Source organism: Rattus rattus, chromosome 13 (genome assembly GCF_011064425.1).
Source record: "Rattus rattus isolate New Zealand chromosome 13, Rrattus_CSIRO_v1, whole genome shotgun sequence".
NCBI lineage: Eukaryota > Metazoa > Chordata > Mammalia > Rodentia > Muridae > Rattus > Rattus rattus.
The window spans coordinates 24432605-24576783 of record NC_046166.1 but is presented as its reverse complement, the minus strand read 5'-3'; the positions used below and the strand labels follow the sequence as shown (position 1 = coordinate 24576783).

Genomic DNA, 144179 nt, shown 5'->3' with positions numbered 1-144179 from the left:
CAATACATATACACAGAACACACACAACAAGACAACCCTTACAAAAGAAAGCATTTAGCAAGGAGTTTACTTATAATTTTAGAGCTTAGCATATAATTATCATGACAGGAAGCAGACAGTTATGGCATTGGAGCAGTAGCAGGGATCTTTACATCCTGATCCACTGGCAGCAAGCAGAGAGAGAGAGAGAGAGAGAGAGAGAGAGAGAGAGAGAGAGAGAGAGAGACAGAAACACACAGAGACAGAGACACAGACACAGAGAAAAAGAGAAACAGAGAGACAGAGACAGAAACACACAGAGAGACAGAGACACAGACACAGAGAGAAAGAGAAACAGACACAGAGTCAGAAAGAGAGGAGAAGAAGAAGAAGAAGAAGAAGAAGAAGAAGAAGAAGAAGAAGAAGAAGAAGAAGAAGAAGAAGAAGAAAGAGAGGAGGAGGAGGGAGAGGAGGAGGAGGAGGAGGGGAGAGAAAGACTAAGCTTAGTATGGGCTTTTGGAAACCTCAAAGCCTACCGTCAGTGACACACCTACTCCAATAATATATCAGCCTCACACGGTCCCATCAAATAGAACCTAAGCACTTAAATATGTGAGCCTCCATAGGGAGGGAATTTTATTTAAAACCACCACAAAGTATTGTTGGAAGAAACACTAGCAATGTTAACTTACTACATTAAATGAAAGCACACAAAAGTTACTCAATAAAGTGGCCATTATGAATACCTTTAATTTTTATGGAAAAACTCCATTAAGCAGAGAACTTAGCAGTGCCACATCCTCTCCTCCTTCACTGGATGGTTGTGTAATAAAATTCTATTTACCAATCTGTTGAGTTTACAAATGAGCAGAGACAACCATAACTTGTAGGTCAAGTGCTACCCATCTGTGGAGAAATAAAATGTATGAGAAAATAATCCTGCTCCTCCATCTTCCGTGTGGAATGACCGAAGAAGGCATCCTTTCTTGAAAGTTGTTCACAATGCATAACTACGATGCCAGAGCTGCCAAAACCTACCAACAACAGAAAAAGACCAAGCCCTGTAAAACACGGTGACATGATGACTTTAGCAGACTCCCATGGAGAAATCTCAAGGAAATTCTCTCCTATTTATTCCAGAAATGTTTCTAGCCTCCCCCTGAACCATGAAGAATGTATCGTGCCTTTACCACTTTTCTTCATTGGCCCTCTGGAACCCATTCTCGCAGCTGCAGGGAATAACAAGAACCAAAATGGTCCTGAGGTCCCTGGCTGTCACTTTATATAGTAATCAAAGATTACAGACAAATGAAACTAGAGTCTAAAAATGTAACCTCCTCACTGCGATGTTTAAAATCACCCGCCGGGAAGCAGAGCGAGTGAGTCTGAGCTAAACTCTACACAATGGGCAAACATTTTCTTCACGGAATTATCACAAGAAGGAAGGAAGGAAGGAAGGAAGGAAGGAAGGAAGGAAGGAAGGAAGGAAGGAAGGAGGAAGGGGAAAAAAGAAGAAAGGGAGGGGGGAGGAAGGAAGTGGGGAGGGAGGGAGGGAGGGAGGAAGGAAGAGACTTGAAAAGTAGAAAGAAAAGAATGCTTCCTCCTAGTGATTTCCATGGTTCATTTTCTTATTTTGAAAAAGTAAAATCCATGCAGAAAGTAAAGAACAGGAAATAAACAATGACGAGCCTCCTGACTCGAGCACCTCCTGACTCGAGCGCCTCCTGACTCGGGCGCCTCATGACTCGGGCGCCGCCTGCTGCTGGCTGTTACTGCTCTAATTCCATCTCCACAGAGAACAGATGTGCTCTTGTAGAGAAATTTCAACCCAGGAACATGGCTACCCTTGCAAGGGATCGCATCCAAACACTTCTAGGTCTGAGGGTTCAGGTTGGAATGACACACACCTCCCATCCCAAATGATGAAGACAAAGTTAGTTTGTAATCAGTTGTTAGTTGTAAGTTGTAGTCAGTCAGTATAGAGGGCACTTCAGTGAGTGCTGTTCAGTTGAGTTCAGGCAATGCAGTGGAGTTCAGTTGAATTCTAATCCGTTCCATTAAGTTCAGTTCAGTTTGTACAGTCAGTGCAGGGCAGTTCGTGGGATTCAAAAGCAGTTTTTCCAAGCAGAGCAATTCAATGAGAAACCGAGAGAAGTCAGTTTGAAGCAGTCGGCTCAGAGTGGAGTTTTGAGTCAGAACAACTGAGTTGAACCAGCCAGCCAGAGCTCAGAAAAAACTAGAAAGGGTGAGCTTACTCAGCAGTAAGCCTCCTAGACGACAATTACATCTGGTGAATAAAAGTTACTATGACATGCTCTGAATAGCTGTGTGTTCCCAAATTGTGTGTGATAAAACCATAGCATAAAAGGTAAAGTGTTGGGAAGATGGGCCTCTGATCTTGTCACAAAAGTCTGTTGTTCACAAACTTTCCATAGCTACCCGGTACTCGGAGTGTCACCAGGGCTTACACACCACACTGATGGAAAACATGGACCATGCAGCCTCCAGTTGTTGGAGGACCCAAATGAAGACCAAGTGATACCTCTGCTACATGTGGGCAGGGGGCCTAGGTCCAGCCCATGTATGTTCATTGGTTGCTGGTTCAGTCCACAGAGTTATATTTAGGGAACTATAATGGAATTTTTTTTGTATAATTCTAAAGGATTTCCACCTTTGCTGTGAACTTATCAGTTTGTTGCTTTCCCTCTCTGATTGAAGTTTCTTGAGCCAAACTTGAGTCCCTGTCTCCCCATGTGGTGTACTTTCCCCACAGTGCTGTACCTTATCTCTGTGGAAAAAGTCTCCTCCCTTCTCAACCAGTCAGATCCTCCCACCGCAGCTGTCCAGGTCCTCCCACTTCAGCTGCACAGGTCCTCCCACCTCAGCTGCACGGATCCTCCCACCCCAGCTCCAGTCCTGCACAGCTGCACAGGTCCTCCCACCTCAGCTGCCCAGCTGGATCCTCCCACCTCAGCTGCACAGGTCCTCCCACCTCAGCTGCACAGATCCTCCCACCCCAGCTGCACGGATCCTCCCACCTCAGCTGCACAGATCCTCCCACCTCAGCTGCACAGGTCCTCCCACCTCAGCTGCACAGGTCCTCCCACCCCAGCTGCACAGGTCCTCCCACCCCAGCTGCACAGATCCTCCCACCTCAGCTGTCCAGATCGTCCCATCTCAGCTGCACAGGTCCTCCCACCTCAGCTGCACAGGTCCTCCCACCTCAGCTGCACAGGTCCTCCCACCTCAGCTGCACAGATCCTCCCACCTCAGCTGCACAGATCCTCCCACCTCAGCTGTCCAGATCCTCCCACCTCAGCTGCACAGGTCCTCCCACCTCAGCTGCACAGGTCCTCCCACCTCAGCTGCACAGGTCCTCCCACCTCAGCTGCACAGGTCCTCCCACCTCAGCTGCACAGGTCCTCCCACCTCAGCTGCACAGGTCCTCCCACCTCAGCTGCACAGATCCTCCCACCTCAGCTGCACAGGTCCTCCCACCTCAGCTGCACAGGTCCTCCCACCTCAGCTGTCCAGATCCTCCCACCCCAGCTGTCCAGATCCTCCCACCTCAGCCGCACAGGTCCTCCCACCTCAGCCGCACAGGTCCTCCCACCTCAGCTCCTCCCACCCCAGCTGCACGGATCCTCCCACCTCAGCCGCACAGGTCCTCCCACCTCTCTCAGTCCACCTGAACAGCTCTACCAAACACCATCCAGGTCCTTGCAGGAGAATTTGTTCTAGCCATGACTTCCTTCTTTGAGAATTTTATTTTCAGTTCTATGAAAACACCTAAATTCCGTCTTATGAAATTCCTTTTAATTTTAAATTTTATAACATCACTTATTTGGGTGCTGGAGATATAACTCAGTGTGTACAGTGCTTGAAACCGTGCAGACAGCACTATATAAATTACAAAGTGGTGGAGCACACCTGTAATCCCAGCACTCAAAAGGTAGGAACAGCGGAATAGGAACAATGAAGTCATCCTAAGCTGCATAGTCAGTCGATTTGAGAACAGCCTTGGCTAGAAGAAGAAAGAGGAGGGGATGGGGAAGAAAGCAAGGGGGACAGAAAGGGAAACAGAGAAGGGTGGGAGGGAGGGATAGACAGGAAGGAAGGAAGGAAGGAAGGAAGGAAGGAAGGAAGGAAGGAAGGAGGGAGGGAGGGAGGGGGAGGGAAGGAAAGAAGGAAGGGAAAGAGGGAGGGAGGGAAGGAAAGAGGGAGGGAAGGAGAGAGGGAGGGAAGGAGAAAGAAAAATTTGAGGACAGGAAGAAAAAAGGAAAGATTAATATTGGGCGTAGTTACAAAGAAGGAAAAATACTTTCAAAACTTAGAACCTTCTGTCTACTGACTGTCACACCTTCCCTAAACATACCGTCTCATTGTGAAAACACAAAACAAACAGGACTATGTTCTTGGGGCATATCCCCTATCTATAGGAAAGAATTAAATCCGATTCATTTTATTTAGACTCTCACAATAGTTAACAGAGGTCAGTAGACATAGTACACACTAAATAAATACAGGAAGGGGCAGGGAGTTCTGCAAAAGTCTGTGCTCCTAGCAGGTTTGATTCAGAACAGGAAAAGGTAAAAGAGCTTCACAAATACACAAAAACATTGTAATCACCTTGGAGCTGTATTTTAAAATGTTCCACCTTTACACAGTTTAAGTTAAAAGAAACACAGTAACTTTCCTCTTTGAATAAAGCCAGAGATGCTGGGTCCAAGCTACACATTGGAATTGTACGTACAGGGGCAGAATGTAGCTGTGGTCCAGCACCAGCCCAGCCTCTAGCTGGCACTGACTCCAGAGGGAAATGGTAAACAGACACATTCTGAGTCTGACCATCTGGAGCTATAGGAAGCTTCTCAGTTTGATTTGTGTTGGAAGAATCCTGGTCAAGAAAGGAACATACGCACAGCCACTTGACATGTAATTCTTGAAGGAAAATGTGAACTCAGAGTCTCTCCCCTTCGCCCCAGATCTGTCTTTCGGAAAACTGTCTAGGAACACAGAATTAGCCCCCGTGCATCTTCCGAGAGTTTTAATCTCATGTTCAGAAGCAGTTGGTGTCCTCCCAGCAGGCCAGCAAAGTGATTGATCTAGCAACAGAGCAGTTTCGAGAGCTCTGTACCACAAGCATGGGGAGGATAACCCCAACAGAGCAGTCTTTCAAGGGCTAGGCAAAAACATAGGAAATAACAGGTTGATTTTCTTTCCATTCTAGTCTATTTTCCTCGATCTGAAATATATCTGACTGCTTCTATATTCTCTGCCTTAAAGATTAAGCCTGTGTGAGCTGGAGCTGTGGGTCAATGGGTAGAGTGCTCAAGTGCAAGCCCTAGCACTACATACACCAGAGGTGGTGGGAGACACCCACCAGTCATCCCAGAACTTGGAAGGTAGAGGCAGGCAGGGTCAGAAATACAGGCTATGCTCAGCTATATCAAGAATTTGACCAAGATGGACTATGGAGAGACTCTGTCTCAAAAACAAATAATAGGCTCCTTGATCTCGCTCTTGCTTTCCTCTTCCCACTCTCTCGCTCTCTCTCCATTGTCTCCCCCTCTCCATGTGCTCATGGCCACACTCTTCTCTCTCTCTCTCTCTCTCTCTCTCTCTCTCTCTCTCTCTCTCTCTCTCTCTCTCTCTCTCCAGATATATATATCTGCCTTTCTCTGTCTCTGCTACCCTCTCAACTCCCCCTCTCCATGCCCTGAATAAACTATTCTATACTAAAAAACAAAACAAAAAGAAAAAAAACAATAGATAATAAGCCTGTAGTGGTTTACAGCTATGAAACAGCTAGTAGTATCTGCCTTAATATGCTTTTTGACACATGGAGTAATCCTAGTCTCACTGAGTCCTTGTGGCATAACTAGCTTTATTCCTGTCTTACTATGAAAGATGCTGAGTGCCAAATGTTGGGACAAGACCTTAGGACGTAGTAGCTCAGCCACAGTATGCATAGCAAATACACGCAAGATCTGGGTTCAAGCCCCAGTCCTGCAAAGAGAGAAAGGGAAGAGTTACAAGAACGTTCTGGAGGATTTCTGAAGCTAACAAGGGGTGGCTCTAGATTCGCATCCATGCCCCACAGCGATTGCCAGCTATGGCTTCCACCGCCACCAACCAACAGCAGAACCAGAGGAAGATATGCATGCCGTTGATGACACCTTCGTAAGACACCCGTTCCAAGACCTCTATTATGTACAGGTGTCAGGAGGTGCTTGTCCGTCATAAAGACCACACTTCATTTTTATTAAGAATCTGTGGGAATTCTCAGGACATAATTCTAGGCTGTCCCTTTAAATTTGAAAGCCGATAAAACCATCTTCTTACCCAAAGAATGATGTCCGGCATCCACAAGGTGCTCGAAGTCTCTTCCTCCTGCTGCTGAAGAGACAAACAGCAAGCCCTTGCTGGTTCCTCATCCTTCCCACGTCTCTGGAGTCACACTTCTTCAAAGGTCATCCCCATTCCTTTCATGTACCCAGCTTGCTGCTCTCAATGCCATCTAGATGGTATCGACTTCCAAATGTGTTCCTACAACCTTACTAATACAGAATGCTTCTCTATTGATGAGTAACGGACACTTGAGGCTTAATATATCTCTCAAGGAGCTGTACTTTGCTCAACATGCCTGCTCTACGTAAGTCTTTCCTCCCTTGCTTGGAAGCTCCCCCATCGTTCAGCTGGCCAAGTTGAGCCTTCAACAGTCGCACTCAGCTGTCTTCTCTGTGTCTTAAGTTCCACATAAACCATGAGGACATCCTCCTGACCTCAAAATCCATCCTAGATCCTACCTGCCACTGCTCAGTGTCTGTTCTGTGCCATCTGGGAACACAGTGTTATTACCTTGCTCCTGGGTCACTGGTACTCTCTTGATCCCTGAAGTAATTTTTTATATTAATGCCTGACAAATCACACCTCTCCTCAAAGTATTCAGCGGCTCCCTGGCTCTTTCTGAGTAGATGCTTCATTAGACTGCAAGGACACTTTCTGGTCTATCACCGACTGCCCCCACGACACCCTCAGGCTCTATACAGTCTATTCCAACAGCAATCGTCTCTCCTCCAGATGGTTGGACTCACCACAGTTTCTGCTCCAGGGGATGCTCTTTGGAGCATGCCCTATCTTTGACCAGAATCAACACACTCCACTATGCACCCAGCTCTTCCTTTGCCTTATTGCAAGCTGTCACCCCTATATCCCCACTCAGAGAGTGCCTTTATCCCCACACCATGGTAACTCTCTTCTCTCCTGCTCCATACTTCTCTGTAGTCCTTGCCTTCTATTTTACTATGAAATCAACTCAGGATGCTTCAACTGAAATACACCCCATGTCGCCAAGATCCATTCCCTGCTTGATCTACCATTGAATCTCCAGCACCTAGACTAGGACCTGCTGCAAAGGTGTGTCTAGTGGATGGTTTATACAAATATCAATATCTTTAGAAGTAATCAAGTCAAACTTCCCTACAAAACTCAATTAGCCTTCCATCTTTGTGCGGACTTTCTCATGTCTTAATTGATTTGCTTTTGCTAAACATGGGATTGTTTATTTAATGCATCTGTCTGTCCTTTGTGAGATGACGAATAGCTCAACACTGGGGACTGTCCTCATCCCGCTGATTCCCGGCAACTGCCACAGGACACGTTACAAAGCAGAGGCTTACTAATGTTTGTTGAGTGGGGAACTGGACCATAAAGCAGTGGGAATAGGGTTCTCACGCAAGCTCTATGTTCCTGGCTTGCATGGGTGTCCTGATGAGACAGTGGTCAGTCCATCTCCATGTGAGGGGCTGGCAAGCTGGATAAGAACACCACGTAAGGTCACAGGCTGCCGGGTTTGACTGAGCACAGTGAGACAGCAGCTGTTTAAGCAGAAGGCCGTTTGTTTGGGTTTGGACGTGGCTCTCTATTGTTTTTAATCCTCCCAGTCTCTCTTTACAGGCTTGCTTACATCTGGGAGGTAGCATAAGTTCTTCAGGGAGTGAGCATAGGGGTCAGTTTTACAGGATTATTTCAGTTTATTCCAATTTATAAAACTGAATTGTTTGGGAGCCAAAACACTGACGAACTAAGATAGATTTTCTCTCTTGAGAGTAATACAGTGGTGTACATTCAAAAAACTAAGTTTATATAGTTTTTGTTTCTAGCATACAATTGTCCCTCTCTTAGAAGTAAAGGCCTGCTTTGTTGCTGGAAGAAATGGTGTTTCTATCAATATTATGCTGCCATCTAGTGGACAAATTATGTATGACTCAGCTGGACAACTGAATGCCACTAACACAAAATCCCCTAAGAAACCCTAAAAAACTGATCTACTCCTTTCCCCTCAGTGGAGAGAAGATTCTAGCAGAATCCCACCATCTTTCAAACAGCTTATGTTTTATATAACAAACTGTCAACTTTTCAATATCTTTGTTAATAAGTCACTTTAGTAGGACTTTGATGTAAGGGACGTTGTCCCCTGCATCTCCCCTACCCTGTCTTTATAGCAATCCAACAGAGCCTCCAGGGGAAGTGAACCTCAAACGCTGTCTCCTCACCATTGGACAGAGAGCCTGAGAGACAAGTGTGGAGAGCAAACTCAACCCGATCTCTTCCCAGGTAGGAGCACAAGTATTTCTGCTCATTCTCTTTCATATACCGAAACGATATTTCATATCAAGAAAATTCATATGTTCTTTTACTCCCTTGTGTCTTAATGTGCTGGATATAACTACGAGCTTTGGTGGATAGTGAAAGATCTCATCTTCAGGATGACAATAGACTCCAGCATATCCCTCAAAACTGTAAAGTCTACAGACAGCTCTTTCTTCAGAATTCCTGTCACTTCTCACACCACACCGACTTTGTGTCAGAGAGATGACTTCTTGCTTAATCCGTGTCGTCTTTTTCTCAATAACTTTTAATGCTCATTCTAGGGAAACTGAGAAAGACACTGCATGGTATGAAACTCATAATACATTCTCTTCCCTTTCCCCCTCTCATAGAGAGAGCAGCTGCCGTGCACTTGGAAGATCACCCTGGATCACTGACAGAGGTAAAACAGATGTAGGAAATGGGCAGGGAGGTCTCCAACTTTAAAGCTCTCATAGAAGCTTCTCTAGCAGAGACATTGCATATACTGTGGTGTGTGTGTGTGTGTGTGTGTGTGTGTGTGTGTGTGTGTGTGTGCCTGTGCGTGTATGTGTGTGCATGTGTGTGTGTGTGCACGTGCATGCATGTGTGTGTGTGTGTGTGTGTGTGTACATATTAAATAAAGTTATGCCATTTGGGGTCACAATGCTCCTGAAGGAGCTACGGGCTAATAACCTAGTACTACGAGGCTTAAGAAACCGCTTTTCAAGTTGTCGGTCAGTGAAGTCCAAGGGACTCCAAGAGCAATATAAGCTGATGCTATTGCCTTCAATGGTCTTCTAGAGAGTAAAGGTCAGTCTCTACTGCTGAAGGCGTCGCGCACATCAGAACCAGATTCAGAAGCTTTGAGCTATATCTGACCTGGAAGTTCCTTCCTGAGAACTAGCTGTCAGGTTACCAGAGGCTCTATGGAATCTTCCAAGGGAAGGGAAGCGACCAAAAGTACTACCTAGCGGTGATGATTATGAACAGCAGTGAGTGATGGAACAAGGTATCCCTATGCGTACAGTAGTGGAACTCATCTCTTGGTGGTAACTAGCAGCTATCTAAGTGGACTTAAGGCCTACTCGAGACAAGGAAAATCCTACTTGGTACTGTAAATGCACCCAACTTCCCAGTGGCTTGTAAGTCATGAATTCTAGCAGAGAGCCTTCAGCCACAATTTTATTAAGCCAGCATCATTCTCAAGTGTATACTAGTACTACAGATAAGTGTAACTCTTGCCACTTCATCAAAGAAGCTTCGCTTTGAAGCAGATGGAGACCATCACAGTGAACTACAACTGGTCAACATGCTCCTAGAGCCAGTGGACGCATCCACAACACAACACCTAAGGCTTAGGGCCTGCAATTTACACACACACACACACACACACACACACACACACACACACACACACTAATTCCAGCTAAGCATCGACATCGGTGGTCTCACCCACCCCGAAGGCCAGCCCCAAGTGGCCATCTGGCCCTGGTTCCTGTGGCCAGCCTGCTGCCAAGCTGCTCAGGTAAAAAACCAACCCCTAAGCTAGCTCTCCTGGCCTCCCACTTGCTAAACTGGCCGAATGAGTAGTTTCTGAAATGCCTGGAGAGGCTGCTCTCACTTCCCAGACCATCCACACCCTAGCTGGCCTGCAGAAAGCCTGCTACCGCTCCGCTCAGCTTAGCCCTGTGAGAGGATAACACTGGAGACTTGGATCAGTCGGATTTGTAACGGTAAAACTCCAACCCCAAAATGCTTGTGCAACAAACACACAACTCAATTGATAAAAATATAAGCTGCAGGCCTAGATTGGGCAAATGTACCCTGTACTACTCTACTGCCCATCTATGAAACCCCTAGCTACTGGTGGCTCCTCTAAGCCATGTGGGTCAGCTCCATCTTCATCCCCACCCACCTCTTGTCTCCCTCCATCCTCCATTTCGTCCGCCCTTTTCTTCTCCCTTTTCCTTCCTTTTCTGCCCAGAAGATTCTGCCTCCATATCTTTGCCCAGTGATTGGCTTCCTTTTGTCTTTATCAGCCAATTAAATAACTAGGGGAAATTCCCCTATATCTCACCCCTTCTGTCCAATTAGAAAAACTCTTCTCCAAGATATAATTGAAAAAAATTATGACAGGCAAATTATATAGTGTGAGGTATAAATGACATCTAGTCCATCAATTTGGTAGAGAAAAGCACTCTACCATCTATCTAACCTAAAAGGCTTACAATTCTACCCCTGAGTTATGTCCTGGTTTAGCTTGTTACTGTCTGAAAACTATCTTTTCATTCTTTTAGCAGAGGATGGCCTTATGTGACATCAGTGAGAGGGAAGGTCCTTGGACCTGTGAAGGCTTGATGCCCTATATATACCAATGTTAAATAGATTGGGTTGGCTAAGAGACTATGGTCAGTCTTCAACCCCCAGAAATCTGAGAACGACTTAATTATAACCTGAAAATATAAGGAACACAAAACATGATTTCAAAAACTTGACCAATTTATAGGACAGCTGATCGCCTGGATGGTCCCTCATTCTTCAACATGTTGTAGCATCAGTCTGTGGTCACTTGGCCCAGGATCATCTGACAGACTTTGTAAAGCAGAAAATTTTTAAGGATTCACCCTGTCTGGGCAAGGTCAACAGTCAACTATTCTGTATACAGTGTCCTTTCCTGGACAGTATCTGTCTGTAGATGAAATAGGCAATTTTTGCTCAATGGCTACCTTGTTGTGATGTACAACCTCACATGGACGTAAAGATGTTTATTGTTTTCTTAGAATCTAAAAAAAAGGGGTGTTGCCAGAAGTAGACATGTCTCTAGTCAAATGGTCCTTACTAAAGAAATGGCATAAACATCGCATTCTGTGGACTTCTGACATTTTGAAGACTATTGATCCAAAGTATATGTGAACTGTTGTATTTTGACTATTTTTAGCTATTACTAGTTGAAATATCTTGAAAACACCCTTATAATTGACTCAGAACTGTGACTTTGTTATCTGCCCCTTTCCTCGTATGTTTAATCATCTAAAAACAGTTTGTAATGGCAGGTGCAGAAGGGCTGGGTCTAAGCTTTGTATTCTTAAATTTTTGTATCAATAGAAGATATTTATATCAATGAATATAAATCTGTATCAAAATAAATTTTGTACCAATGTAAGAAGTTATAACTTTAGTTTTGTGACAATATAAAGATTTCTACCAAATTCCTCTACATTGGGGAACATCGCAGAAAAGGAGGTGGGAAAGTGTCCTGGGAGATTGTGTCTCCTAGAAATAGCAGGGAAGCTACGACAGTGAGACCTCAGCATTGCAGCTGCCTGAACAGGACCAGAACAGTGACAATACTAACAGACAGGCTAGAGTAGAAGGTGGGATCTCCCAGAACCCTATCCCTAGACTAAGAACCCAGGAAATTAAGGACTAGTAAGAGATGGAAAATAAACCATCCCCAGGGATGAGTCTCTTTCTTGGTTATTAAGGCCTCCCTAAAAACATATACATACAAGCAACAACATCAGAAAGATTCCATATATTGTATTCATACATTTATGCATTTAAACATGAATGCAACAACAAAAATTGAGAAAGAGTCCAGGAATTTAAGAGGTATTTGAGGGCATGTATGGAAGGGGTTGGAAGGAGAGAAAAGAAAGAGGGAAATTATGTAACTATATTTCAATTACATATTAATTTACTTTTATAGAGGTGGTGAATTACTGACTGGTTTTGTTTCAACTTGACACAGGCTACAGTCAGCCCAGAAGAAGGAGCCTTGGTTGAGGAAATGCCTCCACCAGATTCAGTTCTAAGGTATTTTCAAAATTAGTGATCAGTAGGGGAAGGCCCAGCCCATTGTGGGTGGCGCCATCCTTGAGCTGATGGTCCTAGGTTCTATTGCTGAGGCCAAGAAGCGCTTGCTGACAGGAGCCTCATATGGCCATTCCCTGAGAGATTCTACTGGCACCTGACCAATACAGATACTAACAGCCAACCATTGGACTGAGCCCGGGGACCCTAATGGAAGAGCTAGGGGAAGGACTGACGGAGCTGAAGGGGATTGAAACCCCATAGAACAATACCAACTAACTGAACCATCCAGAGCTCCCAGAGACTAAACCTCCAACCAAAGAGTATACAAGGAGGGAGCTAGGACTCCAGCCACATATGTAGCAGAGGATGGCCTTATGTGACATCAATGAAAGGGAAGGTCCTTGATCCTGTGAAGGCTTGATGCCCTAGCATAGAAGGATGCTAGAGGTGGGAGTGTGTGAATGGGTAGAGGATCACCTTCATAGAGGCAAAGAGGGGCGGGATTGGAGCAGGGTTGGCAGAGAGGGAACCAGGAAAGGGGATATCATTTGAAATGTAAATGAATAAAATGATTTTAAAGAAGAAAGAGAAGGAAGAAAAGAAGGAAAGGAAGGAAGGAAGGAAGGAAGGAAAGAAAGGAAGGAAGGAAGGAAGGAAGGAAGAAAGAAAGAAAGAAAGAAAGAAAGAAAGAAAGAAAGAAAGAAAGAAAGAAAGCGAGCAAGTGAGCTGGCTGACCAAGCTATGGGAAGAAAGCCAGTAAGCACACTCCTTTGTGGCTTCTGCATCAGTTCCTGCCTCCTAGATCCTGCCTCCTAGTTCCTGTCCAGACTTCCTTCAATGGTGAACAGCACTGTGACAGTGTAAGCCAAATAAACCCATTCTTCTCCAACTTCTTTTTCGGTCATGGTGTTTCATCAGTTCAATGGAAACTCTGAGACAGTGGGGATCCAGAAATACAAAAACTCTGAATTGTCAAGAAATAAAGGGAAGTAAGAATGACCTCCTAGAACATCAAGGCTGTAAAGTGAGTACTTGCTCATATGGCTGACAGAGAGGAAAGGAAGACAGCAAATGGGGGAGAGGGAGAAAGAGGAACACTCCTCCATTGTAAGGTGGGGGGCAGGGCCAACCAGGGGATGTTTGCCAAATGTACATAAGAAATACTCAAGTTAATAAAAAAAAAAAAAAAAGAATGACCTCCATTACCTTTGACAGAGAGAAAGGAAGTGGTACATTACAAGTGTCAGAGAACTCAAGATTTTGTTCTAGGGAAGTCTCACTGACTTAGACAAGTTGGACAGGAGTCCCTCTGGAAGATAAGGGGATACCATAGTGGCATGCATGGCAACGGAAAGGCAGCCATAACTGCATTTACATTAACCATGAGAGTTTGAAGAGATATTCATTTTAGTTTTTCAAAGCATGGTCTCAAGCAGGCACAGGGTCCTGCAGTCTTGTTACTGGATGGGCTGATGAAGGGGCATCATGAGTTTGAGGCCTCCTGGACCCTCCCGGGCTACATAGCTAAACCATGTGAAAAAGGAAGATAAAGTGGAGGAAGAAGAAGATGAGGAAGAGAAAGAGAAAAGGAGGGTGCTCTTTCTCTTTGCCATCATTGAGTAATATTTTCTAGAATTAAATAATAAAGTGATGAATTCTTTAAATACAATAATTGCTTTAAAATCTGTCCCTGTGATTATATACTAAGTATGAGAACAATAGATTTTCTTGGAAAGGGTTAAGATGTACGGACATCTTTTGGAATTAATATAACCAAATGCCATAGACCAGGTAACCAATAACCATCAGAAATGTATGTCCTGCCACTTTGGGGATCAGTGCCCAAGATAACAGTTCCAGAAGACTCGGTGTCTGTAGTCAGCCACTTCCTGACTTACACAGCCAGGCAGGGAGCTGGTGAGAATGCATTATGTAGCCTATGTGAGATGCTGGCCTCATGATTAATAAGATAATGCTAATGACATTCTGCTGTACTCATAGATCAGTCCATGTCTTGATCAGCCATCATCAGAGAAGCTTCCTCCTGCATCCGATGGAAATTAACAGAGACCCACAGGGGACAATGTGCACAGAGTGACAGCCTTTGAAGTGCCTGGCCCTAGGTGGGATGTCTTTATCAAACCCTTCCCCTCAGGACCCAGCTATGAAAAGAGAAGGAGAGAAGAGTATAAGAGCCAAAGACTGTCTTCCAGACACAAACACACTCATGCACACATGAATCCAGAGACTGAGTCTGCAAACACAGAGATTGCACAGGTCCAAACCAGATGGGGTCTCAGCCCTGGCATGGGGAACATGAGTACCCATCCCTAATCAAAAATCTATCTCCAATTGTCATTGTTTGCAAAGAAAAACTCAGTTTTCTCCATTGGAGGCTCACTGGGTATATAAATCAAGGGTCAGCAGACCCTGCAGTTGATGGCCAACACAATATGAATTCAATCATGGTTTTGTAGATATTTTTTGCTTTGTTTGGCATTTTTTAATCTCATGAATGTTTTGCTTGTATATTACCGTTTTCAATTTTGTGCTTTTATAGGTTAAGTGCGACAGTGTCTATGTATGTGTCTGTGGGTGTTTCTTATGCTTTTCTCTGCTGTATTTTTTTAATTCGGTTTTGTGCTGTTTTATTAACCTGTTTGGTTTCTAAAGAGAGAAAGAAGGCCTGGAGTCAGATGGGTAGGGAAATGGGGAGGACCCTGGAGGAGATGGGAAAAGGAAAACTGATCAAAATTTATTCTATGAATTTTCAATTAAAAAGAAACAGATAAGCCAATACAAACCACTTTTAAAACGTAGAAAAGTCACCAACTTAATAAAGTATAATTATGAAGAAGAAGGAAGGGAAGAAGGAAGGAAGGAAAGACAGAAGGAATGAAGGAAAGACAGGAGGAAGGAAGGAAGGAAGGAAGGAAGGAAGGAAGGAAGGAAGGAAGGAAGGAAGGAGAAAAAGGAGCAAAAATGAAATGACTGAAAGCACCGCCCCACAGGAGAGGATACTTTTAGTGTGTTGGACATCGCCAAATTTGGGATGGGGTATAATACACAGAAAAGATCTAAGAGGAAATACTAACCTTGAAAAGAACAGGTTGAAATCCTTGAGGAACTAAGAGAAATTAAAGGCAGAAAAATTCTTTGAAAACATAATGACCAGTTGAATGAAGCTGGGTCTTATGGGTTATCAATATTGACTGTTCTTTCCAGAGAACCTGGCTTTAATTCCAAGCTTCCTCCTAGCAGCTCATAGTCATCCATAACTCGGGGAATTTGCTATCCCCTTCTGGGCTCCACAGGCCATGCACGCACACCAAGGACGCGCAAGCATACATGCAGGTAAAACATGCATTCACATAAAATAAAAATTAAATACCTATATGACATGAGTGTAATATATATGCGACAGCAGTAATTTTTCTAGTCATACTTATAAAAGCCACCAAATATTTCTGAAAATTCCAACTTACAAATACGAAGAATGCCTCATGTTCTCCCTCTCCTTCTCCCTCCCCTTACCCCCCCCCTTGCTTATTTTAAAACATAATAAAATCTGTAGATACGCTGCCAAGCTTGTCAACAGCTTACATGGCTTAGAGTTATCGTGACAGCTGGCTTTTCATTTGTGGTTAAAGGCTGTTTTGAATCACTCTGGACATTAAGTAGGGAAACCAGTGACTCAGAAGTCTATGTTGTTGGTCAGACTTCCTCTTACATTCCTTATTAAGTCACCACAAATCACTGTCATTTATTCATTCTATAAATGCTTGTGTAGTGCCTGCATTTTGTATAGGCTACACTGGCTGAAGGATCAGAATAAACCTAGGAGCTATTGGATGAGGAAGATTGGATGTGAAGCCAGGCATGGATAATCAACACTTGCAACCCCAATATTTGGGAGGGCTGAAGCAGGAGGATCACATATTTGAGACTATCCTGGGCTGCAGAGAAATATGCTGGTCAAAAAAAATATATAGTAAGCCACCAAATCAGCAGCTAATCATAGGGAGAAGCCATTTCTTCTTGGAAGCATTAGTGATGTCAACTGTACCCCAAGGTGGCCCGGCATGTTCTAAGAGTGTCCAGGCCACATACAGTCAATGCAGCAGTCCTGTGCAGGAATGATGAAAGAAGAGGCAGGGGATGCCAAGGACCCCCAATGCCCTGTAGATAGGACTCATTCGTATCTGGGAACCTGGCTCCCTGACTTTATCAATGAAAGTATTTATCAATGCAGTGAACGTGAACCTCACTGGAAGGCAGTAGTGACTGTTGGCAAGCACACAGGTCTAGGAGACAGTTACTACCATAAGCCATATTTACAGTAGTGCCATGGTGTCAACTGCAGGAAACAGTTATCATCACTGAAGAGGCAGACACTTCAGAGGGCCACATCCTCCTCTCCCTCCTTAATTCCCTAAGGCCCACCTTCATTGTTCTTCATAATAATTCATCATTTACACATTAAAGAATACATTAGCCCAAACCATAGATACCATTGATATCTTTAAAGTTTAATAGAAATTTTCTGCCTTTACACCCACAAGAGAAACTACTTGGACATATTGCATAGCATCAAAAGATAACACAGCACAAAACTAAGTATAAACTCTAGAATATACAATTCAGTGGGCTGTTAGAGTTCACAAGCTGTTATAGTGTTTATGAAATAAAATATATTCATTGCAAAACATTGTTACAAGCCAATATAATGTCAATTGTATGATTCATTGTTTCCAATGGGGAAAGGAAATGTTTAGAGAACATTGAACTTAAGTGAGTTCTAGACACTTGAACAATCAGTGAGAAATCAGCTGACTTGTTTTAAACATGCTCACACACACGCTCACACACACACACACACGCTTTCATAAACCACAGGTAGAGTAGATCATCTCTCTGAATTTCTAACTTAGATTTCTAAATTAATGGTTCCCTGTGATAATTTGATGGAGTAACAAAGTTCTGAATTGTAGTTATAGTAGGTAAATAGTATGAAATAGCAGGGAGACAAGGCTTCATAGCAGAAAAAATCCAGTATTACTGTTCTCTGCGGTTTTTTGTTTGGCTTTGTTTTTTATAATTTTGGACAAATTAATCACCCCGAGTAATGAAGTCAAGTTTAAAGCATGGATAACTTCACATAAGTCAGAGGTTGTCATGAGAACCAAATGAAGAAGAAAATGCTTAGTGTACAAAAGGGCACAGATGATCCCAAATGTCCCATTGTTTCCCCCGCCCACACAACTACACAGATGTGATAGCTCGAGGGTGCCTGATAATTTGACTTGACAATGTAGTCAAGTAATTCATATGCTATTTTTATTAACGTAACCTGTATTTTGGACAAAGTTGATTGTTCAAGCTAAATAGTTAAACTGATAGCCTAACAAAAAGCCTTATCATTATAAAAGAACTTTAAAAATTATTATAATTTGTTTCTGGGTTTTGTTTTTTTGTTTATTTGTTTGTTTGTTTGAGAAGAAGAAGAAGAAGAAGAAGAAGAAGAAGAAGAAGAAGAAGAAGAAGAAGAAGAAGAAGAAGAAGAAGAAGAAGAAGAAGAAGAAGAAGAAGAAGAAGAAAGTGTAAGGCTGAGCGCAAATCGTCACTGTGCTCTCAGGCATTTGAAGGTGGTCGAGCGTGATTGCTCTGTGTGGAACGTGGCTTCAAGGTGAGCACTTTATTATAGAAACCTCCTTTTGTTTAGAAAATATTTAATCTCAATCAGGGGCCTCTGATTATTCAGTTCCTAGATAAAAGACACACACAGCCTTTATGTTTACAGTAAGCCTTAATCAGCACTAGAGCTGGGCAGACATCTACACTCTAGGCTATTAGAATCAATTTCTGCATCAATAAACCCCGAATTATAACTTTCCACATTTCTTCTGAGCAGCTCTTAACTCCAATTTGTTAACCCTTATGGATGTTTTCATGATTCACATACCCCATGGCAGCTCCCTCTTCTCTTCATCTTCTTATAGTTCTCCTCAGACCCCAAGCCCAGGAACTCCATGCCCTGACTATGTCTCTTCTGCTTAGTTATTTTAGCTTCTTTATTTAACCAATAGAGGATAACTTGGAAGGCAAGGCTACATAGAACCATTTGTGTACTTGCAGATTCTCTTGTCCCTGGGGGTAGCCAGGCCTTGGGGCCAGTATTTAGCATTTCAGTACAAGCAAAAGACCAAACCTCAACTTAGTCTTTTTATGCAGTTTTGGCATTTCACTGGGAAACTAATAATTTAGTGCCTCTCAGGGAAAGGTGAGTTTGGCGTTTTAACCTCATACCTCATCCCACTGGGCTGGGCTGTCATGGGTCAGAGATTTATAGACATGGGGTTCATCCAATACTGACATCTCCGACTGCTGTTATCTGAGCCTAGGAGCTCGGGGTTGGGGATTTGGCTCAGTGGTAGAGCGCTTGCCTAGGAAGTGCAAGGTCCTGGGTTCGATTCCCCAGCCCCGAAAAAAAGAAAAAAAAAGAAAAAAAAGATCTTCTGCATGAGCCTAGGAGCTCTTGAACTTAACACTGAAAAGGGCTTTTGTTGGGTGGAAATGCTACCTTGGTACAGCTGGGTTTGCCTGCAGATGTACAAAGGAGAGAGCTCTGAGAATTTTCTCTTCTAAAAGATGCTTCAAATTTTTCTGCCCTCCATATTCTGAAGGAATGCTCTATTTCATGACAGAAACACTTGATCAACTATGCTGACTGCTGCTCCAAGCCAGAAACTGGAAATGACCTGGGTATCTGCCAACGGATGAATAGACAGTGAAAGTGTGGCACAGAATACTACCCAAACACTAAAAGAATGAAATTATGAAATTCACAGGTAAATGGGTGGAACTAGATAAAATCCTGAATAAAGTTGCTCAGACCCAGAAAGACACATGAATACTGATAAACTAAAAATAATAAAAACAAACAAATTAAAATATGGCCAAAGAGCCAAAGGAAAACACAAGAGACACATATAGACACACACACACACATACACACACATATATATACATATATATGTGTATATATATATATATATATATATATGAATTCCCATTAAAAACTGGAAGCCAAAATATATACACAAAGGACAGGTAAGGTGGGGGCCGGGGGGTCATCATGACTTATGATTATGAGATGAAGAGCTTCCAAAAATGTTGAATCGATTTTGCGTTGGACATCTACTACTGGGCCTGAGGCCTCCCTTAAGAGTGCTTTGTTTGGGGGTGAAATTTGCAGAAAACTAAGTTTCACAGCACGTGCATTATCAATTGGAAAAAGGCCCTGAGTTAGACCCCCAGCCTCTGGAAAAAAAAAAAAGATCTAAAAAAAAAAAAAAAAAAGAGTGCTTTGTTTCTGCAGTGAAATCTTTCCCAGAAAGTTGTGTCTGAAAGGCATTTCTTGGTTGTTCTCAACCCTCTGGAAACACTCTTTCTGCCTCCTCTTCCTCAAAGTCCCCAGAGCCCTAGGAGAGGTATTTCTGGATACATCCCCATGCCGAGAGTTCAAGGCTCTCTGCTCTCTCTCTCTCTCTCTCTCCCCTCTCCCTCTCCTCCCCCCCCTCTCCGCTCTCCCCCCCCCCTCCCTCTCTCCCCCCCTCCCCCTCTCTCTCCCTCCCCCCTCTCTCCCCTCCCTCCCTCCCTCTCTCTCTCTCTCCCCCCCCTCTCCCTCTCTCTCTCCTCTCTCTCTCCTCTCTCTCTCTCTCTCTCTCTCTCTCTCTCTCTTTCTCTCTCTCGCTCTCTCTCTCGCTCTCGCTCTCTCTCTCTCGTCTGGCTGTGGGTCTCATCTGCCGCAGATGGGAGCGTCTCTGATGATGACTGAGCAGGGCATGGATCTGTGAGCATAGCAGAATGTCTTTCCGAGTCATTTTACCGCCATGTTCCTTTAGCGGAACAGTAGCATCTGGGTTTTCCCGTTCCCTGGACGATCTATCTCGGGTTCTTGGTCATCCAAGCAGAGTTGGGTATGGGTTCCATCTCTAGGAATGTGCTTTAAACCAAATCATAGTTGGCCACACCCACAAACTCTGAGCCATTCCTGAATCAGCGTGCCTTTCAGGCAGGACACATTGTACACTGGAGGCTCTATGCTCACCCGATCCGTGGTAGTGTGCGGGGTACCTTCCAATACGGTGAACACTCACCCGGAGAGGAGACAGCTCTAGGTAGGCACTAGTTTGACCTCTCCCATTCAGTGAGTTGTGCGGCTCTTGTCTTCAGCCGCAGGGCCTCACTGTCAGTTTGTGGAGAGCAGACCCGTAATTTCTGCAACAGCTTAAATCGTGCGTGGATTCCCATGAGTCCCTTTGGCCAAGAACTCAATTAGATGTAATCCATTCCCAGTACTGAAGCTCCGCTGGGCGATGAGGGAAGTCCAGCTAAGTCCCCATTCCATTATTTGATGATTTTATACGGATTCCCTTCAGATATGTACATTTTACAGGATAACTACTGTATTCGGTTTGCACATGGCCCCTCAGATAGCCCTTGGTTTTAGCTGTCCCTCTTCTGATTCCCTCTCTTACCTCCCCTTCCTATATGATCTTTCCGCCTCAGTGCATCTCCTCATTCATAGATAACTATTCTATTTCCCTTTCCTAGGGAGACCCATTGCTCTCCCAGCCCCTTGCTCTTTACCTAACCTCAGTTGTCATACAGACTGTGGCTTGCTTATCGGTGATGTCACAGCTAGCATCCATGTAAGTGAGTACGCAGCCTCTTTACTTTTTTTTTTAACTTGGTCATGTGGTCGATCTATTTTTAGCTTTTTGAGACGTATCTGAGCTGATTGCCACAGTTTGCAATGCCACCAACAGTGAATGAAGGTTCTCCCTTTCCCACATACACTCTAGCATTTGTTGTAGGTTTGTCCATTGATCTTTGCCATTCTGACTAGGGTAAGATAAAATGCCAAAGTTGTTTTGATTTGTACTTCTGTAATTGCTATAGATGATGAACATTTTTGAGATTTTTTTTTCTTAGACAACTTTTTCTTCTTCCAATAGCTTTCTATTCAGGCCCCAGGCCTATTTTAAAATGGGTCATTTGTTGTTTTGACTTCTTTTGCGTTTTATATATTCCTGATATTAATCCTCTGTCTGGTACATAGCAGACAAAGATTCTTTCTCATCCTATGAGCGTCCTCTTTGCCCAGTTGATTCAGTTGATTGTTTCTTTAGTAGTGTAGAAGCTCTTCTGTTTTCATTTGTCAGATTACATGAAGCTCAAGAAGAAGGAAGACCAAAGCATAGATGCTTCAGTCCTTCTTAGAGGGGGGGAACAAAATATTCAAGGGAGGAAATACAGGAACAAGTGTGGAGCAGAGACTGCGGGAAAGGCCATCCAGAGACTGTCCCACATGGGGATCCAGCCCATATACAAACACCAAACACAGACAATTATTGTGGATGCCAAGAAGTGCTTGCTGACAGGAACCTGATATAACTGTTTCCTGAGAGGCTCTGCCAGAGCCTGACAAATACAGAGGTGGATGCTCACAGCCAAACATTAGACTGAGAAGGAGAATGGAGTCCCCCAGAGGAGGAGTTAGAGAAAGGACTGAAGGAGCTGAAGGGGTTTGCAACCCATTGGAAGAACAACAATATCAACCAAGCAGACACCCCAGAGCTCCCAGGGACTAAACCACCAACCAAAGAACACACATGGAGGGACCCACGGCTCTGGCTGCATATGTATCAGAGGATGGCATTGTCAGGCATCAATGGGAGGAGAGGCTCTTGATCCTGTGAAGGCTCGATGGCCCAGTGTAGGGAAATGCCGGGGCAGGGAGGCAGAGTGGGTAAGCGGGTGCAGGAGCACCCTCATGGAGGCAGGGGGAGGGAGGATGGAATAGGGGGTTTCCAGAGGGGAAACCAGGAAAAGGGATAACATTTGAAATGTAAATAAATAAAATATCCAATAAAAACAAAGTCAAAAAAGGAATCCATTTGCCCAAGTATTTAGTCTAACAAATGGCAAAGTGGACTTCCTAAAATAAGAGCCTGTTTACTTTCTAACAAGAGACAGAAAGGTAAGGAGTGTCAGGATAGAAGGAGAGCCAGGGAGCAACTGAGGGGCTGGGAGGAGGAGAAACCACAATAAGAATATATTATATGAAAATAATTTATTTTGAATAAAAAAATAACTTCCCTGGTTGGGACAGGCCTGACATGATGACAATATATAGCACAGTAAATGATCGTCGCATTTGTGTTACAAAATGCATAGTCGTTGGGGGGGTTGTTTATTTGTTTTCCATAGTGGTGACTTTTTAAATTGTTTTTTAAAAGTTGCAAATAAATACACACCCATGCATACATACTAAAGACTGTGGTCTCTATACTCATTTCTAACTGTTATTTGACCACACTAAGTACAAGTTTTGCTGCAAGCAGGATATCCACACCACCCCCCACTTCTCATACCAACTCCAAGGTTCCCGCAACCCCCTCGGCACAGCTCATTCACTGGAAGGACTGAGTCTTCACTAAAGGACTTGAACCCAAGGTTGTGCTTGAGTCTAAGAATACAAAGGACTCCAGATCTGAAGCTCCATGGTGTCCAGTTTTGATACGTGGCTGAATACACCACACAGTAGCAGCCAGTCAAGCTGACCCAAGTCTTCCCAGGCAGAATTCCACTGAGGCCTGATGTGTTAGGCATGAATGATTGGTTGATTAACTACATGGTAGAAAGTCAACCTCCAGGTTGGCTGATATATGATTCAAAAAACCAGGTTGGTTTGTCTTTCTACTGGGACTAACTCCCACCTCATGCTCTGAGTCATAGGTAGTCCCCTTCCCAAACAACGACATTCTTACCATGTGACGCACAGTCAGGGCTTCTTGAATTTTTCCCACTTATACTCCCTTTCTGCACAATTTTATTCAACCTTTGACATACAGGTATATACAATAGGTACACAAATTAAAGGTTTACGATAAAAATTGTCATAAAAATTTATTCCAACACAATTCTTTGATACACATATAATTTTACTACTTATTAGATATGAAAGAAAAGTTGCATACTAATAAATGATGTGCTTGTTTAGTTTTACAGAAAGAATTAAATCCTGGCTGAGTACTGGAGTACCTTCAGTTTTTTCTGAGTTGATTAATATTTTAGTTTTATAATTATTCTGAGAGCACTGCCCCATATAAATGCATCAGTTCCTAATCCCAAACCAAATTATCTAAGTCAGTGACTCAGCCATCCTTAAAATCAATTATTCTAGCACAGTACAATCCAAAGATAAGTGAATTTGACTCTTACATGCTGAGGAAAGATGGTAGGAAAATATTTAAAATCTTCATTTTCCATAATTTAACCAAAACTGTCTTCCTACAAGAGCAGAAAACTTCTTATGCACAGTAAAAGCACTGCAGTTCATAATTTATAATAATATAATTGCAGAGCTGAGCGAAGGTGTCTCAGGCAGCGGTCACTGGTGCGTGCACACTTGACACCATGTACTATGCTCAGCTCACGTGCTGTGTATCAGAACCAAGGCCAAAGCAAAGACACAGACATAAGGAGAAGGAAGGGGGAGGGTACATTTAAAGTCCCTCCAAACCCCCAAATCCCTACACAATCAAAATATTTCAGAGCTACCAAAATGACTCATTCAGCAAAAGCACTTTTGGGACAAGCCTGTCTACCAAATCCCATGATGGGAGGAGAGAATTGACCTCTCAAAGTTGTCCTCTGGACTCCATAAAGGCAGCATGGCTGCAAACACACACACACACACACGCACACACACACACACATACACACACACACTCGCACACACACACACACCTCTCATATACATACACATATGTGCAGACACACACATATGTACAGATACTCACACATATTCACATATGTACAGGCACACATCCATATACACATGTTACACACATAGACAGACAACTTACACATACTACACACCCCAGCATACACACATATGTCACATATATACATATACATATACAAAGACACACACATGCATGCACACAAATACACACATGCACACATATACACATAATAGACACACATATAGCACACATATACACATGCACATACACATATAAATACATACATACACACACCACACACACAGCACACACTTAACACACTTATACACATGCACACCACACACACTCTAAATAGTAATTTTTTTCTTATTTTTTTCTTTTTTTATTTTTTATTGGTTATTTTCTTTATTTACATTTCAAATGTTACCCACTTTCCCGGTTTCCCCTCTGGAAATCCCCTATAACCACCCCCTCCCTCTGCTTCTATGAGGGTGCTTCCCCACCAACCACTCACTCTCTCCCACCTCCCCAACCTGGCATTCCCCTCCACTAGGGCATTGAGCCTTCACAGGACCAAGGGTCTCTCCTCCCAGTGATTCTCGACCAGGTCATCTTCTGCTACACATGCAGCTAGAGCCATGGGTGACTCCATGTGTATTCTTTAGTTGGTGGTTTAGTCCCTGGGAGCTCTGGGTGGTTGTACTTCCTATGGGGTTGCAAACCCCTTCAGCTCCTTCAGTCCTTTCTCTAACCCTTCCATTGGGGACCCCGTTCTCAGTTCAGTGGCTGACTGTGAGCATCTGCCTCTGTATTTGTCAGGCTCTGGCAGAGCCTCTCAGGAAACAGCTACATCAGGCTCCTGTCATCAAGCCCTTCTTGGCATCCACATTAGTGTCTGAGTTTGGTATTTGTATATGGGATGGATCCCCATGTGGAGCAGTCTCTAGATGGCCTTTCCTTCAGTCTCTGCTCCATATTTTGTCACCATATTTCCTCCTGTGAGTATTTTTGTTCCCCCTTTTAAGAAGGACTGAAGCATCCACACTTTGGGCTTCCTTCTTCTTGAGCTTCATATGGTCTGTAGACTGTATCTTGGGTATTATGAGCTTCTGGGCTAATAGCCACTTATCAGTGAGTGCATAACATGTGTATTTTTTGTGTGTGTGTGATTGGGTTACCATACTCAGGATGATATTTTCTAGTTCCATCCATTTGCCTAAGAATTTAATGAAGTCGCGGACCCGGGGATCCATCCCATATGCAGCCGCCAAACCCAGTTATGTTTGCACCACCAAAGTCTGGCAACCCGGGAAGCCTCAGTCTACCAGCAGCATGACGGTGTGCTGTTCTCAGCTCCTGTGATGTCTTCTGACGCTCCCTTTTCTCCCAGCCCTATTCCTTACCTTTAGATTTAGGAAAGAAAGGACCAGACGGGGCAGGAAGGAAGTGAATATGTACCACTGTGGCTTTTACCATCTGCATGGTTGGCGTCCCGAGGACTCGCGAGAACTGCACGGGATCAGTAAGCACCATCCTGTCCATTCGAGTCCCCGAATCTGTGCTTTGAGAGAATGTTTCCCACCACAGAGAGCTGATGTGGTTGCTTTCAGCCATCCCAGAAATGCCAACTATTTCCATTGTAATGAACGATGTATAAATTCTAAGAGGTGCGATTCCAAGTTACATGGAGGTCAGTGCCCCCACCTGTGCGCCACTGCAGAGGAGAGTGGGTGAGTTCACAAGCAGAGGAGAGGTCAAGCATGAAATAGTTCCTGCAAGGAAGGACTATTCCCTGAGGTCAGGGCTGCTTCATTAAAACGAAACCCAAGGACTGAGCAGAAAGCAACTGCATGTCTTCATGGGCGTGGCCCGGTGCCAACCTGTCAGAAACCTCCTGTGCTCGTTTAAGACAGAGGAAACATATGAATTTGAAATACAGTTTTCTGTCTGCAATTTAAGTAGACAAACAGACATGGTTTCTAAACAAAGGATTCCTGTGTTTCAGACTTGTATCCGTCAAGATGGAGCAGAGAACAGAGGTCAACTGGCTGAGACACTAAAACGAAGCCCCAGATGGGCCTACGGAGGACAATGAAGAGGCCATTGTGCTGTGGCCTAGGCCAGCTGACAGCTGTTACCGCTGTAATTCACAGTGGCTGGTAGGTCAGAAGCCTAGGAAAGAAACACTATGTCTCACTGTCCCCTCATCTCCTCCCTCTAACCTGTGCCCTCCGTGGGCCTCACATACACACACACATAAGTCTGAAGATAAGAGGCAGGGCATGTAAAATGGACAATAGGCCTGAGAGTATAAAGCACAGGGACCTTTTACATTCAACCTAACGTGGGGATGTTCAGTGCGTTGTCGCTGGCCTTGGCCTGGCCTTCTAATCACCCAGGTCTAACCTCACTAGCACAGTGAGTTGAGAATCTTTATTCTGCATGATTATTGACCCTGGTGACCAACTGAGTTGTCTCTGAGATACTAAATGTTTTTAAATCCTCCATTTTCAAAAGTTGGACATAAAAAAAAAAAACATTTTATGAAATCTCCTGAAAATGGAATCCCTTCCAGCAACTTACTCGTGTACCATTTCCCTAGAGGTTTGTCCTCCTCTTAAAGGACACCTTGACAATACTGAGATCAGGCTCCATTAGCTAACTCCATAGACACAATTAGGCAGAGAGCCCTAGGGATGGGCACTGACACAGGAGGGGGGGGAGAGAGAGAGAGAGAGAGAGAGAGAGAGAGAGAGGAGCTGAAAATTAATCAGAATGTATTACATACATACACAAATTGTCTAAGAACAAATTTAATTAATAAAACAATTACAAAATTAATTAGAAATGAGTTCAAAAGAAATTTGACTTACTCTATTTCAAAAATACTATACCAAACTACTTAGGAGATATGAACATCTACCCAATTTTAAAATTTCATCACCTCTGTGGTAGATTAAATGGGGTCTTCCCTGGGACTCACTGCTGCTACCTTATTTGAAAAGAGTGTCTTTGCGGATGAATGAAAATGTGGAACCTAAATATGAAAAGATTATCCTGAATTACCAAGGGGTCCCTAAATCCAGAAAAAAAAAAGATCCTTATAGCGATAGAAAAAGAGAAGGTACAGAGATGGAGAGATAACAGAAAATAAGGACAACATAGCATTACTGCTGTCTCCAGAAGTCGTTGCAGTGTTTACTCTGTGATAAAAAGAACTGTGTCCCAAAGAAATATATATTCAAGTGCCAACCTTTGATACCTGAACTGTGACCTTATTTGTAAATAGGGTCTTTGTAGATGTCATCAATTTAGAGTGGTGTCATATCTAATTAGTATAACCCAATCCGATGACTGGATTCCTTATAAAAAGAGGAAGATCTGGGCAGACACAGAGGGACTTCCATGTGATTAAGAGGCAAAGGTTGGAACCATGTGTCTATAAGTCAAGAAAGACCAGGGGATTTTCAGAATCAGAAGTTAGGAAGAAGCAAAGAATGATCCTCTATTTGAGTCTTTTTTTTTTCTTTTCTTTTTTTCGGAGCTGGGGATCGAACCCAGGGCCTTGCGCTTGCTAGGCAAGCGCTCTACCGCTGAGCTAAATCCCCAACCCCCTCTATTTGAGTCTTTAAAGGGTTCACAGCCTAGCCAATACCTTGACTTCAGACTTTCTAATCTCCAGAAATGTAGGGGTACAAGCTTCTGTTATTTTAAGCTATCTAAGTCTGTCAATTTTTTACAGGAGCCCTAGAAAATTAAGACAGTGGTTACAATGCATCTGTGTCAACATCAACATGCAAATGTTACCACATGTATTACTTTTCTTTTCCCTGAGACAACAATGCAATTTAGAAGATGGAGGGTTTGTTTCAACCCATGGTTTGAGAGAGCAGAGTCTACTACATGGCAGGGAAATTGGTGGGAAACTGAACACTGGTCATTACCGTGCCCACAGTTATGAAGCAGGAGACGAATAATGGTGCTCAGCTGACTTTTTCCTTTTTCCAGCTTACTGGATCCAGGACTCAGCCAGTGAGCTGGTCCCTCCTACACTCAGGGCGAGTCATCTCAGGTAAACCTCTCTGGAAACACCCTCATGGATACAACCATGTGTGTGTCTCCTAGGTGATTCCAAACCCTGTCAAGATGACAATGAAGAGAAACCATTGCATCATCCATCAAACCAAATACCGCACATGGAAAACGTCCCTCCAGGTGCCATAACTTCTAAAAGGATAATTTACCTTTTAAAAATAACAAGAGAGGGGCTGGAGAGATGGTTCAGGTTAAGAACACTGGCTGCTCTTCCAGAGGTCCCAAGTTCAATTCCCAGCAACCACATGTTGGCTCACAACCATCTATAATTGGATCTGATTCCCTCTTCTGGTGTGTCTGAAGAGAGTGACAATATACTTGCATAAAATAAATAAATAAATCTTTAAAAAAAATAGCAAGAGACAATATCACTAAGATCCACCATTGTTGGAACTGCTGATATGGCTCAAAAGTTAAAAGGCTTGCCGCTGCTCCTCTGGGAGACCTGAGTTTGTTTCTAAGCTCCTATGTCAGGTAGCTTAGAATTTCAGGAGTTCAGTGTTGCCTTCTGATACCTACAGACACACACACACACACACACACACACACACACACACACACGGAGAAACCTTACTCTTTTTGAATTGCTAAACATAATTACCAAGACAGGGAGGCTTCTAGTAACTCTTTAATATATATAGTATGTATAATATATATATATGGAATGTATATGGAATATATTTGGAATATATGTACGTACTTTGTATATATGGAATATATATGGAGATGGGAAATTTCTACCCTGCTACTTGGTCTCCTCTTCATTTGGCCAGAACAAGTCTGAATTTCTTACTACCCAGTCATGTGTCTGAGAAATTCTATTATTTTCTCTAAAATAAGCTGTTTCCATGGTTGTATAAACATACTTAAATGTGTTTAGCCTATCCTAGCCTTTTAAAAACATGGAAGTCTACTGTCTCTTAATTGTGACTTTGTCCAGGAAAAAGACATTAGTAGATTTTGTGTGCCTGATCTCAAGAGAGTTCCAGAATCACCAGTCAAGGGAGGGTCTTTAATTTTGTTTTTTGGTTTTTTGGTTGTTTTTTTTTGGGGGGTTTTTTTTTTTTTCTGAAACTAAGTCTGAGAGAACAGCTGGGCCATCAGATGTTTCAAAAGGTTAAGCTAAGCAATCAAGGCTGGATTCCAACCCAGGTGTGGCCCTCTCCAACGCCAGTGCCTTTCCTGAGGCAGTGGATGCCCTTCCCGGGGCCTTAAAAACAAGTTTGAGCTGCAGGAGAGAAGGTTCAGTCAGTAAAGTGTTTGCCACACAAACAGGAAACCAGAATTCAGTTCCACAGAACCCATTAGAAAACAGCCTGGAAAAATCAACATTCTATCAAGAGCTGGAAGGGGGCTTGTGAAACTCCACCCTTGCTGAGATCTATCAGCAATTGGTGGCTGCTGAAGGACGGGTCAATTTTCTTCTGGGTTGTCGCCACTGGTAATTTTATCATGCTCTGGTGGATGACCCCATACACGTGCACATTTGGGCAGCATTAATTGGTCAGAGTAGGGTATGAAAGAATTTTTAAATAAAATTTTTTTATTTTTTTTAAAAATAGAAAGTAAAGGTTGGGGTGGCAATATTAGAAGAGTCTTCTGAAAGTGGGACAGGATTCCACACAATCAAGATGCATCGTGGACATGTGTTAAGATTTCAAGAAATAAACTTTGAAACTCCTTGAAGAAAGAGGAAGATGGGGAAGGGGAGGAGAAGAAAAGGCAGAAGAGGAAAAGGGAAGAGGAAGAGGAGGAGGAGGAGGAGGAAGAGGAAGAGGAGGAGGAGGAGGCGGAGCCAGCCTGACGTGGTGGCACTCGTCAGTAGTGCGGACATTGTAGAGGCAGGCAGATCCCTGGGAAAGCCGGGCTCACAGAATTGGTGAGATCCAATACAAAGTCTTAACAGAGAAGGTGCACAGTGACGGAGAAAGTCAGTCAAACTTGGCCTGTGGCCTCCACCTTCAAGAACTCATGTCTGTGCATGCATACGGAGGAGCATGAACACACATAGGCACACGTTTTCTCACTACGACCACCCCCACACAAACATGAGCCCATGCATGCCCATGAACACACACTCACATACACTCACACACACACATACACACTCATGTTTGAACCCTCCCCCTCCAGGTCCCACCACTCCTCTGGCCTTTTCTTTCATACCCGCTCTGTTTCACACACTCAGCCCTTCCTCTAAGCATTGCTTCTCTTGGTCATCAGAGGGTCAAAGCGCCTACTGGATAAGTGGACTCCGTTTGCTCAGAAAGGAAATTCCAAAGAAACCAGACAAACAAACCCCAGTCAAATGGTGACATTAGAAGGGTATATCTGCCTTCCTTCCCTCATGCTCTGAGATATGTTAGTCATTCTCTCACATCTTAATTTCTTTAGGCTTTTGAATATTTCTCTCATGCGTTCTATAGTACATTCTTTCACATGTAGTATAATTCACTATGAAAATAACTGCCAAGGTCTATGACAAACCAGCCCTTGGCCCAATAGTATCTGCTATCACTGTGCTAAACTCTGTCCACAGACCACAGACCATCAATGAAGACCTTCAACGCATCTATAAGAGGAAAGAAACAAAATTCTGACTTCAGCAACTGCAAAGATCTAAGAGCTCCCTGCTGCCAGCAAAGGCCTACTATTGGCAGAGGTTAACACTGGCAGCCTGCGGTATATAACCACTAGTTACGATGGGGGCCAGTGGGAAACCTAGCAAGGAAATCAGGCAAATTCTGACATTGAAAAAACGATCAGAACTTTACATAAATGGTGATATACTTTTACACTTAAATGGTTACATGATCTACATTCTACAGAGGACACCCTCCCGTGTCACACTCCCAGAGGTCACACTTTGTGACCATGTGTGTGCCTTGTCTGTGCGGACACTATTACACTCTTGCTTTTGTCTTTTAGCAAAGCAATCAACCAGGAGAATCTCCTCTTTAAAAATAAGAAATTAAGAACAAATTAAGAAATTAATTAAGCACAATCTTTCCCAAGGACCTTAACTTAATCAGTCTGGCAAGGGTACATTAGCATTTTCGTGTTGTTTTGAGGAGATCTCTGCATATGTCATACAGGGAATCACTGTATTTGAAAAAAATTATTTTCCTAGTGTAATACAACCCCCAGAGGACAAGAAGCATACCTCTTCTTCACTGACTCTCAGCTCGGCGTCCATGGCATCTCTCCCACCAACGATGATTCTAAAGATACTAGCTTCAGGGCCTAAAGGTCTGGCCTGGTCTCCATGACACAGATAGCATAGAGGTCATTTGTGCTATTAGCCACCTCTGGTCCTGGTTGTGGGAGCTTGGGAGAGCCTGTGGCTACAAGGGTCATTTAGATGACTAGCCACTTCCGTCCTGGGAGCTTGATATGGCCAGGTCCAACAGATGACACAGGTCACCAAGCTAGACTTAGATTATGACCAAGAAAAGACTGTTTTAGTAACACCCTAGGCTTCAGGTCACCCATGCAGTGGATGAGCTTACAAAGCCTGTTGAGCCCCTTGTGCTCAACCACTCATCTGCTTGTCTGAACCTCACTGACCTTCTTACACTGACTGAAATTCAGACTTAATCCTCTCTGGATTCTAGGTAAGTAATTAAGTCATTCATAGGTTAGGTGAAGTTTTACAAGTTCTTCAATAGTGAAGGAAGCATCCTAACTCTTGGATTTCTGTTTCATTTCTAGAAGCTGGATTTCAGTTAGTGGCAACATAGCTAGGAGTCAGGACAGGAACTCTGGAAGTCAGGGCCTGGGGGGTGCAACTTCTCGAAGGTTATGGACTAGTCAAGGTGGTTTTTAGCAGGCAAGCTATACTGAGAGAGGCTGAGGTCCTAGGAAACCCCTTTTCTGAAAAGTCCTCTCCAGAGGGGAGGTGCAAGATAGATAGATAGATAGGTAGATAGATAGATAGATAGATAGATAGATAGATAGATAGATAGATAGATAGATAGATAGACAGACAGACTAGAGAAGTCTAAAGAAGCAGAAGGAGACGATGCTAACAAGAAAAGAAGTCATAGGAGAAGAGGGAAAGAAAAAGAGAAAGTGTAAAAGTTTCTAATAGAAAAAAAATATACCCAAGGACCAGATGAGTAGAAAGACAGAAATACAAATGACGTGTGGTGGTGCATGCTTTAATCCCAGCACTCAGAAAGCAGAAGCAGAGGCAGGTGGATCCCTGAGAGTTTGAGGTCTATAAGGCAAGTCCAGGACAACCAAAGACATTACACAGAGATACCCTATCTTGAAAAACCATTAAATAAAGAAAGAAAAAGAAAAGAAAAACAAACACAAACAAAACCATCATACATGTTACAATTACTCACAAATGACATGTTCTGGTTTGGATGTGAGTTAGGCAAAACCACATGGTTCCATGTACCTTAGTCCTAGACCCTTAAAAAGTGGGGAAGGGTGCAGTGTAGATAAAATATCAGTGGTGTGCCTCGTAAGTAATAAGGACCTCTCTCTCTCTCTCTCTCTCTCTCTCTCTCTCTCTCTCTCTCTCTCTCTCTCTCTCTCTCTGTCAGAGCCCAGTGAGCTCTCATGATGTTCACCCCACTCTCTGACTTCCTGTTTGCTGTGTCACACACACACACACACACACACGAGCAGTGCTGCCCTGGTACCATATACTATAAGGTCCTCACCAGATTTTGACATCCCCACTCCCAACCACTGCACAAGCTGTTTAATAAATAATCTGATTTTTATAATAAAGTACCTAGAATCAGGAATTTTGTCATAACAATGGGAAAAATTTAAATATTATGAGACTGGGTTTGAAAGCGACTCTTAGGTAGGAAAATAATGACCTCTCGTCTTCCCCTTTTTCCTCCCTGTTGTTATCTGTGTGCAGTCTCAGGAAGCTGGGGTGTCAATCACAGGCATGCTGCCTTATAGGCTACAGGAAGCTCACTCGGATGTCAGCTCTGTTACCCCAGGTACAGAGCTGAGAGCTCCGACTCCTGGGCTGTTAGTAGCAGAGTCAGATCATCCTGTCTGTATTGATGAAGAAAAAGAAAGATGAAATCCAAGTTTGTAGAGCTGGGGTTGGGTTTCTTTGGGGTTGGGTATAGAGCAGTGGGGATCTTCGCTTGAGGAGCCAGCACTGAATGAAGAAGGAAAAGGCAGGCAGGAGGATGGGGGTGGGGGGCAGTTGTTGGTGTGAGCATAATCCTACAGGACTAGTTAAAAAGGACTCAACGGAAAACTCCGGCAAGTAATCCCCCGCTCATATGTTCCTGTTCACCCTGTCTCCTGAACTCTTCTAGCTGCTTCACAGACAGCACAATGATGGAGTAGACCTGAAGCCCTCCTTACCTTAATGATAGGCACACTTTGGCTTCAGAGGCGTTCTGTGTGTTCAATACAGACAGCGGTGCATCTTGAATTTTAAGCAAAGAATGCTGCACCAGCTGCAGCCATAATAGAACCCCAAATCCCACAGCAGTAGTTTAGGAGACCCAGACAAGCCAACTCAACAGACCTGCAAAGGCCTGGTAAGACCCAGTGCTTTCTCACCATCTTGCTCTTTGCCTTTAAGGGGAAAGTTAGAGTGAAGTTTCTATGCAAAGGACAGCAGAGGGTGGCTGATGAGGTGGGCTACTGAATCCCTGCCTTAGATAGGCCCGTGGCAAGACTGGGGGGCAGAAGTAGGCCTGACACAGTGGGTCTGATTTTTTCCAGAAATATTTAGAATAACTGCATGCTGGTGTAAGCAGAAAGACCAACTGTCGTCAGAGAGTCCACTAGAAAATTCTAAAGAATGTATTGTTACTCCAACTCTGACCCTCAAACCAGTGATTCAGCTACCCATAAAAGGGCCTATCATCTTCCCTGACATGTGTTGTTCTAGGGTAATGAACTAGTGACTTCTTCGGAATTCATCTTAGGAATTCATTAAGTACAGTGCTAATTTGTCAGTTGGGTCCATGAATAATTCTAAGAGAGGGAGTCTGTCGTGAGTTAACTTTGAAAACATGCATAGAAAAAAAGCACACGGGAAGACTACATTTCTTTCCATTTTACAGCGATAACAGGCAAACATTATGTGTCCCTAGGTGTTGGTGAGGGAAAGCAGGCTGTGTCAGTGTCAGACTGCCATTGGTGACAAGGCTCTGGTTTTATTAGAAGTTCATGTTGGGACGCCTTTGTTTAGACGTGTGCTGATCATTGCCTGCCATACACTCCTCCAGGAGTCACTCCCTCAGCAAACACCTGCAGATAGACGTGCGCATTCCTGTAACCCAGAACATCTGGACCAAGTTCCTTGTCATACCATTTCATCTCCAGCGGTTGATTCGGTGACCATTTTCCAACAGGTTTTAACAATTTGCTTTCATATGCTATTCTCCCTCTCCTTCTCCATCTCTCTCTCTCTCTCTCTCCCCCTCCCCCTCCCCCTCCTCCTCCCTTTCTCCCTCTCCTCTCCCTCCCCTCCCTCTCCCTCTCCCTCTCCCTCTCCTCTTTCTCCCTCTCCTTATCTCTCCCTACCTCTTTCTCTATATATCTCTCTCTGTCTCTCTCTCTGTCTCCCCATCCCCTCTTCCTTCATCTTTACCTTTCTCTTTTCTTCCCTCCTGCCCTCCCTGTCCGTGTGTTATGGGAGGGGGATCTGAAACAGGGATATTTAAGTGGAAGAAAGAAAGAAAATTACTTTATATAAATACACTATAGCCCAGGCTGGCCTAAAACTCAATGCATACTTGAGGCTGACCTCAAATCCACAGTGAGTAGACTGTCTAGCTTGCCAAGTGCTAGGATTACAGGCATAAGCCACCAGGTCCAACAGTTAAAGAGTAATAAATAGAAAACACGCATCTCAATTTTCAGATGCATCAGGGAGAGCTGTGAGTGGTACCCAGATCTGTATGACTAAAGGCTACTCTTCCATGTAGAATCCCACCACTTCCCTTATGATGTCCTCACTGCTGATCTTCCAAGGCTATCAGCAGACACAAGTCACATGCAGAACCCTCAACTCAAGTTGATCTGCAAGGAGGATATTTAAGTGGAACCAAGGTCTCTTTATAGCCCAACACTACACCACATCACTTTTCCAATATGGAAACTTTTACCTCAGGTGAAGCACACCCAGCTGTGGGTCTTTAGCTTCCTTAGGTCAGGCCCCAATGTCTCAGCACCAAGTTATTTCATTTATTGTGGGACCATAAAAATGATAGTGTATCAGGGGATAGTGAACTGGCTCGGCCAACAGTGTGCTTGGCACACATCAGATCCTGAGCACTCCTGTTATAGGAAGGAGGGGGAGAGAGACAGAGACAGAGAGACAGAGAGACAGAGTAAGAGACACAGAGAAGCTGGAAGTGGTGCAAAGCTAGAACCCGAGCCCTACGGGCACAGATAGGCAAATCCCTGTTCAGCTAGCCTAGCTCATCCAGGGACCTTAACATTCAGGGGGAATGATTGAGAAAGACACCAATGTCAACCTCTAGTCTTTACTCATGCTCACACAGAGATGCATGTACCTGGCACATGTGTGTCACACACAATCAAATATATACACATACACTCTCCACACACAATACAGATAACAACATATCTTTAAGCGATCGTCACACATCCTGGCAGATAGAGGTGCTAATAATAACATTGACCGCATTTGGCCCACATTATATGCAGTCAGTTTCCTAAGTGCTTTGCATGCACTGGTTTATTTGACATGTGCTGCACAGGCCCCTTCCCACCAGCCTTCCTTCTAGACTATACACTGAGCAGAAGCTTCACTGTGCATGTGTGAGTGTCTGACTTTGTCTTCAGGTCTGGTTGGCATCAGTTTCCCACCTGATTAAAGACCCCTGTGCTTTTATTTTGTGCAGCCCACCTCTGTAGGGTTTCCCTGATTGTAATGTGACTAGAAGACAAGACATTAGCCAGGACCAGCATCTGAGTGTCTCCCCAGGAAGTCCCTTGGGAAGCTGGCAGACAGTGGGAGCAATGTGGTGCCGGGTCTTCCTCTCTTGGGATGATATAAGTGCCTGGCCTGACCTGGTAAATACTGAGACATGTCTGTCTGCAGTAAGAGTGACATTGTGCGAAACATTACCATCTCCACAGGGATATTGGTCGAGCTAATTAGATTCACAGAAATTCTCATGGCAAGAATACAAGACACTGCACTCACTGAAGTGGTGTTTTTAAAACATCTTCTTCAGAATCGGTAATAAGTTTCCTGAAACCCGAAGGGTACTCATTGGCATCTGTGAAAAGATCAGCTGAATAGAAACATTGACTAGAAAAATGAAATCTCTGGTGGCAGTCATGACAAAAAAGCAAGCCAGGGGGGCTCAAGGGTGGACTTCGAATCTTGTACTCCTGTTTGCCAGCTCACTGAGGTAAAGCATTTCACTTGAAACTCCAGCTTATTTTCTTCATTAGTTGCCTGAGGATACTAGAGGAGCTCTTACCATACAAGGTGGTTGGAAAATAGTGCATGTCGCTGTTGGTTTGACATGGGATGTGCCACAAGATCCAGGCTCACTGGTGGTGAGGAATATGAAGATGGTGCGGACAGTGATAGATGGAGGTGGTGATGAGGATGCTCCCAGTGATGAAGATGACAGTAATGATGATGAGGGGGAGGAGGATAAGAGAGGAAAAAGAGACGGAGATGACAGTATGGTAACAGTGGTGATAGCGATGTGAGGTGGCAGGGATGGTGAGGATGATAGAGACAGAGAGGACAGTAATGGTAGTGATGGTGAGGATGATAGAGACAGAGAGGACAGTGATGGTGAGGATGATAGAGACAGAGAGGATAGTCATGGTGAGGATGATAGAGACAGAGAGGACAGTGATGGTGAGGATGATAGAGACAGAGAGGACAGTGATGGTGAGGATGCTGCTGCTGCTGATGATGATGATGATGGTGGTGGTAGTGGTAGCATAGTTACGGTGGTAATACCTCATACCAGGGCAAGTTGATTTTCAAACCCCAGGAAGAGAACTCAGATCCTAGTAATTACTGAACGAATATTCAAAAGCAGGGGATGAAACAAGGAAAATACAAGAAGAGTCAAAGGAACTTAAAATCTAAAAGAAGAAAAAGAAATCACAGATCCCACCAACATTTTAGAGACTTGTACCTCCTGACGTCAGGAGAATTCTCAATACATTTCACTGTGGTTTTTCTTAGCACAATGAGTCATTATTGCAGATTCTACCCAACATCAACTTGTATCACTCTGTGACCTTTACCCTACATAAGCCTGCTATTTGCCCTGTTTTATAAGCACAAATTCCTGGGGAATTATGCAGTGCTATAAAATTAATCACAGAAAACTGCACATATGCACTACCCTAGAAAAGCAAGTCATAATTAAGTCAATTCAGGCATACACTAGTCATCTAGATTAGTAAAGAGGGAGGGGCAGAGAGGGGAGCACTGAATTGAAGCATATATAATGACACAGATTGCCATTTATTTTAAAATATCAAAACCAGGATGCTGTGTATTGTCAAGGTAAGTCATGAAAGTCAGGAAACATTCTATCTAGACATTTTTGAGGTAGAAATTCCAAATGTCATTCAATTGTAACCACGGAAGAGAATCCTCATGAGAACCTTGAAAAGAGAAACTTTGCAACATGCCGGATTAAATGATGTCTTTTTCTTTGTAAGCTTCCCACACTAAATCATGGGAAGATTTCAGAGGCTGTCTGTATAAATAAAATATGAATACCAAAGTTCAGTATTTCATCTCTGCAAACACTGCTTCTCTTTGTTTATGTCAAGAACTGGAAATCAGTCCATGTAGCTATTCCCTGTAAAGTGATGGGTCTGGTTTTCATTGTCTGTGAGAAAAAGAAGTCCAATCTGTGTTATTGAATTAAAATCAACTTCCCAGGCCCCTCCCTCTCTGATTTTTGTTATCTAGAGCAGCAAAACGTAGCTGTTCCTAACCCACGCTTTTACCACTTCAACTGCATCTCCAGTGTTAACCTTCCATTAAAAAAATAACAAAATATTTTAGTTCATATTTTTATTTAGCAACAGTGTTGAAAAGCTTCCCAAAAATGTCTTAGCATCCAGGACTATATTTTGTTTTGTGAGGTTTGTTTTGTTTTGTTGCTGTTATTGTTTTGTTTTTTATTTGTGTGTGTGTGTGTGTGTGTGTGTGTTCCTTTGCTTTTGTTTGTATGTGTGTGTGTTTGTTTGTTTGTTTGTTTGTTTTTGAGACAGTTTCTCTAAATCCTATCTAAGGTCCCCTAGCTGTCCTCAAACTTGCTGCACAGACCAGGCTGGCCTCAGACTCCTGAAGATCCACCCACCTCTGCCTCAAATGTTCAGATTAAAGATGTTTACCACTCTATCTGGCTCATCCAGGAACATGGAGTTAATATGAGAATATACCGTGTAATTAACGTGAGATTTTGAAGAATAAAGACGCACATGCGAGACTTCAGAACAGCACAGACTATAAGTGCAGTGTACCATTTCTTCTTCATCCCTTTAGATGGAAGCATGGCTGGTGTTGTCTGGGTGTGTGTTGGATTCCAGGAGCATAGACAGACACATGAATAGTTCTTAGGTGTACTGGCCAGGAAGGGCCGTGTGTTATCTGATATAGAAACCCTGAAGGGTATTTCACAACAGAAGCTCAAGGTCACAGTTCAGGATGACCTTAAGTTGTTATACTTTGGTATAAATCATGTTTAGAAAAAGAGGGGAGCAGTTTCATCGACAGCTAAGAGGGAATATGATTATGACAATGATGGTGGAGTTTATCAAACATTGTGGCTAAGTGAGGCTTCGGGGCTGGTCCTGGTCAATGGAGCTCTGGTGAAAAATGACTCAGAGAAATGTGTGCTGAGACAGCAGAGCCACACAGTGGAAGTACTGAACCCGGCTGGGTCACGGGATGCAGCAGCACGTAGCTCCTGGACAATTGCATGGACTTAAGACTGAAGCAGAACAAATTACTCTAAGTTTTGTGATTCTTTTGCTTTTGAGACAGAGTCTCATGTAGGCCAAACCGACCTTAAATTTTCTTTGGGGTCGAAAATGACCTTGAACTTCGGATCCTCCTGCCTCAGCCTTACAAGTGCGGGGGTAACAGGTTTGCATAGCCAGCCCAGTTTGTGTAGAACCAGGGAATGAATACAGAGCTTTGTGTGTGCCGGGCAAGCACTGTACCAACAATGCCACATTCCCACCTACAGATTACTCTAAGTTGTTAGCAGGAATATTGGAGGTTGTTTCTTTTCTAAAACTATCTAGCATTTCCTGTTAGATAGAAACCATGAATAGCAAACCTTGAATTTCCTTAGGATTCAGCTTGGGCCTATTTTCTTCTAACTCTAGGGGCTCCTCCTGGGGGTTATATGTATTTGAATAGTTTTAAAGGTCATCTGTCTCTTGCTAACACTAGCTTACAGATTGCACAGAGAGCACTGGACCACTCCAATCACCTGGACAGAATTAGTGGGCTCTTTTTATCCTCAGAAGTATCCCGATCCTGATGACTCAGTTAAAAGTTCAGTTTATCGTGCTGCCAGTGATGTCCATATCTCTAGGTCCAATCTCAAATCTTTTTCCCTTTTGGGGGAAACCTTTAGCATGGAGAACCCAGCCATCCACTCAGCACCTCCATTTGTCTGTCACACAAACTTGAACATTCCCTAAACTGAAGTTACTTGCTTTCCCAATCTGTTTCTTTTCAATAGGCCGTATAGAAAGCACTGGGTTGCTTAAGTGAGAAGAACCAGGAGTCTCTGAGAACCAGCTAAGTCCCTATAACACCAGCTCCTCATTAAGACCCATTAAGTCTACTTCTGAATACATCACAAACCCACCCACGTCTAACCTGTACTACCACAGCCTTACCCAAGCCACCCCTCTCTTAGATCCCTACAGTAGACTCCTACCTGTCTCTGCTCCTTCTTCTACCTGCCACACAGTAGCCAAAGTGATCTTTCAAGTATAAACTAGGCTGAGCTCCTTTCCAGTTAAAGAATACTCAGCTATGATCAAAATCCCAAATCCTTAGTTCTGCTCTATAAGATCACTTGGTCCTTCTCTCCCACACTCCACATCCCATCACCCACCTCTCTCTGCTCCAGGCCTTCTTTTTGGTAAGTCCTTCAGAATGGTGTCCATTCCTCCTGGAAAGTCATCTGCTGGCCCATCCAACTGACAGACCGTTAGATGTTCACACAGTGTGCATTCTCATCTCTTTAAGAATACTGCTGGATTACACTGCCCAGACTCCTTTGTAGTTCAGAGGATAATTCTAAGCAATATATAGTATATATATATATGCATTCTCGCCCCTCTACATGGATGGCTAGACTACATTTCCCAGACTCCCTTGCAGTTAGGAATGCGAGTCTAGGCCATGTTATTTAATCAGTATGTAGCATCCTTGGGTCTGATGGTGAAAGTATACTCAAATGCATGTGTACTCTGGGTCCTTCCCCCTTCTCAGTGGTTATGCTGAATAAGACTGACAATGCAACCTAGACGGGTACCTCAAGATGATGGCATACCTTCCACAAGAATGGATCATGGACTATGGTCTCAGACTGCGTGGTGTTTATTGTCTTTCTGCTCAGTACAGAACTGTTTAATAAGCATTAAATACACTTTTGTTCAAGCCACTAAGGTTGGGGTTCTATTACCATAACAGTTGCTGTTATACTTTATGCCTTATAGCTGGAGCATTGAAGTTAACCACACTACAACCACCAGAAGTGCTACACACACACATGCACACACACATGCACACACACATGCACACACACATGCACACACGCACACTCCCATACTCAGTCTCCACATGACTCTTACATATTCTATTTGAAGTCTGGGTTTGTGTGCCTTAAGAGGCCACCTCTGACTCCTTCTCTGTATGTTCTTTCATTTTAGTCATCATGATGCAAGCTTACACAGTAACTGTGTATATTTATATAAAGGCTGTGTCCACAGTTGGCCCATTAAGATCCGTCCACTCGGGGCTGGAGCAATCGATGGCTCAGCACTTGAGAGAAGCAGATTCGCACCACAGCATCTACAACTACTGTAAGTCTAGTCTCAGGGAATCCGAAGGCCGTCTCACCTTTGTAAGTCACTCATGTACACAAACCCACATGCAGGCAAGCAGGCAGGCAGGCAGACAGACAGACAGACAGACAGACACACACACACACACACACAGACACACACACACACACACACACACACATATATATATATATATATATAAATCTCTGTCTAAAACTCCATGGAAGCAGAGCCTTTCATTCAACATGCACTGCTTGGCGTGCAGATGTCAATGATTTTTTTCCCAATGTCGAAGTTAAATAAACAAGAAGCCATTGTACAGGAAATATTTTTTTACCATGAAACTAAAGTATTAGAACCAAAAATTTCATAGAGAAAATGCACGCCGTGGGATTTTTTTTTTAATCCTTTATTCATTCAGAATGCAATCCTGGGCCAATCTGCAATCAAGACAAAACCCCAAACTCTGAAGTTGCACTAACAGGCTGACTAATACAGTTCCGTTCTTCAAAGTACACACAAGAACTAGGTTTTCCTTCTGCTCAGAGCCCCTTTGCAAAGCACGTACGTTTTCCTTCCCTCAGAAGCGCATTAACAGGATCATGCTTATACAGTGGATCAGCACAAGAGACTAAGGACAACTTATATGGAACTATGTGATTCTCGCCATACACACAGTGCTCACAGATCCAAGCTACATCGGTTGACTTTTTCATGGCATCTGTCATGTGACATTGTCACCAACTACGTTAAAGGATCTTCCTAGATTTTAAAGCGAATGTTCATGAAAGAATGAAGTCGATCCAGACACTACGGTTCTGTCCGAGTGTTATTTAAGTGATTAGCAACTACTACTTAAATGATCGAAAATAAACCGATGTTAAATATTTAACTGCACACAACCTAAAATAAAAGAGTCACGTTGCATCTTACTATAGTCTATGGATATATTAAAGCCATTAGTTAGGAGCCTTTCTTAAAAATTCAAAGTCTCTGACATCATTTTCCACCACTCCATCAATTCTTCCTTCTCCTCCTCCTTCCTTTCAGAGAAAGACTCCAGCTCAAAGTCCACCTGAGGAGGAAAACAGAACAGATTTGTGGCTTGTACAGTAGAATAGACTCAACCTAACCACCTGGGTTAAAGGAGATTTTGCTTTAAGTCTGTGACAAATGAAGCATAGCGTTCTAAGCACAAACTCAGAAGACGGTTCACCTTGGAGCGTGCTTAACCGGAGTGGCTTCCAAAGAGCACCTATTTCAGAAAATCCATGCCCGCCCCCACCCCACTGTGGACAGTTCTTTATCTCCCGAGCTCTGCCTCTCGGCCATGAGTTTTGTCCTGGATGGGGGTTTGGACTAACAGAATACAGCCCAGTGCATCAGTGCTCATCTAAGAAGTGCTATTCACAAGACCCTCAACAATACATACAGACGCTCCGGTCCTGGTGAGCTCAAGGGGCTTGTCCCAGGGGGCGGGGGCTGAGTCTTCTTCTAGTCTATGCAGAATCTACACATACCTACATAAAAGGCTGATCCAGCCTCAGCCCTGACCCAGTCCTCCTCAATCTCCCACATTATCTGGAACCAAAGTTCCTTCATACGCTTACTTCAATGCCTGCTCATTTGGGTATAAGATTACACTCACTACATCCTCAGGCTATTTAAAATATTGAGGAAGGAAAGAGTTGAACCTGTCCCAGCCTGTGCCGGGAGCTACCTTGTTTCCAGGTTTCCCTGACCAAATCTGCTTCCTGCCTTTCACAGAACACAGATTCATGTACATGTAAACACAACCGAATTTAATAAACCATTTTTGAAATTCAAGATCTTTTGTTTGCAAAACCAAAATGTTTGGAGATGGGTGGACTGCTCAGTGATGAGAGTTGTTGCTCTCTCAGCAAGTCTGGGACACAGCCACGCCGTGTGAGCACCACACAGCACACACACGCATGCACACACACAGACACACAAATATCTATGTACAATTTGAATTCCTGGTACATAAACAAAATTAGAGTGAAGTTTCCTTAAGCAAGTCTTCTCGTTGGAAATTCTTCAGGCTTCTTTATGGTCCCAATAATATAATATAAAATTGTATTGGAACTTTGGTCCCAAAGAAATGTTAACATTGTCATCGCCTGCCTCATAGAATTAATTGAAAGTACTTTTGAAGGGCTGGGGGTGGGACTCAGTGGATAAAGCACTGGCCACATAAGCTTTAAGAGTTAGAGTTCACATCGCCAGAATCCACACAAAAGCCAGACCTGTGTGGAGGCTGCTTGTAATCCCAGGAGGGAAACAGGGATGGGAGATCTCAGGGCAAAATGTTGAGCAAGAATAGCCAGAATTGGCAAGTTCCAGGTCAGCAAGAGACAGCAACGGAGAAAGACATTCAGTGTGAAATTCGGGATCTCCATGAATACACACACACACACACACACACACACACACACACACACACACACACACACACACGTCCCACAAGCGCATTGCTCTTCCTCCTATTAAACTCTGCCACTTTTAAAACTATTCAGCTCACCGTACTTCATTCTTTTTTTTTTGTATGTCTGATGTGTAGTTTGTATGAATGTATGTTTGTGTGTTCACATGAGGGGTTCATGTGTGTGCGAGTGCACATGTGTGCACATGCATGACTCTCCGGTGTATAAATAAAATTACAGTAAAGTTTTTTCAAGCAAACCTTTTTATTAGAAATTCTGCAGGCTACCATATGGTCTGAGGTTGATGGCTGGAAACTTCTATTGCCCTCCATCTTATCCTCTGGGGCAGCATCCAGAGTTACCTGATTTGCTAGTCTAGCTGGCAGCTCACCGAGGGTCCCCCATCTCTGCCTTCTAGCATTGGATTCAAGGTGGGCTGCCATGTCTATTGGGCATGGACCCCAGGTGGCTGCCACGTCTGAGGGATATTCTCTTGGGTGTGGGGATCGAACCCTGGTTGTCCCTTACACTTGGGATAGTCACTGTGTATTCCTAACAAACATTTAGTTAAGTGCCTAAGATTATCTTCTGGTACTTTTTTCTAATATATACTGAGTAAGGCACTGTGCTGGGTACAGCAGAGGGGAAGATAACTGGAACGGAATCCCATTTATACTGAAATCAAAGATAGAAATAAAAATTAATATTTTAAGTCTAATTTTGTATCCTTGTGAATCTCTTCAAAAAGCAGAGACCATGATCAGGTCACCTAAGTTTATTAGACCTCAGTGTTCTCATCTGTTAAGTGGGGATAATCAAGGTGCCTACCTTGTAAGGCTATAGTGAAGGTTAACTATAAATCTCTCTGATATGTTTGACAATGGCAAGTGCTGAGCTATTATTCTCATCTCCTTTTATGAATACTTACCCCAACAGCAGGGCTGAAAGGAACTGCCACTTTCTTTGTGATTGCCAGGTAGCCGGGAGCTGAGGCTGTAAGTTTATAGTTTCCAGGCGCAAGCAATCGCCAGTAATCCCCATCCTTAGCTGTAGAAAACAGAACATCAAAGCTAGGCACATGCTGGAGAGGGCGGTGATACTGTCTGAGGACTAGTACATCGTTAGCCCGGTTGACTTTCAGTGAGTTCCTACTCTGATGAAATTCTAGGAGGAGTGCAAACTTCTCTCTCCACAAGCCTCGTGTCTTAGAGCGAAGTCACAGACAGCCATGCTAATATTACCCTTTAATATATGAGTCTCCTGGTCACAAAAAATCCCCAAATGGTAAGGATCACCTGGGCACTGCATTTTCATTCTCACCAGGTAAAGAACTCAGGTCCCAAGAATCTTCTTGATCAATGTTTCACAAAGCTTACCCCTAAGACAGCCTCATTAGAATCCCCTGGGTCCTTATCAGTAATTTCAACTTCTGAAGATTTACATGGCGTACTGCAGTGCCATTCGGGAACTGGGTCTGGAATTCTTAAGCTGATCTGTGATTTGAGCTCTTTCATTCCCCTAAGTTTCTCCTAAACATAACCTGGGTCCCATGGCCCATTGCACTGAGCTCATGCATGGGCCTTAACTTGTCTCTCTTGATCCAAGACTCATGGCAAACTACCTTGGATATTTTCCAACTCTATTCTCTGCTATACAACCAATATGGCTGTAAGAAGCTTAGGCAAATACCCACGGTGACCAGTTCTAGTCCCTAAACACCTTCCTGGCTCATGGAGATCATGTCGTTTCCTCTGTGTCTCTCTGGCCCTGTTTTCTACATTCCGTCTTCCCAGCCTCGGGTGCAGGTCAATCAAATAGAAAAGTTGGCAAAATGCAGGCTCTGCCTGACTAGCTCAGAAGTGAGCCCTCGGGTTCTGTGTACTGAACCCTCCGAGGTGAGACTGAAGCCTCTAGGCTTTGAGTCTCTCGCTTTGAGTAACAAAGACCCTAGCGAGCAGTCTACACTCTCCATTTCACCTGTGCCTCTCACACACCCTCATCTGTGCCTGACGGCAAAATGTCCTTAACGTGTCAAAACGCTAAAGGCTCTCTCCTAGTCCTGCCTGTATCGCCTCTGATCACACCACTCCCTTCGTTGAGAGAGATTGGGTCAAGAGTCTCCATGCTGCCGGATCCAGTCATTCACTCACAAGGGTAACTTTACTGCGCCCCTTTAACCACCGTCTCCCTCTCTTGAAGCATCCAGGACAACACACTTCACTTTATTTCTGGGCTAGTGTTCATTTGGAGTCTTATGGCCTTTGCCTCAAAATTAAAAAAAAAAAAATTTGACAACATTCTTACAGCGGGAACTATAGGGTAAAAGGTTCAAGCTCCCTTCTAGGTTTTATAGCCCACCAAAGCCCACTAATCCCTGAGCTCTTCCCCTCCAGGTTTTGTAACCCAACAAAGCCCACTAATCCCTGAGCTTGACATTCTACCAATCCTGGGGCTTGCCCCAAACTCAGGACTTTAAATCTCACCAATCCTCACCCTGAAAAACCCCTCCTGCCCCACGCCCCAAACCATATATAATCTGTCTCCTGTTCCACTCCCTGCCGCTTCTTGCCCAAGCAGAGGCAGCCGCCCTTTTGCGTCTTTCCCGAAATGTCTTGTGTGAGGTTGCTTGGTATTCCTTGCCTCCTGACTGCCGGGATACCTTTCCCTTCAGAGACGCATCACTTACACAGGGGAGACCTCTTCCCTCAGAGCTGCAATGCTTGGGGGGAACCTTCCCTGTCAGAACGATAACCCACAAATCTCCGTTTCATTCCTTTCTAGGAATCATTCCCCAGATTAGATTTCTCTCATGTTTTTTGCATCATGTGATGCAGAGAAAATAGTATTTCCAGAGTTAGCGGAACAATATCCTGTGGCCAGGAGGCATTAGGCTTGTGTTACCTAAAGGGGGATAGGATCCTGGCCTAGGTTCTAGGATGCTGACTGGGAAAGCATCCCAAACTTGGGATAGTGATAAATATTGCTGAATACGTGTATAAATGAATTGAAGAGGACAATAAGCCTTTAGAAAATAAATGAAATGTTAAATAATCCTAACGACTAAGAAGAGTGTTCTTGCTACTGATTTTGTTACCTGGCTGCAGGGACTCCAGTGAGTGGTGGTTAAAGTAAAATGAGCTTGATAGAAATGCATACGGTTGCCCAGACACACAAGTGCTGGGAGTTTAACCTCAGCCTCTCCCAACAGTAAAGCAGGGCAGCAGACTTACAACCGCCCGCTCTGGGTAAAGGGCGCCACCTGCTGGCTCCAAACATCCTAGGCTTCACTGTTCTGTCTCAGAACAATGTGGAATTAGGGACAGAGTCCGTGTAAAGGCAGATGAGGCAATTACTGCTATACTTAGAATTAGTATGCAAATTTTAATTATTATAATTAGTGGTTATGTTCATTTTCATAATCCTTGCCTCCAGATCAAGAGGAAAAAAAAAAACTAAAACAAAATAATACCCACCCGAGGTGACATCATGGTCTATCCCGTCCACGGAGATGGTTGCGTTGGCAATCGGGTTACCTTGAAGGTCACGGACAAACCCTTTAACACCTCGGTGTATCTGTGAAGGTCAAAGACAGCCAAAAAAGGATTATAATAGAAACGAATTTAAAATGTGCTTCGTGTCAAGCATCTTCTTGCTTTCTAGCAATACGGTGTAGAGCCTCATTATTTAAGAAACAGAACAGGCACGAATCTTCTGAGAAAGGAATGTCATGTTCTATGCAAAACACGGATTTTTGAAGGACATTCCGAATAACAGAAAAGAAAAAAAAAGCCTGTTATGTCTGTGAAGTTTTAGCCTCTCTCTCTCTCTCTCCCTCTCCCCTTACCCCTCTCTCTCTCCCTCTCTTTCCCCCTCTCTCTTCCCCTCCCCCTCCCTTTCTCTCTTTCAAATAAGGTCATCTATAGAAACGGTTTATAGCGCTGAGCTGGCCAGTGTGTCACAACCTATTAATACTAGCTCTAGCTGAGCTGAATGAAAAGATCTGAGCTGTGCCTACCTCTGCATCGAGCTCATTACCGACATGGTTTGGACTAAAAATAAGGGCGTGACAGATCAGGGAACTCCAAGACCGAAAATTGGATCCCAATTAAGGATGGAAAGGGAAGGGCAAGTAGTGAGAATAGTCTCTCTGGATTATCAGCAATTAATCACCGATCCAAGCTACGGAACGGCTCCTTTATAATCTTTATAAGATAACTTATAAGCTTGTATGCATGTGCATTCACACAGATTCATGTGAGCATATATGCACGTGTGCGCGCGTGCACACACACACACACACACACACACACAGGCCTGTGGGGGACAGGGGTCTACATCAAATGTCTTCCTCCTCTACCGTGTCCCATTTTATATTTTGAGACTGAATTGTCACTGAACCTGGAGCTCCCAGTTGGCTACTAACTGACTACTAACTGGCTAGTGGTTAGTCAGTGAGCTCTGGGGACCATCCTGTCTGTGCCAGCAACCTTGCCTTTGACACGGATGCTGGAGATTCAAACTCAGGGCATGATGCTTCCCCAACATTTTACCAACTGCTGTTTCCCCAGACCAATTCAAATCTGTGGGTAGTATACCTTCTAAGGTATCAAATGTAAGTCCCTAATTACATTTGATATCTTAGTATCTGAAATCCCAGGTTTGGTCTCCAATATCACATAAACTGGGCATAGTGGTACACACCTGTCGTCCCAGGTAGAAAGAGGTGCAGTCTGATGGATAAGTCTGATAAGGGAATTCAAAAAGGCCAGCCTGCATGCAGGAGACCTTGTCTCAAGGAAAGAAAGTGAAACTTCTTCTGCTCCTGAGATATTTAAATATTTTCTACAGAGCATAGAATAAATTCCAGTCATCCCTTTTATCATTGAAGAGAAAACTTGCCAGTCATGCATACTTTTTCTGCGAAATGCCCCACTTCTCAGTAATAATTTTTGCATTTGTTTTTCTTTGAAGGTCTAAATAACAGTATGTATTGTTTTTTGCTCTAAGGGCAATTTCAGAAATAATGAGTGACCATTTTGATGGCAATTAGTTTAGTGAAAGGTGCATAAGTACATCTTAAGTTTTTGTTTAGGGCCTTCTGAACCAGCCGACCAAAACTGAAATACTGAAGACATTCAGTGGAGACAGATGGGAAATGTTGGGTTTCCGGGTGGAGAGGTGAGCAAGCCGTTCTTGATCAGACCTGACTGTAGACAGAGGACTGTACTCAAGGATCACAGGAAACCACACGTCACAAGTCTGAAACTGGGTTGAGGGATTTTTGTTAAGGACCCCTAACAAAATTAAATTAATAAATTCAAAATGCCCCTAGCTTGTTCAGGGAGGGCTACTTTGTTCATCTTAGAGATACTGTAGTCTTGACATCACACATTTTTGTGAAGCTTGAAACAAAAACAAAACTTTTAAATTGCCTTACCATGGAAAAATCATGGGTATTTTTATGGATGCGGCAATCACCACAGAAACGTGATTAGTCTATAAATATGGTGAGTTAAAGTTCCTGATTTTTTTTGCTTATACCACTTGGGACTGAGAATATGCAGAATATTTAAATAAATATTTAAATAATAAATGCCTTTCCCCTTTTAGATTCAGTGTGTGTGTGTGTGTGTGTGTGTGTGTGTGTGTGTGTGTGTGTGTGTGTGTGTAAAGTTTTGCAGTTGTGAGCCGCCATGTGGAGCAGGGAACTCTGGTTCTCCATAAGAGCAGCAAGTACTCTTGACTGCTGAGACCTCTCTGCAGCCCCCAAAGCTGGAGATGACATTTAACTGATCTCTTTTGTTTTTCTCTAGACAGAGCTTCACTATGTACCCTGTGTGACCTGGAACTCTCTATTTTACCATGTCAGCACTGAACTCAAGATATCCTCCTGCATCTAAACATTTTCTTCTGATATATCAACTATGAGTAACTTTCTAGTATGTCAATGTTTTTACTCTTCTTTAAAGTACATTATTCTTTTTCTGATGCAGGAAGTTTTCTGTTTGAAAACTCCTGCTGTAGCAATAAATACCAGAAGACATGTCAAGAGCAGTCATAACTGTGAAGACAGGGTTCATACTAGAAACCCCTGTCACTTTATGGCTTTTGCAAAGAAAGTTTCAGAAGCTCAGATTTCACTGTAGCTTCAAGAGTTGTTCTCCTCTTCCTGACACCTCCTGTGGTGTTCTCTCTCCAGATTTCAGGAGATTTCCATTCCCCAGCCTACAAAGGCAAATGCTGAGTCAGCTAAGGTCTGTTTGGATCAGGCACCCTTAAACACCTCTGTAGTGTCGGGTCACACAAAGAACTTGCGCACTGGGGGCTGGAGTCATCCCCTCCAGAAACTGTAGAGTTCAGGACACGACAGGAAACTCACTGCCTAACAGGATCCTTAGATGGGTTTGATTCAAGCAATCCATGAAGCCGACTCAGAAATTCCTTGAGGATTTTTGAGAACTAGACTTTTCCAAAGCTATTGAATGGGGAGCATTTCTCAACAAACCACCGACTCTAATTAGCTTTACAATTCTAGTTCCTTCGAACATTCCAGTTAAAGCTCTGCAGGAGATTCCTCTCCACCAGTGACAGAATTAAACCTAACCACCTATTGGCAGGAGGTGAAACCTAGGCCTTACTTAGATTACAGGCCCAGATGTTCAGTCCCTAATCAACACAAGTGTCAAGAAAGCAATGACAGCAGGAAACCGCTGGCAACCTTCATGAGCTCTCCTCGGCCTTTGATTCGAGCTGGAGTGTTGGTGGCACAGCCTGAGTGCTTTTGTCATAAAGGCCTCTTCCTGTTTCTACACAGCGTGCATCACAGCACCAATGCCAGATGGGAGCAAATTCCCTTCCAAGTGGCCTGAAACCGTACCTCCATCCTTTCTGTTCCCAACTCCTCTCTGTCCTCAAACGACTCAGCATCAGGAAAAGGACAAATATTCTCTTCCCCAATACAATGATTTATGGTTTATTTAGCTTTATATTTATTTTTCCAAAAAAAAAAAATTAAGCATCAGCTGGGCCTGTTTTTTAACTGTTGGTCAAGGTGATGATCTTATTGGTATTAACGACAGGAAATCTTACATACAGCTCCAAGACACTTTTTTCCTAAACTCCTGTGACTGGGTTAAGGGCCCCTCTGTGCCTGACCATCAGAGTTTTCCCTGTGGTTAACCTTTATCTCAGCAGTTACAGCCTACCAAGGCTAGGGGCTCATGCTTATGACCTCACTACTACAGACTCATGTGGAAGACGCTCTCTAAAACCAACACCTCCCAGAGTACCTGGGATATAGAAGTAGTTTTACATATTTCTGTTGGAAAAAATGGACAAACAAGATCTAAATGTTTTGTCAGGAAAGCATCTTTGGACAGGGGGGAGCAGTGAACGGGATGTAAAGTGAGTAAGTAAGAATAATAATTTAAATTAAAAAATGTTTTTCATGGCTAGTTGATAACGGTAATTTTGCTACTGTTATGAATCATAATGTAATTATCTGATATGCAACCCCTGTGGAAAGGGGAGGGAGAGGCAGGCAGATCTCTGGGTTTCAGACTAACTTGGTCTACTTAGTGAGTTTCAGGCTAGCCAGCCTACAAAGTAAGATCTTGTTTCAAAACAAACAAACAAACATAAGTACTGGTTTTATGTGTACATTTTCATATGTATTCATGTTCATAAGTCACTGTGATTGTCAGCCTCACTTGTCAACTTGTACAATGTAGTATGAACTGGGAAGAATCTTAATGACTGCCCAGATCAGGTTGGCCTACAGGTATGACCCTGCCAGGTTTTTTTTTTTTTTTTTTTATTAACTTGAGTATTTCTTATTTACATTTCGAGTGTTATTCCCTTTCCCAGTTTCTGGGCAAACATCCCCCTCCCCTTCTTTATGGTGTTCCCTCCCCACCTCCCCCATTGCCGCCTCCCCCAACAATCACGTTCACTGGGGGTTCAGTCTTAGCAGGACCAAGGGCTTCCCTTCCACTGGTGATCTTACTAGGATATTCATTGCTACCTATGAGGTCAGAGTCCAGGGTCGGTCCATGTATAGTCTTTAGGTAGTTCTGCCAGGTTTTCTGATTATATTAATTAACCATATTTAATTAGTTAACCATATTGAGGCAAGAAGTCCCAGGCTAAAAGTGGAAAACACTATCTAATAGGCTTAGATCCCAGACTCTGTAAGAGTGGAGAAGCTGAGCTCCATACAGATGCATGTTCCATTCTCCCAACATGCATACATATGCACCCATCCATTGTCCTGACCTATTGTCCTGACCTACAGCTGCACCCATCCATTGTCCTGACCTACACACAGATGCACCCATCCATTGTCCTGACCTACACACAGATGCACCCATCCATTCTCCTGACCTACACACAGATGCACCCATCCATTGTCCTGACCTACACACAGATGCACCCATCCATTGTCCTGACCTACACACAGATGCACCCATCCATTGTCCTGACCTACATACAGATGCACCCATCCATTGTCCTGACCTACGCACAGATGTATGCATTCTTTCTCTGCTCAACTGTGGATTGGGCAGCTGTCAAGTCTCTGCCCCACTCACTGACTTCCTCAAAACAAAGTGCCATAACCTGGAACTCTGAGCTAAAATAAACTCTCTCCTACATTGCTTGTATCAGGAACAGAAATGACACTGGGATGGTAGCCACATGATTTTTAAGAACATTCATGTATAGTGAAGCAGTTTGATTAGTCCAGGCCCTCTGGAGGGTGCAAAACAAACATCATTCTAGCAGACTTCAGGTGAAAATGGCGACATACAGAATAGAGTCTGATAACAAATGAACCACTCCAGGCAAGGGGTGATGCCCGCTAGTCTGTCCTCTATTTTATCCCTGGCGCCAACATCTATGTATACTATAGTGGGGATAGAAATGCCAAGTCTGAGCAAGCAGGTCAAAATTAATTTTGATAGACTGTGAGATGCCCTGAAATTCTATACCAATATATTGATTGCAACGGCTATGTAGGTGACCCTGATAAAGATTTGGTGTTGAGAACACAACAGTTACAACAGGGAAATTTTAGAACAAGACCTCCTCGATTAAAGTCTTTAGTCCATAACCTAGCAAAGCCAATCAACTTCTTTGGTCTCCGATTCTTTGTCTAATTCATAGATGAGGATAACAATGGCGGTCCCAGGTGATTTGTAGAGTTGTTTAAGGATCCAATGCATAAATTTATGTGTAACATATCCAGAATAATCCCTGAGAAATACTAAGGGCTCAGTAAATCTTCACCTGAGGTCCACATGAGTCTAGTGAGAGGAGGAGAAGCATTTGGAGTACAAAACCCAGAAGACTCACTCAGGCGCTAGTCTCACTCCTGCATGACTGGTTCACCCTGTTCATATCCTGGACCTGTCAAAGGCCCAGGGTGATCAGCTAAGAGAGTGCCTTAAGATTGTTAGTGCTTAGCAGAGCGTGACTAAAGGAAACTAAGATGTCTCATTTGACAGCTCTCTACTGTAGTCAGTTCTTAGTGAGCAGCTGTGAACCATAAGACCTATGGCAAATAAAAGTCTAATTCTTCTGTTTCCCACATTGGCAACTTCATTCAGATGACCCCCACCCCAAAGAGAACCCCCTTTATAAGTCTATTGTACTGCAGGGTTAAAGACTGCTACACCAGCTGACGTTGTGTTTTACCTGCTCCAGGTAGTTGATGAGGGAGTTTTTGTTATCTTCCCAGTAGCTTTTGAGAGTCTCTTCAGGTGGGAACTTCTCACAGCTAAGCTCCACAGTGATCTCAAAGCAGTTGCTGCTCAGGTAATTGAAGTCTTGCATTCCTGCCCAAGCAGCAAAAAGTCAGTACGTACATACAGTGTGTGTGTACAGAAAGTCAGTACATACACACGCCCTTCTGATAATCTAAGGCCCTCAACAAAAGACGGAACAGTCGGTACACTAAAGGACTCCTTAGGGGTCTACACAGAAATGGCCTCCCATGGGGAACAGAAAACATTCTTGAGAGACTCTTGTTTTAAACACACAAAATCCAGTGTCTTAAATGGTTATTTAGCTCAATGCAACCATGTTGTAGGGTGGGGACAAAAGCAGATGCCATCCACATTACTCAGGGCTTAATGGACTTCAAGAAAGTCAAGCTCAAAGACTGTATCCCTTGGCCTGGTAAGGAGAAACGCTTCGCTCTAAGCTGCCTTCCTATGAGGCAGGGACTGGGAGAGTCTGCTGAGATGACATGAAACTGAACTCAATGTGTGTTCCTGAGGGATTCGACTTCCAGTGTATGATGTCTACTACCTATGCCTCTTAATTATATCAAATATTAAATCGATAAACATGGCACGTCTACTTCATATTAGATATAATGTTAATTATACTGCTAACTAAACCGCAGAGTAGATTTGATACTCAGAATAACTTTAATTAGATTACCATCACTGGGGGTGCTGTTGTCTAGCAGACGGCTTCCCTAGAGTCAAACTACCCACATTCAGATTGCTGTGTTGGCTGCTAAGAGTTCCTCATTGCCTCCCTCTACTTCCTGTACAATGGCTTAGAGCTACATGGCTGGGAAGGTTATATCTCCAGTACTTCGTGGCAGCCCAGAGCCAATGGAACAACCCAAGATGACCCTTTTTATCAGAAGACTTTCCTGTCACTTATAATCTGGGTCCTTTACCTAGTAAATCTGGCCAAGGCAGATGCACCTCTCAGCTCCTAACTGGATGTGCACGCTAAGCTCCTGCCTTGACTTCCCACAATAATGGACTGGACTTGTAACCCAAATAAACTCTCCTTCCCCTCTGCTGCTTTTGGTCAGGGCATCTGTCACAGCAAGAGAAATAAAATTGTGACAGGAAGGTAAAGATCTTCTGAGTTTTCTTTGTTTACAGTGGGACTAAGATTGACTAAGGTGTTGCTATGGTTACCATAAGCATTATCAGTTCTTTGCTAATTCATATGACTGTATATCATGCAGATGATACACAGGCTGCTTGGAGAGGTTGGTCCAAAGAAATCACTGAAATTTTCTCTCTTTGAGTCCTAAGTGAAGCCACCCTTGGTGCCTGCTGGTTCTCATTTCTCCCACCTCACGTAATTCAGGACTCCCTGCCTTGGGAATGGTGCCACCCACAACAGGCTGAATTTCCCACATTGACTAACAATCAAGATAATCTCCACAGACATGTGGTCAGGCCAATGTGATCTAGAATGTCTCTCAATTGAGGCTCTCTTCTTGGGTGATTCTAAGTTATAGCAACTAGCTATATAATGAACAAAACCAGTGTCTTAGAGCAAAATACAAAACTGCTCTCTAACGTAAGATGAACATACATTATTCTCCACCTGATGTACTTAATCTTAAATCTCACATAGACCATACTTCCCAACTGACTGAGGGAAAGTGTCAGATCTTGCCTGCCCAAATGCAAAATCTGAGTAGAAACAGAAGAAACTTGTACCATAGAAAACATAAAGAACATTCTCTTAGAGCATAAGGAATCAAAATGTAAAGCCCTTGCTCTCTCTGTTACCAGATGAGGCATAGGAAATATCCCTTAAGTTATCGATGATTGTACGTTTGCACGTTTTGCCCTTCATCTCTAGTTGAGGTTACACCTCTAAGTAGCTGGGGCAATTTGGCAAATGAGTTCTGCAAAGTAGTAGAGAGAAGGCCACAGGAGTTGCCTCAACTGTGGGGGAAGGTGTCCCAGACAGCTCCATGGACTGGTGAGCAAGCATTCAAATATATGAGTTAATGGAGGCCATTCCCATTCAAATCACCCCACAAGGTCTGCTAGACACTGCTGCATAGCCTCCAAAATGCACATTGGCTTAAGAGAAAGGCATGGCTCGCCTAACATAAGGAGGCCCTCTTACTGTAGATGGCTGAACTAGAAGAGTGGCTAGTTACCCATATTCAGTTTCTATATCCCCAGCGTACTCCTTCAGATAGTAGCACCTCCGTGTTTAAATCAACAAAACCAGAATAACATGTAACAATCACCTCGCTAAGACAGCCGAAAGTTTCATCTCCTTTTTTAATGACTGAGGAAGAGTGAAAATTCTATAGATGGTAACCATTTTCTGAGTCTACATGGTAAATAAAAGAAGCCAAGTTCCCAGAATCAGAGAGCAAAGGGGGCACTCACCACCGGGGACGCTGTACCATGCACCACCATTGGTCGTTCCATCTACAAAGCTACTGTCATCGTCATTCTTGCGACAGGGAGGTCGATTGGGGTCAGACATGACTGGGTTGAAAGAAGAGTATGCGCGAGCCAAGCTTTGGAAAATTGCATCATCGGGGCAGGAACTGTATTCGTGAGCAGTACCTAGAAAATGAATTCACAAGATGGGAGAAACAGACAGACCAAGACCCAAAAGCATCATTTGCTTGCTGAAGAGTCATTAGTGGTTGAGCCCCTGCTGACGTAGCTTTTCGAAAGGTGAAAGTTTCCAGGGAAGATGAAAGTTAAAAGTATCAAACAAAAACGCCTAGCTTGATTCTCTTCCTTAACACTAAAGTGTAAAGATTAGGCAGAACTTCCTAGGACCGTACCACCCGGAAAGCCCCTGCCTCAGAGGCTAAGCAAGGCTGGGCCTGGTTAGGACTTGAATGTGAGATTAGGTGGAGTGCACACTCTATTAATGAACCGAAAGCCTCACAGGAATGGTGAGATCACAGCAGGCCGGACCTGGCAAGATGGAAATATCTCCATTATTTAAATTGTTTAGTTAATAAGGTGTTTTCTTGGTAGGGCACAGGGGTGGATGCCTGTGGGGACTTGGGAGATCTAAGGAAAGGATCTAGTTCAAGGTCATTCTTGGCTATCTGCGTTTTAGGCCAAGTTCTGGGCCAACTTGGGCTATGTGAAACCTTGTCTCAAATAGATAGATAGATAGATAGATAGATAGATAGATAGATAGATAGATAGATAGATAGATAGATAGATAGACAGACAGATAGACAGACAGATAGACAGATTTCACCAGTAGCAATTTTATAAGCACTATAAAGTATCAACACACAGACTGTCTGGCATTAAACCTGATCTGTTTCTAAGCTTTCCTTGCATGTATATGGCAGGAAAGGACGTTTCTTTTGACACCCTGTAGTGTTATTTACGTGTTATAATTATGCCTGACTGACGAGTTACCTGGCTAACAGTAAATCATAAGATCTCAACGTGCACCTAACAGTGCTGTCTAACCTGACTTCTTTCAAATCTGGGTTTTTAGTATCTAAAACTGTATTTACACAGATCTTTCCCTTCAGGGTTCTCGGAGAAGGGATTCTACCTGGGAGTTTCTCTCTAAAGCTTAACTGAAACCCATGAGAGAAAAATCAAAGCAATGCTTTACCTCTATGACACTAGCAGGGGGGACCCACGGGCACAAAGTGAGAACACGCTATGTGTTGGGATTCCCACAGCAAGGGTGAAAGTCGCAGGCTGCCCCGGGTTATGAGCCACGCTGTACATGAAGCTCTCCAATGTCTGTCTGAGATCCACTTTACCAGAGACCAGGACTGGCCTGAATTTATAGTGGTGCTAAACCTTCCTATAGGCTCCTGCTGGCACTATTTAATACAGTTTCTTATGTTTCGGGGATGAGGAGGGTCACAAAATTATTTCGTTGCTATTTCACAAGTGTGATTTTGCTACTGCTATGAATCATAATGTAGAACCTCGTGGTGGTGGTGCATGCTCTTAATCCCAGCACTCGGGAGGCAGAGGCCCGCGGTTCTCTGAGTTTGAGGCTAGTCTGTTTCACACAGTGAGTTCCAGGACAGTCGAGGCTCCACAGAAAAACCCTGTCTCTAAAACCAGGAAACAACAACAACAACAACAACAAGCCCTGTATGAATCATAATGGAGCCTTCTGACACGCGACCTCCAAAGTGGTCACGACCCACAGGTTGAGAACCACTGTTCTAGGCCTTCCTTTTTCGCCTCTTATTTTTTCCAAAAGTTAATCGAGCTCCTGTTTTCTTCTAAAAGCAAAGCACTACAAGCCATTCTGCCGATTACCTGTCTGTGCCAGTACCACATGAAATAGCTGGAGAGGCTTGTAAATGCAAGCGCGCGCTTGCAGGCGCTGGTTCCCTGAGAGAGGTTCACATGAGGCACAGAGGCACACAGCTATTACAATCCCAGCCCTTGGGAGGCCAGGGATTTGTGAGCTCAAGGCCATCTCAGACTGCAGAGTAAGATTCTGTTTTAAAAAGCAAGACAACACAAACAGCAGCAGCTAATACAGAAATCATGCTGTCATTCTTGACTTGAAACTGAAGCCACTTGGTGGGTGGTGGGGGAAACTACGTACCACTCCGCGTCTCATCATACGGGTAATTAGCCACGAGGTCTCCTCCGTGCAGGTTGGCAGACAGCACAAATGGGATGTCCATGATCCAGTGAATGACAGCCTTGGTCTCGGGGGCAAGCTGTTCCAAAGAGTAAAGATCACGAGAATCAGAAGCTGACAACTGACATTGGTGATGTCTCTGAACGGAAGACAAACAAAATCACAGACAGCTCACAGTTCAAACAGGCTGGGTTTAGAAGGGAAAACATTTTCTTAGGAACAATACTCAACCTGCCAGGATCCGCTATGAAAAACTCTGCTTCTCCTCCTCCCTTTCCCTTCCCCCTCCCCCTCCTCTCTCTCAGTTTGAAAACAACATGCATATCACATTGGGGCCCCTTCCTCTGTCTGCCACGGCCTACACAACCTTAAGAATAATTCGGAACAAATCGAGAAACGCCTATTGAACCATAAAGTTTTCCTCCACGCAGGTTCAAACACGGCAGATTTTATTCCCCATTATTTCTTACTATTTTTCCATTTCCCTTCAACTACTTCAGACATTGCCTTTATGACAGAAAATAGATCAAGTCTCACTCAGAAAATCAGTTTACTTTGGAACAGCCATTTTAAGTTTTAAACAGAAGCACGCATTTTAGGAATTCGTGCTGACTTTTCAATGGTTCGTGGCCTTTCTTGGAAGTAAATAAGAAGGAATTCATAACAAAAGAGAAAAATCAATGTCGTAAAATTATAAAAATAAAAAATGTATAGATGTCTTTTACCCCGCTTGGTCCGCACTGTGGTGCCCCAAGATATCTGCTAGATATCTTGGCGGAAACACATCCCAGCCGCGCACTTTCCTATGCTCAAACCCTCACATAAAAGAACACACAACACAATAATCTTAGATCCAATTGGTAAGATATAATTGCCCACTTAAACATACAAAGCCCAGTGCCATCCATCCCTTAGGAACATTGATAACAACCTGTAAATACACAGAGCGGAATCTTAACATCACCTGCCATATTGTCCTGTCCACGGCCTCCTCCCTCCAGTCTCTTCCCTTTCTCCTCTAGTCTCCTCCTCTTCTTTCAAACTTCTCTCCCGCCCATCCTTCCTTCTCCTCCAATGACAGGCCTCCTTCTATCCTGTACCTGCCCCTCACCTGTACTTTACAAAATCAATGGGGAGAAGGTTCTGGTGAAGTCACCTGAGTCCTGAGTCCTGACTAGGCAGCTGTCCTTGGAGCAGTGGAATTAGCATCGAAATACAGATAACTTCAGGGCAAACCACAACAAATCAACTTGATTTGAAGGCTCTTTTGTGTGTAGGACCTCTCATAGCCAGTGGGAAGGACCTCAAACCTCTATCCTGTCACCTTTGAATAAAAGGGAAGGTTTCCCTGAGCTCAGAGCTACCCTGCCTTTTCAGGACAGAGTATGTAGTGGCATCAGATTTTTGTGTTTCTGTGCTGTTGATGACCAGGTCTTCCCCACAGTGTTTCTACCGAGCACCGGGGCATCCTCACTGGACCTGCGAGCTTCTCACTGCTGTTTCACAGAGCAGAGTCCAAAGGCCTAAGTAGCATCCAAGTTTACACAGGCAGGGATTCAAACTCAGGCTACAGGACTTAGGGACCACGCTGGCTCTAGATTATCAGTTGTTCAGTACTAAGCATGTTCTGATTCCCCATAGGGTGTAAGAAATCCCCCACTTGTGAGAAAGTGTGATTTAGAAGAGAGTATAGTTAACTGGTTCCAAAGGAAGTTTATACAGGAAATGTAAACTGGTGTTCCACAATACAGCGGGGTAACCCTTTGTTAATAAAGACCTAGGAGTAGACCAGAGAGATGACTCAGAGACCAAGAGAACTTATTGCTCTTCTGGAGAACCTAGCTTTACTTTCCAGCACCCACATCATGCAGATCACAAACACATATAACTCCAGCTTCAGAAAATCTAACACCCTACCTGGATTCTGCAGACACTACATACATGTCACACACACACACACACACACACACACACACACACACACACACACACAGTACAAAGAGATAATGAATGTCTAAGGAGCTGGAAATGCTGGTCACTCTGATTGATCGTTACACCTTCACATGTGTATGGAGTTCATTTCAATCCCACAATCATGTCAATCAAAAAGAAAAATAGCTCTGCACTATTTTGTTATTCCTCTGGTTGGTTTTGTTCTCTCTACTAACCAATGCTAGATGCAGACTATGAAGACATACAAGCTCAAAGAAGAAAATGTCAATGACTTCATAATTTCGTTCCATAAACACATCTACCTATTTATATCTGCTTTACCCTCTGTTTGTAACAATATAGTCATTTCAAATTTAAACTTTAAAAAACGTGTTTTGGAACAAGCTCAAATATAGTCCTGAACACACAACCTTTCATACAGCTCTTAGCTTTTGTCTGTTAGATCTCTTTTATACAAACATACTGATAATGCACATGTTACTGTTTTCAAAAGCAATCAAGTAAATTCTATGATTGGACAAAATAAAGAGGTTTTTGTTTTGGTTTTGGGTTTTTTTTGTTTTGTTTTTTTTTTTTTTTTTTTTTGACTGTGAACAGTCTTCCATCCTGACTAATGCTGGGAGTCCCTGGTTACTGTAGTTACCTATCTAACTGACCCATTTTGTAGAGAGCCCCCAAAGGCAAGACCCTGGAAAACTACACAACCACTTATGACTTTAAAACGCCTGTAAGTGTGCTGGCAGGATGGCTCAGTGGGCAAAGGGGCTTACTGTTGAATCAGAGTTTATCCAAAGGGCTCACAAGGCAGAAGAAAACTGACTCCCAGAGTTTGCCCTCTGACCTCCCTGCACACTTATAAACACCCGCCCCCACAACAAGCACACACAAATAAGTAAATAAATAAAAAAATTTTTAAAGCTTCTAAACTTTTCCATTTTAAAGACTCTAAGTTTAGCTCAATGACATGTTCTATAATTAGATGGCTTTGGCATTTAAAATATGTTAAAACTATATTTATTCAGATGCCTTCACAACTCCAGCCAGTAAAGAAAAGCATAACAGTAATAAATTTTCGGATGTATTTTAAGCCCTGCTGTCCTCAAGCAATTCAGGCCAAGGCTCACGTGCTGGACTGAAGCAACCGCGGAGGCAGGCTGAGAAGCTCGGGGTCAGATGAGAAATGACTTAGGAGTAAAACTGAGAAAGCGAGGGAAGATTTTTATTCCTAATGTCTGAAAACTGAGGAGAGAATTGGTCCCTCACGGTGTCTCTCTGGAGCACGGCGACATCTGTAGGGCTTCCTTGGGAGATAGGATGATTTCCTGCCATCTGTCACACACATACCTCACAGACCCTGAATCTGTATCCAGTGAACTCTGCATCTTAAACCATGATTCCTGGCAGTCAAAACAAAATAAACCTTAAAAAGCAAAGCCCTTTTTGAGGTGTAAAGATATTATGTTGAGAAAAGGGAACTTGAAAATGAAGACTACACTTGCTCTGAACACTTGCTCTGAGTCTAAATGGTGTGTCATTCTTAATGTCAAAAGTGAAGAAGGCGGAGAACTAGACATGGATTAGGAGTTACCTTTTATTAGTTACTTTTTCATTGCTGTGATTTTTCAACAGCACCAAGGCAACTTATAGGAGAAATAGCTTACGTAGGTCTTACGGTTTCAGAGGGTTAGAGTCCATGATCGGCATGGCAGGGATGTGACATCCTCCTTCAACACCTCCTAATCCCCAAACAGTTTCACCAACTGAGGACCAAGTACTCAAATACATGAGTCTATGAGGGACAATATTATTCAAAAAGATTTACTATAACAAATAAATCATCTCATATCTCTGGTAATGAATTAAAGTTGAAGTATGATATCCTTTCCTTTAATGTAAAAGTGGCATTGGGACTTTTAAAATGAATGCTCTCCTACACTGCCTCTCACAGGCTGGGAGGTGTTAGGTGTGTACCATCATGCCCAGCTCAACTGATTAGATAAATCATAATGGGCCCCAAAAACCATAAAATTGAATATATGCAGCTACACAGAAGTTGAGTTAATGTTCAGGACCCACAGTTACATAAAAGTAAGCCAAGGTGAGAGGGCTACTCTAGCAATTGTATGCAGTTGGTACTAACTGACGATAGCAGTTGAGAGCCACTGAGTCCCGGGCTCAATTCCTGGAGTCATGGGGTAGTTCACAAGGGTCTGTAACTCCAGTTCCCAGGGAAAAGCCACTTTGGTTTTCACGAGATTGTCTCAAAACAAACAAACAGATAAATGTCACAATTTTGTAAATAAAATAAGAGGTAATATCTTAAAAAATGAATGCTTTCATTTCAAAAGTACAAAAGCACGTCTCTTTTGAAGATTGATTTTTTACTTGTAATTATGTGTACCTGTGGGTATGTGCACATGAGTGCAGATGCCTCCGGAGGCCAGAAGAGGGCGCCAGATCCTATGGAGCTGGTATTACAGTGGCGGTGATCTTCCCAACACTGGTGCAGCAAGTGCTCCTCACAAGGAACCATCTCCCCAGGTTCCATTGGCATCTCTTAACGAGATTGTCCAAGGCAAACGTATGCAAACGCTATAGCGCAATCAGGCACGCAGGGGGTGGGGTTAACTAGAGAGGGAACCATCCATAATGGCTGGAAACAATCTCTTGTGCACCAAGGTGTCAATCAGCCCTCCTGTGACCAAGAGATTCTCAGAGTAATAGAGAATAATTCCTGTTTATTATTTTCCTCCTTTCTCGGAGTTAAAGACATATTAAAGCATGAGCTAGAGAAAGTATATGGGCAAATACCAGAGCCAGCCTCCACGGCCCCCTTTCCGTCTTATGCCCTACAGCTGATTACCCTATGCTGCTCTCTTCCACCCAGACCCACTGCTCTCCCTTCTCCTGAAAGTCATATTCAGGACAAGAAACTGTAAAGACATCTATGACTCAGAGGAGGGACGTTTGTCTCTTAATACCAGATACTGTGAGGCTCCTCCTCCTGCAGAGTCCGTGTCTCCATCTAGCAACTCCAGGAAGCACAGCCTGCATCCTAAGTGCAGAATCCTAATATAGAACTTTGAGCCAAAAATCTGGAACTGCCCGCCTCCCGGAGCCTCCTCCCGGTGTCTCTACATACGATGGTGGATGCCTGTCTGAACTCCAGCTGTCGATTTCTGTTGGGTGCATTTTTCAGATACAGCGAGTCACTGGTGAGACTTGTTTATCCTTACTCATAGGGGCCCTCAGCTGACTGTGTGTCAGGTTCAGCTATGAATCATAGCAAGCAATGGACTGAAGTCAACGAGCAAACAGCCCTATAAATAAACAACTATGCTATCAGGCATATGCAGCCCTGTGTAAGAACAGCACCTCCATCGCAAACAAATTCACAGAGCACAAGGAGTGTCAAACAGGAGCTGCTCAGAGAAGGTCACATGGGGGAAGTAACTCAGAGTGGAAGGGAAGAATATTCTAGACAATTAGAAAAGCAGCAGATATGAAGACTGTGTTGTTAGCAAATGGCACACTTGGGGGTACAACTAGAGCAGTTGACCACCAGAGGCAGATTAAGGAATAAGTCAGCCAGCAACCACAGTATCCACAGGGCATCTGAAGGGTCTCGGAGCTGTAATGAGAGTCTACTTCCCAAAATCTCACATAAGAACATCCTAGAAGTAGTGAACATCCAGGGCAGGTGCAGCAGCACTTGGGGATAGAAGTAGGAGGATTTCAAAGTCAAGGCTAGCCTGGGCTAAGTACCAAGATGCTACCTCCAAAACACAGAAATAAGTAAATAAAAACAAGAAGAAAGAGGAGACAATGGGGCTGAACTAAGCCAGGAACTGAGATGGAAATGAATGGGGTCAGGTGGTCAAGTCTTCGGGGAAATAAGGTGAGCAGGGACAGAGATAAGAAGTGAAAGACCTTGATGATAGGTATGAAGGAAACAAAAGCTGTTCTAAGAGGAAACATTTCTTTCTAGATACACTGAGCTTAGGGTCATAGGTACCACCTGATAAGGAGACCCAGTGAGCAAGGGAAACAAAAGGAAAGCTCCCAGGGGGTGTAGAAGGAATTAGAGATGTGGAACTTCGAGGGATCTTACACAGCAGCTGATGGGAACACCACCAGGAGAAGGATACAAGTACCAGGAAGTAGGTAAGCACAAGGTGAGACCTGGAGGAAGGCTGTGTCTCTTCCAAGACAGACAGGGCATGGAAAGAAACTCAGCAGATGTGAGGAGCAATAGAAAAGGTAGGTATGGTGGTTTGACCATGCTTGGCCCAGACTATTTGGAGGCATGGCCTTGTTGGGGTGGGTGTGTCACTGTAGTCGTGGGATTTGAGACCCTCATCTTAGCTGCCAGGAAGCCAGTCTTCTAGCAGCCTCCAGATGAAGATGCAGAACTCTCAGCTCCTCCCACACCATGCCTGCCTGGATGCTGCCATGTTCCCACCTTGAAAATGATGGACTGTACCTCAGAACCTGTAAACCAGCCCCAGTAAGAGTTGCCTTGGTCATAGTGACTGTTCATAGCAGTAGAACCCTAAGACAGTAGGCGATGTGGAATTTTACAGGAGAAAGTTTAGGGAAAAAGAACAAAGGTCAACAGTGTGGAGTCCCACAGAACTTGGTGGTCAGATAGGGCTGGGGTGGGGGAGGGCTTACTCCAGCCAAGACTCTTAACTGTGTTCTCTGCTTCCCCCATGCCCTCCCTTTTCCACACGTTATCCGGAGTCCTCAGAGGCATGCTAAGTCCCAGACTCCAGCCCCTCCAGCCTTGGCCTGGAGAGTCGAACGTAACTGTCCCACCCAAGATTTATGCCATTCCAAAGCCAGGTGACGGTGGCACACTTAAGCCCAGCACTCAGGAGGGAAGGGACAGGTAGATCTCCGAGTTTGATGCCAGCCTGGACTACAGAGTGAGCTCCAGGACAGTCGACGCTATAGAGAGAAACTATCTCGAAAACAGAAAACAAAAACCAACAAAAGCGATTCATGGCACTCCTGTGTCGTTCACTGTGATGATGACACTGGAACATGCTTCCCCAGCTACGGGACAGACCCCAGGAAAGCCGCACACGTGCTACCTTCGAATTTTGGTCCACAATTTTCTTCAGATTCTTCAGCAGGTGGTTGTTGGGACCGCCTTCTTTCTCATTAACATACACGATCCTATCCAAGTCTGGGAAGTTCCGGTTCAGATCTATTCCCTGGGCATTGCTGCGGCCCACGAACCAGTCCTTCAGCTCGCCGGGCTAAGGGACAACAGAAAGGCCGCCATTGCATATTAGCACAGTCGATACCTACTTAACGTCCCCATCATTGCCCTCAAAATTTGATTGCTGAGATTGTCTATTACAATATCCTCCCAATACTACCGTGCTCACCGCTTTATCAGCACGCTCATGAAAGGGCCCAATTTAAAATATTTGTTATAAACAGTTTGAAAAGAGTAGTTTTAATAAATAATATTTTTAAATTAATAGTAAGTATATGTAAGAGATGTTTAGCAGATTTCAATAACTGTCAATACAAACTAAATGATTATGGGTGTCCTATTTAAAAATCACACCGCACCGTCAACAATTAGCGTCAAGTAAAATTGCCTCTGTGAATCCCAGATGTCTGATTTTAAATCTACAAACAAAAAAATAATCCTAAGAACTTAGGATGAATTGGACATGAGTCTCTTGTGTGTTAATAACTTCAATGCCTTTTACAGGTTTCTTTTTAAAAATGTGTGTTCTGTTTCAAAATCTTGAAGAAAAGATTCTAAACGTCTTTATAATAAAATGATCAGCATGAGAAAAATGAATGTGTTTATAATGTTTGCTACGTAACATGCATCAAAACTTTACATTTTACACAACAAAGAGAACACACAACTATAATGTCCACAGTGTAAGCCCACATAGTTTCTCTGTAAAAGCCTTTAGTGCCAGATACAGTTATATATGCACACCTTTAGTGTCAGCACTCAAGAGGCAGAAGCAGGAAAATCTTTGTGAGTTCAAGGCCAGCTTGGTCTACAAAGCAAGTTCCAAGCCACCTGGGTTACATAGTGAAACCCTGTCTCAAAAATAAAAAAGCCATTAGTTTTAAGTCTCGCACTTAAAATGTATACAATTATTTTTATTGTAAACATGAGAATTTGGGTTTGGCTCTGGTTTTGGTTTGGTGGGGAGCGGGGAGGTAACAGTGGAGATTGTGTGTGTGCAGTGTCTTTACTGATCTTTCATAAAACCAGCAATTAAAGCAATTAAACTTCTGTAAAATAATGACCTAATTGCAAGTCATTCTGCCTTCAGTCCAGCAGAGAGCGCTAGGACGCCAGTTCACCCAGCGGCAGGCGTAGCTTGCGGTGGTTCTCAACCTTCCCATGCTGAGACCCTTCAACGCAGTGCGTGCCTCCTGCTGTGGTGGCCCCTCGACCATAAAATCCTCTCTGTTGCTACTTCACAACTGTAAGTTTGCTACTGCTATGAATCGTGTTCTTCGATTATTATCTGTGTTCTTCGATGGTCTTAGGCAACTCCCATGAAAGGGTGGCTCATTCCCAAAGGGTTCACGACACACAAGTTGAGAACGGCTGCTTTCAAGGCAAATTTGCCTAGTCACAATTACGAATAAAGAAGTGTCATTTATTTAACAGTTCAGTAAAACACAAAGCATTAACTCATTTACAAAACTTCTCATTAAAGCTTCTGCTGAAGAACTCTCATTCTTGATATTCTAAACTTTTTTTCTTCCTAGCGAGCTGGACTATGTCTCCCTCACACTCTGTGAACCCTAAGCAGTACCACGGCATCCTGGATAGACAAGTGCGCAGGGTTTAATATACCGGACAGATGGAGACGGCAGGCCACCCACCCTGCCAGGCACTCACCTGAGATGCTGCTTTCTCAAAGCCATCGGGGTTCAAGGAGGGCATGATATGGATTCGGGTACTGTGGATCAGGTTGACAATTGTCTCGTTCCCTTTCTGGTATTCGTTACACAGGTACTGGGCCAAGAAAATGAGCAGCTCCCGTCCAACCGCCTCGTTACCATGCATGTTCCCAATGTATTTAAACTCAGGTTCACCTAAAAGACAGAAAAAACGCATGGTAGGACTTTCTATGTCAACAAAAAAGACGGCAGAGGACACTCCCACTATGCTGACTTTTAGCAACTTGACACGAACCTAGACATATCTTTTCATAGACATAGCATTTCTCTTAATTGAGAATGCTTCCATGAGATTGGTCTATAGGCAAATCTGTAGGACATTTCCTCAGCGAAAGGTTGATATGGGAGAGCCCAGCTCACTGGGGGCTACACCAGCCACCCTTGGGAAGTTGGTCCTCCACGGTACAAGAAAGCAGGCTGAGCAAGCCGTGGAGTGCAAGCCAGTAAGCAGCACGTGACCATGGCCTCTGCTTCAGCTCCTGCCTCCAGGTTCCTGCCTTGCGTTCTTGCTCTAACATCCTTTAATGATAGACAGTAATGAGAAAGTGTAAGCCAAATCAAACACCTCAACACCTCCCCAGGCTGCTTTTGGCCATGCTCGTTATCACATTCATGGAAAGGAAGCTAAGGTGACAGATTGTGTGTGTGTGTGTGTGTGTTTAATTTTTTGTGTGAATAACCAAGAGCTTCTTTTCCCTCTAAACAAGGAAACAGGATCCCAAATATCCTATAGCTCTATCCTTCCAGTCCCCCTCCCCGGTGATGACATCTTGCAACATTGTGTCCACACTCAGTCCTTGAGGCCCCTTCCTGACATAGGAATCAGGATCACCGAGGAAGTAATTAAGGTTCACTGCAGTAAGTCCCAAGATTCTTGCTGAGTAAGACCTGTTATCCTAAGAGGAAGACAAGACCATGAATTCTCTCTCCTCACTGAGGAAAGAGCCTGTGAAGATGAGCACATTATGGAGGTGTCCACCGGCATGGCAGGAAGAGGGGGTTGATCACAAGCCATGTCTGCTCCACCTCCATCTTCGTTTCTTCAAAACTCATGGAAGGAGTGACCTCTATTGCCTACACCAGCCGGAGAGAAGGGACTCTAGCCAGCTCACAAACAAGTCTCTGGCAGGCCTTGCCCTTCTCCCCGTCTCCTCTACCTTGCTAAAAACTGTTCATTTACACTCCTAAAGCTGGCCACCTAGGAGCATCCATTTATTTAGTCACTTCCTCCTCCTCCTGAGGCCAACCGCCAAGGTTTAGCTATCAAAGTAATAAAGTCCAGCACTCAAAAGGTCCCTTGGCTCACCTAATTAACAAGGCCAATTAAAATTAAACACCCCACCCTAGCACGGGGCTTCCCCCTACCTTTATAAACCACCGGTTCCTATGTGCCGCACCTGTCTCCTGTCTATTCAGAGGCAGCCCTTTGTCCTACTCCAGGACAAATAAATACTCCTCCTCCCTCTCCCTTGTCACCTTCTCCTTCTCCTTCACCCTCTGTCTCCTGTCTTTGTCTCTCATTCCCTGCCCTTTGTCCCCCTGAGGCAAATAAGTCTCCTTTGTGCTGAGAATTTGGCCTTGGGGGCCCTAATACCATTTCTTACACTGAGTCCAGTCTTTGTTATGGTGTCCCAATCAGACCCACATCCTAATTCTGATAAAACCCTGGATGCCCTCGTAGGTTATACCCTGCACTTTGTTTTCTTGCATAACATAACCCTCAGCAAACATTTGAAAGGTAAATATTGTTACCCATCTCTATTTTCTAGATGGATGAACTGAAATCCACACTGATGAAGAAACCGGACCTTGATTGTGCAGCCCGAGAGACAAGAATGCAAATCCTGGCCTTCTGCACTAGTTAAAAGTCTATACTCTCTTCCCCCCTGAGCCATAAAGATTAAAAGGAGACAAACGGTGTGGGATCAAGCCCTGTACCAGTTCTTACTGGCTGGCCCTCTGTAAGTCATTTCAGCTCTCATTCTCTCTGCCATCTTAAAAATAGAGAAAACAAGAGGTTGTACCCTGTAGAGAAGAAATAATGGCTGCAAATACCCGTACCCGGAAACAGGAAGTGCTGTGCCTTTGCTGTCACTATTCCTAACAGTGTTATGATTACTGCTACATTATCTTGTCACTGTGAGATTCCTTGTCAGACATAACCTAATTTTTGTAACTAATTACCTAGAATAATAAGGAGAGACGGTCGTTTCTGTTATCAAGATGGCACAAATGAAGCCCAAGGAGAGAAAGTGTTGCTGAAAGACTTTGAAATGGAATGCAGTCGCCCATTTCTACTGCTCTCAGTTGCATTCTGGGAGGACTCCTGATGCTCCAGAGCTTGGCAGTCAAGGGGTCTTCCTGAGTTCTGCTCCTTTCTGCATCATCTACCTCAATTTCTTCAGTGGACAGGATACTCCCACTTATAAAATCGTGAGACGGCTCCTCTGAGTATTAAAGAGACAGTACAGTCCTCTCTCTCTCTCTCTCTCTCTCTCTCTCTCTCTCTCTCTCTCTCTCTCTCTCTCTCTCCCTCAAATGTATTACTGAAATATTCTTTGCCTGAGATCCGAGAGCCTCTGACAATAGTGGCTGTTCACAATGGTAGCCTGTTCTTGGGTGTCCTTGTGCGCCTCCTCCAGAGTTTATGCTAATCTTAATCTGAGGATCAGGTGGGAAGTGGGACAGTGCTAATTATATCCAACTTGCTCTGTTTTCCTTTAAGGAATTTAAGGAAGAGCCTCTACCTAAACTACCTGCAAGGGACTGGTCAAGGGGCAAGAAAGAGGAGAAGAAGGATGAAGGATGTTCCCTTTGATTCTGGCCTCCAGTCACACCAGTTTGTCTTTTTGTGAAAGCACACTCTTAATTCTGCCCCTTATTGTGTAAAACATCTGCACCCGACACCTTCCCTTGCTGTGTGTAACACCTGCACCAGATTCCTTCCCTGGCTGTGTGTGACAACTGGTTGGGGAACAGGAGAAGCTGTTGCAGAGAGAGAGGAGAGAAAAAAGAATATAATGAGAAGGCCAGGCTGATTCCATGGTAGACTTCAAATTGGCAATTAAGGAGACTAAGCCTAAAAACTGGGCAACTCCAAGCAAGGCCAGGCAAGTCAATTACTAATAGAAAAACTCCAGGTTCTCGCCTTTACTCCCAGGTAATGGAATGTCCCAGCCACCTGACCATGGGTCTGCAGCAGTTTCCAGACTTCCTCAGCTTCTTCCTCAGTGACAGTCCTCAACCCTCCCTCCCCAGCAAGTTTCCGTGCCCCACATCCCAGTAACTGAATGACTATAGAGATGGACCCAACAGATTCACATAGAGGTCACCTACCTACCCAGGAATTCCCTAATGTGCTCTAAATCCGGCCTGCAAACTTACTTGGGGGTCTCTTTCAATCTTGGTCGTGGGAGACCCCAGCATGCTGAACTTCTGCAGAATAAAACACTCTTTGAGTTTACATACTATGTGAGTCCAGGGTATCGTTCTTCAGCAAATCATGGACCCTTATAATAGATAAAGGAGTGGAGAGAGATACGAGGGAAGAGAGAAGAGAGGAGAAATCAAGGTCAATGAAGGGGGTGAGAGAATGGAGATTAGAGGGGAAGAAGAAAGGGGAGGAAGGAGATGGAGAATGGGGAGAGATGATAAACACACACAAGAGTGATATAGAGAGGGAGAGGATGAATACAGTTGAGAGAATGGGGAGACAGTTGGGGTGGGAGAGGATGGAGAAAGAAGAAAGGGAAGAGTGCAAGCAAATAAAGGTGAGAAGCTATCTCACGTTGTTTGAGAAATTGATAGGGTGGGCACTGTGGTCCCCAACCCCAACACAGTCTGCAGCTTCCCGTAACTGAAAAGTATGAACTTGCCCCATGTCTTGAAGAGAAAATGACTAAACTGAACTTTTAAAATTAATTCTCTGAGTTTCAGTTTTAAAAGGGAAACACTACCTGTTTTATGATCACCGCTATAATATCTTGTCACTGTGAGATTCTTTGTCAGACATAATGTAATTTATCCTTTGTAACTAATTCCCAAGTATAATAGAAGAGACTGTCACTTAGCCAAATTGGCCCATCTGCTTCAAGCTGGCAGTTTCTTTTGCATTTAGACACAAATGCTTTGGGGTTGTGCACATTCTCTTTGTTTCTGCTATGGGTGTCACCATTCCCTATGCCATGCTTGCTTGTGACTCTTGATTTCTTGGTCAAAAATATTTCACTATTGTTTCTGGATTTTGCCTGTGCAAGAAATTCCTTTCACAGCAACTCTCCCCAAAAATGTTTATTATACTTATGAGTAGATAAAAAAAATCTTTGGGTAAACATGAGACAACATATGTCATTACATATGTTAACAACATACTAATATGTTGAAATTTAAAACTCAAGGTAATTGTGACAGCACAAAATAAGGAAAGTTATCCCTGACCTCAGAGAGAAGTTGAGCCATTACACAGTGCTAGCTCCAGAATATGAAAAACTCAATTCTTTTCAGCAGGCTAACATGACATAGGAGATGGAGTCATGATAATTAAATATAATATTTGTTGGATCTCATATAAATCCCCTAGCAGAAGAGACCAGAGGGAACTTAGAAGCAAATAAAACACCAAATAAAAAATTCCTAAACTCTAGGAATGTGGGGTCTGAAGACACAGCTGTGTGCTTGAACGCTGTCAGGGATGAAGCAATGATCGGGGAATGTTGGCCACACCATGACCCCGCTTCAGGATTCCAAACCACACTATCTCCTGTACCTCGTAGGCTGCTCCCCAGCCCTGATCCCACCTAAAGCCAGAGGGAACCTTTTGCTAAGAAATAACTTTTCGCTATTATTGTCGTGCATATGCCTGTGTGCGTGATATTCAAGGGACATAGAAGACGTGTGGATGTCAGAGAGCATCCTGGAGGTGGCTCCCTCCTTCCGCCTTCACATGGGTCCAGGGATTGAACTCGGTTCATCAAGATTGTAAAGCAAATGTTTTACCTGCTGGGACATCTTGCTGTACCCGAGTTATCTTTTAAAATTACAACTCTCTTAAGAACCTATCAATAACTACCCATTTTCTCCTAGGCCTAGGTTTGACCAACCCAGCAGTCCCAAGAAAAGAGAGGCCTTGTTTTCTTTCAGTCATACTACAGCCAAGGTGCTGTTGCCTAGAATATTCAAATTAAAACATGAGCATACTTTTCTACCTTCACATTTTTTAATTACAAATAACCACAAAGGAACACAGGTAACGAGGCCCTGGCATTGTTAACACCTCAGTTTGAAATTGTGTATTAATCACTGTGACTAGATTCCCTCCCCTCCCACACTAAGCCTGCAAGGTTTGTTAGAGGTAAAATGGCGTCTCCTCCAGTCTGTCAGCCATACTGTGCAGGGAACCTGTAATATGAAAAGACCTCAATAAATAGTAGGGAAATCTTGAGAAAGTTGTAAGTTAAACATCCAAAGCCCATCTTCTACACAGTGAAAGAGAGTAAGTGAAAAACCGAAGGGAACTTGAAGCATCATAAAGAAGGAACTCTGAGTGCCATGGAGAATATTAGAAGCCTCCATAGCTTGCTGTCTTAGTGGAAATTCCTTTTGGGGAGTAGAGGCAGCAGAGTTACAAAAGCTGATTTCCCAAGAAGGAGATTAATCTCCATGGTCACCACAAAACCTTGCCAGGCAAGAGTTCTCTAATCACTATTTTTGTTGTAGAGGCTAAGCAACAGCTTCTGAAGAAACTGCTTTCAGAACCCTTAATCCCAGAACAGAGCCTCAGTTGAAGACTGGGTGGGATGAATGGACCTCACAGTGCCAGCCTGTCTTCAGTTTATTTGGGGGCTGAGGGACACGGGGACAGGTGGTGGCATCTGTCTTCCTGTTTACAACGTGTTCAGGAAAGAGCAAACCCCAGGTTCTCCAGGGCTGAGGCTGCCAGGACAGACAGGACCAATGGAACTTGTGGATGTAATTGATGATGCATCCAATGGAAAAAGATAGCATTTTCAGCAAACTGGGTTCCACACGGGCTCCCTTATCTCTCTCAAGGACCTCCACTCAAACCAGCAAACTAATAGAAAAACTAGGAAGCATTTGGAACACATGGGCTCATGAACCACCCAATTCTCTAAGATCAAGCACAATTTCATAAAACTCGCTCACTATCAGACTCATCTCATCTCTGGATAATAAATCCCAAGTTCCAGGGTTGGCAACTGAAGATTAGCACAGGAGCGGGTAGATTGCACAGGGGGTACTCAGAAAGCTTGCCTTCCATACATCAATTACCACACAGTTCTTTTTAAGCTGTCAGTATTGAAGTTCTTTTCACAAGGCAATAGTCCTCAGTCAAGAGATTATTAAGGCAGTCATCATACATAGAGAATCCTATTTAATACGGATCTCTATAAATTCTCTATAAAATATCAAGTTTCTTTTGTCATCCATCAGTAGCATGGAATAACTAATCTACCTGATAAGACTGGCATTCTCATTAATACAAGTAACACAAAAAGTACACAAGCTTGACACAAGCTAGAGCCATCAAAGGAAATGTCCCTATGAGATCCAGCTGTAAGGTATTTTTTTAATTAGTGATCAAGGGGGTGGGAGGGGTGGGTAACCTGACCATTAGTGGTGCCATCCCTGGGCTGGTCATTCCGTGTTCTATAAGAAAGCAGGCTGAGCAAACCATAAGCAAACAGACCAGAGAGCAGCATCCCTCCATGGCCTCTGCACCAGCTCCTGCCTCCAGGTTTCAGCTCTGCTTGAGTCCCTGTCCTGACTTTCTCCATTGATGGATTGTGATCTGGAAGTGAAAGAGAAACTCTTTCCTCCCCAACTTGCTTTTTGGTCGTAGTGTATTGTTAAAGCAGTAGAAACCCTGACTAAGACAATAAGTTAAGAACAATCACTTTTAAAAATAAAATCCACAAAGGTTTGTTTTCATTTTTTTTTAAGATAAATCTTGCTAAGTAGGCCAGACTGGCCAACACTCAGATCATCCTTAGCCTCCTCAGAACTTGGGTTGTAACAGGTAGATATTACCAAACCTGGCAAGAGCCACAAAAGGCAGAAATTACTTCAAAAACCCCAACCTAGAGCAGCAGAAGATTTTAAGTCTATCCTTATTACTCTTAATTTGCTAAATCTATGTATCAGTATGACTTGAAATAAATATATAAAAAAACACAATTTAAAGAAATCTTTATTGCCACAAAAGTAAAATGTTAATATTTTACTCCAGAGAAACGCACCCACCAGGCTTAACGTGTAGATACAGTTTGAAGCAGTCGGTAAGCTAGCAATGCTCTCAAATACAGGGAATATTTATACTGTAAAATGATCTGAGAGGCTTTAAAGCAGAGAGGTTAGAAGCCCAATAGGCTAGTCTAAAAGAAATATTCAAATGGGGCTAGCGAGACATCTCATCTGGTAAAGGTGCTTACTATCGAGCCTCGGGATCCAAGTTTGATTCTCAACACACATATACAATAAATAAAATTTCATCTATAAAAAAAGTTTTAAAGAAACAGCTAACTGTAAAGGCAGATATAAAAACAGTATATCTGCTATATTTCCTATAAGAAAGAAAGAAGGAAGGAAGGAAGGGATGGAGGAAGGGAGGAAGGGAGGAAGGGAAGGAAAGAAGGAAGGAAGGAAGGAAGGAAAGAAGGAAAGAAGGAAAGAAGGAAAGAAGGAAGGAAAGAAGACCATTTCCTTTTCCTCATAGAAACACCAGACAGGCTGACTAACCATTGTGTGGTACTGCATTGGCTAGGGAGCTTGAAGGGCCACAACATGGAGAAAATTACTGTTTGAAAATGAGCTACTGCGATGGTTTGCTCGGCACTATTAGAAGGTGTGGTCCTGTTGGAGTATGTGTGCCACTCTGGATGTGGGCTTTAAGACCCTCATCCTAGCTGCCTGGAAGCCAGTCTTCCATGAGCAGCCTTCAGATGAAGATGTAGAACTCTCAACTTTGCTTGCACCATGCCTGCCTGGATGCTGCCATGTTTCCACCTTGATGATAATGAACTGAACCTCTGAACCTGTAAGCCAGCCCCAATTAAATGTTGTCCTTACAAGAGTTGGCTTGGTCATGGTCTCTGTTCACAGAGGTAAAACCCTAAGACAAATACTGAATTTGAAAGTGAGAGAGGAATTGTGAGACTACATACCAGCTACCAGAGCACCATACATGTTTAGGAACAATAAGGAACACAGAGATAGAAACAAGCTTGAGTAATAGTAAGTAACAGAAATCTCCTGTGATTTAGCCTGAAAACAGGTGAAGCATACACCAAAATGAATCGGTTCACCAACATTTTATTACAAATGAATCCCTGTTCACACGGGAGGTACACTCACCGCCCAGCCACACAGGGAGGCTGGTTCTAGAACACTCCAAAGCTAGCAAAACATGAAGAAGCTCAAGACCCTCATTTATATATAACCTTGTAGGGAGCCGTATTGGATTTGAGCCTGGCCGCTTTGTGACTGCATAGCTCAAGGTGGCTACGTGACTGTGGGCTGTGTGGCCACAGAAGCTCACCCCTAGGTGGCTGCTGTAAGATTATAAGATTGTTGGACAAAAGCCTCTCCCAGGAAGACGCTGGGAGCAATCACAGGATGTTTCAGCCTGAGCAAAACACTGGATGTCCCTGAGCAGATTCCAGAGAAGGGTTCGACCTTTTCAAAGAACATGTCCCCGGAAGACTGTTGCCTCTTTGTTTAAGGAGGATATCTTGCAGTTTAGTGATTCACCCTATATCCTTGGGCACTTCCCAATACTCCCCCCACCCTAAGTTTCAGTTCCCGCTTCTATTCCTGCCTCAGAGCTTTAAATGCTGTACATTTCTCTCAATAAACGAGACCTTGACAAGAGAACTTTTGCTTGGTCTCCTTCTTCTCTTCACCCCCATTGATACACAGGTAGAAGGCCTCTTCAGGACCCTGAAGTCCCCGCTGGCGGGGGCATAACCTCTCCTCTTTCTCCTCCATACTTGACATCATCTGGGTACAGGTAATGTTTAACACAGAGCAAATACCATGCAAAATAACTGTTTGTGGAGTGCTCCTACAGGGTAGCAAGCAGAAAAAAAGGCTGTATGTATTCAGTATGGATGAATTGTTAAAATATTTTTGAGGGGAGTAAAGAGATGGCTCAGTGGTTCAGAGCACATACTGCTCTTCCGTTCCCAGCACCCACAACTGCCTGTACATCCAGTTCCAAAGAATTGGATATCTCTGACCTCTATAGACACCTCTAAGCACATGGCAAACATTCAGACACACACACACACACACACACACACACACACACACACACACACACACACTCTCTCTCTCTCTCTCTCTCTCTATATATATATATATATATATATATATATCTCAGATAGTAAAATAATTTTTTAAAAATAATACTATTGAATAGCACATATTCATAAACAAAATTCCATTTCTCAAGGACTCTACAATGGAACAATGACTTCAGTGACTTTAAGAAATGGACAAAGGCTATAATAGCTTCCCAGTCATTAAGCTGATCTGACTCACAAATTGCTTGCAGGTAGGGACACTGGAACAGATGGGCCCTTTCATCAATGGGCCCTCTCCTCCTGTGGTAAGGATGGTGTAAGCCCATTAGTGCTGCAAATTGCTTCCATTCATTTGACAATCAGCACTGTTACAGTTATAAATCACCTTTGCAGGAGCAAAGCCCTGCCGGTTAGTTACTGAATCATCAATAAGGACATCAATAACTGGCTCCTGCTTCAGCACAACATTAGCAGGCTTTTTTTTTTTTTTTAATGCTGAGCATATTTCTGAAGGAAATTCAAAACGCCAAGAGTCAGATAAGCAGTGGAAGAAGTGAGTTTACTCGTAAGGACTGGTTTGTCTTCTACACAATAAATGATGGAAAATAAAGGGAAAGAAACTTTAAATACACACACACACACACACACACACACACACACACACACACTGCAAAAAAAGAAAAAGAAATTACAAACCTAGAAAGCACTATAGACTCCTACTTTGTTTTTTACTGCTTTTCAAACCATATTGAAAGAACAACCCAATTAACTTAACATCTTAAAGTGCAGTCTTACTTAATCTGATTTTTTTAATGGTCTCTGAAAATAGAACACATTGCATAACTATTTCTATCACATACAGATTGTTTCTTTAAAGCTTTAGTTGATATTTTTAATTTAATTAATTAATAAATTAATGTAATTTATTTACATTTCAAATGTTGCCCCCTTCCTGGTCTCCCCTCTGCAAATCCTCCTATCCCCTCCAGTCCCCCTGCCTCTATGAGGGTGCTTCCCCACTCACCCACCCACTCCCACCTCACCACCCTAACATCCCCCTCTGCTGGGGCTTGGGGCCTCCACAGGGCCAAGGGCCTCCCCTCCCATCGATGTCAGATAACGCCATCCTCTGCTACATATGCAGCTGGAGTCATGGGTCCCTCCATATGTACTCTTTGGTGGGTAGTTTAGTGCCTGGGAGCTCTGGGGAGTCCAGTTAGTTGATGTTGTTCTTCCTATGGGGTTGCAATACTCTTCAGCTCCTTCAGTCCTTCCCCTAACTCTTCCATTGGAGTCCCCATTCTCAGTCCAGTGGTTGGCTTTGAGGATCTGAATCTGTATTTGTCAGGCACTGGCAGAGCCTCTCAGGGGACAGCTATACTAGGTTCTTGTCAGCAAGCGCTTCTTGGCATCAGCAATAGTGTCTGGGTTTGGTACAGAGGGTCAGGAAATTGAATGGAGTTGTGTAGCAGTGGGGGATGGGGAACTGGGAGTAGCCACTAGAAAGTTCCAGATGTCAGGGAAGCAAGAGGTTCCCAGGACTCACTGGGGAGGGCATTAGCCAAAATACCCAACAAAAGGGAGAGAGAACCTGAAGAGACCATATCAGTGGATAGGCACGGCCCGCAGTTGAGGGATGAGGCCACCTACCCCATCTCAAAATTTCAACCCAGAATCGGTCCTATTTAAAGGAAATGCAGGGACAATGAGTAGAGCAGAGCTGAAGGAAAGGCCATCCAGAGACTGTTCCAAACTCAGACACTATTTTCATTTGTGTGCTTATAGAGTTTTGAGCCTGTGAGGATGGATATGCAAATATAAATGCAAGTGCCCTTGAAGTCCAGAAGAAGACATTGGATCTCTTGCTGAAGTTATAGGTGGTTCTGAGCTGCACACTATGTGTGGGTGCAGAGAAGTGAACCCGGGTCAGTATTCCCTACTAACCGCTGAGCTATCTCTCCAGCCCCATTTTTGAAAATGTTAGTTATGTACTAGCTATTGGCATTACTTTATAATTCTTTTATATATGAATTAGTTAGATCCTCATTGAACAAAAGGGACTGACCCCAACAAGGAAGATCTTCTCTTCTTTCAAAGCTCATAAAAGAAGCTGAGTTTCAAACGTTGTCTGAAATGGTCTTCTCAAATGAAGTCGTTTGATGTCGTCACAGAAGACACTGGAGAGTCAGTACATGTCCATACACAGAGGTGTGCAGGATGTGTTTTAACAGTCGCCCCTAGTGTGTAACATTGCCTGTTTGTAATGTGTAAATGCTTCCACCCCTTGCCAACTTGTAATTACCAAGGCGAGGTCATTTCACTGAAAACTCAAATAGGCTCTCACAAACCATGTACTTCAGTCTACCACAGCACATGCTGAGCAATACCTGGGGATAAATAGCCTCTGATTCTTCTAATGGTTCCCCACAGTGAAATTGAAGCCTGAGGAGTCTGAGAAGTTTCAAACATGTGAGAAGTATAATCAGACTAGACTCTTCCCTGGGCTTTCCATGCCTCCATCCATCTCATGTTCGTCAGGCTGGGGCTGCGGTTGAATGGAAGAGCTCTTGCCGACTGGGCACAGGCGCTGAACTTGATCTCCAACACTTTACAAGATTAAACTATTACACTGGGAAAGTTAGGAGTCCTGATTTTGATTTCTGTTGTATCCGTATAGACATGTATTTAAAAGCACTGTGGTGTCAATTCAATGGAGAGGAAAGGGACGGGATTAGAAAATATTTTGCTGTTGTTGTTTTTGACTAAGCTAGTTAACCCGACAGTCTCTCCTTCACCACACTCTGCTATCCTTTGGCAAAACATTAGCTACAAGAAATCACAGGAAATGTTCTAGTCTAACCACAGGAGTCAAAGTCAACCTGTAAGCCCCACCTGCTCAAGGACCAGGTAACTTCCAGCAGAGTGCGGAGTTACAGTTCTTAGAAAATAACAAAGCTGCATGGAAAGTATGATGGCCCTGTGGATTTGCCCTTAAGAAACCCCTTCGACAAGTGACTCTTGGCATCTCACTGGGATTCCAGGGAGTGGAGCTGAGCAGAGCCCATCCTGGTCAGTGTTGCTTGATTTAACTTTGGCTCAGAATTGTGGAACTGGTTTTTCTCTTGAGACTCTCCCTCAGGAGTAACATAACCTGTTAAGATTTGGTTTTACTATATATTTACAGTCCCATCAGGTTTCCAAAATGCCTCCTCCTCTCCTTACCAGCAAGACTATTCTCATGATGGGAAAAGAAGTAACAGCCTCCTCACTGGCATTCATAAGATACATGTCATAAGCACATAAGTGGTCTTAGAATAAGTGCTTAAACTGTTAACACAAAACACCTTATTGTTGGTGTCTGAGGAGAAGCAGCCCCTGAGATCCCTCAGAAGCCAAAGACTTGTCCAAGAATGTCTTGGGCAGACGCTTCCAAGCGCAAGTCAGGTACGCTGTGAGTTGTCTTAATGACAAAGTCTGAGTGATGATTGAAAACCTTTCTGCAGATAGCTGTCCCACAGAAAAAGCAGGAGTCCTTTAAGTATTGTGACATCTTGTGACGACCCCAAGCACTGGTTGGAATGCCCATATGAAGAGATTTGCTAAGAACCCTTCTGGATCTTGACACATCCTTTAAAACTCTCGATTCCTAACCACTTGAGATAACTCTCTCAGAGGACCCTGCTGTCCTTGGGAATGTTCTTGGCAAAGCAAATACAAAATACACAGTGGAAAGATAAATGCATCTAGGAGGCTAAGAACAAAACTGAACTAAACAAGCTAGCTTAGAAAGTGGAGAAGAGATCTTGGATCAAACCCCCTTTTCTTTAAATTTTATTTTTTAAATTCACTTACAAATTCACATTTCTTTAGGGCTTTTTAAAAAAAAATATTTATTTATTTTATTTATATGAGTATATTGTGACTGTCTTCAGACACACCAGAAGAGGGCATCGGATCCCATTACAGATGGTTGTGAGCCACCATGTAGTTGCTGGGAATTGAACTCAGGACCTCTGGAAGAGCAATTAGTGCTCATAACTACTGAGCCATCTCTCCAGCCCTCCTTATGGCTTTTAAATGCATCCTTAATTTTGGTTAGCCCATCTCCACCCTTCCTCTGTCTTATCCCCCTACCAACCCTTGTCCCTGACTCAAATAAACCTTTGACCTACAGAATCATAACTAATTGGGGTCCTGAGAATAAATGTCTCGTGAAAACTTGTCCCTAAATGAGACCTCTATATCAACCCTACCCCAAGGCTTATGAAAGAACATAACAGCAAAAAAATGGGGAAGAATGTTGTATAATACTGTCTTCTAGACATAACGTGGCAACATGACCTTGAACTCATGAACTTGACTCTATGGTTAACTACACAAGATCAAGCTCATAAGACCAGTCAAAAGTTCAGTACATAGCACTGATTGGACTCAGTGGGGAAAAATAGTGGAAAAGGCATAAAGCTGGGGGTCTTAGGGGTGTCCAGGGAGAATGGGAGATGGGAATTAGAGATGGATATGGTCAATGTATTCAGGTATAAAATTATCAAATAATAAATTAAAGAATTATATAAAAGTAGGAGTCACTGACTCTAAACATTTACTTCCTTTGTTTATACCAAGAGATGTTTGTTTAGCACTTGTGAGAACAAAAGCAGAATTACCATGTATCCAGTATATACCAGGTACAAAGACAATATTTTTTAGTAGTAGCTCATACAAAACAACAATAACAACAAAACCAACCTTAGCAGCCACCCTAACAGGCAAGGAAGATCATTGTTCCCAATTATCTGGGAACCCAGGTCACATTAGGCTTCCCTCCTGTGAGGTCTGGATACCCCCACCCCCACCCCTCTCTCTCCTCCCTCTCTTCCTCCTACTCCTCCCTCCTTGATTCTCATCCTCTTTCTGTCTCTTCACATATAAAACATGGTTTAAAAAATAACAATCCCCACACAGAGCTGGAAGCATTGCTACAGTGCTGCAGAGGTCAAGCTCGAGTGCCCGCACCAGAGTCAGATGGCTCCCAATGGACTGCAACCACCACTCCAGAGAACACAATTCCCTCCCAGTGACCGTGTAGACACACCTGTACACACAAAGAGAGGGAGGGATTATCCCTTTAAAACTCTAGATAAAGGCAATTTGTCATCATTAAAATGTGTGTGGGAGAGACAGATGGGTAGACCATCATCTATGAATATAATTTGGGTGTTTGCTAATCTCCTTACTGGCATGAGTTTTTTGTTTGTTTGTTTTTTGTTAGTTTTGTGTGTGTGTGTGTGAGAGAGAGAGAGAGAGAAAGAGAGAGAGAGAGAGAGAGAGAGAGAGAGAGAGAGAGAGAGAGAGAGACCGACCTTGTACATCTATTTTAGAAAATCATTTCATGAGTGTTTACTTTGTGGCTTTAAATGAGAAACTTGGGGGACACTATCAAGTTTCTAAAGACTGAAAGCTCTTCCTGCTTTTGAAGTTGTTTTGTGGCAAAGGATTTGATTCATCCCACAGAGCCCCAGAGGACAAAGCTAGAATTGGTAACTAGGAGCTTCAGAGACAGCAGTGAGCACAGCTGAAGAACAAGCTCCTTTTAGTGACAGCAATTGGAAGGCAGAGGGGATGCTGGGAAGTGATTAATTCCCACAGCGACAGAAAGTTCTCTAGGAAATGTTCTTTGGAGTTTGGACTAAATGACCTTTCAGAGTCTATAAAAGTGGGTTCTAAATCCTGTTTGATTAACTATTAGCAGTCAAGGTCCTAATACTGTCCTTTACAAATCGGGGGCGTCTGTAGACATTGCAGATGAATTGGATAGTTGTCCAGAATAAAGCTACAGGTCAGTGTAGTGAATTAAAACCCAGTTCTTAAAATGCAATGGAAAAATCCTTATCCGTTCCCACTCATCCCTGCCTCTCTTTATGGCCATGAATGAACAGCTCATCCACTGCAGAGAGTACAGACCGGGGGATGAGTAAAACTGACGTCATTAGCACCTGTGTGGGTGGAGAACAACCCAGGCAGATGTTAAATCTGCCGGAATAAAATGTTCCATTTGCTGATAACCTGAGGAAGAGCAAGTGGGATTAACCACCGAAATCAATGTGTAAGAGCTTGTCTGAACTGCTTCTCAAATGATCCTCAGAACACAGTTGGTTTTTTTTTCCCCCTTTCTCAAAAAGAGGATAATAGATAAGTCAAATTGATTTGTCAAAATATTTTCAGGATGTAACTTTTCCAACTTTATAACTGAAACCTCCCAGTGTTAAATATCAGGATGGTTCCAGAAGCACCAGGCAATGCAATACACTTGTTTAAGCCGGTAAAGAGCCATTGGATGTGAAGCTATGCACCTATGATGCCAGCACATGGGAGACTGAGGCAAGAGGAGCATAACAAGGCCAGCTTGAATTGCATACTGGGATCATGACTTAAGTAGGGTGGGGTAGACAAAAGTCAAATAGAGTTTTCTGGGTCATGTTGCACGTGTATCCACTGGCTGGTAAGTAGCTCTTGGGAAGGCTGAATCTACTGGCTACCTCTCTTCAGCTGATCATTCCTCACCACAGCATGCCATTCCACGCAGAAATATCCTTTAGTGAATGTGTCCAAAGTTCCGACTGGGCTGACAGTACTGGGTTAAAAGTGTCTGTGCGTATTATTACACATACAGACTTCCCAGCTCTGCTCCCAATGACCATTCTTGAGAAGGCCTGAGAAGGAAGGGGCCTGAGTACCAATTCTATAAAGGGTCTAGAGATGATCTGCCAGGGTTGACAAGGAATGATTTGGGAATTGACACCTGAAGTGTGTAGGGATGAGGACTTCCAAGATGGCAGATGGCAAGTGGGAGTTTCAGCATCTGAGAATCATTGGGACGAAGACTGAGGAAGATGCTGTTCACTGTTCAAAATTTTTGATTTGAACTAAAGTAAGAATCCCCTCATATTTGTTCTCCCCAAATTACAGTACATGAAGATTTTACACTTTTAAGAAATGTATTCGAGATGTTTGCACAGCAGAACAAAGGAGATGCCACCATGGCCACCCACAACTTTCCAGAGGCATGTATTATTACAGATTCTTCTTTTCAATCCTAAACAGACAGGAAGCCACTTCCTGCCATCTCTTACAATAAAGATGAACAAAATATTGGGACAGAAATACAACAGTACCTGAGGTCCTGTAGCCTGAGCTCCCAGGGGTCCTGTATACCCAAGGTCACCCTCTTGTTCACATTCAGACCAAGACCAGCCAGGACTACATAAGACCCTGTACCCCCAAACCAAACAGAAACATGAGCTCTCAGAGGAGTTGTCATGTGGCTACTGCATGTCTCTGAGCCTTCCATAATCGAGAGCAGAGCAAGACGAAGAGTAGGAGAGGCTTTTCAAATAGAAGGAAAAGGAGGGAGGTGGGAAGAAGACAGGCAGGGAAAGAGAGAAACGCAAAACCAAACAGTCCGACACTTGTTCTTATTCTTGGCTATCCCAAGCACCCACCCAAAGGCATTTACCAAAACCCCCTACAGTGCTGCTAAACTATCCAGGCAAGAGAACACACTGCTCTTCTCAACTTTCAATTCAGTGTTTAAATTTTAAACATACATTAAATAATTATGCACAGCATTACATTTTTAATGCTCTTGTAAATAAGTTATGAGTGAGTGTGGTTCCTCGTAGGGATGCACAGTCGTACTCTTCTCACTGAAGTGCTCTCAAGGCTTATCACTTATCCCAGCAATTCCAACTTTATCTCTCACTCAGTACCCAGCTTCCTCTTTATTTATTTCTTCAGAGACGAAGGCAACACCATTAGAAAACTGTTTTCCCAATGAAGAATAAGTTGTAAAATGAAAAACAAAATCTCACACAAGGCCAAGTATATTAAGTAAACAGATTTATGGTAACATCAACAAAGGCCTATGATTCCTGAGATTGCAAAAGCATTGCACCTGTTCCTTCCTTTAAGGATCTTGTAATGGTAATTTAAAGTAAATTACAGAGAAAATTAGAGAATATTGAAATGTTTTGCTAACTGAAACTTAAACCACTTCAGTGAAAAAATAGACAATTACTAAAACTAATATCAATTGTTTGCAATTGTATGTCTCCTTAAAATCAACATTATCGCCAGACATAAAGTGGTTACATAAAAATCACTAGTTTTGCTTTAAGGCTACTTAAGATTCTTCTCTATTGGAATGATTTGAGATATGGCGTCAAACATTCTTATTGAAATGTTTCTTCTCTTTGTCTTTTTATAGTATCTCCCGATAGAGCTCAGGCTCATCTCCAGCAGCAAGCTGTCAGTATTCCAGCTTTAAAGTATTTCTCTGTGTATATGAGTATGTTTGGTGTGTGTGTGTGTGGTGTATGTGTGTGTGTGTGTGTGTGTGTGTGTGTATGTATGTTTCTTAAAGGAAATGAGTATTCTTCTGTGTGTGTGTGCGTGTGTGTGTGTGTGTTTAGTGTATTGTATGGGGTATGTGTGTGTGTGTATGTATGTTTCTTAAAGGAAATGAGTATTCTTGTGTGTGTGTGTGTGTGTGTGTGTTTCTTAAAGGAAATGAGTATTCTTGTGTGTGTGTATGTGTATGTTTAGTGTGTGTGTGTGTGTGTGTGTGTGTGTGTGTGTGTGTGTATGGGGTGTGTGTGTGTGTGTGTGTGTGTGTGTGTGTGTGTGTGTGTGTGTGTGTGTGTATGGTGTGTGTGTATGTGAGTGTGTGTATGGTGTGTGTGTGTGTGTATGTTTGGTGTGTGTGTGTGCGTGAGTGTGTGTCTAGAGTCCAGAAATGGACATGCCATGCTTTACTCTATCACCAGCTACCTTATTTGACTGACTGCCTCTCACTGAACCTGAAGATCACCGGTTCACCCAGACTACCTAGGGAGGAAGCCCCAGCTCCTCTCCCATGTCTGCTTTCTGAGAATTGTGATTACAGGCGCAGGCCACCAGTGTTGTGGGTGAGGGCTGGGGATTGAAGTCAGGTCCTCATGTTTTACACCTAGTACTTTCCTAACAGAGCCACCCCCATAGCCCCATTTAAAATATTTCTTTATAAAAATTAATCCATTAGCTAATTAATAGCTTTCTGGCTTCAAGATTAATAATAAGAACCATCAAACAGATACCAAAAGTTTCCAACTTTTTCTAACTGCCTTTTAAGTGTTTCGGAAATAAAAATAACTATAGCTCAAATTCAGCACGAGATAAGAATTTCTCACTTGGGGAGATAATCAAAAGATGTTCGGGAAAGTTCTGTAAGCCAAAAGAAACAAATGAAAAGCCATGTCATGTCAGAACTCTGAAAATAGGAAACCCTGATCCTCTTTCCCTCTGCACCAGTCAGCAAACCCTTGCTGTCTTCACGGTACTTCACACACAGATCCCATCTCCAACAATCTTCTGTTGATTCTTCGTCTTTCCTAAAGGCAATGAGTATTCTTGAAAGAAGACAGCCACACACTCACAGACATGTCAGAACCCAAGTGTTCCTTAACCTTCGTCTCATCTTCCTCCTCTTTAAACTGATGGCAAAATCAGACAGTGCAATTTTGCCCTTGCAAAGAGGCACTGTCATCTCGAATCTAGAGTCTAGCATTTGGTGTCATTGTCCTAATTGTTAAATGTATGCAGTGGGATATTCGAGAGATTTCTAGTGTGCTTACCCATTTATTAAGCATGAGCATACACATACATGAGCATGTAGACACACACACACACACACACAGTCTTAGTTAGGGTTTTACTGCTTTGAACAGGCACCATGACCAAGGTAACTCTTATAAGGAGCTGGCTTACAGGTTCAGAGGTTCAGGCCATTATCATCAAGGCGGGAACATGGCAGCACCCAGGCAGGCATGGTGCAGGAGGAATCAAGAGTTCTACAACTACATCTGAAGGCTGCTAGCAGAATACTGACTTCCAGGCTGCTAAGATGAGGGTCTTAAAGCCCACACCCACAGTGACACACCTACTCCAACAAGCCCACACCCCCTAATAGTGCCACTCCTTGGGCCAAGCAATTCAAATCATCACACACACACACACACACACACACACACACACACACACACACACACACACACCCCTCATGGTTAGAAACTGTCTCATCTATATTTTACTGATGAGCAACTCAAGGGCCCTTCGAGATGCTGGGAAATTAACATCCCATCCTCCCCATGCGCACCCATTTGAGAACTCACTCATAGTAGTGACAGGACCCCGTAAGATGTGGACCCACAGAAAAAGAACTTAACTCTTTGGTTTGGCTGGCTTGTGTGTCTTGAGACATGGCTCACTTTGTAGTTCAAGTTAAAACTCACCATGTGACTAGCTCAAGCGAGTCCCCACAACTCCTGGAAAATATGTTTGTTTGGTTGTTTTTGTTTTGTTTATTCCTCATGAGACAGAGACTCCTTCTGGAAACTTGATCTGCCAAGAGTTTACTTTATAGCCCAGGTTGGCCTCAAACTCAAACCTATCCTTTTGCCTTAACCACCAAGTGTTAACCATCATGTCTGGCCTATGCTCACAATGTTTTACAAAATCTTGTTCTATAGTAAGAACATTACATTTCTGTTTGTCATACAGTCTTCAAATGTTTTCTCTAAACTTATTTTTCTTTTGTCATGCATTTTTTCACATAGAAGCTCATAATTTGTTAATGAAAACCATCCAACTCTCTTCTTAAGTGGCATCTGGGTCTTTTCTCTCTTTAAAAGAAAAATTAATCAAATACAAGCAAAATTTTTATTGTATTTTAATTTTCAAATTCACAACTTTGTGCCAGCATGTATGTGGGGCAGGGGTGACTGGAAGTCTGTTATGCCAACTTCACTTTCCTGATTTAGTTTTTCAGAGCGAGGGGACTGTTTATATAGTCTTTTATGTAGTTCAGACTGGCCTCAAACTTACTAAAGAAGGCCTTGAGCTCCTGTTTCTGCCTCCGAAGTACTGAGAGTGTATATATATATATATATATATATATATATATATATATATATACACACACACACACACACTCACACACACACACACACACACCCCTAGCTGTCCTCTCTAAATTCAAATTTGACTTTTACCATGAATTAGATGTTTACATACACTTCAGCCTGTTTCTAGATTTTATGCTACCAGTTGCTGCTTTATTAAAAAAAAATGTGATCCTGCCATTTGATATTTTAAGGTTTTCCTTTTCTTAAAAAGAAAGAAAGAAAAAATGTTTACATTACATGTCAGATCCTGGAGACCAGAAGAGGGTATTGGGTCCTCTGGATCTGGAGTTAAAGGCAAATATGAGCTGTTTGATACTGGTGCTTGGAACTGAACTTGGGTCCTCTGGAAGAAGAGCAAATGCCCTTAACCACTGAGCTATCTCTTCAGTCCTATGACAAAAGAATGTAAGTACACTTTAATAGCTAGTAGGATTAGTACTCCATTATAAGTGCCCCTGGTCGTAATTTCTTTCTTTAAAATTGTTTCATTTGTCATTTTAAATGCACATGAAAATATTTTCCCAAATGAAAGCATGCAAGCCTGAATTTTTGTGACCCTTGTAGAAAATTTGCAATTTTCATGGTTTTAAGCCTGTGAACTAAATTTCCATTTCTTCATGTATATTAATGAAGCATATAACTCTTTACAAAGGACGTAGGTAATGCCAAAAATTAACCTGTAAACCCCGCCTGCCCAGGAGCTGGGGTGTTTCCTAGAATCCTAGAAATCATAGTTTTTGGAAAATAACAAAGCTTCCTGGGAAAGTGAGGTGGCCTATAGGTTTGTCCTTAGAAGCCCTGGCAGCACATGGCTGGGAGCCATTGCCAGCTGGGAAATTCCAAGGATTGGTCCTGATCAAAGTCCATCTCTTGGTCAGTACTTAAAATTTAATAAAGTTTGGTTGAAATTTTTGCCTGAAAGGGTGGAGTTGGTCTTTTGTGGCTAACCTCAGGATTAACACTTACTTCTCTGTGGAAGCCACTCCTGGCAACACAGTTGTCACATATCACATATCGAACTCATTATTGCCAGCGTTTTTAAAACCTGCTAAAGCTCTTTTTTTCTCTCATCTTCTCAAGCACAAAGAAAACGTCACAGTCAGGGAAAGGAAGTTAAGAGTAAGGATTTTAAAAGCTAAAGGCAATTTGATGTTAGAAATGACATACGATGGATAAATAATGCTAGTAAAAATTAAGACTGAAGATGCGGATACATTGAATTAAGTCTGGGAAAAGAGGTGCACATATTAGCAGAAGGAAGTAAGACCAGAGATTCGAACTCCTTATTTGTGCTACTATTGTGAACATATCTACAGGGGTTGGCAGGCACATAACTTACTACACATGTGGAGGTCAGAGGATAAATTCAGATAGTCAGGTCTCCATTTGCATTCTGCACGTGGAACTCAGGTTGTCAGCCTTATACTGCAGGGACATTTACCCTCTGAGCTGTGTGGTCTACTCACATGAAAAGAGATCTGTCCAAATTGCAGTAATAAGCAAATGTGGTTCCTTGTGTCTTGTCATTGTTTAACACATGTGCAAATGAACACTGCCAAGAGCCAAGGTGCTTCAAACTTCTCCACCACCATCACCACCCCACCACCATCCCACTACCCCACCACCACCACCACCCCCACACCCAGATAAGACTGAGAGGAGCACAACCAACTCTTCCAGACCCGATACCTCACACAGAATTTGCACTGCCCAGCGCATTGACATTTGAGCCCTAAAAATGGGCTTAATACAATGGAGGGGCTGGATTTAGATTATGTCAGCATAATTAACTTAAATGTAAATAGTGGTTTGTGGCTGCTGTAATTAACAGTGCCTCACGTACATTAACGTAAGTGGTACCTTATGGTTACACTTGTAGGTGGTGTTGCTATTGCTGTTGCTGCTAGAATCTGGAGACTGAATTCAGCTCTGACACACAAATTCGCCCCTTCTAATGAGTTCATTTGCACTCCAAAGGAAAGACTGGGGTGTTGTGGTTTGTACAAATTCGGCCCAGGGAATGGCATTGTTCGAAGGTGTGGCCCTATTAGAATAGATGTGTCACTGTGGGTGTGGGCTATAAGACCCTCACGCTAGCTGCCTGGAAGTCAGTCTTCCACTACCAGCCTTCGGATGAAGATGTAGAACTCTCAGCTCCTCCTGCACCATGCATGCCTGGACATGCTATACTCTTGCCTTGACAATAATGGACTGAACCTCTGGACCTGTAAGCCAGCCCCCAATTAAATGTCATACTTATTGGTTGCCTTGGTAATGGTGTCTGTTCACAGCAGTAAAACCCTAACTAAGACACTGGAGTTTTCAGAATAAAACCTGTGAGTACTGTTGTGCCCATATTAACATGAACTCATTTTATTTTTATAGAAAAATGAATTATTTTACTGTAGGAAGAAATCTTTCTCAGTGGGGAAAGGGCCCCAAGCACTATTTAAATATTAAGAATTTACAGCATGAATGCTTTCTTCTATACAAAATGCAGAATGTTCCTTTACTCCCCTCAGCAGCAGAAAAGGTGATGAACCTGACAAGAGCATTCGCACAGCTACTCACAAACTAAGCAAGCTACAACTGGAGCAAGTGGTCATTTGGGCTTTGGTCAAAATTCCCAGTGCATCCTTGACCATAACCCACACCTGTGAGCTAGGAAGGAAAGTCAGAATCAACACTTTCAGTAGTATCATAGCCAAGAGAAAACAGAAACCCAGATATAATGAAATAAATATTGAAAGTCAACCAAACCAAGATGGTGTGGGAAACGCCTACTCACAATGTTAGAGTTCTAGAATGCAACCTGGTTAATCTGACTAGTGAGTCCATGGGTAGCTTACGAGAACAAGAGAGAGAGAGAGAGAGAGAGTCAAAATAAAATGGAACCCAAAACCTCTATTACTGCCACAGGCTATATCAGAGACAGCAGAAACAGCATGTTCCGTGACCAAGTAGAACTGAAGCCCTCTGGTGGCTTGTGTCACAAAAACTCAGTTCATTGGTCACTTTTTCATTGCTCTGACAAAAGCAACAGAAGGAAGAAAAGTGTTTTCCTGTTGGCAGATGGAGGGATGTCTCTGTCTCTACCATGTCAGAGAGTATACAGCAGTAGAAGCACGAAGCCTCTTGTCAGGTCTGTCTGCAGTCAGGAAGCAGAGCATTAGGGCAGGTTGGGGCCTGTTCACTTTATCATCCTCACTTTCTCCTCAGTCAAGACTCTAGCCTAGAGTGTGGGGATGCCCACTCCCCACTAGGTTAAACCACTCTTGAAATTGCTTTAAGGACATACTTGGTGGTTGGGTATATCACACACACAGTCCATAGAGTGCTGGCCTCACATACACAGGTTCTAGTTAATCCTGGAACCAAAAAAGCCAAGTGTGGTGTTATATATCAGCACTCACGAAGTAGAAGCAGGGGCATTAAAAGTATCCTTCGCTATGTAGTGAGTTCGAGGCCAGCCTGAACTACATGAGACCCTGTCATAAAATAAAATGTACAGTTAGAGGTATGTCTTCAAGATGACTCCAAATCTACTGAAGTTAATGATGAATTAATCACAGCCAATGCCAGCCAAGTGCTGATAACATGGCCTCTTCCGCAATTATGCCTCTCTATAACCCACCTTTGCATATCATCCAATTCTCCATACGTAAAATTAACGAGACATTTAATACTCTTTGAATTACAAACCTAATCCCCAGTCAGCAGGGTGTCCATATTTTGAGACTGAGAAATAGTTACAAGGTTTACAGATTAGCTACACAGGCGTTCTGGCTACACTGGGTACCTAGCACATGCTAAGAAGATGCCAAGGAGACATTTTAGTTCTCAAGCTTTCCCCCTCTCTTTCCCTCAGAATGTGCTTGGCACTGGAATATTTTCTATCTGGGGGCATCCTGGGAAATAAGTAACATTTGTATTATTGCTATTAAGATTAGGTTGTTAAACAATTTCCATCCCTTTGGCATTTGCTGATGCTATACATGGAAAAAGAAACACTCCAACATTTCCAAATCTCTCGGGGATTTCCCAACACTAATGAGCCAGTGCCCATAAAGTATGCATATGATGCACAGGAAGACCCTCCAGGGCAAGTGTTTCCAACTGTAAGACAGAAGGCAGAGACAGTATTTTCCAGACCACTGCTTGGAACTGCCCCAGCCTGGATCCTGGTGATGGCTGGGGACTGGGAATTGTTGGAAGGGTACAAGAAAGCAATCTCATATGACAGATTAGGCTCGAATCACCTAAATTATTACAGATGCTCTCTCTCGTGCATGCCCATGATGTGCCTTTGAGTCATAAAATCAGTATCCTTTCCCAGAATCCTTCACATCCGGCCGTAGCCCCAGAAACCATCACCTGGAAAGGGGTTCAGCAGTTGGGAGAGAAATTCTGAAGCTGATGCCTGGTTTATTTCTGTTGCAAATGAACCTGGGTAACCCCTCCACTTTCTACAGCACAGCAGCATCAGTACAGTGGAAGGGACTCAGGACCAACTGGTTAGAACTTCAGATAATTAAAGGAGATGGAGTTGGTAGATGTCTGACCTATGATCTCAGCAGACAGAAGAGCAGCAACAGTTCAAGTCCAGTCCAAGGCCAACCTGGGCTCCATGGTCAGACCCTGTCTCCAAATTTTAAAAGGAAAAAGAAAACCAAACAGAAAACTAGGAGGAGTTATTTTATGTAGTGATGAATGTTAACTTCAAAGCCACCATTCTTCCTGCCTGCCCATGACTCATTGCTGGCCAAGGAACACCAGGAACCCTTCGGTTTAAGTGTTCATAGCACCACAGGCATGTTGAGACCTAGGAGCAGGTACACACAGAGGAAAAACAGAACAACAAATGCACTTCCTGTTTACAGCAGAAAACAAAAACCTTACTACTCCGGGACAGCTGAAGCGTGAGTCTTATGTGAAGCCCTATGACAGAGTAGCTGCACTGTGTAAAGGACGGTCTTGGAGTCAAAGGGATAAAATCTAAGGACACCAGGCAGCAGAGAAGCACGCTTCACCAACAACTGACTGGCCTGTGTTCTTTCATCTGGGTAATGAGTTGACCTGAGAAGAACTCTAAGCCCTCATAGTTGAGTCAAAGCCAGGGAAAATGTCAATACCTGAGTCCTCCCCACTTGCCTCTGTCAGGACCTGCTGTGGAGCTGGCAAATCCCCTCCCAGGACTTACCTTCCCCTGAGGTAACCCTTTACATTACTGTTATTAAGATAGGCTTATTTAGAGATTTGTTCTGATAGCAACCGTAGATGTGATCCCTGAATGGCTGGTTGCTCGGCTCTCTTGTCTCACCAACGATCTTTTATCTAGAGCGCTGGCATTGTCTCAAATGATCTCTAGTCAGACTTCAGCCCCAACGTCTTCATATAGAGAAGTGTGCAGCACGACTACACACGATTTACACCAGCAGTTAACAGGTTCTTCTTGGATTATCTGTTTCCCTGGGGGGTTTTCTGAGTGTCAAAAGCACAGATGATCCTCCAGTCACACTGAGGCATGTGGCGCGTTTGAAGCTGAAGTGAATCTTTAGAGTGACACGAGTCACCTTTGAAAAGCTGCTCCAGCACTCTTCTGCCACAACACACTGTTCCTTTGATGTGGAGAGCTGACACTAGAGAGCCCAGATGGCTCTTCCGTGAATAATTTATTTCTAACAATTTCATGAGGAAACGAACCTTCTGTTGACTTATAAATCAGAATCTTCCCTCCACTAACTTCACCTCCCCACTTTTTCTCCCTTCTCCCTTTTTTCTTTCCTGTGATCCTTGTGTTGTTGCCTTAACCAGGTTTTAAAGCTGGCCTAAATGCAAGCCGCCTTTGGGACATTGCCAGGCAACTGGATTTTAGGTTATTTTTATGTTGTTCCTGCTGTTGATATTACCAATGGAGGTTGTTGCTTTCAAACCTGAAGCAAGGCTGTTTTTCCAAGACCATCTTCGGTGAGCTTGGCACAGGAGGGCTCTCTCATTACTTCTTCTCTAAAGCCTCGTCACAGGAGCCAGAGTCTCTGAGGGTTTGAGCCTCTTGCTGACTAATAATCAGACACTTGTGAAAACAACACTCAGAACATGCCAGGACGCAGCCCAGTCAGAAGGCCCTGCCTCAGATTCATGGATGCACCGGGCTGCTCAGCAGGGAAGGGACCAGTTTTGCACTCGATGTGAGCTAAGGCTCTTCACCCAACCTTTTGGCCACTGATGCTCGTGCTTCTTGCAACTCTGAATTCTTCCACTTAGAGTTTCCAAGAAATCCTGGGGTGTTTCCACACTTGGCCCCAGGACAGCAACTGGCGTTAACCTTGATAGCCTTTAGCGCTTGCTAGTCCTGAAGCCAGAGTAGACCTTATACCCTGTTAGAACTCTCTTCTCTTTCTCAAACCGTTTTGACTTTAGTCACTTGTAATACCCATCATGTCGGACGTTCTGCCTTCAGATTCATCATTTGTCCCCCCTCTCGATACTGTAGGTGCCGTGGGGACAGCGGGTGTTCATTCTGTTCATCTTTAGTGCCTCAGTCCAAAGGCAATCAGACAGATGTTTGAAAGATAAGTGTCTATGCACCAGATGAAGTGAAACTCAGCATAAATGTATTCAGATAAAGGTCGGATGATGCCCAATCGCCTCCCAACTCTTTCCTCAAGCGCTTGCGTGGCTTTCACCAAAGCTGCCTTCTGGTGCTCTGCACTTATATCTGGGAGACGCGACGCCCACACATAGTTCTCATTTTCAAACTTTGGGATGTTTCTCAGATCTGTTCTTTTTCCATGCGCCACCTCATTATCTCTCACTAGCTTATGAAACAGTCTTCCAGTCTGCTGCCTCCAGGAGTGAGCCAGCCAACCCCTCTCCTTCAAACAAGCAGAGGCATTTTTTTTAAACACACACACACACACACACACACACACACACACACACACACACGACTATGTCCTTCTCCTAAGGAACACTCCTCACAAAGCGTCTCTCTCAGAAGACAATGTCTAAATCCTTTGGTTGAACTCATGCAGCGGTGCACAGCCTGGTTGGTTTCCAACACCTGTCCCTCATCTGCCACCTCTCCCTGATTCACTTGTCATCATCTAGAGTGAAATGCCTCACCTCCGCATGCGCCACATTGCCTCTGCCTTAGTCCCCAATCCTGTGCAAAGATCTCTGACTCATATTGCTCAAGTGTTAGCTCCTCCAAGGGAAAAAAATAATTTCTTTGAATTCTCCCCACATTCCACATTCTGCCCCAGGTTGTCAGTCTTTCCACAATATCCAATGGATGAAGATAACATTGCTAGTACTGTACTCGGTAGTGCCTCCATGTTTACATGGTCTGAAATAAGGCAGACGGCTGAGAGCACAGTTTACTGTTCACACATCAGGGGAAGGGAAACAACTCTAACAAGTCAGCAATCTGGCTCTAAGGGATGCCACCCATGTCTGGAGCCAGAGTTCACTCACAGACAGCAGGTAGAGGTGGCCAGTAGGTTACAAGCCCAATGCCCAGTGTATGCATAACAGGTGTCCACTGGTGAGGAAAGGACAGTGAGTAGACACTAGCTCTGCAGCAGACGCTCCTGAGAGCCACGTTCTTTGAGATGAACGCACGCTACCTGGTCTTAGCCTCAGCTGTGCTTAGCCGGGTCAACCATGGTGCCACTCAACAGTCACCAAAATCAGAGCAAGGCCAGAGGCCAGAGATCAAGCAGAAGGGTCCCTTGTTGAGGTACATTATACCAGCATCCGCAGGGCTCTTAGGAGCCAGGTCTCAGCGCTAGGAAGTCTTAGAACCATTCAAAGGTACGAATCCTGCTTCTGATTGGTGTGAGTCACCAGTTCCCAGGGCTTGGTTCCACCCCGGTGCTCACTTCTTCCATCAGTAAACTCTGTTGTCAGGACATTTAGCAGGAGTGCCTCCGTGTGTGTGTTGTTTTGTATTCTGAGTGTTTGCAACATTTGTTCAATATTACATAATAACCTCAGGATCCACCACTGTCATTTTTCTTTTTATATTTATTGTATCTAGGACCTGAATTATAATATGAGTCATGGTCTGAATGCAAAATGAGCTGCACAAGCCCATCTCTGAACACTTGGTTTTGGCCGATGGCCATGTTGGGAGATGGTATAGAACCTTTGGGAGGTGTAGGCTTCCCTGCAGCACTTGGCCGTTTCGAGTGGCCCTTTGAGGGGTACATTCTGGTCCTTCTTATGGTCCAGTTCTCTGCTTCCAGGTCCCATCACCGTGTAAGGAGTTCTACTGCACGCCCTGTTGCCATGGGCCCAGCCACTCCTGCTTCCTTTCCCACACTAGCAAACAGAATTCCCTTTGACACTGTAAGCTGAAATAAATCCTTCCTGCCTTCAGTGGCTTCTGTTGGGTATTTTGAAACAGGGATGCGAAATCAAGCTCGCACCCTGCCTGGACTACTGAAGTGCCACGATTACCAGCATTGCTAAGACGGACGGACACCGCAGAAGGGCAGCTTTTCTTATCCCTTCAGTGAATCCTACTTCTGTTCAATGTTACTCTGCACTATAGAAAATGTTACTAAGTCATTTTCCTGACTTTTGCCCTGGAAGGAAAACAACTGCATTCTTTTATAATAATATTCATTCTCCCAGCCTAAAATAAGCTTCGGGACTTTTTCTACATCCCCTCTGAGTCCCCATGGGGTTTTTTTGGTCTTCTCATCCTGATTATATGCCAAAACAAGTGATAATAATTAGTAGCTGCATGTCAGAAATAAAAGGGATGCTTTGGGATAGGGCTGTATGAAGTGAGTGTGTTGTTGTGTAAAAGTGTGGCGGCACACATTTTTCAAGGCAGCAGCTTGGTGTAGGGAAGCACATCTAGACTGAATCCACACCAGGATCCCAGCGTTGCATGTGCCTTGGTAACAAGGCAATCCTGAACACCTGGATTGGTCTCTGTGCCATCATCTATCAGATGAGGTCATTAACGGATTAACAGCAGGTCTTCCCAGTGAGAGGTCGTGGCAAGGGAAGCTGATGACTGACTACCAGAGCGATGGCTTTAAAACCTTCCATAAACTGTAAATCATCAAGTGGACGGGTTCTTTTTTTCTATTTGCTTCCCTGAATCTGGTGTTCAATGCAATAATTGCATCTGTATTTCTCTGCAGTTTACTAACTATGCTAAGAATTACGCACTTGCATTCTGAGTGAAGTCATTCAAGTATTTTGTTCAATGTGAACATATTAGGCAGGGTACGTCTGGTGTTGTCACGTGTGGAAAAATGTGTGGATGTGTAGCTGAGTTGGGACTTTTACCCTCCAGCACGGTCCCCTCTCCTACCTGCTGCCTTCACACTTGGCAAGTTCTTCTGTTTGTCTGTGCTCCAATTGGGATTTACCCAACTGGCTACGGATGGACCTCAAAAGAGCTGGCTTTCCTAAGCAAAGGAAAAGAGGCCCTGCTTTGTTCCCAGCCCAAGCCTTCATCCACCCATGGTTAGCTGGAGGCCACAGAGGCAGGATGTTAAGCCAGACCCTCCACAGGCCCTGTGAACACAGGTGCCTATAATTGCAAGCATCATGACTTAGTATTTAAGAGTTTTGTATTAATATATAACTTCATCTTTAAAGTTCATCTATCTGATAGGTTGCTATATAGTCACTGGAGTGCCTTCATTCTGTTGAAATGTCCCTAGACATGTGGTCAATTAACTGTAAAAAATATATTTTGAGAAAAACATTACCATGATGATTGGGCCACAGTTTTTCAGAACCCAGCTGTTTCCTATTTAGTCTATTTTAATGTCAATCTAATATAAAGAGGTTTTTACCAGTGTGAGCAATGGTCATTTGTTCGTGCTTTAACACAAGAAATCTGGGATTTACACAAAGAATTCCTCCTCCTCTCCTCCATTCTTTCCTAAGGCTTCTTGTTTTGTCATTCCTTTGTTTTTGGTTTTGCTGTTGTTGTTTTGTTGTTGTTGTTAGCCTGAAAGATCCTGACATTTCTGTTCTTTCTGAAAACTGTTATATGCAAAACCACACTCCGTTCATATCATCGACTCTGTGTCATTGATGTGTGGACTTTCTAAACACTCATAGCCCACCAGCTCCGAAGATCTGGTTAAAACACACCCAGATATCAAGTGTGCCCACTGATACCCTTCCTACAAACAGCTTCTTGATGGGTAGTATCTCTCTTACTCCCAATGCCTCATAGCTATCAAGGGGTTATTAAATTCAGAGGCTGTCAAAATGGGTAGGTAGACCAAAGTGCTTGATCCCCAAGTCTGACCGCTTGAGTTGGTTCCCCTAAAGCTACTTAAGGTGAAATGAGAGAACTGACTCCTCAAAGTTGTCCTCTGTCTTCTAAACATAACACACATAAACAATGCACACATCACACACATTCCCCACACATTCACATCAAGCACACCTACTCACACGCAATAATAATAAATAATATTTAAACTTGGGATTCAGGGCAACATGTGCTGGGTAGGAGCTATGTTTCTCATCCCTTCAAGCTCTGTAGGTGATGGAAATGAAGACACTAAAACAACAACAACAACAACAACAACAACAACAAAATAGAACGCTTAATATCTAGAATTAAAGCAAATGACATGATGTTGTATGTAGGTCACACATAGTCAAATGTGGACGACTGTGTGGAGCAACCTAAGAGATTTTCTTACAAAATGTGTGTCCTCTTTGGCTTCTAGTTGAAACTACATCTCTATTTTTATCTCCAATCTCCAACTTGCAACTGTTTTCCCCATATCAATCAGTTTTGTTTTTGCTGGGTTTTGGTTTGGTTTATGTATTTTGATACAGGGCCTCTTTTGTGCCCATGTTAACCTCAAACTTGCTAGACAGCTGAAGTTAGCCTTAAAATCTTGATCTTCATGCCTCTCCACCTCTGAAATGCTGAGTTTATGGGCATGGCATGTACCACCACGTGTGGTTTTAGTATCAATCTTACAAATACAAAATATAGGTCTAAGTTTATGTGTTTATCAAATTTGAACCTACTACAGAAGGCATGGATACTGAATTCAGAGCTGGAGATTCAGGCACAGTCACAGACCCTGAGAGTCTAACAAGACTCATTATCATGTGTCTTAGTTAGGATTACTATTGTTATGGTGAAGCACCATGACCAAAAGACGAACGTTGGAGAGGTTTATCTTGCTTATGCTTCCATTCACTGTTCATCACCAAGGGAAGTGGGAAGTCAGGACAGGAAGTCAGTCCTGGAGGCAGGAGCTGATGCAGAGGCCATAGAGCCCTAGAGCATAGAGGGTGCTGCTTACTGGCTTGCTCCCTAAGCTTGCTAAGCCTGCTTTCCTATAGGACCCAAGACTACCAGCCCAGGGATGGGTAGCAGTGGGTTAGCTCTTCCTCCACCAATCACTAATTTAGAAAATGTCTTACAGACCTGCCTACAACCCAAACTTTTTGAAGCATTTTCTTAACTGACATTCCCTCTTCTCAGGTTCTCCATGAAGTCCTCCATACCTTCAGAACCAGAAACACCTGGGTGACTCTAAACTACCAAGGTCAGGTGTCAGTGTGATGTACAACCTTGGCTTCCTCTGACAACAGCTTCCATGTGCTGACTCTCAGGGAGTACTTTCCAGACTTCACCTCAGTGATGTTGGTCTCTTCTTAATCACCACTAAGTTCCATCCAATGAACATGAAGTATCCCAGCAAAGCAGAGGATTCACTTCAGTAGTCTGGTATCTTATTAATCACAGCTAGCTCATTAGCCCCAGTTAACCAGAACCACACACAGAACCTTATCTCAAAATAACAAATGACCCCAATGGAGTCTTTTAATTTCCCTCTAGAACTTCACAAGCCAGGACTCCATCTTCTCTATTGCCCTCAACACTCTTCTCTTCCAAGTTCCTACTGAACAGCTCACCAAACATTGAACACTAGGTAGATTTTCTTCCACAAAATTCCAAAGTCCTTCCACAGTCCTCTCCAAAACAACATGGACATAACTGTCACCTAAATACCCCACTCCTGGAACCAACTTGTCTACTTCTATTTTCTATTGATGCAATGAAACACCTTGAGCAAAAAGCAAGTTGGGGAGGAAAGGGTTTATTTGGCTTATACTTCCACATTGCAGTTCACCATCAAAGGAAGCCAGACAGAAACTCAAGCAGGGCAGGAACCTGGAGGCAGGAGCTAATGCCATGGAGCAGTGTAGCTTAGTGGCTTGCTCCCTATGGCTTTCTCAACCTACTCTCTTATAAAACCCAGAATCACCACCCTCAATGTGCCAAGCCCTTCGCCATCAATCACTAAGTAATAAAATGTCTGACAGGCTTGTCCACAGTCGCGTCTTACAGAGACATTCTCTCAGTGGCACTCCCTCCTCTCAGGTGACACAAGCTGTATCAAGTTGGCATAGACCTGTTCAGCACATCATGGAAGTAAAAGTCACAAGATTATGACTATAGCAAAAACACCCGAGATCAGAAGGACAGGGAACGTGTCCCTGAGATAGTGGCATTTCAGCTGAGGACAGACAGCTGAGTGGGAGTCAGGCAAGGGAGGGAAACAACCCGCTTCAAATATAAAGGCAGAACTTTCAAGGATCTGAAGAAAATAAGGCCAGCAGGATACGCAGGAAATAAGAACAACAAGATGCAGGATGTAAGGCCAGCAGGATATGCAGGACATAAGGCCAGCAGGATATGCAGGACATAAGGCCAGCAGGATATGAAGGAAATATAAGGCCAGCAGGATATGCAGGAAATATAAGGCCAGCAGGATATGCAGGACATAAGGCCAGCAGGATATGCAGGAAATATAAGGCCAGCAGGATATGCAGGACATAAGGCCAGCGGGATATGCAGGAAATATAAGGCCAGCAGGATATGCAGGACATAAGGCCAGCGGGATATGCAGGACATAAGGCCAGTGGGATATGCAGGACATAAGGCCAGCAGGATATGCAGGACATAAGGCCAGCGGGATATGCAGGACATAAGGCCAGCGGGATATGCAGGACATAAGGCCAGCGGGATATGCAGGAAATATCAGGTCAGCAGGGATATACAGGAAATAAGAACAACAGGATGCAGAAATTATAAGGACAACAGGATATGCAGGAAATAAGACAGGATTTGTACAAACAGAGTAAAAGGAAGGGGTCAGGAGAAGCAGGCACAAGGAATGTCATTCCCCTGAGCAAGTTGAAGCAATGAATTAACTTTAAACAATAACCTGACAGCCATTTGTAAGTCAGAGGGACCATGTGCTCTATCACGGAGTGGCATATCCCACAATGGTCTGTTTTGTAACAAAGTTTTATGAGAATGCAACCTTGCCTGCTTATTGTCAGCTATGGTTTACCAGTAGGAGAGAGAAGCTCAATGATCATGTGGCCAACAACACTAGAAAGCCTTGTCTGTCTCTGTGCAGAAGGCATTTGGTGACTTCTAGTTTGAGGAATTCATCAGAGGGACTAAGACAATGTTAAGAAGAATAAGTCAGGATGTACTGGGGAAGATCATGCAGGAGAGATTGTGCAGGTCTGGCCCAACTGAGGAAAATTAAGTAGAATTGAGCCAGGTGGGATAGTTTGCACTTTGAATCCCAGAACTCAGGAGGCAGGGGCTGGCTAGCCGAGCTCGGTGTGTTCCAGGCCAGCCTGATCTACATTGTGAGTTCCACGACAGCCAGAGCTACATAATAGTGAGCTCCTGTCTCAAAATATAAGAATTACTATAACTGTGGAATTGTGTGGCGAGAAGGCTAGTCTGACTCCATGACAGGCTTCCGATTGGCAGTTAAGGAGACGAGGCCTAAATCTTTATTTCCAAGAACTGGGCAATTCCAGGCAAGCCCAGGCCTCAGAAACTGCCCCACCACCTGGCCTGAGGCAAGGACAATGGGTCAGCAGCTGCTTCCTCAGCAACAGTTTCCAGACCTCCCATCCCCATCCCCATCCCCATCCCATAACGGAATGTCCATGCAGATGGACCCAATAGATTAACACAGAGATCACCTACCCCAGTGTGCCTTAAATCAAGTCTGCAGGCTTACTTGGTTGTCTCTCTGATCTGGTGATCGGAGACCCCAACGTGCTGGATTTCTGAAGAATAAAACACTCTTTGTGTTTATTTGAGTTCAGGGTATTATTCTTTGGTGAATCATGGACCCTTCCAGTGTCTAGACAGATGGCTTCCTCATATCCTTTGGCATCTTCTCTACTCCACCATATTATAAATGTCTTCATGTTCAAACCAAAATTGTGTTGGCTTTCATACATCACTGCCAGAAATTCTCAGTTCCTTTAGGACTTAATTTCAATTACCACAGCTGTAACATACATAGAACAAGACAGAACTGTCCCTTTCATACATCACGAAATGTTGAGGGAAGAGCATGCGATGGTGTGGAAAGCACAGACGTCTCATAAACCCTCCCCTGATGTTGACTGAGGGTCCCTACTTGGTAGAGATCGTAGTAACTGCTTCCAAGAGAGTTATGTCACTAAAATGAGTACACAGAGCATCTGCCCTGCAGCCCGAATGTGTGGGCGTGTGAGTGCGTGTGTATGTGAGTGTGTGTGTATGTATGTGTGTTCATGTGTCTGTGTGTTTGTGTGTGGGCATGTGCCTGTAAGTGCGTGCATGCACGTGAATGTGTTTGTGAGTACATATGCACGAGTGAGTGAGTGTGTATTGTGCATGTGTGTGTGCGTGTGTGTGTGCATGTGTGCATGTGCATGCATGTGTGTGTGTATCCCTGTGTGTGTGTCTGTGTATGTATATATACAACAACAATTAATGAAGAAAAAAAAGAGGCCATACTTTGAAAGAAAGCAAGGCAGGGTGTGGAATGATACGAATGTCACTCTTCTAATTTCCTCTGAACTGTGCTGGCGTTCATCAGCCCTAGCATCTTCAGACAACCCAAATATTTAGCTTTAATCATCTTCCGATGGCTCCATTTCTTTTCTTCTGAAATACAACAGTATCAAACAATATCACCCTATTTCTCTCTTTTCATAGACTTGGAAAGTATGTATCATTTTTAGATTTTTTTTTGTGTGGAAAAGGTTCACTTAAAGGAAAGTTATTAAATATAAAAGGTACTTCCATATGTATGCAAATACATGCATGTATGAACATGTACATATAATTTTTGAGATAGTGTCTCAAGTATCCCCAGTTAGCCTTGAACTTGTCACCTCTCCCAGTTTTAAGGAATGCTAGGGATGCGACCCAGAGCTTTGTGTGCGTGAGGTGAGCACCCCACCAACGGAGCTACATCCACAGCCCCCAGGTTTATATTTTTTCCAAACACAATATGGAAACAAAAAGTGTGTATTTCAATACCTAAGACTCTCCATCATCGACCATTAGCTTCAGAACGTCCTTGTTCTCTTCCTATGGTACACTAGAAATTATGTAGTTTGCATATTAATTATCCAAGTTAAATGTGTGCACTTCAAAGTGCCCCTGAAATAGAATCTCAAGGGTGTCAGAGTAAACTTCACTCTGGGACTCACACAAGGAAGCCCTTATTTTGAAAAAGTCAACCTCCACCCCCCCCAAAAAAAACCCCACTTTTATGTTGTTTTGCTGCACAGCTTGTTTTGTACTACCCCAAGAAACTTTGTGCAAAATTCCCAGGGTGACATTTTCCTTGGAGAACAAGACGCCCTTGTAGCAAATATGACTAAGACTATTTCTTCCAAAAATTGAGTCAACACATGCCATCAATTTAGCCACAGATGGTGACTTATTACTTACAAGCAGTAATTCTTGTAGGATAAAAACTGCCCCTAGAATGTGTGATTTCTGCAACTATGAGAAAGCAATTTTAAAGACAACGACTCTGGTTAGAGATTTAACTGGGGGGTTGAATTGCTTAGCGAGCTCAAAGTCCTGGGTCTTGGTCCTCAACACCAAACAGCACTCATGGGAGATGAGCAGCACAGAGGGGTATCCGACCCATTTTAAAGAGCTGCCCGATGACAATTATAATACTTTGTAATAGCATATCTCTTTTTTCCTGTTTACATTGTTTTCAAATAATCAAAACACTTTTTTCTAGGTACATGAAAATTATCAGCAGGCAAGCTCCTAAACCAGCCATGACTGGCCAAGTAAGGTAATGATTTCCCTAAGGCTCAGGTGTTTCTTACCTGTCTAATAGGTTAAAGCAAGCCCAGAATCACAGACAAGGGAAAAACAAAGGCTCAAGATGACTCTGTCTTGACTGGTTATGGTTTTTACATTTTGCGTTGTCTATTTAAGCTTCATAGTTTTAAAACTGTAGCGGTTTTTTCTCATGCTTTTCCTGGGACTACTTTGTAGAACTTGGATTGGCAACAGTACTGAAACTGAAAGATGCAGGAAAATGCTGCACTAACATTCTCCAGAGGACACCTTTCTGAGTCTTTGTGTAGTTCATCTGTCAATCAGCACAACATGCAGAGCATCCAGACTCTCTGGAAAAGGCCAGCGTCCAAACAAAGTGCTGAGAGGAACGCCCGACATCCTGGGGCCAGACATGAGGGCCACCGCTAACCTCAGCACCCAGGAGGCAGAGGCAGGAAGATCTGGTCCACACTGACTTTTGGCTGAGCATTTGAGAGTCCTCCAAATATGCAGAAGTTTTTCTGCAAAAGCTTACCGCTGCCATCTTCAAGGTTCTCATGAAGAGGCCTACATGCTAGCACTCCAGAGGAAGAGGCAAGCAGATCTCTGTGAGATAACAGCCTGCTGGGTCTACACGGTGGGTTCCAGGCCAGCCAGGGCTACAAACTAAGACCCTATCTCAAAAAAGAAAAAGACAATATAAAAGAAAAAATAGTTAGACATTTTAATGTTATAAATTTCTTTATAATTTGTTTAGTTGGGAAGAGGGCCTATAAGAGACCCAAGACATGTGGAAACCAGAGGAGAGCTTTCAGGAGTCAGGTTTTGCCATCCGTAGGTGGCGCCCACACGTACACCAATATGAGGTGCTTGCCTTTAATCCCAGCACTCTCAAGACAGAGGTAGACAGATTTCTAGGAGTGTGAGATCAATATGACCCAGGCTAGCCAGGGCTCCATAGTGAGACCCTGTCTCCAAACAAAGTCAAAGAAAAAAATTAAAATACCCTTATAAACAGTGGTGATGACATCTTGAAAGAACAATATTCAAAAACAATGTCACAGCTTCAGTTGTTTTTTTCAGTTTGAATATAAAAATGAATGAACCAGACCGCTTTTATAAATATAAAAGAGATGGAAAAGTTCCTCTTTAGAAGTGAGTCATGATTAAAATATATGTGGTAAACAATCAGAACAAAAAAAAAATGGCCTGAATAAATAAATTGCAAAACTCCTCGTATCAAATAACAAAGTGGAGAGGCCAACCTCCAGCTGAGGTTGAAGAGGAAAATCAAAGTCCCCCGAGGAAAGTGTCTTCCTCCACACAAGAAACCTCTTACTCGTGATGCTCTTGGAATCACTAAAATCGACTTCAAACGTTCTTTCCCCTTTCACTTAAACCCTTCTCAGATCTTTTCTTATGCTAATGTGTACTTTGAATCCTCAAGTAGGGTATTTAGTACAATTTCCCAAGCTAACTCGCCCCACTTTTTTAGTATTCAGTGGAGAACGGCTTGTGAGGGGCTGAGCTAGATAAACCTGTTACAGAGCTACAGAAGAAAACAAAAGTAGTGAACTGGGTTAGAAACAAGAATGTGGAAATAATAAATTGGGGGAAATAGCATGTAGGGCGCGGAAGTCCGGATGGTTTTAGGTATGAGACTATGGTCCTAGGAAGCGGCTCGCCCAGTTACAGAGTGGGCCCCACTTCAGACAGAATATTAAGTGAGAAGAGAAAGCAGATCAAAGATAAGGACATGAAGTTCAGCAGTGGAGTCTCCAAATCCTTGCCTGGGAAGCCAGGCAAGGGAGCCTTCTTCCCAGACCCTCAAAGTGCCTTGTTGAATCCATAAAACAAACCAAGGATGGACAAGTTAACAACAGAAACAGCTGCAGGGTAACCTGCAAACGCGTGGGAATGGCAGAAAGTGTGGAGCCCAGAGAAGTGCCAGATGGTTGGCATTTAGACAGCATCTGAGCTACAGCCTGTGAGGGCTCTGTTCTTGCTGCTCCGTGGTGGTGGAGGGAGGTGTGGGTACCGAGGCACTACGGAACAACGAAGCACAGGGTGACAGAAGGCCACTGCATTCCATCCAGAGGAACTCCTTTTGATCTTCTGCATGTTAAAAATATGTCAGGTATGCTGAGGCCTGCAACCTCAGTCCTGGGCAACCCAGGCAGGACGTGCGAGGCAAGTTGAACTACATATTGACCTCCAATTCAGCCTAAGTTAATAGCAAGGCCCTGTCTCAAAAGCAATTGTGTGCTGGAGAGGCGTGAAAGAATTCATCCACGGTAGCAATCAAATTATTTGCATAGGTGTGACCGAGCTGCATTGCCACACTAGCAAGCCTGATATAATTTTTAAAAAGAAGAAAAATAGAAAATATCTTCACTTTTCCAAATTCATACTTTAGTATATTTTCACTCAAAATAATTGAGAAAGAAGTCTGCCTCATGATTAAAGGGGCAAGCAACTCTGACTAGCATTTCCTACATTCTATTCTAGCATACCTTTCTGGGGATGAATGGGATAAGGTAGAAAAACAACCATGAATGTGTAAAACATTTATTCCTGTGGTGAGAGACCTACTATTTCTACCTTAGATGTCAAGGAGGATGCTGTATTGCACGAAGATGTTTAAGGAGCACATTTAATGCAAATCTGATAGCTTTTATGTACAGCACACTATACAAACTTGGTCACAATCTCTAAGCAAAACTTCCATGCTAATGGAAAGATCCAGACCACATTTCTTTCTTCAGACACTGAAGAAAAAACACACTGGTACTTAATATTCCGCTGCCTTGTTACCGTCCTTCCTTGCCTGACTAGCAGAGAGGTTTAATTTCTCTGCAAAGCTTCAAATTACAAGTAGGTGATTTCCTAGTGTGTGATTTTTATCACGGCCACAGCTCTCTGAGCACTTCCTGTTACCATCTGTCTCTTTGGGGGCCAGCACTTTTCCTGGCTTATTTCTCATCAGTCTGCTGTCTGGCATTTTCTCTGGCCTTCTGGGATTTTGGATAGCTGCTCCAGTCTGATTCGCTCTAAGCTCTTCCCACTCTTGTGTGCTTGTGTGTCTTAATTCTTCCAACTAGTCTGGAATGCCAACCAACAGACCCAGCTCTCATTCATACAACGCTTGCAACATCATTACCTGATGTTCTCTCTCTCTCTCTCTCTCTCTCTCTCTCTCTCTCTCTCTCTCTCTCTCTCTCCTCTCCTCTCTCCTCCTCTCTCTCTCTCCTCTCTCTCTCTCTCTCTCTCTCTCTCTCTCTCTCTCTCTCTCTCTCTCTCTCTCTCTCTCTCTCTCTCCCTTTACCCTACTCTCTCTCTCCCCAAGTCTCTCACTGAATTTGAGCTCACTCCAGAGAACCTCCTGCCTCTGTCTCCCCAGCAGTAGACTTCTTTGGCTGTTATAGGGGTTCAAACCCAGTTCCTCACAGCACAGCAAGTACTTCACCTATGGAGCCTCCTCCCCAACCTACGTTTTTCTTTTTTTTTTTTTTTTTTTTTAGGGGCTGGGGACCGAACCCAGCAACCTACATTTTTAAAACATCACCTTCACCCTATTCCTCACTAATTGTGGGAAAGGCTTAGAGAACAAACTCCCAGACCCCTTAGAACTCATGTCCAATGCTCCATAGATCAGCACTCCGGAGTTTGATCCTTGATGTCTTTCATAATTAGCACTTCGTGAAATACTCATCGCATAAGAAAACAACCAAAGCTGTCAAGTTCTGTTAGTACTGAACAGTAAATGATTCACAGTCCTCAACTCTCTCACTTGCTGTAAATTATCTCATAGGTGTTCACCACATCCTAAGTATGGCTCCAGCAACTGGCAATTCAGTGATTTAGTAGAAAACAAAAAACAAAAAACCAAGGGCAAGAGAGATGGTTCAGCAGTTTAAGGTGCTTGTTGCTCTTGTCGAGGACTGGAGTTTAGGTCCCTGAACCCATACGGTGTGGTCATATTCACCTGTTACTCTACTCCAGCTCCAAGAGATCTTGACATCTGCTTCTCACCTCCAGGGGTAACACACATGAATGTGGTACACATACATGTAGGCAGGCAAAACTCTCATACACATAAAATACATAAGTCTAAAAATTTTTAAATAGAGAGGAGATATTAAATTTCTAATAAAAAAGGGACTGAAGTCCTATACGTTCATGTGTGTATGACAACATATGTGAGTCTGTGTTTGACCTGTATGCACATACATACATACAGGCCAGAGGTTGACATCAGATTCTTCTGAAGTTGCTCCCTCTCACTTATTTGGAGCCTGCTAATTCAGATAGACTGGCTGGCTGGCAGCTCCAGGATCCAACTGTCTGTATGTCTGGTCCTAATGCACACCACTATGCCCAGCTTCTGCATGGAAACTAGAGATCAGAACTTGCATGGAAAACACTTTACTGATGGACCCATCTCCCCAGCCAAAGCGAGGCACTTGTGAATTGGAAAAACGAGGCCGCTTCCCATTTATGCTGGAAGAATCTACTTAATTCAGTATTTTTGTCTACACAGATTTGTGTTCCCACCCAAAAAAAAAAAAAAAAAAAAAAAAAAAAAAAAAAAAAAAGCATAGTGAAAAACATTTTACTGCCAGTAAATATTTGTGAAGGGGATAAATAAATGCCTTTTAGTTCATTAGTTTTACAAAATTAACTAGTCCCTCTGAGCAGTATTTCTTATCTATAATGGAAATGTAATTCTTTTTTTTTTAAGGCTGTAATCTCTACACCCATCCACAGAAATAGCTCAAAAAGAGGTGGCCCTTTCTCCAAGTCAAATGTCACTTGATAGATAATAGCAAAGAAGTCACATTTAACTTAGCTCAAGTAATTTCATGTGGCACCTTTGACATGGAAACAACTCACTAGGGAGAGAAGAGAACAAAGGAAAAATGGAGTTTCCCGTTTTTGACCAGGAACAACAGCACACTCTGCTAGACCCTGACTCTCTGCCACACCCACACATTCCAGTCTACGCCCTACTCCATCTGTATTGACTGCTATCCTGAGAAAGTGCTCCTTCTGTTTCCTGGACCTGGCTAACAGGGTATCCGTGCCTCTGAAGGAAATCTTTCAGGTGCTTCTTCTTCTTCTTCTTCTTCTTCTTCTTCTTCTTCTTCTTCTTCTTCTTCTTCTTCTTCTTCTTCTTCTTCTCCTTCTCCTTCTCCTTCTCCTTCTCCTTCTCCTTCTTCTGCTTCTTCTGTTCCTTCATCTTCTGTTTCTCCTCCCCCCCTTCTACCTTATCCTCCTCCTTTTTCTCCTCCTCCTCCTTCTTCTCCTCAGTCCTAATCCTCGATGCTTATGAAGAAAGAAGAGCCCTATAGTAATGTCAGAAATCTGACTCCTCTTGTTGTAACACATTGTATCATCCGGAAGTATTTGTTGAGAGCCCACTGTGTGTTTGGCGCTGTCCGAGGTGCTGATAACACTACTGAAAAAGACAAAACTCCCCATCACTACTGTGACCTAACTGGGTAAACAGCAGACAAGAGTGATGAGCAGGAATACCTGGGAACCCCAGACTGTGAAGGGACAAGCTAACTGGTCCAGGGTAAGAAAGGGGTGATCAGCAGGCACATCTGGGAACCCCAGACTGTGAAGGGACAAGCTAACTGGTCCAGGGTAAGAAAGGGGTGATCAGCAGGCACATCTGGGAACACCAGGCTGTGCCAGAGCAAGCTAATCTGAGCCTGGGGGGACACTGAGGCACAACACAGTACAGTCTAAAAGATGAGGAAATGATAAGGAAGAGCAAGGCCAAAACTGAGAAGACAGGAAAGAGTGTGTGGAGAGCCTGGAATGTGGTAGAACCTGGTGATTCGGAGATTATGGAAATAACACCAGACAGCCCAATGTCTTGGCTGCCTTAGCTCCTCTGACCGGTTTCTCTTCTTGCCACACATTCCCCATCCCTCTCACATAAGTGTGTCATTTTTCCGTGAGATATGCATTCAGAAATGTAAAACAGTATTTTACCCTCTTCACAAACTGTAGCATATTAAAAGGAATTGTTCCACCCAACCCCAGCTAGTGTGGCTGTAGTAACAAAGGCTCCCTAGGGCAGGAAATTAAAGGAAACTGGGTAAATGCAGGGACCAGAGGGTAAGTTAAACTTTCTTCATATATCTTCTCCCTCCATTGCCAAGCTGAGAAAGTCTAGCTTAGTTTTATTAAGAAGACCAGAACGTGTCCTTATGCCTTCATTTAAGGCAAGGATTTGGTCTCATTTAAATTTAGGCTTGAGCAGTTACAAGAGTATGGAAAATTGCTGAGTTAATAGAAAAATATAGATAGGGACACCCTCTGCCTAATCCAGGGCTGAAAACTGAAAACACAAAAAGCTGCCCCACCCCCACCAAATGCCTGTAAATCCAGCACTGGGGAGTCTAAGGTGGGTGGATGACAAGTTTGAGGCCAGCTTGGATTTTATAGTGGAATTCTGTCTAAATAGCACAGAAGGAAAGAAAGGGAGGGGAGGGGAGGGAGGTGGCAGAAGGACAGGGAAGAGAGGAGGAAGAAGAATGCAGTGTACCGAAGCGGAGAGCCAGGTCTAGCTTCCAACTCTATGACTTATATTTAATGTTTGTGGTGGATATTCCTGGTTGTCATCTGGACCCCATCTGGAAGGAGCTACCAATCCAGAAATGGAGGGCACACCTATGATCCAGATCTTGAGGTTGGAAGAGAAACAAGCTTTTGATCTGAATCTTGACAAGAGCCGACACTTGCTTTTAAGCCAGATCTCAGTGACCTTGAAAACTCTAGGCCCAGGCAAGATGGTACACACCTTTAATCCCAGGAGGCACAGGCAAGCAGAGTTCATGGCCAACCTTGGACAGAGCAAGTTCCAAGTCCACGTGTTATGGTACTTACTTTTAATCCGGGCCATACCTTCTGCTGGAGGCCTACATACGGACAACGGGAAAGGAAGGGTTTGTTTTTCTTTACCTGCTTGGACTTATTGGCACATCTGTGTGAACCTATTTCTTCAGGATTGCAGCTTATGCAGAACGCCAGCTGACACAACCAGCCACATGGGACTGAGCAACTGCTAGATTCCTGGGCTTCCCACTCACAGCTGCCCATTGCTGGGTTAGTTGGACTGCAGACTGTAAGTCATCATAATACAGTCCCTTAATGTAGAGAGACATTCCCTAAGTTCTGTGCTGTGACTCTAGAGAACCCTGACTAAAACAGTGTTTAACCTTAGTGACCATACATTCTTTAAAAAAAAACAAAAAACAAAACAGAAACAAAAAACAAAAACAAAAAAGGTCAGTTTCACTTGAGAAACAGAAAGCACTCCTAAAAAGAATGGCAAATACAGTGAAACACACGTCGCCAGCTGGGTCTGCATTAACTCTGATCTGTATGTGTCTACATGCCTGACGCTACCGGTGCTTCCGTTATGAATTGGAGAACGATTGGGGATAAGAGAAAAACATGGAATAGAAATGTTTACCAAAAAGATTTAACTGGGGGTGAAAAGTCATGAACTGGTCATTGTCGTTTGCCCCAAAGCATACCTTAAGGAAAAATAATACTCAAAATTCATTTATGATGGGCATGACGGCTCTGCTGAGTAAAGTGTTCTCCTTTGCTGGGCTTAACCCAAATGATAGCAGAAATCACTGAGATTACACTCTGCAGCAGCAGGTTCTGAGGACAATGCGAGTTCATTTCTACAGAATTGGTCCCCAGAGAACAATGGATCCTGTGTGTGATGGGAAGACGTGTCCCTCTGCCACCTCATATTTCGGACAAAAGAAAGAAAGGCCATAAGAACCTGGGAAACGCCTTTCCCAGCAGGGTTTCCCACTGTCCAGAGACACTCCCAGGATGGCACTGGTAATATGTTTAATACTTTTCTCTGTTGAAGAGTTTGTGAGCACCAAGGCTAAGCGTCAAGGAAACTAAGGATACAAAACCAATACCGTACTCAAGCACAACCATTTGAAATGAATGTGGACGAACGAGAAAATCCATCTGTGCAGAGTTGGTTATATTTTAAAGGAAAGGAGGGGCTGACTTCCTGTTCTTCCATGCTGGCGTGTGTCAGTACTTCTCTTTAAGATGCAAACATCCACTAAGAAAACAACCAGCCCTCCCTGCCGTCCCACGGCATGCCACTTTTCAAGGTCAATTTCCTTTCCACGCGAATTCTTCTTGCCAATTATTTATTTATATATGTATGCTGCATTCAAAATGTCTTCAAATTACTCCAGCCAGTATTCACCCAACTAATGGTGACGATACTGTAATGGAGATGATGAGTCACACTGTCTGTGTGAAACGCCCTCCCCACCCCCCAGGCTCACGTGTATAAACACCTACACTAAACTCTCAGTTAGTGGCACTTCTTTGGGTATGGTGGAAAGAATGGAGTCTTTAGGATAGGAGGCATAGCTGGGAAAAGGATGTCACTGGGGGCAGGCCTTTGAGGACTGTAGCCTAACCTACTGATTCTGACTTAACCATCTGCTTCCTGGTTGGTGCCACATGAGAAGCTGTCGCTGCGGTTGATGCCACACACCAATATGCTCCATCAGCCATGCCTCATAGACTGTCCCCAGCTGGAAGCCAAGACAAGTTTTCCATATCTGCCTACACTTAACATGCACCTCTATCCTCTAAATTGCTTCGGTCAGATTGAGAGACCAGATCTATTGGGTTCAGACTCCATTTTTGAAAACCTGACCTGTGGTTAAACTCAAATTAACTAACAAGCCGGTACCTAGCACCAGTTTCCAGGCTACCCTCAAACAAAAACTGCGTCTAGCACCAGTTTCCAGGTTATTTCCCAACAAATCTATACCCCAGGTTACAAGCCCACCCCTGGCAATTCACCTTCTAACAATCACCAATCAGGAGAAAGCAGAAGTTAAGTTTTTGGTTAACTTAACCATATTACAATAAGGCATAATGGCCCCCAGTCAGATTTGTACCAAGGCAGATACCCCCTTCTTGAATCTATAAAGGCTTGTTTCTACCTTCCTGCTGTGTCCCGGTTGGCAGGAAGCCCAAGCTCGAGACTCTAATGCGATGGCAATGATTGCATCAGATTTAGCTCCTTGGTGGTCATTTTGGGGTTCATGAATGTTTCCTGGCACAGCAAGATATTCTGCCACAGTTGCAAGAAAAACAAAACCAAAGAACAAACAGACAAACCTAATGCACGATAGAAACCTAGTCTGAGCCTTCTGGTTACACCATTTCTTTTGTTGTTATTGGTTGGTTGTTTCCTGTGTGAAGACTATTCTGAGAAGCATGGCTGACTCTGAGGTATATGGAAATATTATGTATGAATTAACCTTGCCTTTCTCTGAAGCAGATCATCCTATTTCACTGTAGATTCTGAAACATCAGATCTTATTTTTTTTACCTGACTTAAAACATGATGTTATTGAAAGATACAGAACTCTTTCAAGATAAATGCAATCTGATCCATTTAATCTGTTGTGCCTCCCTCCAAATAACATTCTCTTCGGTTATTTTAATACCTTGGGAGCAGAAAAGCCTAAAACAGGATTGCATAGCTTTGAAAGTGCCAAATTCTACATGTGCGTTGCTTTTCTTCTTACACAGCAGGAGGAAAGAAAAAAGACTTGGAGAAAATAACAAAACCAAGCTACTTTTCCCAGTCTTCTATAAGTAAGCATAGGAAATGGGTAAGACTGGATGTTCCTCTTGTTCACATCAAAGCAGACTCTTCCTCAAATATTCTATGAATCATTCGATTCAGAGAAGAATTATAAATGGAGAGATCACCTGCCAACCCTCAGTTCAGAGAGACCTTTGACTCATTACTTCCAGAAAGATCAACAGCTGACCACGTCTCAGGTGTCTCCAGGCACCTCTCGGGTACCAATTGACTGAGAAGGTGAAGACAGGGCTTCAATGGCACCTCTATGGGCTCCTTAAGATCTGTCAATGGCCCCTCCTCTATGTTCCCACAGTCTGAGATCTGTTGCATAAGATAAGCTAAATAGAAAGAGAACTGAGGAGGAAAAGTCTGCAGGTGGGAGGGGTGGAGAGTAGAGAAAAGAGGAGGGTAGGGGTGGAGAGGAGGAGAAGAGGAGGGGAGGATGGAGAGCAGGAGAGAGAGAGGAGGGGAGGGTGGAGATCAGGAGAAGAGGAAAAGAGGGGTGGAGAGCAGGGGGAAAAGGGAGGGAGGAAGTGAAGACAAGAATGGGAAGAACAGTAGAAAAGAGTTTTCAAAGGAAACTTTACTTTTGGATAAATACTGTCAGCCCCTCTCTCACTGCTAAAGGGCCTTTCCCAGCAATTTCTCCATACCTTAATAATTCTTCCGCGGAAAAGAAGGGAAAACAACTCTTTTGGGTGAAGAGAAAAGGGTGGACTAAAAGAAGCCAGACTTTTAAATTACGTAATCCCAGGACGATAGTGTGGTGAGCATCTCTAATGTAATACGGACATCGTCACCTCTGCTGTTTCACTGGGGTCTAGGAAGATTAGGCCTCCCTCCCACCTAACACACACACACACACACACACACACACACACACACACACACACACACACACACACCCCTGAATTTGTCAACCAAGCAGCCCAGGAAATGTGAGGCTCCCCCTCCCTGCTTCCTGCTCTGTCTGCTTAGCTTATCTGGAGCAGGAGAGCTCATGACCAGCCATCTGGCGGGTACAGCTCACTTTGTGCACAGTTGGTTAATCAGTACCACATGATTGGCTGAGAAAGGCTTTGATCAATGGATACATCTTTCCCTTCAAACTCACTATTGAATGGAGACAGAACTCAGTAGAAGGCAGCTTCTGTCTCATTTTTGGACGTGACCACTCTGTCTCTTATTCTTCATAGCTCCTGTGCTCTGCGCATGCACGTGGCTGAAACTGACTTCCTGCTGCATGGTCCTGAAGTCATGCACAGAACGGGAGCCATGGGCTCACACGAATGTAGGCTCACACCCCGTCCCTCCCTCCCTACTCCTAGGACAAACGAGAGCACCACAATTGAAAGGAAGAAAATCAGTCGGGAGGTAGATGCCCTTACCTCCAAACCAAACTCAACATTCCTCATGAGATCTTTAAGAAGGTTCTAATGGAATGTTCTCCTTCCTCTGGTAAACAGGGGGGAAAAAACAGTGAAGCAAACATCATCCTTCTTTTGTCTTTTCAAATAAAGCCACAAAATTGTAAACCATTTGCCTCTTACGTATTAGTGAGTTTCTATTTTAGTATCTTCTAGGATGAGACTGCAAATGTGTAATAAAAATAAGTTGCCATTAATAGCTGAGTGTTTGGCAGTTGATAGAACTCTGGCCTCTGCCATTCCTCAGCCAGTCCAAGTGTGACTTTCCTGTTTAGGCACAGCTATGAATAAGCACAGATAAGAAAGCTGCACAAAACGAGGCCGTACTGAGCTCTGGTTCTCGGTGGGTTCCCTCCTGACAAACCGGTTACTCATGCGTGATGGCTCCTCATGATCTGACAAAAACATCATCTTCAAGAAAAATGCACGGATCCGGAAAGGATTAGTTTGGGTGCAGTGACCCAAAGTCAGAAAGACAAAAGCCTTGTTCTCTCTCGTACGTGTACCCTAGCTGTAAATGTGTAGGTTTATATAGACGGGTACAGATGCAGTTAAGTCTGAAAAGTTAGAAAGAATATCAAGAGAAGCTAAAAAAAGATTTTGAGGATGGATAAAGCAAAGAGACATAAGACATGAAATTGGAAAGAAGGACTACCCCATGGAAGGATAGGAGGAGGGAAGTGGGGGAAGGAGTCACCCCAGGGAAGAAGGGGGGAGTCACCCCATGCAAGGACAGGAGGGTGGGGGAGATTGGGTGGAGGAGAATTTACTAAAACACACTTCATTTGAAAATACCCTAATGGCACCTAATACTTTGAATGCTCACTTTTAATTAATTAAATTAGGGTCAGGCAAATACCTCAGAGGTAGAGGCAGTTGCCAACGAGCCTGACAACCTGAGTTTGAGCCTCAGAACCCACAAGATGGAAGGAGGGAACCATATCCTACAAGTTGCCCTCTAACCTTGAGTGTGTACTGTGATACACACACACACACACACACACACACTAAACAATTGTTTAAATTTTTAATAAAATTATATTTTTTGAAATACTGATCTGTCAAGATCTCTAATGTGGGTGTGAGGGTAGGAGTACTGCGTGACTGGCAGACAAAGTGACTTTAGAAGGAAGAGCAGCTGCTCCACGATCTTAAAACCCTGCCAATCTCCTGAACACAGGCCCTGCAATGACTGTGCAGAGTCCAAGCTTAAGGAAGAGTCCCAGGGGGCCATAAAGCACCAATCAAGCATCGCGTAACACAAATAACAGAAGCTCGACAGACTTCTTCCTGGGTGAGAAAAACACAGTGTTTCATAGAATCCTATCATTAACATCCACTAACCCTGCTAAGTTTTGTTGGCTTGTTTGTTTGTTTCATTGCTTGTTTGAAACCAAGAGTTCATGTATGTACTGGAAGATCTGTAATAGAAAAAAAATTGCGTGATGCCAGGGATGTTGGTCAGTGGAAAGGGTATACACACACACACAAAGCTCTGACTTCTGGCCCTTGCACTGAATAAGCAATTATAATTCCAGCACTCTGGAAGTGAATGCAGGAGGAACAGAAGTTCAGAGACATCCTTGGCTACAGAAAGAGTTTGAGGGCCAGCCTTTGGTACATGGTACCCTGTCAAGAACAATCAACAGATTGAAACCTATTAATCTTATTCTGTCTTCTAAGGAGCGTCAACTTTCCTGAGCCTAACAGGATCTAAGGGTAGCTAGAAGATTCTAACAAGTCTTCCTTGAGTTATATCCTTGTACTCCGTATACCGATTTGCCTGCTCTCTCTGTTTCCCGTGCACTAGCCATTCCAGAACTGGCTTGCACACATGCTCAAGAACACAAGAATAGACCTACACTAGGCATTCTTGTGACACAACAACAACAAGGAGGGACAGGACCTGATTTTAACAGTCTGTTCCCACAGTGTCTTCTGCAGGACATTGTTTCTCCTCCTGTATCTCCTCTTAACCCTTTTAATCAAAACGTTTTCTGAGTACTGGGAATGATACACAAGGAAATAAATACAGTGTACCGGTTGATTCAGGAACCTGCAATTACCACTGAGTCTACAAGATCAGCATCCCTGGCATGATGGTTTGAATAGGTTTGACCTATTCATGTATCCTGGATTTATGTGTTTCAATGCTTGGCCATAGGAAGTGGCACTATTAAGAGGTTTGGCATCATTGGAGAAGCCTTGTTGAAAAAGTGCATCACTGTGTAGGCAGGTTTTGAGGTCTCCTGAGCTCAAGCTACACCCTGTGTGGAATGCCAGTCTCCTCCTGTTGCCTCTGGATCAAGATGTAGAGCTCTTGACTCCTCCAATAACCTGTCTGCCTGCACGCTGCTTTGCATACCACCATGACGATAATGAACCAAACCTCTGAAACTGTAAGCCAGCCCCAATTAAGTGTTTTCCTTAACAAGAGTTGCCTTGGTCATGGTCTCTGCACAGCAAACTAAGACACCTGGGCACTTAGAAATAAGAAATTTCAGAATTTACTTCAGGCCAACTTAAATCAGAAACTTATGGAGAGAGGTCCCATCAATCTGCTCAGGACAATGGCAGGGACTCCAGATTGGGAGACTTACATCTTAAAACAAATGCGGAGCTTCGAAACAGAACACACACAGACTTTGAGTTCTTATGACACCTCTTCTTAGCTGTCAACATTGAGCAAGTCAGTCTAAGCTGCATCTCCTCATCTCTGAAATAAAAGAATGCTGGCAGATGTCTGACCAGAAGAGCCCTTCAACAAATACTACTGCCTTTTACATTTTTTTCCTCCACGCTTGATATACAGTCAGCATGTAGAAATATCTTACCCTCCGTGCTCATGTTTGTCAGTGACCTCGGCACAATGGAATAGAGCAAAAAGAACACACAACCATTTGCAATCAAACCTTCAAGCACAAAACTTTGTTCTTTGCAAGAGCAGTAACCATGTTTTTTTTTTTAAATTTTTTTAAAATTTTATTTACATTGGTATTCTGCCTCCATGTATGTCTATGAGAGTGTCAGACCCCCAGAAACTGGAATTACAGACATGTGGGTACTGGGATTTGAACCTTGGTCTGTTGGAAGATAAGTCAAAGCAGACAAGACAGAGCAGTATCCATTCTTAACTGCCGAGCTACCTATTTTCCTCTTTGTAGTTTTCTCAATAGTTCCATGGAGCCGTAAAAGACTGTATAGTAACCAAGATAATTTTCATTATTACTGTTGACTTGCATTAGGTTTCTAGGGTTAAGCTTTAAAATCTGATCTCAATTTGGGGTGCTAAATATGGCTCACTGTTACAAACCTCAAATCCCTAAAAAGGGCACAAGGCTCTAGCATTTCACATTCTGAATTTCCAAACAGTCTAGCCTAGGGAGATATCGCAGTTCATAACATGCCTGCTACGCAAGATTGAAGACTTGAGCTCTATCCCTAGAGGCCATATAACATCCTTCATGGACATGCCAATGTGTGCCCATTCCCCAAGTGCTGAAAGGTGAGGCAGAAAGAGCGTCAGGGCTCACTGTCCAGTTAGCTGAGTCTCATCATTGACTGCCAGTTCCCAGTAAAAGACTCATCTCAAAAAACAAGGTGGATGTTTCCCTAGAATGCACCCAAAATATCTGGTCCCTGAATTGCACTTGAACACACATGCATGAGCATGCGTGCGTGCGCGCGCGCGCGCGCACACACACACACACACACACACACACACACGCACACCCTCCCCCAAATAAAATAATTTTATACCAAAATAATCCTTTAGTATGGATTTTAGAATTTAGTTTTTTCCTTTCTATTCTCCACCTTGCAAGTTTTCTTAGGGTTTTCGTGTCTACTGCATCTTCTTCGGCATAAATAGAGCTTCGTGTAATGTGTTTTACATGTTATCGGGCCAGAGTCCACTGGGGCAGAATCTCCCTTGTGATGTGAGGGAACTGCACATCGTGATGATTCTCTTAACATGGGAACCAGTCATTTTCATAATCCGCCCAAAAGTCTAAAGAGACACTAAGTAAACACTGAGTGAATTGGGCAGAAAATGTTTGGCACCATTAGTAAAACCAGATTTTCCCTTTATATTGCAAAGAGACTGGCTCTACTGGTCTTGGTCATCACGGGTGCCCACACCTCCATGAGACGCCATGATTTCTGTGGTACTGATATATCCTCTGTCTTTCTCTGTCTATTCCTCTCTGCTCTCTTCTGAGTCCTACAGTCTTTAAAGTACTGATGAGGCTAACATTTTATCCTGAGACTCCCATGCTAATTTTTCTAGCCAATCTCTCTGCTGAGTGGTCCAATCTACCAACACCATTTTACCGTCACCTGTCTTGCAAAGAATTCCTAAATCTGTTCTTGATTGAAATGAAGACCTTCACTTCAAAATAATAATCATACATCTCCTTCCAGGTGATTGGTTCCAGCATCTCCCTAAATCTGCTGAACGCAGATGTGTTATCTTCTGCACAAACCACCAGCTAGGTTAGATCCTCAGCCTGGCATTCAAGGACATTCATAATATAAACAAAGTCCATCTTTCAAGGTTTGCACTGCAAGCTCAATGCACAAAGCTCTTCCTTATAGCTATTCCCTGAGAGAACCTTGTAACCACTGCTCGAGAGGATGGAGTTATAATCTGGAGAAGAACTATTCTTCTAGAATTCTGGTCACAGATCAACTGAATAAATGCCATTTCTTTCACATCAGTCCCCTCACTGCCCCTATTAAACCTGTATCTTTCCACTTTGTTCCCTGGAACTTTTTCAATTACTTTGTTTGTTTGTTTGTTTGTTTGTTTGTTTGTTTGTTTTTCAAGACGGGGTTTCTCTGTGTAGCTCTGGCTATCCTGGAACTCACTCAGGATCAGGCTAGCCTTGAACTCACAGACAGCTACCTGCCTCTGCCTCTGCCTCCCGAGTGCTGGGATTAAAGGTGTGCACCACCCTGCCTGGCTTCAGTTACTTTTAATGTACCTGACATGTTGGGTCTTTATTATCATAACATATCCACGTGTCATAATCTATCCAGCTCTATAGCAGAAGCTTCCTCAAAATAGTAGTTTATATATTTTCTAAAAAGATTTATAATCAATAGTTACTACCTTTACAAATCTTACTTAAAATACATTTTTATCATTGGCAAATTCAAAACACTAATACCTATTCATTCATTGTGTCATTCATGATTCATTCATTCAATGTATCACTGTGCTGAAACATTCAGCACAATCATAATCATTATCTTAAATGCACACATGTAGCCATAATACAATGTATATATGTATAAAATATCTCGTTTCCCACATTAATATCTACAGATATTTGCTGTATCAATTTAAAAAACTACTTGGTGACAAATGTGGTAATACATGTCTATAATCCCAGAATGTTGGAGACTGAGGCAGGAGCATTAAGAAGGCTAGCTTGGACTACATAGTGAGACCTTATCTCAAAGAGCAAAACAAAATAAATTTATTTTAAAAGTGCATATAGTGTTGCATGCCTTTAACCCCAGCGCTTGGAAGCCAGAGGCAGGGGAGTTTCTGTAAGTTCAAGGACATCCTGGTCTACAAAGTGCATTCCAGGACAGCCAGAGCTACACAGTGAGACCCTGCCCTTTTTTTTCTTTTTAATTTTATTTATTCTCCTCTTATATAATAGATCCCAATGTATTCCTCCCCACCCTGCTCCAAGTCCTCTCTCCCTCAGATCTACTCACATCAGAAAAGAACAGCCTCCCCAGGGTTATCAGTCAAACATAAGACCCTGTCCTTTTAAAAGGACATATATAATCATTTGACACATAATGTAAAAGAATAGTGTCCCAAGTGAATCTTCCTTTAGGCACATGAGGATTAACATGATCACATAATGAAGAATATTTGGCCAACTCAATTTTATAACATAAATAAGTAAAGTAATAAATAAGCAAAGCCCTTTAACACCTGATGCCAAAGCTTAGATCTATGAATCAATTAACTGTAACGATGACAAAATTACTGACTGGTGAAAACACGGAATGTCTGCCAAGTCTATGCCTAACAACCAGGTGTATATCACCTAGACTTCTTTGACAACAGAACTATATGTTTAAATATAGCTAATGCCAGATGGTCTCTTCAACTTAAAAAATAACAGGAGGAAATATACTGCTATGAGCCAAGACTCAACCAATGAGATCAGACTTCAGTTGCTAAGCCGTTCTCTCACCATGGCAACACTACGAGCAAGAATGTCAGGTTTTCAAGACAAACTGTCCATCTGAAAGTTTCAGATCACTCAAGCTGTGAGCAACAGATACTTCGGCAGAATAAACAGTCACAAATATAGGAACAACCTTCTTTAAGACTCTGTGGCTAATTTTTGGTTTGGGAAATACTAGCAACAATCAGGTGAATCTATTTAGCCTAACAATTTCTGAATTACCATTTACTATGAACATAGGAACAAGTCAATACAGGTTTTCTCGATGGAAACCCCACTCAATTAGGGTTATTTATTCTCTGCTATCTAACCTGTAATAACACAGTACACGACTTATTCTGCACTCATCTAGAGCAATCCCCACAGCAGCCTTCCCAAAGGGCCTTTTCTACTGTTCACTTTCCCCTGAGACCAGGATTCTACTTTGGAAAACACAAATCAGGAACCTTTAAGAATTATTTCAGCCAGGCAGTGGTGGCACACACCTTTAATCCCAGCACTCAGGAGGTAGAGGCAGGTAGATCTCCGAGTCTGAGGCCAGTCTAGTAGTAGTAGTAGTAGTAGTAGTAGTAGTAGTAGGAGGAGGAGGAGGAGGAGGAGGAGGAGGAGGAGGAGGAGGAGGAGGAAAGGAAGGAAGGAAGGAAGGAAGGAAGGAAGGAAGGAAGGAAGGAAAGAATTATCTCAATAGAAGACACCAGCTTCAATTCTTTCAATTCTTCCCCCTAAATTAATTGTATATATTCATTCTAGCAAGTCTAGCAAGTACTATGGTATGGTGGTTATCTGATCATAACTGTTATTACTGATAAATAACTGCCCTCCTTAGTTGCATTAGTCACTTGTCTTGTTGCTATGACAAAGTACTTGGCAAAAGCCTCTTAAGGGAAACGATGTTTCTTTTGGCTCTCGGTTTGAGGATACAGTCCATCTTGGGGGTGGGGGGGGTGATGGAGATGAATGCTTCTGTTCAGCCAGTTGTCTCAGTCTTATGCAGTCTGGAACCCCAGTCCATAAAATGATGCAATCTGGGTGAACTGTCCTACCTCAATTAGCCTCATTTAAATAATATCTCACAGGCACAAAGGCTAGCTGAACCTACATTATGCCTCATAGAGGCCTGTCTTCTTGGTGGTTCTAGATCCTGTCAGGATTGACAATTGGCATAAACCATCACAACTGAGCAAAATTAAGGTTTTGTTTTTGTTTTTGTTTTTGTTTTTTTTCGGAGCTGGGGACCAAACCCAGGGCCTTGCGCTTCCTAGGCAAGCGCTCTACCACTGAGCTAAATCCACAACCCCTAAAATTAAGGTTTTTATTGGTTGGATGGTTTTGTTTTGTTTGGGGGATTTTGTTTGGTTGTTTTGTTTTTTGTTTTTTGTTTTGTTTTGTTTTTTTGATTTGTGGGTTTTCAAGACAGGGCTTCTCTGTGTAGCCCTGGCTATCCTGGAACTCTCTGTAGACCAGGCTAACCTCAAACTCACAGAGATCCACCTGCTTTTTCCTTCCAAGTGCTGGGATTAAAGGAGTGCACTATCACTGCTTGGCCCCAAATTAGATTTTATCAGTGCTTTCATTTTTATTTTCGTTTACTGTTCTCTCATACAATTCATCCAGACTGTAGCTTCCCCTCCCTCCATTACTCCCAACTCCACTAACCTCCCGTCTTGTCTAGATCTACTCCCGGCCAGAAAAGACCAGGCCTCCTAGAGACATCAAAAGAACATGACACAAAAAGATACAGTAAGATCAGGCACAAACCCTCACATCAAGGCTGGACAAGGCAACCCAGTAGGAGGAAAAGGGTCCCAAGAACAGGCAAAAGCGCCAACACCCCCACTAACACCGTCAGTAGTGCCCCCAAAACACGAAGCCAACAGCCATAACATCTATAAAAGACTTAGCACAGGTCTATGCAGACTCTGCTTCAGATTGCTGATACTGTGAGCTCCCATGAGCCCTTCTTAGTTGATTCTGTGGGCCATGCTCTCCTGGTGTACTGGACCCTTCTTGCTCCCACATATTTCTCCTCCCTTTCTTCCATACGGTTCCCTGAGCTCCAAGGTCAGGGACTCGATGGAGACCTCCAACCTGGGCTCTCTCTCCACCTAATGTTTGGCTGTGGGTCTCTGGCATCCATTCGCATCAGCTGCCAGAGGCATTGTCTCTGAACACAACTGAACTAGGAACGAATCAACGAACATAGCAGAACATCATTAGGAATCATTTCATTAATTGTTTTCTTTTGTTGCTTTTTTTGTTCAGTTGTGTTTGGTTCTACTCTAGGTCTCTGGACTCTCCAGCATCCCGGTTGTTGGTCTGCCATGGGCTCCCTCATATTATGGAGGCTGCCATTTTGTCCTGTTGACAGTGCCCTTTGCTTTACAGAAGCTTCTCAGTTCCATGAGGTCCTATTTACTAATTGTTGCTCTTAGAGCCTGAGCCACTGGTGGTTCAGGAACGGAAGGTTCAGGAAGTTGCCTCTTGTCCCAGTATGTCCAAGGCTATTCCCCAACTTTCTCTTCTGTTTAATCAGTGCCTTTTATATTGTTGAGTTGCTTGGCATTGAACCCAGGCCCTCCTATATGCTCCTAAGCACGCATATGTACCGCTCAGCTATGTCCACAGCTACCGCCAATCTGTATCTTGAAGCAAGATTAAACCCTTCATCCCATCTTCCAAAGTCATCCATCCCACGGAGCATGGTACTGGGAATAAAGTAAACTGCTGAGGATCCCATCTACGTATCTGCTAATCCCCAGTGTCTTCCTAAATCCAAGTCTGCCTCCCCTCTTCTCTCTCTCTCTCTCTCCCCCACCCCACCAAATGTGTGCTTCTGCTTTGTATTTATTTTAGCTCTTTTCTCTGCCCTGGAAGCCCAGCCCTCCCACAAGTTCAGAGAAGTCTTTCCAACAAAAGCATGTTTCTTCCCAGAGTGTGGATCTCACGGCCAAGGAAAATAACATCTCCTGCATTTGCTTATGCTGTGCTGGAGTGATGGATTTTGGTCCTTTCCTGACTTCTTCCACCTTTGGCACACCCATAAGCATTCCCTCGCACGGACTCAGGAAGCCCTGCTCTAAGGACCTGCAGGCCCAGTGATAAGTCATGTTCCCGTAAACTCTGCAGACAAGTCCACACAAACAGTTCGCAGCCACAAGAAATAGCTGTGTCCATTTCCCCAGCTATCTCGGGAAATGAGCTCCAGGCACTGTAGGCTTCACCACATAGCACAGGTTTCATTTCCTTGTGAAGCTCAAATACAATCGTCTATGAAGAGAGCGCTCCAGTCCAGGGGTGGGAGGGGGAGCTATCGTTCTTATGTCCCACTGCTCTGAGGAACACTAATGAAGATTGGGTTCAACATTAGGAGTGATTCAAACTAAATTTTCCCTAATCAAAAACCTATAATTGGAAAAATTAGTTAAATGCTAAATATTTCCGAACAGTGAAGCTCTCTCTAAATCACCTGACAGACGGCATGAGCGTTATTGGAGCGTGAGATGCAGCTGGGTGAATGAATGTTCGAGAGCAGCTGCCGATTTGGAAAGCAGAAGCTGCCGCCGGCTGGGTTCCCCCTCAGCTCCTCGAATGCATCCCTTTTGTTGTTTCTATATTGGGTGCTTTGTTTTTAAACATGTTTGTCATGTTATTTTTGAGAGCAGGTATGGGTATGTTATCCAGACTGACCTTGAATTCCAGGCCTTAAGATATCCTGGCATATCAGTGCCCCAAGTATCTAGACCCGAAACCAAAGCCACTGTGCCCAACACAAAAAAATTTTTTTAATTTCATAGTGAAAACAGAATGCTAATTGAACTATATTTAACTGGTGGAAATTGGCTTAGCAAAATCGAAATTATCTAACATGGTTCTACGCTAAGAATTACTAGAAAGTACATAGGAAGCTGGACGTGGTAGGTCTGCCTTTAATCCCAGCACAAAGGAGGCAAAGGTAGAGGTGTGCCTTTGAGTGCAAGGACAGCCTGTTCTACATAGCAAGAGGCTAGCCAAGGCTGCACAGTCAGACTCTGTCACAAAGAGAAAAAGTATACAATAGATACCGAGGGAAGAGTGATCAACCGCCACTTATTACCTTAAATTATTAGCAAATTGTTATGCTTCTAATTATACAGTATAGGACAATCTATATAATCATACAATCATTCTATATGCCTAATTTTTGCACGTGTAGATAAAGTGTTAGTATATTCTCTACCCCAAATCGTTTTATTTCCTTAATGGAGGACACAGACTCTAAAGGACAACAGCTCCCAAACTGTATTCACCGACAAAATGAAAATGTGACAATGAGGATTAAGGGTGCAGGATTCTTTCCCAAAGGACCCATGTTCGAGTCCCAGCATCCACACGGCAGCCCATACCTGTCCATAATCCCAGTCCCTAAGTATCCAGCGCCCTCTTCTGGCCTCCTCAGGCACCAGCCCTCACATGGTGCACACATATATGCAGGCAAAACACCCATACACTAACGTATAATCCTTAAGAACAAGTACAGTACTCTTCTACAGCTTTAGAATTAACCCTTTCTTCTACTGTCAAGGTTTGATCAGGCCAGATGTGCTGCTGCACACCTTTAATCCCAGCACTTAGGAGGCAGAAGCAAGGGGATCTCTATTAATGTAGACGTTAGCCTGGTCCATGTAATGAGTTCCTGGGGCAGCCAGAACTAAAGTGAGAAACTTTGTTTCAAGAATACATACATACATACATACATACATACATACATACATACTAAAAGTCTTTTAATTTAGCTTTTTAACCCTATTTAAATCCCCCACCTTCTCCTAAAATACTCTCCATCTTTCATTTTTATTAATTGCTTTAATTAGCATATAAAATAATGGGCTTCGTTACACATTCCAGGCATACATATCATTGCACTTTGCTTATCTTCTTCACTGCTGTCCCTCCTGTCCCTCTCCCTTCTCCATCCCTTCCCTATTTCCTCCTTCAGCACAAACAGTTTCTTCTGCTTGGGTGTTTGAATGTGCAGTTAAATGCCGCCTAAGGAGAAAAACCAAGAAAGCTGTGTTCTCGCTCACCCATTACGCTATGCTATCTGGCTCCCCTTTCTCTCCCGCCTTCCTTTTTTGATCCTTTCCTCAGTGCTCATAACCACATATATACATATATACATAACCATATAGATACATGTATATAACCATATAGATATCCATATATAACCATATATACATATATACATAACCATATATACACATATATAACCATATATGCATATATACACATACATAACCATATATACATACATAGTTATGCATACATATATACATATATACATAGCCATAAATGCATATAGATATGGTATATATGTATATGTATATATATGGTAATCAATAATAGGGAGTTGCAGGGAGAGCATATGTACATATGTACATATATATGTAGATGTATATGTTATACACACATATATATTAATATACATATTAGTAGATATAAATTTGATATATATCCCTTAATCCCCTCTTCTTTTCCATCCCTTGCCTCCCTCTCTCCTTGCAACTCCCAATTATTGATTACTTAGCAATACACTAATGTTCATTTTACTTCCAAGGTCTTGCTGGAAGCACAAGCTGGCCTCAAACACAGCAGTCCTCAACCTCCCCAGTGCTGGAATAACATGCATGAGCCACCATGCCAACCGGTTCCGTCCATGTCTTTTGAAACATCTGTCTGACTTGTTGACTGTGACTCATACAGGCAGTTGGCTGCTGCTGCTACATTGAATCAAAGGTGGATATAGCAACACAGAGATAACATAGTGGCCTCTAGGACTCAGGTTTGATTTCCCAATGGGAACAGGTTTCAAAGTGTTTCTATCTGGCATTTCCAAGCACCTCCTGAATGAAAGTCATTATTTCCCTCTTGGTGATCTATTCTATTAGGATGTTTATGTCTAAACGTTGTTAGCAGGGCCTTTAACACCACGGCATATGACCTGTGTCTGAGAACATCATGGAAAGTGTTACTTGGTCTACAAAAGAGAGCCTTTTTAGCCTTGTGCAAATGTTGGCCAAGGTATGAATGCATTCCCTATGCTCCTGTCTGTACAGCCTCCACAAACACACGAACTTTAGCCAATGAATTCTTGAGAACATACCAGCAAGCCTCACCCTTGTGTGTGCTCACTTAAGAAACACATTCCCATTCATCCCCTCCCCTTCTGTGCAGAGGTCATGGGATCTCAGCAACCAAGTGAGCTCGACCTCAACGTTAAAGGAAAACCACCAATAAAAGAAGAATTCTAAATGCTCAGGGAAAGCAGCTTCAAACTCACACTGACTTCCGCTACTGCGTGCTGCATGAGTTTCTAAAGTATAGTTTATACAACCTGCGGTAGTTAAAAAGGAGGAAAATGTTTAAAAAGGTAAAAACCATCAGGTGCCAAACTCCTCCATTCCAGCAACCCGAACCAATGGCTTTTTTCATGGTTTTGTTTTGGTGTGTGTGTGTGTGTGTGTGTGTGTGTGTGTGTGTTGGGGGCACATCCAGTTCTCTCCTTCTACTAAACAAGTTCTAAAAAAAAAATTGACTCGGGCCCTCGGCCTCAGTGGCAGGCACCTTTATCTCTGGTCAGTCCTGAAGCAGCTTTGGCACTCAGAAGCCTGGAAATAATAGAAAAGGCCTCAATCTGCTTAAATAGTCATCACAGCTCATGGACGGTACTGCCACAGGAGAGCCCAGAGCAAGGCTTACCACTCAAGACACTGTTAAAGTTTTTCAAATTAAAAATATCACAGAACTGAAGCCAGGTGTGGTGGTGACTTCTACATCAGCACCTGGGGTGCAGAGGCAGGTGGATATCTGTGAGTTTGAGGCCAGTCTGGTTTCTATTGCAAGTTCCAGAACAGCCAGGGATAAATAATAGAGATGTTATGTAATATCTTGTCTTGTCTCAAGAAAGTAAAAATCACAAAAGTTGGTAGGCACAGTGTTCTATACCTATAACGCCAGCATTCTGAATACTGGTAAAGGAAGATCATGAGTTTGAGGTCAGCCTGGGCTACAAAGCAAGTTCTAGACTCTCCTGAGCTACAATGATAGAGCTTGTCTCAGAAAGGAAAAAAATCAGCCTGGAGATGCATGTGAAAATATTTGGTTTCTAGGACAACAAAGACCAGATGTGACAGTCTAGACCTGTACTTCAACACTGGGGATGTAGAGACAAGGCCATCCTCAACTGCAGAGAGAGCAAAGCTGGGGGTCATTCTGGGCTACGTGAGATCCTATCACACACACGCACGCACACACATGCACACAGGCATGCACACAATCAACTACTTGGGTTTTTATCTGAATTATGTTAACTTTTAGACACTGCAATGTACCAGATTTTATTAGGTATCATAAGGTTTGAATATACTTAATAAGTAGACATATGTTTTTTCTAAATTTCCTTGAAGTTAAAGGTTCTTCCTCCAAAGGAAAACAGTATGTCAAGGCATTCAGTTAGAGATATTTACATTCGCATGGAAGGCTGGGAGTGCTTAGGAAGAGACCATGTCAACTGACCAAATGTGACACCTGCAGCCCCAGGCAAGGCAAATTTTCTCTCAGCCTTACAAACACAGCGAACACCCCTTCATAATTTCTATTTCACATAGCTCAAAATCTACAGGGGAGAGTCCTAGTGACTCAGTCCGTGTTTACTGTGTTGTGACTTGTGAACATGTGTGTTTCCAATTCTTGTGAGAATATTTGTTCTTTTTTAAAATACTGTGTGTGTGTGTGTCGGATCCCATTACAGATGGTTGCTGTAGTTGCTGGGAACTGAACTCAGTGGTTCTAGAAAAGCAGTTGGTGCTGTTAACCACTGAGCCATCTCTCCAGCCCCAAAATATTTGGTTCTTAAGCTAAAGTATTTCCCACCTTGTTGCAAACACTTTCTACTCATTGTCAGTCTGTCTGAAAGGGCCATATTTTAATTATTATTTTCCATATTTATTTTTACAGTGTGGCACTTTGTCTGTTAGATCTGTTTACCGTGCATGTGCTACTGTGTGGGCTCTCAGTGGAAGTCAGAAGAGGGAGTTACAGGAAGCCGTGAGCTACTGTGTGGGCGCTGGGAATCAACCAAGGTCCTCTGCAAAAGCAGCCAGTACTGTTGAACTCTGAGCCATCTCTCCAGAGCCCTACTTTACTCTTAACAAATATTAAGATGATGTTTACAGAAAGCTTAACTTCACATGTGGCTGTCGGTAGTCATCCTTCCTTCACAGACTCCGGGATTGTTCACCAGAGGACTTTGGATTTTGGTTCTGATCTAAGAAAGCTTCCAGGCTGCAGCCCAGCATAGAGGAGCTGGGTTTTGTTTTGTTGTTGTTTTAACCTGTGTTTGCTTGTTCGTGCTATGTGCAGGAATGAGTAGATGTGTTGGTATGGGGTTGTCTTGGCGTATGGGTGGGTATGGGTGTGTGGGTTCCAGGAACCAACCTCCGGGCCTCAGGCTTAGCGGTTGGCACCTTTACCTGCTGAACCATGTCTGCCCAGACCACATCTAAAGAACACTCCTATCTGGAGGCCCATGTATAGTGAGTGAGGCATTTATGTACGAAAGCCAGGGTAAGAAGTAGGGCCCACCTAGGGCATTAACACAGGACCCCGCTAGTGACAAACTGACGTGAGCCAGACACCATGAATATGACAGTGAAGTTCAGAGGTGGCTCAGTTCTCCACAGGAATACAGGGAGGAAAGCAGAGCTGTGCTCTGACGTAACGATTTGCTTGCACACTCACAACTAATGGCTGGTAAAGCGTGTACATCTGTGTTTATGGCTCATTTTGAAGAACTAAGTCATTCACTACTCCGTTGAGAATCTACTACAGACCCAACAGACACCTTGGGACAGCCCCAAAATGTGTAGTCCTGGATCCATAAAATAACAGATCGGTTAGAAAACCTATTTTCAAAAAAATGGGAAGGAGCCAGCGAGCTGGCTCAGAAGGTAAAAACGTTTGCCAAGAAGCTGGATGACCTAAGTTCAATCTCCAGAACCCACAGGGTAGAGAGAACTGACTACAGCAAGTGGCCTCCATATGTGTCATGGCATATGAGTGCACACACACTCACACACACACACACACACACACACAAAGTTTAAAAAAATAAACAAGAGGCATACCAATATGTAACTTGGCAATGTGAAAACATAAAAACTGACATAAAAATATGTCTTAGGTTGAAACAGAATTTTCATTAGGTTTTGGGCTCATTCATTTATTATTTTAGTGACATTTTAATCATGTTTATTTTCCAAAAGAATTTAGAAAGCTTAATTTATAAATGCTCATAAGTCAATGCAGCCTTCTGGCCACTTTAATATGTTTGACTAAGAAATTAAGGGAAAGAATAGCCCTCCAGAGAGAAGACCCCAGTACAAGCAATCCTCAGAACGTGTGGACTCATGACGGGTTTTACAGACACATTCCTGGAGTTCATTTTCACAGCCCTGGTTTCCATCATAAAAAGGAGTGGGGGAGAGCAAGGATGTGGACGAGGAGGGAATAAGGCTCCTTTTATGCAACCTGCCACAGGCTATCCTTGTCTAATGAAAAAAAAATCAACAACCAAAATATGCCTATTTTAAGACATGGGTCTCCATAAATCCTCTTTAAAAATAACTCTTTGGAAAAATAAACACCTTGAGTTACTTGTCTTTCTTAAAATGAAACTATTAATAATTTTTAAAGACTTGTGTATGGCATTATTCTACGTGTTTTGCCTGCACGTGTGTGTGTGCATTTAGCTATAAAGTGATACATGCATCTTATAGGGAATGAGATCGCACGACAGCATCTTTAAAACAAAAGATGATTGGGTATTTCCTTTCTTTTCTTTTTTCTCTACGCTTAGGACTGGACACAGACACTACAGCTGAGCATCCCAGCACTGACTGCACTGAATCCCCAGCCCCTGACTTTCCTCTTAAACATTTCAACAAAAGGACAACCTTACACACTCCAAATCCGGTGATGGCATGTGCTAATTCTCTGTGCGTCTTAGACACAAAGATGTTGTTAATACAGGACTGAACCTGCAGGCATCCCTAGAGAAAGACAGCCATGGATGAGTTACTGACGGCAAACGTGCCTACAGACTCATATGTGGTTGGTCATCGTGATGCATACCTGAAAGTTCATGATCCAGATTACTCAGAAGAAAGCCACAAACTAGGGTCTAGAGAGCTCACTCGACAGTACAGAGCACTTGTCACTCTTGCAGAGGATCCAAGTTCTATTCCCAGCACCCAACAGCAGCTCACAACCATCTGTACCCCCAGCCCTAGGGATCCGACGCCCTCTTCTAACCACCACCACCACCACCACCACCACCACCACCACCCCAACCTGCAAAGGTACCAGACATGCACTCACATACACGCAGGTAAAATACACATTCACATAAAATAATAAAATAAATACATTTTTATTTTTTAATTTAAAGATAGGAAGGACTGCTCTTTGACACCCAAAGCTAAAAGGAAGGAAGAGAAGAGAACAATACGACATTAATATTCACTGGCCTTTCTAGACTGATGCCAAGAAAGGCAAATTTGGATCATGTGCTTAGAAACCTGGGGAGAATATGTAGCAACATTTTAAGAGGACAAGAGCCAAAGAACATTCCTGAAAGAAAGAACAGTTTAGAATTTTTTTTTTTACTTTTTAAATTAGTGTACAAAGTATGAGACATCTATAGATATTGAATACCAATTGGAAATGTCAAGCAATTATCTTGCTTAAATCATCAAAACTTAGACAAAATTTCCATGTCTGTTCAGAGTGTGTTTCCGATTAGTACCATTGATTATATCAGTGGCCACGTAAGGATTGCTTTGCTGTTGTTCTGTTACTTTTCACAAGTGGATTTGAGTCTCGAGAAAATCAGTTTAACTGGCTGATTTCTCCGTGTGGCCCTGTGTGACGGTTGGTGGATTGAGCCAGTTTATAACTGTTTCCAAAAGCACAGCGCCTAACCCCACAAGGCTAGCATCTGGGTTAGCATGCACTGAGTTCCCACCATAGCAAGCCCGATTTCTCCTGGTAAATGTAAACAAAAAAATCTGTGCTAACGTCACAAATCAAACCATTTTGTTAGGACCGCTCCACTTTAAAGCCAGAAACTGTACTCTGCATCTTAGAGCATGAAGCATTTTATGCTTGTAAATACATTTAGCATTTCCAGTAGCTTCTCCTATGTCTGTTATCTTTCCATTAGCAGCACCCAAGACAGAATGGCGAAGGCCACAACCTCTGGATCTCTATGCAGCAGATATTATCCGGAATTGAATGTGACAATGAATTTCATCTTCTGTGAAAGGGTAAACCTGAGGCAGCATTAGCAAAGGGCCGGATACAGGAGCTCATGCCTCTGATCTCAGCACTTGGGAGACTGAGGCAGGATGGTAACTGCCCATTTGAGGCCAGCCTGGAGCATTCACAGAAGGGTAGAGGTTCTACCAGCTATGTGATGAGACACATACCTGCAGTGTGTGTGAGGAGGGTGTGGGGGTGGGGGAATAAAGGGAGAGACATGCTAGACGACTTATCTGGTTAGCTCGTTAAGATACTTGCTACGGAGTCTGGAAACCAGTGTTCAATCCCAGAGATCCATAAGAAGGAAGGAAAGCATGCACAAGCTGTCCTCTGACCTCCACATGATGCGCGCACTTGAGCGCGCACGCTCACGCGCACACACACACACACACACACACACACACACACACACGCACAGTAAATACATAAATGTAAAAAGTATCTTGTAAATATAATAAACATCATATTGAACACCAATTGAAGAGTTATTATTAAGTAATCTCTAAAGTGGAAGTATTATTTGAATTATCACATTTGCATTTTCTTTTCCTATTTGAGAACTCATTTTGGTGTGAGGTGAATTATAGTTAAAAGTTTCAAAATTCCTCTCTCCTCCAGCGGAGCAAGATGCCCAAAGGAAAGAAGGCCAAGGGGAAGAAGGTGGCCCCAGCCCCCTCCGTGGTCAAGAAACAGGAGGCCAAAAAGGTGGTAAATCCTTTGTTTGAGAAGAGGCCTAAGAACTTCAGCGTTGGGCAGGACATTCAGATCAAAAGAGATCTCACACGCTTCGTCAAACGCCCCGCTACACCAGGCTGCAGCGGCAAAGAGCCATCCTCTATAAGCGGCTTAAAGTACCTCCTGCCATCAACCTGTTCCCCCCAGGCCCTGGACAAGCAAACAGCGACTCAGCTGCTTAAGCTCGTCCACAAGCACAGGCCAGAGACAAAACAGAAGAAGCAGAGGCTGCTGGCCCGCGCAGAGAAGAAAGCTGCTGGCAAAGGTGACGTCCGAACTAAGAGACCACCTGTCCTCCGAGCAGGGGTCAATACAGTCACTACCTTGTGGAGAACAAGAAGGCTCTCCTGGTGGTGATTGCCCACGATGTAGACCCCACTGAGCTGGTGGTTTTCCTGCCTGCCCTGTGTCGAAAGATGGGGGTGCCCTACTGCATCATCAAGGGAAAGGTCAGGCTGGGGCGCCTGGTCCACAGGAGATCATGCACCATGGTTGCCTTCACACAGGTTAACTCAGAAGACAAGGGTGCTCTGGCTAAGCTGGTGGGAGCTATTAGGATCAATTATAATGACAGGTATGACGAGATCCACTGCCACTGGGGAGGCAACGTCCTGGGTCCTAAGTCTGTGGCTCGCGTTGCCAAGCTGGAAAAGGCAAAGGCTAAAGAACTCGCCACTAAACTGGGTTAAATGTACAATTAAGTTTTCTGAACATAAATATAATTACAAAATTTTTTTTTAAAGTTTCAAAATTCATTAATGGCAAAAAAAAAAAAAGGCTATTAAATTTTTGGAAAGGAGCTAGGAAGTTAGCTTTGTTACTGTTGCAGATAACCAAGTTCTCGGCACCCACAAGGAGGTTACAACCCTCTAGAATCCCACTTCCAGGGGATGTAGCGCCCTCTTCTGACATCCACAGGGAACAGGCACACACACAAAATGCTTATACAGGCAAAACTTTACCTAAACACACAAAATAAAAACACTTATTTAGTTAAAAATAAATATAAATATTGGTCAGAGAGGAGACAACCAAATATACTCATATTATCAAAATTTTTACTGCCCTAAATATGATCAACTCTATGATTTGAGCTTGGTTGTAAAGCCAAGAAGTGGGGGTGGGCAGTGGAATTGCAGTAAGCAACAGTACAGGGTAAAGGTGAAAGGTTCTGGATTACAGCACAGTGGCTGAGGTGTAGGAAGAGGAGCTGGGAGGTTCGCTAGGACAGCATCCCCTCTGAACCAGAGCATGAGGAGCTGCCTGCCACAAGCAAGCAAATCAGATAAATTATGGGTTTGTCCCAATTCCCCTGCCATGCAGAACCGCGGCCAGGCATTTTCTAGTGACCTAAATTTAACTTCAAAGTTTTATTTAGGCTCATTTTAAAAATACATGATTGCCATCCCAAAGGAAAAAAAAAAAGAAGTCATTACTTGAGATGAAATATCCTTCCGTGAAGATTTTTAAATGGCTGCTGTAGAGCCAGGATGCTGACTGTGGTCTTACAGTAAACAGGCTTCTATAAAAAGCAAAATATGTACCAGTCTCAGAAAGTTATTCCTGAGTGCACTGTCCTAAGCAACTCCATGCCTGTAATATTCTACACCACTGTCTTCTTTCAAGATAACGCATTTGGGGCAACTTAAATGTAGGTAAATCATCTGAAAATAATTAAAAGCTCTGGCAACATAAGCAGGTTCTTGACATTGGCCAGGTTTTAATAGAAAGAACCATATGTGGATTTTAAGAGAAAGAAGCATTCACAGAAGGACGAATTCACGCAGTTCCAGCAGTTACAGGGATGGGAGGAGCACATTTAAACACCTTTCATGTGTGGGCTCATCTGATTTACCAACTAGTGCTCAAGCAATCTTCTCCATGAGACTCTCAAGCACATGCTTTGATTATCACTTCATAGAGAAACATAAAACTAAGCCCCGGAGATGGCTGGCTTCAGTATTTTTAAAGCAGACATACTTCTCTTCCTATGTAACTCAAATCCCTGGTGCTTCTGTCTTACGTTTATTTTTGTGATTGTGTATGGGCATTGGCGTGCACGTCATCACTTGAATGCTGAGGGCAGAGGAAAACCTGGGGTGTCAGTTCTCTCCACCTACCATGGGGCGCTTGGAGATTGAATTCAGATCTTCAAGTTGGCTGTCTCTTTACCACTAAGCCATCTCACCAACCATTCACGGAGATTTTTTTTTAATTATTTATTTATTTTTATTTCCTGTGCATTGGTGTTTTGCCTGCATGTATGTCTGTATATGACGGTGTCAAATCTTGGAGTTACAGAGGGTTGTGAGCCGCCATGTGGTTGCTGGGAATTGAACTCAGGACCTCTGGAAGAGCAGTCAGTGCTCTTAACCACTGAGCCATCTCTGCAGCCCTCATGAAGATTTTTTTTAAAGCTCAAAATTCCTTACAGAAATTATTGTTGACTATGTTTATTTGCCATTTCTTCTAAAAAGGCAACTTCGCTCTATAAAATAAAGAAGGCCAAGGGAAAAGAGTTTCCAGTTCAACAACACAGCAAGGACGTCCTTGTACCTGGTAGATTTCTCCATTGAAACATCGTATGTAATAAAATAAAATATACACATTCTCATGACTCTTGGCTAGCACACATCTGGCGTGCTCGCATGCATTGACCTTCGTCACGACTTTGTTTGGCCTTTTGCCTGTTTGAGAAATTAGGTATTTGTTCAACAGACATCCGTTGAGTGGCCGCCACGCCGGAAGCAGCGTCGCAGTACTTTGCTGCTTTGGCCATCAAAGCCAGTTAAGGCAAGAAGGGTTTCCTTCAGCTCCCACTTGGAGTTCTATTCTGTCACGGTGGGGAAGGAAAAATGGAAGAAGCTAGAGGCCAACTGGTCCGGGGCATTAGCAGTGAAGGACCAGAGAGTGAACAAGAAGCAGGGCTGGAGTGTAAACCAACCGTCAAGGCTTACCCTCCTCCCTGCCACCCAATGACCTTCCTCCTAAGGCTCCGCCTCCTATAGGTTTCCGGCCTCCCTAGCAGTACCACCGGTGTGCTGGAGTTTGAATACATGAGCCTACAGGAGACGTTTCATACCCAAAGTACAACAAAACGTCTAGCTGTACTAGTCATTTAAGGAAGAGGAATGGATAGAGTAAAACCTCTAAGCATGGAGTTACTAGAAGAATGCACAGGACAGCGAAGGATACGCCACGGCAGAGGAGATACTGAACTGAGAGCTTCTCTTTACCAGCGATCTCACTTACCAGGCGATTATCACTTCACGGGTGGTGTGTGAACATGGTGAGATCCTAATCAATTGGCTTTCCGAAGAGCGCTCAACTGGAAACAGAAGCCAGGCTTTGAACTCGAGTCCCTGAACATCAAAATTATCACTGCAATCTTTACCCTGTATTTTCCAAAGAATCATGGAAACACGAAGAAAGAGCCCCACATGCAGCTAAAGCTGGGAAGGCGTGAAAAGACCAGTTCTAAATAGCTGCCCCTGTGGCTAAGACAGACAGACAGGTCAGGACCTTTACCAACTTCATCATAAATGCTTAGGAAAACAAGTTGGATCACCAATGAAAACAGCAGATTTGCCCCAGATGTATTTCTTCACCGGGAGGAGCATGAGGTTAGTCTCAAAGAATGAGCGTTTTGTCCCCACTAAATAAAGTGGTCTGACAAACTGGAACAAACAAAAGCAAGACCCCACACACTAAAATCAGTAAAAGGCAAATGCCTATGAAGAAGAAAACTCTAAGGGCTTCAGAAGTCAGCCGGCCTGTGTAACACCAACAGTAAAAGGTAGACAGCCATCCTGGGAAGTCTCAGTCAGTGTGCCCAGCACAGTTCTCATAGCTGCTAGGTAAAGGGAAAAATGTTTTGAAAGCACATCCAGACAAATTTCCATTAGAGACAGGAGTCTCTTTAAGATTGTATTAATTTTATGTATGTGAGTACACTGTCACTGTCTTCAGACACACCAGAAGAGGGCATCGGATCCCATTACTGACGGTTCTGAACCACCCTGTGGTTGCTGGGAATTGAACTCAGGACCTCTAGAAAAGCAGTCAGTGCTCTTAACCACTGAGCCGTCTCTCCAGCAGCCCCACAGGGAAATTCTTACAGATTAGCCAATCTTCTAAACAACGAGACACAAGCAATCTCAAGAAATTATTTTGTATAGACCACACCCCTCTGGTCTCAAGGCATTGCTGTGGGGTATAAATTGATGATGATGATGATGAGGAGGAGGAGGAGGAGGAGGAGGAGGAGGAGGAGGAAGAGGAAGGAGGAGAGGAGGGAGAAGCGGAAGCAGAAGCGGAAGCGGAAGCAGAAGCGGAAGCGGAAGCAGAAGCAGAAGCAGAAGCAGAAGCAGCACGAGGAACAGAAAGATGGATGAGCAGCTCTGAGCACTTGTTGCTCTTGCTGAGGATCTGAGTTCATTTCCCAGCACCCGTGATGGTTCATAACCATGCTTAACTCCTGACCCATGAAATATGTCTCCACCTTTTGGCCTCCTTGGACACTGCTCTCACGAATGTGATAACACAATTAGACACATACATAATACTAATTTTAAAAATTAAAGTGTGAAACCATGAAGCAGCCTAATAAGGAAAGACGAATTGCAGTGGCTTGGTCTCATGAACTTTCATCATCAAAATTACCCCGTTTCGTGGTGTCGGAATCATGCTCATGTTTCAGTGAGCATATGTAATAGTGACTGCATTAATCACTATGCTAGTCACTTATGAACAACCATTACACAAAAGGTAAAGGCCTGCGCCCCCTCCTGGTGAGCGTTCCTAATGAACGCTCTGTTGAAGACTTAGAAAATAAATCCTTACTGGTGAAATAATGAACGCCTACCTATACTGTGTTGCATGCAGTCAACAGGACTGGGCATAGGCAGCTCAGTGGAGGACAGCTTGTAACGTGTGTGAGGCCCTAGATGAGTTCCCCGGTGCTGCCAAAGGCGAGGGTGTTCTTGTACCCAGCTAATCTAGAGATTCGGCTTTCAACGATGCTGGTTACAAACTATACAAGCCTGCTTTTCTTATGTATCTAATGTCTGTCAAACCATTCATCAATATTGCACTGAGTGCACTTGGGAAATTCTGGGGGTGAGGTGTTTCCCTTTCTAAGGCTCCTTTGTATTTCTAAAGGATGCCAGTGTGAAGGGTGGGGCCCTTTATCCCTTAGGTAAACCAATGTGGTACATGCAGAGGTTCCTTGCTATCTCTCAAGTCGGTTTCTGTGCAGTTGTCTCGTTGGGTTGGGGATGTGCTGGCCTGGCACACACCAGCCTTGGGCTCTACCTTGGGCAGGGCAATCTGAGCATAGCATTTAAGGGTATAGGCCAGATCAGTTTCTGCGCTCCACCAGCCAATCACAGGTAATCGGGACTGTAACTTCTGGCAGAAGCTATGTTGACTCATCCAGGCTAAAAATAACACTTGACCTTGCGTGGTTTGGTTCAGCTTCTTCTCCAGAATCTGTCATCCATCTTCTTTGACTGTTAACTCCTATTTGATTGCATTTGGTTTACACTAATGCATACCAAATTTATTGGACCAAAAAACAAACAAAGAAACAAACAACAAAAAACAAAAGGCCCACACACTTCATCAAAATCTCTACTTGTGTTTGTTTGTTTGTTTGTTTGGGAGGGTTGTTTTGTTTTTGTTTGATTGACTGTTTTGTTTGGGGTTGTTTTTTGTTTTTATTTCTTTGGTTTGGTTTGTTGTTCTTTTGTTTTTTGTTTTTGTTTGTCTTGTTTGGGCCTTTTTGATTTTTTGTTTTTGTTTGTTTTGTCAAGCTGTGTGGATATTTTGTTGGCATAAAATGTTTTATCAAAATATTTGGCAAATATATATTGGCACTCCTGCACATTAAATTTTTACAGATTGAAGGGAAATGGGTCCAAAACAATCACTCCAGCCTGTAAGAGAGAAAAACCCTTGCTCTCAAGACTGTATTTAAGTTGTGTCAGCTGTGAGTCAGGGTGAATTCCCAAAAGCAACATGTAAACAGTTATTGTTCCAAACATATGGATTCTTAACCCTGGAAAGAATGGTCTGATTTGGATTCTACTCCTCAGATACAAATTAATAAAGGTTTCTTTCATACATATTTTAGCAAATCAAAAATCAAGCTGTTTCCTGTTGAATCATCACAGAATATATATAGATAACCCTTACTGATAAATTCAAAATGGAATTAATTTCCTGTGTATATGTGTGTATGTGTGCATGTATCAGTGAGAGTGTGTATATATGTGTGGTGTGTATGTGAGTGTGTGAGTATGTGTGCGAGTGAGTGTGTGTGTATGTGGTTTGTGTGTGCGTGTGTGTGTGTGTGTGTGTGTGTGTGTGTGTGTGCTTCCTTACTTGCTAACATGTAAATGAGAGGGTACAAAGCCAACATTGGGTACCTTCCTCAATCATTCTCGAACTCACTCTGTAACAGGGTGTCTTGCTGATCCTGGGGCTTCTCAGATCAGGTGGATTGGCTGGCCAGCCGGCCCCAAGTGTCCCCTCAGTGCATTGCTAGCACTGAGTTTACACATGTGTTCTGCTCAGCATCATCCGTGAGTTCTGAGGGATCCTGTCCAGATCTTCACGCTTGGGTGACAAGCACTTTACTGATGGAAACATCTCCCCAGAGACGTCTCCCAACCTCCTTTCCCTTTTAATGAATTCCAACAGTGGAAACACAAGGAATTATTTGGGAGGGTTCAAGTTCAGCCCACAGACTGTACCAAACAAATACAAAGGCTGCTTCCTTCTGGCCAGAAAGAAAGCTGTCTGTTTTTGAAGAAGTATCTGTCCAGAACGTGCCAATTTAACCAAAGGAAGCTTTCAGTTGTTGTCGCATTCTTTTTTTTTTTTTTAATCTTTATTAACTTGGGTATTTCTTATTTACATTTCGATTGTTATTCCCTTTCCCGGTTTCCAGGCCAACATCCCCCTAACCCCTCCTTCTCCCCTTCTATATGGGTGTTCCCCTCCCCATCCTCCCCCCATTACCTCCCGCCCAGTTGTCGCCATTCTTGTTGGGGGATATGTTAAGGTTCTCTTACATCCATTGACTAAATCCTTAGAAATAACTAATTTTTTTTTGTCCTGAAGTTCAGCACAAGGCCCTAAGTGGGTGCTCCCCAACTCAACCACTGCCCAATCCAAGGCATTTGGGTGGACGTTCATAAAAAGTTACCCAGGCTAAGAAAACAAACCTGACAAACAAAATGAATATAAAAAATTTCCGTGGAGATTTTCAATCAAGACATTGAATTTGAAGCAGAATCCAGAGACCTCAGAGACCGTGAGTGAAGGTACTTGTCGACCTGACAGCCTGGCTTTTATTTCAAGGACCTATAGGGTGGAGGAGAGAGTCAACTTCTGAAAGTTGACCTCTGCTTCCATGCACCATGACGTGCATACACTCAAGCACATACACATACCGATAAATAAATAATAAAGGTTTCACAAACGAATCCCAAAGATATTTCAGCAATGAAATTGGTTAAGGTAAGTAGTCTCCTTCAAAGGGGTCTGAGGGACATTAGAGATGGTGATTCTCAGAATTTGTGCCTTTCCTGCCCTTTGTGAGGCACTCTCCGACCCCTGGAACTGAGAGTTCCTAGGATGCTTTTCCAAGTGTTGGCACAGACACTGATTGTCCCATAACCTTTATGTCAGATTTGCCATTCACCATCTCCCCGGGGGCAGGAACAACCTGTGTAGACGTCTAGAACCTTGCTCATCCTGAAGGTATAGGATTTCAATATGACAAAGACAATAACATTGAATGTACCTATTTCTACCACAGAAGAGGTACAGATAGGCTTTTTAATCTGTTTATCCAAAAAGGAATTTGAAAGACTTTTTAAAAAGTGATCATTTTTCAGCCAGATTTGCAGGTCCGTGCTCCAGCTACTCCACCAAAATTTTGTTTTCATTTTCAGAACATATCATATTCTTGAAATACTGTCAATTTATCTATTTTGAAACAAGAGGACATAATGTTAAACCATGGCTTTCATATCATCTCTTTAAATAATTCAAAAAGCCCACCAGAAGTCTCTAATAACAAGCAGAACAAAGGGTGAGATTGAGAGGCAGAGTCACAGAAGCTTAACTGACAGGAGTGGCCGGCTTGTTGTGTGACTTGGCTGAAAATGAGTCTCCCTGTAGGCCTGCCTTCCTTACTCCCCATAGCTGCACAAGCACTAGCCATCAGGGTTCTGCTTCACATGAGGAGGCTGGAACTCTTCGTGAATGTTTTCTCGAACCTGGTTCTAACGTTTCCACCCTAATACTGAGCCCTTAGCAAATTCATTCGCACCCTCTCATTTACCTTAGTCATAGGCAAGAAAGGTTTTGGAGGACTTCTCAACCTATACACTCCATGGTTTAAGATCAAAGTCTCTCTATCAGCACCTATGTCGTCCCTTCCCCTGTTGGTTCTTACGCTGGGAAAACTGTGCAGGCAGACGAATGACCTCATGGCTCAGTGACAGGGGCTACTCAGTCTTCATGGATTGCATCCCACCACGTCAAATATAAAAAATAATAATAATAAATAAATAAAAATAAAAAGGAGATAGGAAAAATTCGGGAATGGTGGGAAACATCCACAATCCCAGCTTTAGGATTCAGAAGCTGAATGATCAGGAGTTCGAGGCCAGCCAGGACAACATTTCAAATTCAAGGCCAATCTAATGGACAAGAAACCCAGGGAGGAAGAAAAGGGGGGGATGAGGGGAGGGAGAAATGAAGGAAGGGAGACTTTTCATGTCCTGCATTGAGAATTTTTAGCCTGGGTTTTATGTTTTCTTCGTCGTTAAAGAAATAAAAGCATTCCATACTGATTGGGTGCTTTAGCAAGGCCTTTATTACCAACAGAAAGGCCAGGCCTAAATGCTTTCTAAAGAGCATAAACATAACCCAAAGGGTCCCAAAACATTGCTTAAAATATCCTTTTAATACCAAGCCTTTAACACAAATTAAAACGTGCTTTAACGTACTCTGACAGAAAATGCCTAGCCCGATGGTTGCTGGAGATAAAACGTGATCGTGCACTACTCATCTTAGAGTGGTCAAAGCGGGGGGTGGGGGCCGGGGGGGCTGTTATTTTCCCTTAGTAAGGCGAGGCATGGTCCGTAAGCCTGTTAGAAACCTTTTCTACCCTGGTAGGAAGATCTACATGTATGCACACCACACATCTAGATCATCAATATCCTTTTTGAAATTCGCCAGCATCCCCAGTGGAGAGAGTGCACCTAACGCTCACACAAACGCAGAGGTGGGTACACAGAGCCTGCAGCGCCCAATAAGCTGGCCCTTTGGAAATTCTCAAATGATAGAAGACTCTCCCTGCTCCTCTGAGACCCCGCCTTCTGCACCTTATTTTTCACTGGTGTCTACCGGGAAGGTGTTTGCCTTCTGAGAACTCATAATTCTATTCTGTTTAGAGTTTGACCCATCTAGGAGGGTGAGCACCCGGGAACTCAGCTCTGGGATTTGTCTGTATTCCTGTCCCCATGCCTCCAGCCCCCCCACCCCCGCCTATGTTCACAAAAACGGGTCGAAGATGCGAACGATGGAGAGGCTGACGTTCGTTTCCTTCCCACTTCCCATCCAGGCATCCTCCACCGGGAAGCAACTCAGGGCCCACCTCTCCTCCTTCCCGTCCCCGCAGCGCACTTACCGGGCTCATGGACCCCGGGGTTGTCAGACAGCTCGATGACCAGGAGCTCCCGGCCCTCGAAGCTGCGCCCCACCGTGTAGATCCTGCTGATGGCGGTGCACTGCAGCCATACCGACACCAGCGCCTCGCGCAGCTCGGGATAGCGGTGGTACTCGAAGGAGATGCCGTCCTCCTGCTGCAGCCGCCGGCGCCGCCGCATGCCAGCCGCTGGCGCCCCGGGCTCCTGGGCTTCAGCCGCTAACAGCCACCCGCCGGCCACCAGCGCGGCACACAGCGCCAGCAGCACCCGTCCTCCGCGCCCGGCCATCGCGTCCCCGCGAGCTGTACCGCCGGTCTCTTTTGTCTGCCCGGGCCCGGGTGGAGTTGGCGAGCTCAGCACCAGCCTCCTCTCGCCTCACCTTCCACGGCTCAATGAACGGTGCGCGCTGGGGCCACCCAGAGGACAGTGGCGACGCGACGGCTCTGCGCGCTGCACTACCCGCCCCGGGGAGCGGGAGGCAGGAGGCCCGCACAGGCCGAACAACCGCCAGGGATGCTGGCTTTATTCCTTGGCTCAGACCCAGGGGCCACGCAGGTGGAATGACAGCTAAGACCTTGGCTTAGGAGGGCTATTGTCAATGAGAGGGAACCACGACCAGGATCACCCTTGTAGAAAACACATTCTTGGGTTACTAGCAGAGCCTTTTGATTTCCACCTAGAGGCATCAGAATGTGGGGTGGGGGTGAGAAGCACCGCTTGCCTTCTTTCCTGGACATTACTGCTGCAATAGTGGAAACTTAAGGGTTGTGGCTTCATCTACAGCAAGGTCTGGCTAGAAACCAGGACACTGTATTTTGATTTGATTTTGCTTTCTACCCATTTACAGAGAGCGCTTTTAACTGTATTCAGACATACTCCGGAATCCTTCTAGGGGGAAAGAGAGAGAAATGAGGTAAGCAACCAAGACCAATACCACTCATCTTCTGTGACACCCTGAGAAACACCAACGAGACTCTGCTCATGCGTAAGACAAAGGATTTCGTTTGGCAGTATGATTCAATCCTGTGATGGAGGAAAAACCGATGCAGATAAATGATATTGTCTTCCCTTTCACAAAGTGACTGCAAGGGTATAAAATCGGGGGCTTAAATGACCACCCTTGGGCAGGGTCTGTACTTTTGGAGCAACATCTGCATCAGATGTTACTCTACAAAAAGGTTGCCATTGGATGTAACATCAGTATGGATCTGAACAAATAATCCATTGAGCGTAGCCACCAAAAAAAAAAAAAAAAAAAAAAAAAAAAAAAAAAAAAAAAAAAAAGATCAGCACACCAGCAGGGGAAGGTTTCATGTGGGACATTTTTCCCCAGATGCCTCTTTCTCCACTATCTAATAATACCCTGTCCTGAATAAAACCTGTCACCTAGAAAGGAATCCAGGTCTATAAATAATTTCATTAGGTTTTTTTTCTTTTATACTGAAGTTTGAAACAGTGGAAGCACCTTCTCTTTCTGACTCCT

At 43.5% G+C, this 144179-nt stretch overlaps 1 protein-coding gene across 1 annotated transcript; it reads right to left on the bottom strand.

Annotated features, from left to right (window-relative positions):
* Window positions 1–41778: 41778 nt before the first annotated feature.
* Window positions 41779–143235, bottom strand: Cpe (carboxypeptidase E). The gene is made up of 9 exons (XM_032919317.1): window positions 142678–143235; window positions 67062–67258; window positions 65263–65430; window positions 58175–58292; window positions 55999–56181; window positions 53528–53667; window positions 47308–47407; window positions 44763–44881; window positions 41779–42465 (listed from the first exon to the last, which is right to left on the bottom strand). The coding sequence occupies exons 1-9, from the start codon at window positions 142982–142984 to the stop codon at window positions 42367–42369; spliced, it is 1431 nt and encodes a 476-aa protein (XP_032775208.1). The 5' UTR covers window positions 142985–143235; the 3' UTR covers window positions 41779–42366.
* Window positions 143236–144179: the final 944 nt, after the last annotated feature.

Coding starts and splice junctions, on each gene's coding strand:
- Cpe (XM_032919317.1), bottom strand. CDS start 142,984: ATGGCCGGGCGCGGAGGACGGGTGCTGCTGGCGCTGTGTGCCGCGCTG. Junction 56,182..58,174: donor GTATGATGAGACGCGGAGTG/GTACGTAGTTTC, acceptor TTCATTTTCTAG/GTACTGCTCACGAATACAGT. Junction 44,882..47,307: donor AGACCATGATGTCACCTCGG/GTGGGTATTATT, acceptor TGTTTTCTACAG/CTAAGGATGGGGATTACTGG.